This window comes from Salvia splendens, chromosome 3, assembly GCF_004379255.2.
Source record: "Salvia splendens isolate huo1 chromosome 3, SspV2, whole genome shotgun sequence".
NCBI classification, from domain to species: Eukaryota; Viridiplantae; Streptophyta; class Magnoliopsida; order Lamiales; family Lamiaceae; genus Salvia; species Salvia splendens.
This window is the reverse complement of record NC_056034.1, coordinates 6,094,748-6,231,854: the sequence shown is the minus strand read 5'-3', so window position 1 is coordinate 6,231,854 and position 137,107 is coordinate 6,094,748. Positions and strand designations below refer to the sequence as shown.

Sequence of the window (137,107 nt, the reverse complement as noted above, 5' to 3'; positions counted from 1 at the left end):
ATACCCCTTTCGTCGCGATATATTGTCTACATTTGATTTGACACGAGTTTTAAGAAATGTGGAAAAAAAAGTGAGTGGAAAAAGTTAGTAGAATGTAGGTTTAAATGTAATGAGTTAGTGAAAAGTGGGTTCCATTTACCAAAAATGGTTAAAAAAAGCAAAGTGAACAACATTTTGCAGACAAATCGAAATGGCGAAAGGGGACAATATTTCACGGACTGAAGGAGTACTATTTTACAATAAAAATTAACAATACCTTCATGAAAATAGATTACTAATAATTGTTGTCTTAAAGCCGTTTATGTAAATCACTATTGGAATACATAATTCGAACAAAGTTCTGTTGGTTTCAGTAATAAATACTTTCTCTATATTCTAAATTTATAATCATTTTTAATTAGTTGAATCCTGAAACCTCATTTTGAACCACGTTTTGGGTCACGTTTATTTTTACTGAAATGAGAATTTTGGTGAAAATAACTGCCAAAAACTTCATTTTAATAGTTTTAGTTATGCATTAAAAAGTTAGATCATGTTATTTGAATACAATTATATATAGATTCTGTGATTCTGATGCTTTACTGTTTATTTACTGATTTGGATGCTTTTCGCAATTGAACGTTCATTTGAAGCTGAGATCGGAGAGATCTAGTGGATTTGTTGGTTGTTGGCTTGATTCGGAGTTAAATCGGGAGTTGGAGGTTATGGATCTGGTTTGTTGGAGTTGAATCTGTTAGATCTAGAGTAGATTTCATTTTTAATGTTTGAGTACGTACTTTTGGTTCTGCATGAAATTTTCTGTTATTGTTGATTTGTTTGACCTGGTATATTAGATCTGGTGATATTTAGTTTAATCGTCTTGTTTAACGTTCGATTTGAAGTATGCTATGTTCTACGCTCTGTTTTGTTCTAGTTCATGTTTGTTTGATGAAGAAGATGAAGGTAATCAACAATTAGAATCAGATCCGCTTTAGTTTGTTAGTTGCAGCTTTCTTGTCAGTAGCTATTTAGGGAAATCTGTTCTGTTATTTTTCTTATGCTCTGTTGTCTAGCTGTTTTAGGAAACTTATTTTGCTTGACCTAGGAAATTTGGCGAATGATCTAAAGTTAATTTTCAATTTCAAATCATGATTGCAATTACATCTGAAGTACTTTCAGTTCTCTGGATCCAGTAGATAGAATAGACTAGTTTTAATGTCCCAGGTCTAGTAGTTAAAATTCAACCCTCTCGTTGCGTAGCAGCAGCCGAACCCTCCAAAGCTCTCTTAATGCATTCCAAACTCTTCCGTCCTCGTGGATTCGATCCCGACTTCCATATACTAGCCAATAGTATAGAGGGTTGAGGTTTTGAAGCGGAATTGTTGTGACAATGACTGAATTCTGAGAGTTCATGATCTCCTAGACCTTGTGCTCTAGTGAATCATCTGGACCTGAGAATTTACTTTTACATAGCAACAACGATCCACCGATCTCTCTTCATACTCCAACGTCCTTACTTTTTATAGTTTAATTATGATATAAATGGAGTATATAGTTGCGTGAGTTACTGGGACTTGGAAAAAGTATTGTTATTATTATAGCATAGGACAAGTAACAATAATTACTTAAAATTAACTAAAATATCAATCAATCATTTTCTGTTTATTCTCATAAGTTGAGTTGTGAGTATATTACATGGTGACATTAATTTTTAGTTTAATAGTTGATGTAGTCTGATAAGGCCTATTTCATGCATCGGTTTAGGGGTAAAAAGTACGCTACTTGATCGGTTTATCTCGCAAAAGCAAGTGTTAATTGTGCAGGAATGCCGCTTGACCACGGCAACAAGGCCAAACTTATCAAGCAAGTACAACAGGCGAAAAAGGCCAAAAATCGGGGAGTTGATAAAGGGGAGTAATCAAGCAGTTAAGGAGGGGACCACTGGCTTCCAGAAGAAGGACATGTGAGGCTAATGAGCTGGATGGTGCGCATCATTCAGTTAGCAAGGACGACGTTTTAGAAGAGGACACGTGTTGATACATGAGACGCAAGGACGAAGCTGAGTCATGAATCTGTTATTGAAAAGCGACGTCATTCTAGAAGGAAGGCACGTAGCAATCGATGAGTCGCTCGCTCACAGCGTGAGCGAATATCCTCTGTCAAGATCGTTATCCAGCTGGAGATTGTGCGAAGTGCCTATAAATAGAGGATGTGCCACCATAATAAAAAAATCTCCTTTTACGTTTTAGTTTACGTTTTAGTTTAGTTTACGTTTTAGTTTAGTTTCCCAGTTCTAAAGATAGTTAGAGAAATAGTCAGCTAGAGAGAGGGAGCGTGACAGAGTACTCGATATCTGTTCGGCGTTGTCTCGAATTTCTATCCGAGAGAGTTCCTCGGCTTTACTTGCTTTCTTATTTCCCGAAGTTGTTAGCTTAGTTTGATTTCGAGTTGTTCTGTAGTTAAAGAATCAATCTTTCTGTATTCTGTGTGCTTGCAAACTGTTCTGAGTTTTGGGTATAAAATTAGAGTTGTTTAGTTTTCGCTTTCGTATTCACTGTTCTAATTTAATTTCGCTTTAGATTTTGATCCAGTGTTTAATCATGTCGAATAGCAAAGTGTTTGTGTTTTCGCCGCATGCCTAGGTAGTTAGTTTTATTCCAGCATGTCACTTACTTGATCCCGTAGTTAGCAGTACCTTGATCCAGTAGTAGTTTACTTTCTGCCTAAGGTAAAATCAGTAGTTAAAAACTCCCAAAATTAAAGCGTGGCTGCACCCGACCTCTTGTTCACTACTCACACACTTGATACACTGGTTTCTCTATGGGATCGACCCCGAACTTGCCGCTTTACTGTTAAAGTAGTGCAAAATTGGGAGTTATAAATTACATTGGTGACTATCGAGATCGTGAACGTCTTGATCAAGTGGCAACGACATTTGCTAACTGATCCATCCGGTTCAGTTATCTTCCATATAACTTGATCCATTCGAACGCGAGAACACCCCCAGTCCCACCATAGTCCTATATTAATGGGTTTTGCAATTCAACCAAAAACCAACAATTACTTAAAAAATCGGACGATCAATCATTTTTTATTTATTCTCAATATTATCATAGTTGATTGCATTACATTAGTTTTTAGTTTAACTAGTCCCAAATTAGCAGGCTTGCTTTCCGTTTTTCTTTATTCGTTGGCAATATAAGTTAATTATATAGTCCTAATCTCTATTATATATTGAAATACAATTAGTTTTAAACGCAAAGTGTACTTTTCTTAATCTTAACACCTCGTACTTGATTTATTTTCACATATATATATAATTGCCAATTGACTTGATTTTTTTTTAGGTTTAAGGATTATTGGATTTGCTATTTAAGATTTATTTATAAAAAATAATTTACTACGGAAAATCAAGGAAGAATAATTGGTGTTAATTTGGTTGTGAACCCATCCCCTCCATTATTTGCATTAAATAATACTAATACATAAATCAGTGCATTTAAATTTTGTTTAATGAATTAATGGCGGTGACCAGGTGATGATGGCGACAATTAATTTCAATCATTTTCTTGTTTTACCTGCACTATGAAAGAAACACGAGGTTGAAAGTTGAAACATAAACCTAATAATTGTCATAATTTATTCCACATAACTGGAATTTATACTAGTCAAGTATTCATTATACACTACTCTATTCCCACATTACGACTTGCTGCTTTAACAAAATAATAAAAATACGATTTGTTGTTAATCGTAACAATATTACTACTATATAATACCACTATTCATAACAGTAAACAATAGTAACAATAATATTATTGTATATATAGGAGTACTGGAGTAGTGTATATTTTATTTTGTACTAGCATTCAGCTTCTTTTCTATGCGTGGAGTATCGATACTGATTAAAACTTCTATTTTTTGCTTGGTGTCTCAATTGTTATTGCTCTTGGTAAACTAAATTAATAGTGAAAGATACTGCGTTGGCGCAATGTTAATTTTTCAACGTGTTCGATGAAAGATTTATGCCTCGAAATTATATTGTTAAATATAAATTCAGTCTATGCGAAGAAATTCACATTCGAATCCAAATCACATATGATATGACTCAAATTACACTTGTAATGTGACATACATGTGACAATATCAAATATATAAAAACCGCACTTTCCTGTACACTTTTATGATATGCATGTTATTTTTATGTTCATGAAGAAACCATATATCTCAATTTTAGGAATCAGATGCCGATATAATTTGTTAATATTGACTAAAATATAGAGTCATAATAATTAGATTTCACATATAATAACTCTTTCTCACTTCTATCTCATATAAGGATAGATATTAATGCAAATTAGTGTTTAATCACTAAAATGAATAATTACTATTGAAAGTGTTCATTTGATCCCATATATAAGATTTAATCAGTTTTTTTTTGTTATTATTATTTGACATCAAATGAATGATACTAATCATGTTAATTAACTATAAACAAATTAATTTGTAATATTGATTGTTGCATATAAATTCTTTTGGTATTTATTATCATTATTCATATAAAGAGGACAGTATCCATATATTTTTTGTTATACTCCGTATAAGACATGGTGAGGGAGCATGTTTCGAGGAGCTCCATTTAATTTGGTTTGACCAATAATTTCATATGCCCTTGTAGTCATAAACTAGATAAATAATACGAAGATAAAGAGAATCAAATTTAGAACATCTACAAATCTCTTCAATTTACCAAATAAATTAATCATTATTATTGATTTTGCAGACACGGATTGGCCACGGAATAGAACTCGTGGTATTTTGACATTTTGCATTTTTTTTTATTTCATTCGTTTATAGTATTTTGTTAACAAAAACTTCGAAGCACGCCCTACCAACGAGGAAAGGACAAATTTGTACTCTTTCTATCCATTTATAAGTAAGACGTTTTTTAAACACGATATTTAAAAAAAAGTTGTTTAAAGTGTTTTTTATTAAAAGAGTAAAGTGTGAAAGAGAATTAAATAGATAAGTGAAGAGATAATACATTAATCGAGAGAATAAAGTAAGAAGATAAATATATTATTATTTGCTAAAAATAAAATGGCCCATTTTAGATGCGACGTCAGAAAAGTGATTGGATTTTGTTGGGATGGAAAAGATAATAAAGTAAGGAAAAAAATTTAGTATTAGTACTAATTATACTCATAGTGAATGTCATTTATTGCTCAAATGTTTGTAAACCCTTAATTGCATAAAAAGATCAAATATATTTTTAAAAATATGTTTGCTTCTAAGAAAAATATTCTATCTTGAGATGATGTGGCATATTGAAAATCCCATGATTTGAAAATATTATATACGCTCGATAATACAAATAAAATGTTAGTATGAAAATGCGCAAATTGAGAGTACAAAGATTGGAGCATCTACACTACTCCCTCCGTCTCAATTAAGCTGACACACTTTCCTTTTCAGTTTATCTCAATTAAAATGATACATTTCTATTTTTGATAAGAGCAAATTGTCTATAAAGTCATGAACTTTCATAATAGTTTGGTTTTTCCTATGAACTTTAAATGTTTCACGAAAAGTCATGAACTTTATCGGACTATGTAAATTTCTCATCCGACCCGACCTGATAGATTCCGATACAAACTTATCCTACGTGGCGCGCCGGAGGTGTGACTTGGCAAATGACAAATTTAGGGTTCAATTCAAATTGTGGAATTAATACTACTTTTAGCTAAATTCGATTTGTAGAATTCGATTTGTATGTTTTCATTGTGCTACTTGTATGTTTGTGATAAGTTCAGGGTCAGAGATTGCGAAGATAGAAGAGAATAATAAGAATTAGTGGAGTTTTGCCAAGTTACGCCTCCGGTGCGCCATGTAGGATAAGTAATTGCGTCAGAAATCTATCTGGTCAGGTCGGATGAGAAATTTACACACTCCGATAAAGTTCATGACTTTTCATGCAATATTTAAAATTTACGGGAAAAATAAACTATTTTGAAAGTTCATGACTTTACATGCAATTTGCCCTTTTGATAACTTCATCTCTCCATTAAATGTATTCAGTTATCTTTTTTCTCTAATTAACCACATTAGCCAGCAACTCCTAAAATCATGTGTCGACTAAGAAATGTGTTATCTTAACAGGGACGGTGACAGTATTATACTATATACATAAGAAATGCCATGTGTAAATTTTGGTATGACACATCATCATTTAGTGTCGGAAGCTATTTGTTGTGACACAAACATGAATATTTGAAAATTACGTTGAGAGAGATATATATTATCAGAGTGAAAAATAATTAATAAATGATATTTACTCTTATATTTTACTGTAAGACTATAACATTCTCATTAACCTAAGGTAGCAAAGATTGGGTTGAGTCGGCGTCTATCGAACTACTTTAAAAATTGGTTGGGTGACAATGAATTTCAGTTAGATGCGGAGCACATTTTGTAGCGGTGGGGATCACCTCAGACATTGTATACTACATTTACTAATACACTATTAAGGAATTGACAAGAGGATTTCAATTTATGGTAATAAAAGTTAGTTCCAATATAACCTATTTCTTGCACTTTCTTTATACGCTATATTTAATTGAAAAAAATATGTTAACATTTGTTAACAAAAATATAATACGTCATATTATACATACTGTTTCACGATGGATGGTGCTCTAAAAAATGTTTCATTTTATTTTTTACTAAGAATTAGCTAGAATTCTAGAAAGGTCTCTAGAGCAAAATAAATATAAACACTACTCCATGTATTTTCAAAAGTGGATCCACCTTCAAATTCATAATCCATCGGTAGCATATCTCAAGAATTCATCTAAATAATCACCTTTCTAGCTAATTCTTCATAAAAAATAAAATGAAACATTTTTTAGAGCACTATACATCGTGAAAAATAAAACGAAACATTTTTTTAGAGCACGACATCACACATAAACAACAACAATAACATATAATAACTCGAACTTATGACCTATGACCTACCCTCATTCTGTAATCTTGATTTTATGATGTACATTTGCTAGAAAAACAAAAAGAAACTAGTATGAAATGATCATTTTGTCTAATTGTCTCCAAATTCAAGCTGCATGAGTCTACGCTCAATACAGCTCCACGTGGCTCCGTTTAATTTTGCGTCCCTTATTTGCGGAAAAACCCTGCCCAGATCCGTAATTCTCGGAGGGCCCTCACTTCCCCCAAATCTCATCCATTGGAATTGACCACAAATATATTTATACTCCATATTTATATTTATATTTATATTTATATAGTACTAACAATTACAAATTCATAAGATGGATACTTATAATAAGATATATAAGCCAAATGAAACACATTAATTCTTTGATATTTCATGTATTTCAACTTGCATATTTCGGTTACCAAAACAAAATAATTATGTCTATTTTCCTAGCTTGTTAATGAAAATTTGTCGCATATACTATATAATAGTATCAGTTTCTTATAATCACATTTACACGAAAATCTGAATTACAAACATACTATCAAAGTAGTTGTAATTAAGTTATTTATTTTTAACAATAAACTTTATTCTTTTTTTCATTTCTTAATTAAGGAGAAATTAAAATCGTTGAGTAGTTGGTTTCCCCTAAAAAAAAGTGGTTGGCGTAAAAAAGGAGAATGTGAATTAATCATAAAGTGGAGTTATATATTTATATATTGATTTTATTTTAAAAAAATAATCACAAATAAAAAAGAATGAATGGTTTACAATATTAAAAGCAGGTGATACATTGTTAGAAAAATTAAAAAATCAACGCAAATAGTATATATATTGTATTTATATATTTCAATTGAGACACTATTCAAGATTAATATAAATAGATTAAATATCAAATGCATGATATGACACAAATAAAATTTATTCGGGAGCTAATTATGAAGTGATCAATTCACATTTAATCACAATATACTTGTTTTATCCTACAATGAAATAACTGTACAGACTACAGATGAATCACGAGACAGCGGTCTACCTTTAAAATAATGAACATGATTAGCTATGTCAGACATTGTTGATTAGGAAAGTATGTAGATCGATTAGGGAAATCAAATAGAGCAAATAATTGATTCAAGAAAACTGGAGCGAAATATTCAAATGTGCAGGGCCCAAAATATGACCGACCCGGTCGTTTCCAAGGGAGTAAGATGTATGCAATGAATAGTTATAATATTATATAAATGGGGTCTTGTTTTTTTTAATACAATATGTAGTAGTACAGTTATAATGTTATATAAATGGGGTCTTGTTTTTTTTAATACAATATGTAGGAGTACTGTACAATGTGGGTGCTGCTTAGGCCATCCGCAACGCTGTCACTTATCCATTCCTTAAATTACTATTTATAGACTCCACTATACTTTTTTACTCCATCTCTTAATTAAGGGACTGAACCTACAACCCTCCGTCCTTTAACCGTTCCTTAAATTACTATTCATTCAATTTCATTTTTTATTTTTATTTCCAATCAAATTCAATTAAAAAAAACACACTTCATTAAAAATAAAATAAAATTACAACATAAAATAAAAATACAACTTAAAATTCAAAAAAATAAAAAAACACATAATTAAAATCCTAAAAAAATAAAAATGACATAATTTAAAATATAATTTTATAGAAAATAAAAAAAACTACTCTGCCGGCGAATCATCCCCCGAAGGCGGTGGAGGTGCACTGAAGCCGTGAGGAGGTGGAATGCCAGGTTGTGCTGCCATAAATGCAATTCCGTTAAGATAGGCTTGGTATTGGGGAGGCGTCATGCGAGAAGTGTCCGCCATTGTGGCGGCCATGTACATGGACATAGGGGAGTTCGAGGGTCCCCCCGAGCCCGAGCCCGCCTGGCTTGATTCGGCTCGGCCCCTCCTCCCTCTAGCCGCCTTCGCCTCATTTCTCCCTTGCGGCCGACGGCGCCCACGGGAGGACCCCCCAGAACGTCTGTCGTGCCCTCAACCTCCTGTGAGGCAAACTCGCCTGCGGCGCTACCCGAACCGCCCTCACTAGACGAGTATTGGCCACCCGCCGTGTGCACCTTTCCTCGTCTTCGAGGTCGAGCCCGAGCTGGACCTCACACCGCCGGCCCACCTTTTCTCGTCCTTGACGACCTCCCAAACATCGACATATTTGAATTGTTTGCCGATGTCGTCGAAGTAGACTCGCAAAGCCAACCTCAGAATGTCGGCTCCCGTGGCTCCGCTTTGGTAATGAGCCGCTTCATTCTTGTAGATGGCGCAAAAGTTTTTGACCTCTCTATCGACTCGGTCAAAGTGAGCGCGGAGCATCTTATATGTGCGGCGGCGGGAGCCCTTCGGCTTAATCTCGTGGTAGGCCTCGGTGACCTTTTCCCAGAAGCACTTCCGGGGTTGTTGATTCCCTACGATGGGATGGTACGAGACGCTGATCCAGGCGTTTACACCGCCGGCGTTTCTTTGGGGCCGTACGGATGCCGGCCTAGATCCTCCTCATCCTCCTCCTCCTCCGCGTTCGCCTCCGCCTCCGCCCTGGAGCTTCCCCTGTCTCAGCCTCCTCCCCCGCCTCGGCTTTCTTCCGGAGTGGGTTCAACGGAATAATCCTCCCGAATTTGGGATAATTCCTGCGAATACCTCGGGGCGGAGGGTTCGATGAACCCTGGGTGCCCGGCGTCGACAAACCGAAACCACCACCGAGGACATTGTACATGCCCCCCAGTCGCCGAACGCGTTGATGTCGACCCGCCGGAGCCGCCACCGCTAGAGTTCCCGTCGGCGGACATTTTGTAATGAGAGGTTAGATGAAAATTGGAGAGGAAATGGAGATGATTTGGGAATAATATATGTGTAGTTGTGTGTGAAATGATGATGAATTATGAGTATTTATAGAGTAAAAAAATAAAAAATAAAAATAAAAAAAGGAAATAACGGTAATATTACCATTTTTTATTTTTAATTTTTTTTATTTAATTTGAATTTTTTTTAAAAAAAATGATTTATTGCGTCAGCATGACGATGCCCACTCGCGGGCCAGCGAGTGGGCGTCACGCATGGCGCCAGAGCGCGCCACGTCGCCTCGGCGCGTGGCGAGACGTCTCGCCATTCGTCACGGTGGGACGGAACGTGGAATGGGCTGGGGACGAGACGGGGCGCTGCAACGCGTCACGCCGCCGTCCCGTCCCTTAGTGACGGAATACGGGCCACCCGCATGACGCGTTGCGGGTGCCTTATACAATTTCCTTGTTTGTGTGGTTTATCTATAGGGGTGCATTATAATGATAACCCCAATTTCCGTAATAACCCTATAACTAAATCTGGACCACACATTTTTAAAATCACGTGGTCTAGATTCAAACTTAGCTTTCCTTCATAAAAAAGGCACAGAGGGTAAATATGTCATTTTGCTTATTTAATTTCTGAATTTCGCTCATGATAAAATTTACGTATCCAAATTTCGCTCATTTAAATACGTAAAATCTTATTTCCCATGATATACAGATGTATGGGGTTCAGTTACACGTATGTATGAGGTTCAGTTATACGAAAAATCTTATTTCCCATGATATACAAATTTCGCTCATTTAAATACGTAAAATCTTATTTAAGTATCATTTTATCAGTTTATCAGTCAAAAGTATCATTTTATCAACTCAGAGTACCATTCAATCCGGAAAAACTATCATTCTATGCAATAAACCTAACATATATCATTTTATCAGTTAGTCAAAAGTATCATTTTATCAACTCAGAGTATCATTTTATCCGGAAAAACTATCATTATATGCAATAAACCTAACATATATCATTTTATCATTTTATCAGTCAGTCAAAAGTATCATTTTATCAACTCAGAGTATCATTATATCCGGCAAAACTATCATTCTATGCAATAAACCTAACATATATCATTTTATCAGTCAGTCAAAAGTATCATTTTATCAACTCAGAGTATCATTCTATCCGGCAAAACTATCATTCTATGCAATAAACCTAACATATATCATTTTATCATTTTATCAGTCAGTCAAAAGTATCATTTTATCAACTCAGAGTATCATTCTATCCGGCAAAACTATCATTCGCAATAAACCTAACATATATCATTTTATCAGTCAGTCAAAAGTATCATTTTATCAACTCAGAGTATCATTCTATCCGACAAAACTATCATTCTATGCAATAAACCTAACATATATCATTTTATCTGTCAGTCAAAAAGTATCATTTTATCAACTAAGAGTATCATTCTATCCGGCAAAACTATCATTTTATGCAATAAACCTAACATATATCATTTTATCATTTTACGTGATATTTGGCGAAATTCGGAAATTAAATGAGGGAAATGACATATTATCATTTTATCAACTCAGAGTATCATTCTATCCGGCAAAACTATCATTCTATGCAATAAACCTAACATATATCATTTTATCATTTTACGTGATATTTGGCGACATTCAGAAATTAAATGAGGGAAATGACATATTTACCCCGCGCTTTTTTTTATGAAGTAAATCTAAGTTTGAATCTCAACCACAAGATTAGAAAATATGTGTGGTTCAGATTTGGTTATAGGGTTATTACGTGATTTAGGGATTATCATATGATTACAACTATATATATATATATATATATATATATATATATAAGGTGAGTTTTGGCCTTAATTTGATATTTATGAATTCTAAATATAAATATGAATATTTATAAATTTTGAGCTTTGCAATAAATCTGAATATTTGGTTACCAAATTTGTAACTGTCGGCCATAAAATTTTAAAATAAATTCAGCCTTTGTAGTTATACTAATTCAAAACGTTGTAACTGTAAAATTTTATAAATAATAATTATGTTAATTGTCACTTATGATTGAAACATTAGATTTGTAATCCTTGCCATCATTTTGTTTTTTGTAACTTCCGCTTATTAAATGTCACTTATATTTGAGGCATTAGATTTGTATAGCAATATATTTAACTACATAATTGCGGTGGAATCTTAAATTTTATAACTTGAAAAGTTGAATATTAATGTATTCAACTGAAACCGTTTAATTCATCACATAAATGCTAATGGAAATTAATGCATTCAATTTAAATCGAAGGCCAAATCAAAATTAATGTCAACTTTTACGCTATTAAAAAGAATTTTTTAGCATTAAATTTATAGTGGAGCAAATGAAAGGTATAAGAAAAATATCCTCATTCTTTTTCTTGGACTATAAATATATGATACTCCATGGTAGGTATAAATCTACTAACTCATCCTATTTTCGATTTCCATTGCATTTGTCACTTAATTATCGATAAACGATATTAATTGGTTTCTTCTTATGATGAAACTTTATTCTGCGGTCTTATTAGGCATGTTTTTTTATAGATTTGATTAACTCTTGTTGCTTATGTAATTGCAGGAATTATATACACTACGTGAATTGTGGTGGTGGAGGCAATTGTGTACGCATAAAATAATTAAAAGCTATTTCACGTAAGTATGAGATTTGTAGTTAATTTCGATAATTGATATTGAGTTGTCAATATTTTCTTCATTTCATTTATAGATCTAAAAAATAACGTAATATGCCTTATGAAATAATGAAATTTGATGTCATCAATTGATCGAGAATTAAGGAGGAAATAAAGTTGTGCGGTAAGTTGCAGTGGAAGTAGATTGCAGAAGAATTGAATGTGTAAAGAAGTTGTAAATCATGTAACGTTGTATTTATGTTTTTTAAGGTTTTCTTTTATTTAAATCATTTCATTTGTAACTATTATTAGGATTGAGTTTAGAGTTTTAAGTTTTGCACTTGGTCTTGAAATAATTTTTATGTACAATTATTCCTCAAAATCATCCAAATTTATGCAATTCATACATTTTATGTTTCCACCTTTCTCATGTGTCAACAACTTAATTTTTGGGGAGAAGGGGGTTGGTTGCTGAGAACTATTTGTCCATCATTTATCTGTAACACATCTGTAACACAGTTGCTTAGTTTATTATTAGTACATCTATCACAAAAAGTTCACTATTTCCTTATAAAATGTTATCCCAAACTCTTTTTTTATTTTAATGACTTTAGTATTAATGTTATTGTATTTTTTTGATGTGAATAATATCGAAGTGTTTATGTTGATATGAATGGTATAATATGAAATTATGATTGTTGTTTTGTGGTAGAAATAAGAAAGTGGTTATCAGAAGCTTTGAATAATTTCTAGATAATGCAAGTTTCATACATTTATGATTATCTTAAATGTGTGATTTTTAGATAATATAATTATATGATTTTTAAATAATTCATTCAAAATATGAATTTATTGTGATACAATTACATCGATCCGTGCATCGCACGGGTGTGAGACTAGTATAGATAATACTCAAATTGATTAATGGATAGTAATAAATGTATATAAATAGTCTATATAAAATAATATTTTTTTGAAATTTTACATTGAAAATTATTTTTTTTAATTTAATTAATTTTTAAAAAAATTACATACTAATTATTCTATAACAATTTTAGAAAATATTAAAATTTCAAATTAAATATTAACATACAAAAGAAAATATTTTTTATTGTATAATTATTTCGAATTAAGCTCGAAATAATGCGAAAATTTGTCACAAATTTATTACTTCATTTCCTCTTTACTGCTATAGAATAACATAATTAATAACAAAGTTAATTTAGAATTTAATTCAATAAATTTTAAAATTTAAAGATATTATGTACAGAGTCTCATTATATACAAATCCACTCCTTATTGCAGAACTGCATAATTAGACTAAGTTAGGATTTTTAGATCTAGTTTTTATGGATAAGATGCGCAAATGAATAAATTATTTCCGTCTTCATCACGAGCCTATTTTACTTCAGCCCAGGATAAATAATTCATAACACATTACTTCATTCCAATAGGTTTTTACTTCATTTCAATAGGATTATTACTTCGTTTCAATACGTACATGCGATTTCGTCGTCGCGTACCGTTTTTTCTCTTTGCAATGTCTATCATCGCTGCCACGGCGCTGACAATAAAATGGAATGATAGTCTAATTGAATGGTGTAATAAGCACATGAAATGATGCAATAAACTATTTGAATGAAGTATGTGTAGAAACATTTGAAGTCCTATTGGAATGATAAAAATCTTGTCAAATGAAGTAATAACGTTTTTGAATGAAGTAATAAACCTACTGGAATAAATTGTAGTATTTTTAAAAGTGAATAAAGTAAAAACCCAGTTCAATGAATTCGAAAGAAGCATGTGTTGAATCATTTTAAAACCTACTAGAAGTAAGTAATAACATAATGTGGTTTCAAGGTATTGCGTACCAGAATGAACTAATAAACCTACTACAATGAAGTACAATGGGCTTGTAATGAAGACCGATATAATTTACACATCGGTGCATCTCATAAAAAAAATTAGATCTAATTGCCCTAATTTGGTCTCTAATTCGATTTTTAAAATTAGTTCGACATTGATCACAACTCACACAGTTCATGTACACAGTTCATGTACAATTATCTTTTTTCTTGATAAAGACCGCTCTTACTTTTTCATATCATTCATAATTGTACAAAGAGTTAATTGACTTCTTCATCATTTGGAATTATGTGAAGTTTTGCCTTATAGATATGTATACGAACTTGAATAGAATTGAATTTTTTCATGAGAAATGGGTACAGTAAATAAACATGTAAAATCAAGGATAAACACATCAAATATGAATGAGAGATGAACATTGAAAACAAAGCTTCCACTTATAATGAGATTCAATCCCATGGTATGCATTCATACAATAAGACGATATATCAATCGTAATTTTTTATTGTTAGGATGAAAAATGTTTCTCATTTCTCTCTTACATTTGTCTTTATCTCCTATCATTTGACTATATTATGTGTGTGAATTCATAAAAATGATAACTTATTTTTTTTATAAGATAGTATAATAGAAATTAATTAGTCAAATTACCTATATCTAAAATGAGAACTTATTTTTTTTATAAGATAGTATAATAGAAATTAATTAGTCAAATTACCTATATCTAGAAGTAGTAACAAAAGAGTATTTGGAAGTTGGAACAGTGGCATTATGAATTTATGACACAAATTGATGCGAGTGGCAGAGAACCATTCATGCAAAATTTGTCACATCCAATGAATGGCTCCTTTGTCAATATATTACTCCATATATTTTAATGATAGTAAATTACATAATTTTATAGAAATATGTAGTACTGTTTGTATGCCTTAATAAAAGTGGGTTTTGAATGACAAAACGAACCGTTGGGTTGAAAAGATTAGAAAATTTGTGATAGCGACTTATGTTGTTCCCCACATGCACAACTGCAATATTTACTAAATCCAAAAGCATATAATATTATCTCCGGTAACGCTCCGCCAAATTCGTCGCTATATAGGTTAACAGCCGCTGCGACATCCTGAATCTCCGGCGGAATATCTCGGGTGGATAACGGGGGTTATCCATTAAACGTTGGTGATCACCGACGTGGTCTCGTGGGATTGTCCGCCGATGAGTAATGGTGCGAGGGATCGGATCCTCCGCATCTTCCGCCTCCTCCGCCAAACGGGCCGCTACCTCCTGGGCGGCCAGGTGTTGCACCTGTTAAATCAGAGCATTCCAGTTGTCTCTCCACAAATTGTTCATTTCCGACCCCAAATTGTAGTGATAGAAATTTGTATAGATGTTGTGTTTGAATGGTGTGAAAATAATGAATGGAGTGGGTGTATTTATAGGTGAATTGAAGTGTAAAAAAAAAATAAAAAATCGCATGTCCATAGCCGCGGCTAATGTCCGCCGCTATAGGCGCGGCTATAGCCCCCCGCCGCGTCCTCGCCCTCGCCCGGCGATTCCTCGTCCGCCGCCCCTCCCCCCACCCGCCGCGTCCACCCCCGCGGCGGACACCCTTTCCATTATAAGGCGCCCCGCTTCCGCCCCGCATCCGCCCCAAACGCGGCTATAGCCGCGTCCTCATTATAGTGGACGATCTTAATTGATTTTTTTAGTTGGTTTGGCCGGCGCCTTCATGTTGCGGATTCGAAAAAATATTCTCAAATTTATATTCATTTTCAGAATCAAATAATGTACTCAATTAGGATATTGGCGACAATTATGTCATAGTAATATTTTTTGGGTACTGCCCACGTCTGATTAGTTATTTACAGTAGTTCGTAAATATATCACCGAAATTTTAAAACGAATCATTATTATTCCGCGATATTCTGTTTATAATTATAACCCATATATTCTGGCGGGTATCACAACAGAGCACTTATTTATAAGAAATGGTGCACTTGATCGAATTAATTAATTTGCACGGTTTATTATTGCTCCGTTAGGCATTTAGCCACCAAGGAAGTGCCGTCGTTTATGATAGGATAGATTAAAAAAAATTAAATTAATTATTTTAAATGCGTATAAAATAAATAAAAAATATTTAAATAATCCGTACGTCTTGTAATAGAACATATTGATAAGAAAAATAGTTCAAACTAATTCATTGTTTAGTTGGATCGACTTGAATTATCTTTTTCAAATCCATTTTTTCACTCAAATAACTCTTGTAATAGATTGATAAAATCAGTTCCAGCTAATTCATTGTTTTCTTTGACGAGTTCATTGATTTTGAGATTACTGACCATCTTATCCTTAAATCATATATAGCTTATTGTTGGCAATTGAAACATAAAAATGAATATAATAATATCCCAAATCGGTGTACACAAAGAGCTTAATCCACTATATAAGTCTCATGAGCCTCTCCTCTTATCACCAATTGGTTTTAAGATGGAACCCATGGATTCCTATCATGGTATCAGAGCGGGTCGCTGACTTTGGGTTATATTTAACTGACCCAACAGTATATCTGGGCTGAAACCGAAAAAAATGACTGACCCAACAGTATAACTGGGCTGAAAATTTTGGCCAGTGGTCCAACCGATCGAAAAAAAAATTGGGCCGATTGTCCAATCGATCATAAAAAAGTCCAACCCTTCCAAGATTCACCTTGAAGAGATTCACCTTGAAGGATTTGAGGGAGGGTGTTGGCAATTGAAACATAAAAATAAATATAATAATATCTCACATTGGTGTACACAAAGAGCTTAATCCACTATATAAATCTCATGAGCCTCTCCTCTTATCACTAATTGATTTTAAGATGGAACCCATGGATTTTTATCACATATCAATCTATTATATCACTCAAAGAAAACGACGGCCTTGAGTATTCATGATTCCTAAGCATTACAAAGAAATCAACATATGTAACATATTATATGCTTCTACAAATCGACATTACACCAACTATATGCATCATTAATGCTTCTAGAAAAAAGCGTTATATGTACATGTATATATATAATGATAAGTTGATAACAACTACTTATGTCTCATATTATACGTGACAGTTTCACATATCTGTTACGAGTATATTTGAGTGTTTGAAATTGAAGCAACGTAAAGATGCATTTGGTGCAAATAAAGAAGCAAACTATGAAAAAGAAACCGACTTTGAAGCAATGTATAACTAAAATTTTTTAGGTGTAAATGTGACAAACTAGTTATAATATATTATCCATTCACGAATGGGTTATAGTATGTATTTTGGTAGCGAAAATAAGTAAATAAAACAAATGTTACTTTAAGTTGTAATTATATCATTACAAATAATTCTAGTTCTTTCATAGGGTCAAAGCCTCAAGAGTAAAGACATAAATGAATATCAAACCACGCATTCGCATTATCACATTCATTACGAAGACCAACTATATAATCATCCACTGTCAAAATTATTGATAATTACGACAAAAATGGATAAATTCCAAAAAGCGTTATTAACTTTTACTACTAGTATAAGTTTATACCAATGCATTCGCAACATTGAATCATAACTATATATACTTTTAATGTGAATTTAGAGAATATAGATGATGGTTGAGCGAATTTTTGATGGTGATGAATGCAGGAAAATGCAGATCACGACACAGAGATTTACGTGGTTCGATTTACTGAGGTAAATCTACGTCCACGGGAAGAAAAGAGGGCAGAGTTGTATTGCTTGATCTGTTTTCTACAGCTTACAATACAGACTTGCTATTTGACATTTGATCTCTAGAGAACTTAAAAACTTGTCTATCAGATCTAAGTTCTATTTATATATTGAACTAAGATCGTGGCTTGCATCACCACCCTAAGTCGTGGATGTCGTGTAGGTCATGGCCTAAGATCGTGGATGTAGCGTAGGTCATGGCCTACGATCGTGGCCTGAGTTGACACCACGTGGTAGTGGGTGTGTTGGAAGTTGTGGAAATCCTGTATGGGTCCACTAACTCCTTGTTCGGTCGAATACTGAGACCGAACTGCTTTGGTTGCCGATCTGAGAGTAGAGCTTGATTGGTTGGCTTTTACCGAGCTGTAGGCTGAGGCCGAACTCTTTGGTAATGCCGAACTCATACTCTTCCTTGGGCTTTGGGCTGATGGGCCGTCATTGCTGTTGGGCTTGTTTAGTACGCACGACCGAACTGCTTTGGTTGCCGATCTGAGAGTAGAGCTTGATTGGTTGGCTTTTACCGAGCTGTAGGCTGAGGCCGAACTCTTTGGTAATGCCGAACTCATACTCTTCCTTGGGCTTTGGGCTGATGGGCCGTCATTGCTGTTGGGCTTGTTTAGTACGCACCCCATCACTACCCCCCCCGAAGGGCGAAGTGAATCACTTCGGCGAAGTGAGTCACTTCGGCATTCTGGATAAAGGCAAGGGGGAGGCTGATGTCAGGGGACGTGCCTTGCACGTGACTGCATTAAATGCGACAGTAAAATCCGGCCGTTGAATCCTGAAAAGGTGGGATTCGAAACGGTGCGACGATTTTGAAATCTTCGCCGAACCTGATAAATACACCCTTTCTTCATCCTTTGAATACTTTTTGCTGTTGCTTCTTCTGCACTCTGCCCTCTTTTGCGTAAAAAATTTCCTTCCGCTTTCAAGAATTTCTTCAGAATTTCTTCAGATTTTGCAAAGAGTAAGAACCATGTCTTCTTCTTCTTCTTCTGAGTTAGGTAGCGGTAGGAAAGGGGGCAAGGGGTCTTCTAGCCGGAAAGAGTCCGGGGAGAAGACTGTAGAATACTTTCACAGCGTCTTGAGTAAGGACACCGTGATATCTCTACACGAAAAATATCTTCTTCCCGGGGGGAAGGCGGTGGTTCCCGACGATGATCATAGGGCTAACGACCCGCCGGAGGGTTATGCCACCGTTTACGAAGCCTGCTTAGAATGCGGGCTTCGTTTCCCTCTTCCCCCACCTTTTGTAGAGCTTCTTGATTTTTTTCAACTCCCTTTAGGTCAGGTGACTCCGAATTCGTGGAGGCACTTGTCGGCTTTTGCTGCCGAACTCCGTAGGCTAGATAAGGATCTGTCTCTGCGGGCAATCCTTAATTTTTTCCAGTTTAAAAGGAAGGGATCTTGGTTTTACTTGATCCCCTTACAGCCTTTTAGGGCCTTCTGCAAAACCAAGTGGCCGAAATGGCAAAACCGTTTCTTTTTTTATAATAGGACTTCGGCTCCGAGCTTTCCTTGGAGAGGGCCGAAGTCCGTGATTCCTCATCCTCGGTTAGAACCGTTGGCCGAGCTCGAGGGCGAGCTCAATAAGATTCCTATGATTAGGAAACAGTACTCGGAAACTGAGCTCGTCAAGGGCGACCTCGTGTTCAATATCTCGTCTTCGGACGAAGAAACTGAGGGTGAGGATTTCTTTTTTATGCTTTACTGCTTTAGCGGCGAAAACTAACCTTGCTTTCTTGCTTTTTGGCAGTGTACATGCTGAATAAGATGAGCCGCAAATCTTCGGAGTCCAAGGAGCCGGAGAGGCCGAAAATCACCAGCTCGGCGTCTGATGCCGAGAGGACTCCGAAGAGGCAAAAAACCTCTTCGGATCCGAAGAAGCCGGAGTCGACTTCGGCAAAGGGGAAGGGGAAGGCCCAGAAGCCCCCGAGAGCGCCAGAGAAAGACGTGGTCTTGGCGCCTCCTTCGGAACATATCTGTGAGCCGTTTTTATGGCCCACGGACTTCGCCGAGGTGAATTCTCTTCTTGATTTTCTGGCCTTGCTTTTTTCCTGTATTTTTTGTGGCCCCTTTGTTGACTTTTTTCTTTATCCATTTTCAGAGGAACGATATGCTCTCCAAGCTCGTCGCCGTCGAACTTTCCAAAGCGTCCAATGACTATGCTGAGATGCAGAGGAAGTTGGCGGCTGCTTGTCATCGGGCCGAACAGGCTGAGGCTAACTTTGAGAAGGCCAGAGCTGCTAGGATTTCGGCCCAGGATGAAGCTCAGTTTGCCAAAAACCAGCTCGTCATCCAGCGAGAGCAGACGAAACGGAGGGATGCTGCTGCCGTGGTTGCCCAAGGGGAGGTTCTCCGTGCTTTCGCGGAGAAACTCTTTCTGAGCAACCAATTTTCAGCCTTTGTCGGTGATCTGCTGAAACTGATGACCGATAAAGCCGAGCAGGGTCCCGAAGTCATCCTGCCGCTGTACGGCCGAGAGATAGCAGCTCGGCTTCAGAGTCTGCCGGTGCTTGAGGAGCTTGCTTCGTCCTCGGTCCTGCTTTCTGCAGACCAAGTTCGTAGTTGCCGAGCTGACCGCGATGAGAACATGGAGGCTATCTTTGCCTCCATAGGGTCAGTTTCACCCGCTCCAATTTTCCATGGAGAGGGTGAGACCGAGCAGCATGAGCGGCAGACCGGCGATGAGCAGGCCGAGCAGGAGGCGCAGCAGATCGGCTACGGTGGCGCCGAGCAGGCTGGGGAGAGCAGGGAGGCCGAGGCTGAAGCTGAAGCAGACGAGGAGAAGGAAGCTGAACCTCACCGAGAAGGCGGAGACGAAGCTAGCGGAGTATGATTTCGTCTTCCTTCTCTTAGTTTAGTTTCTTCCTTCTTGTAAAACGGCCTTGAAGCCCTTGTGTAGAAAAAAAATTTTCTTATGAATGAAAAAATTCTTCTTTCTGCTCTTGTGTCTTCGTATAGCCTTTCGTACTCTCTTACTCCTGTTGTGGTTTACTACCTGCTCGGTAAGCTGAAATGCCGAACTGACGTAGCTGCTTTGTATTCTTAACTCTCAAGGAGCTGGAGGTACTTCACTGGAAGCGGCTGTACTCTTCGGCTTTAGACGAAGCTGAGAAAAGAGCTATAGCTGACCAGATGAAGAATGACGAACTCTTGGCTCGTTCAATGAAGCTGGAGGCCGATAATAAGGACTTAGAGTCCGAAAAGAAGGATCTGGAGGCCGAGCTGAACACTGCCGTCGCTGAGAGGACTGCGTATGAGGATTTCATCTGCAGGCGTGGGGGAATGACCATCTCTGAAGTTGAAGAACGAGTTGACGAACTGTGGGAGGAATATCATGTACTCCGGAGGAACAATGCGCTGGAGAGCTCGGCTTGCCAACAAGTCGTGAAATCATTGCGGCGCTGGGCTTCTCGGTACGACATAGTTCTTTCCCGGCGTCCCTCAATTGAGAGATTCCTCAGGCATTTCCCGCCAACAGATGCTAGTACTCCAGCTCAAACCTCTGATTCACTTGCTCAAAACTGTACTCCAAGTCAGCAACGAACTCAGGGACAACCAGAGACGTCAAGTCGAGGACGGACTGAAGTTCGCAGAGGAGCTGTGGTTATGAGTGAGCAAGATCGGCAAATGCTTCGTGAAGAGACTCTTCGCCGCCGAGGTGCTAGGGCTTCTCGGGCTCAGGGAAGAGGCGGTAGGTCGATTAGAGCATCTCGTCGACCTGCTTATTCTTCAGCTGCCGAGAACGCCCGAACTCGGCTTCACGAGGATTTTGTGAATAGATGGCTCAACTTTAGCAACCCTGGACAGTAGGATAGTCCTTTGTAATAGCGTAACGCCATCTCGTAGGGTAGCGGAGTTGTGTGCCGAACAAGATTTGAAAAATGAAATTTTGTTTTCGCTTCTAACACTGTGTATTTACAGCTTAGCGAAAAAATTTCATCGTACTTGTCCTCGGTCTTATGAAGTAAACTTCTTTGACCGGACTCGTCTTTGGTCTGATGAAATAAACATCTTTGACCGGACTCGTCTTTGGTCTGATGAAATAAACATCTTTGACCGGACTCGTCTTTGGTCTGATGAAATAAACATCTTTGACCGGACTCGTCTTTGGTCTGATGAAATAAACATCTTTGACCGGACTCGTCTTTGGTCTGATGAAATAAACATCTTTGACCGGACTCGTCTTTGGTCTGATGAAATAAACATCTTTGACCGGACTCGTCTTTGGTCTGATGAAATAAACATCTTTGACCGGACTCGTCTTTGGTCTGATGAAATAAACATCTTTGACCGGACTCGTCTTTGGTCTGATGAAATAAACATCTTTGACCGGACTCGTCTTTGGTCTGATGAAATAAACATCTTTGACCGGACTAAGCTTGTGTCCTAATTTGGCGAGTTTTATCGCTCGGATCGGACTTTCCGTTGTCCTAATTTGGGGATCGGACTTTCCCTTGTCCTAATTCGGTGAGTTTTATCGCGTGGATCGGACTTTCCCTTGTCCTAATTCAGGCAAGTTTTATCGCGTGAATCGGACTTTTGTTGCAGTTCGTTTCAGACGAAGTGCTTGATTCTTAAGCTGAATTGTGGTCTTGTATCCTCTTTAGAAGCTTGGACTTCACAATCGTTGGCTTATTGCAGTTCGTTTCAGACGAACTGCTTGTTTAAGCTGAATTGTGGTCTTGTATCCTCTTTAGAAGCTTTGACTCACAATCGTTGGCTTGTATATGTTCTAAGAAGGGGATCAGCCTTCGAAGAACAAGATACCTCAGTAACATTTGTAAGAGACGACACGCACAGAGACAGACAAAACACACAGACAAAACGCACAGAGACAAACAAAGACCAAGCAAACCAAAGAAAGCACATTGACCGAACAGGACTCAAGACTGACTGGACTGTCTCTTACAAATGGAACTTTTTGAGGTTGGAAACGTACCATGTTCGGGGTACTTGTGCTCCTGACACGTGAGTCAATTTGTAAGACCCTTTGCCGAGGGCTTCTGACACCCGATATGGACCTTCCCATGTGGGTTCGAGTTCGTCCAGCTTTTCTGCTCGGCTTACTTCGTTGTTTCTCAAGACGAGATCTCCCACTTGAAATTGCAGCTTTTTCACCCTTTGGTTATAATACCGGGCTACTTGCTCCTTGTACTTGGCTGCTTTTATGCAGGCCAATTCTCTTCTTTCTTCGGCAAGATCTAGTTCGGCTCTCAGTCCGTCACCATTCATTTCTGAGGAGAAATTGAGTTCGGGGACTGGGTATGCCGATCTCAACCGGAATCACTGCTTCAGTGCCGTACACCATCGAGTTCGGCTCTGGTGTGACTTCGGTCATTTCGCCTGCCTCTGACTCCGGCTGCTGTGATTGCTATGCTTGATGGTGCCGAACTGATTGCTCGGCACTTTTAAGCGCAATCTGCGAACACACTTGCTCTTTTTCGATCACCTCGGATGACCGCTATCCCTCCTTTGGTGGGGAAGGTGTTCGGCGAGGAAGCCTCTGATCGCTATGATCGGGCTTCTTTTTGTCTTCTCTAGATGAGCTGTCTAAAGACCGTTTTCGACGGTCTGCCTCATCGGCACGAGAAAACTTGTCCGCAATGTCCCACATCTCTTGAGCTGTTTGCGGACTGCATTCCACGAGCTTTCTGTAGAGAGCTCCGGGCAGGATTCCATTTTGGAATGCCGAAATGACAAGTAGATCGTTGAGATCATCTACTTGTAGGCATTCCTTGTGGAATCTCGTCATGAAGTCGTTGATCTTTTCGTCGCGACCTTGACGTATAGAAAGCAGCTGAGCCGAAGTGATCCGGGCTTCCGCTTTCTGAAAGAACCTCCTGTGGAAAGCCTCCATTAGATCTCGGTAAGATCTAATGCTGCCTTGGGGGAGGCTATCGAACCACCTTCTTGCGTTCCCGATAAGCAGCTCGGGGAACAGCTTGCACATATGGACCTCATTGAGACCTTGGTTCGCCATATTATACTGATAGCGTCCCAGGAAGTCATGAGGATCCACCAACCCGTCATAAGTCATCGACGGAGTTCGGTAGTTCTGTGGAAGGGGAGTTCGGGTGATATCGTCCGAGAACGGAGTCTTCAATGCTCCGTACATGGCGAACCCGACATCTCTTCGGTATGGAGGAGATGGAGATCTCCTGTGATTCCGGTACCGAGGAGGAACAGGAACATGTCGGGGTTGAGGATTCTTCTTCCTGGAAGACACGGCACTACTGCGGTAGTGACTTTCATGTCTGGATGAGGAAGGAGAACTCACCGTTTTCGTCTTCGGCTGTTGGCTCTTTTGCAGGAAGGCTAAGAACTCATCCTGCTTCTCAGCCAAGAACAGCTTGACAGCCTCATTCAAATCAGGCTGCTGGGAAGACTCGGTGTGTGGACCTTTTGAGCGGCTTGTTCCTTCATCGTGAAAACTGGAAGTAGATGTCTCCCGAGGCTGTTTTCCGGACCTGCGGGCTGGACTAGCTTCCTCATGGTTTTCACGAACGGTATTACGGGTAGTGTGTGATCTGGTATGCATTTTTTTTGGGGTGGAAAAAGGGTCAAAAATTCGCTTTATCACAAATTTGGTTCTCTGTTTCCCACAGACGGCGCCAGTGATGGTTGAGCGAATTTTTGATGGTGATGAATGCAGGAAAATGCAGATCACGACACAGAGATTTACGTGGTTCGATTTACTGAGGTAAATCTACGTCCACGGGAAGAAAAGAGGGCAGAGTTGTATTGCTTGATCTGTTTTCTACAGCTTACAATACAGACTTGCTATTTGACATTTGATCTCTAGAGAACTTAAAAACTTGTCTATCAGATCTAAGTTCTATTTATATATTGAACTAAGATCGTGGCTTGCATCACCACCCTAAGTCGTGGATGTCGTGTAGGTCATGGCCTAAGATCGTGGATGTAGCGTAGGTCATGGCCTACGATCGTGGCCTGAGTTGACACCACGTGGTAGTGGGTGTGTTGGAAGTTGTGGAAATCCTGTATGGGTCCACTAACTCCTTGTTCGGTCGAATACTGAGACCGAACTGCTTTGGTTGCCGATCTGAGAGTAGAGCTTGATTGGTTGGCTTTTACCGAGCTGTAGGCTGAGGCCGAACTCTTTGGTAATGCTGAACTCATACTCTTCCTTGGGCTTTGGGCTGATGGGCCGTCATTGCTGTTGGGCTTGTTTAGTACGCACGACCGAACTGCTTTGGTTGCCGATCTGAGAGTAGAGCTTGATTGGTTGGCTTTTACCGAGCTGTAGGCTGAGGCCGAACTCTTTGGTAATGCCGAACTCATACTCTTCCTTGGGCTTTGGGCTGATGGGCCGTCATTGCTGTTGGGCTTGTTTAGTACGCACCCCATCAATAGATAAAGAGAGATACCAAATCACATTGCAAGAATGTCCATTGTCCATGCATTTTACCGATAAATTATGGGGTAGATAATTACTTCATGTTAAGATGTTAGGTACAATGTTTTAGACTTTTAGTATTTGAAATGATAAATTAGTATTAAAATTGAGGATGAAATGTCGAAACATGGCAAGAGAGTTATGGCTGGGGTGGCGGCTTTAACCAATTTATACCAGAGGGGGGACCTAAGCTTCACCCACAGCCACTCAATTCCTCATTTGATGCATGTGACAAAAGTTGGTTAGTTGCATGCACCTTCTTTCCATGATTGTCCATTTTAAATCTCTATTCTTTTAAATTCCCCTTCCTTACTATTCGAAGATCCTTTTTTTTTTGAAAAAAGTTTGGAATATATTGATAGCTAATAGAATTTGCTAGAAAATTTTTCACTTTTATATGGGTAAACATATTATCAGTCAGATCAATTTGCTTTCTCTAAAAAAGTACTACTAAATTTTATCACATTTGATAAGCCATAAATGAATATTCTATTAATACTATATTACAGACAATAAAAACAAGCAGCTGGCTTGCCCGAGAGGTTAAGGGGGAAGACTTAAGATCTTCTGCACATAAGTGCGCATGGGTTCGAACCCCATAGCCAGCAATTTATTTATTTTTGTTTCACAGTTACTATCTCCTTACCTTTACTTATTATTTATAATCATATATTTTTAATTTACTAGTATGATCTTTTTAAGGAAATACTAAGTACCAGTAGTATTTTTTTCAAATTTTTTATTTTATTTTATCTCCTCGCCTATAGTTCCCCCACTCATGACTCACCTATGCTTATTTTATGTTCTTTACAAACCCATACTTTAAGTATTTATGTTCTTAATTTGTTAACTATCTTTACAACATAAGAAAGAAAAATGCCCCCAATACTTTATTTGTATATGTTTATTATTTATTAAACCATAACATTTAACCTCCTTGTCCTCTATCTTTTAAACATAATAAGAAAATAAAGAAGTACTTCAATTCGGTAGATACCAAAAATGATCCTCAACTTTTAAAAATTGTTTTCCCCTTTCAACCAAACTTATAATTTAATTATGTTCTTCTGAAGTTATAAAGTTGAACTTGAACCTCTATGTTTACAATCATTTCAACAAAAAGAAGAGAGAAAAATCAAAGGCACAAAATATGATCGGACAAGTAAACTTTTATCAAAAGGATTTCGACAGTTAACCTTCCAAAAAAGGTTGACGTATAGTTTGGCTTCAATATTCCAACGGAATTTATTTATTATTTACTTCTTTAAAACAAAAAAAGATAGATGAACGAGACAGAAAAAGTTGAGGGGAGAGGAAATGGTCACATGACTCACATCTATATACAGTACTTACTAAATTTACTATCGTACACCTTTAGAAATATTACTCCCTCCGTCCGCCATTAGGAATCTCATTTAAGTTCGGCATGAGTTTTAAGAAATATAAAGAAAAGTGAGTGAGAAAGGATAGTGGAATGTGAGACATATTTTTATATATTAGTTTTATAATAGAATGTGAGTGGAATGAGTTGGTGGAAGGTGGGGTGTACTACCATTTATAGTAAAAGTTAATCGGGACTCCTAATGACGAACAGACTAAAATGGTAAACCGCGACTCCTAATGGCGGACGGAGGGAGTAATAATACATTTTCATCTATACCCAAACTTCCAATTTTTGGTCTAGGTTGATAAATAATGAAAACACCATTAACACCTCGCCTAAGTTGGAATGGCAAATCCAGCTTAAAAATTCTATGCCTAATGGGCCTTACAAATTTGATCCACGTCCCAAATTTTGTGCTCTTCATCTTCATCACTATTATTACTTGGAAAATCCTTTTCATACTCTTTAATGTTCTTTTAGATCTCATGTCTAATTTATCTGTATATATTACTCTTAGAGTTATGCCCTAATATCTAAATTACAGATAATTGTAACAAATTGAATAAAGTGTTCAACATATATACTCCAAATCCATACTTTAAGAGCCAGGTGTCTTTTATAAACAAAACATTACATTTATTTGTTTACCAAAATCATTTGCACTTTTTTATTATTTCCTTTTCCTAGTTTAGCTAGGAATGTGGTGGTCCTTTCGTTTTGAAAGATTATATCTCATGATTGAATATGTATTATTGGTTCAAAGGATTGAATCTATCTACTTAATCCTAGATGGATAATATGATAATGAGTTATAGTCACATTCTCGAACGAAAATAATCTCACAACTTAATATTAGATGGAGGATAATCATATGATATAAGTCATAATAATCTAACCAGTGGCGGACCTAATAGCATCCACAGCGGAGAGCAAACCGCTGTCCGTCCGTGCCAGCGGCACGGCACCGCTGTCCGCCGCTGCGCTCTTGCCGCTGGCACGACGCTGTTCTTAGCTAAGAGCACGTCCGTGCCAGCGAGCAGGGCGACATGACGCGTTTCTATTGGCCGTTGACATTTTTTTCTTTTTTTAAAAATCGAAAATAATATCAAAAATTAAAAAATATATATTTTTGGATTCCCAAAAAAATAGATTTTATTACCATTTTTTAAATTTTTTTTTGAATTTTGTTTAAAAAATTTAATCCCAAAAGAATCTATAAATACACACATTCATCATCCATTTGGGCGAAATTTGGCCACGAGTAGTGGATTTTTTTAATTTGATGAATTTAATTATGTAATTTTTAATTTTTAGGATTTTAATTATGTAATTTTCAATTTTTTTTGTAATTTATAATATTATTCCGGTTATTTTTAATGCTTTTTAATATTGTGGAAATGTTTTTATTTAAATTGAGTAATAGAATGGTGGGACCCTTGAGCATGTCCTTGCGAAAGAGCACGGATGTGGGTGTTGTGCTCTTGCCTAAGAGCAGGGAGTAAAAGTGGGTCCGGGCCCACATCCATGCTCGTTGGCAAGAGCACGGATGTGGATTATCTAAGTGGAGGCATGAGGTCCTTGGGGCCCCAGCCATTTGGGTTATTACTATATTACATATATGCTTAAAACACATAGAATTGATTCTCTAGCTTAGTTGGTTGGTCACATGGCCTAGGTAGTAGAAAATACAGGGATCGATTCTGCCTTGCGGCTTTCTTTTGCTGGATACTCCCTTGTCCGTGAATAGGAGTCCCGGTTCACTTTTACCATAAATGGTGATAGGGTTACATCTTCCACTAACTCATTTCTCTTACATTTTATTTAAAACTAATATATACAAGTAGGATCCATATTTCACTAACTTTTTTCCACCCAACCATCTTCTTAACATTTTCTAAAACTCGTGCCGCCCACAAATGAGACTTTTAATGGCGGACGGAGGGAGTATTTGTTTTCTTTTTGAATTTTTCTCATACTAATTCATCTGTCTATAAATTTCTCTAATTCATCAGCTAGTACGTAATTAATTTAATTATATATTTTTCCCTCATACTAATAATTTTATGCACTTTTTATTTATGAGAAAATAAAAAGTGATTAATTAATTAAGAGTGATTTTTCATTTTAGTATGAGAATAATTTTGGAGAAACAGAAATGGAAAGATAAAACATTTTTATGTAGACGACAAATATAGTAATTTGGGCCCCCAGTAAAAAAAATCATGCGTCCGCAGCTGAATCTAACAATACTTGTGTATTATGAGTAGTATAGTTTAAGTATCAGCATGCTTCTTTGTCACCGTTATATAAAAGCAACATTATTAGCAGATTTTCGTAAAAAATGATACTTATTACAAACTAAAATTCAGCCAAAATTTTAGGCAGTTAATGGAGCATTTGCATAATTGCATCTCTAAATTTCGGAAAAATAGGAAACAAATGATCGTACGCATTATTTACCGAATGATGACATCGGCCCAATAAAATAGAAATGAAGCCCATAAAGAGATTGTTGATAAAGGATTTATGTAGCACAACTCATTCCTTATTGCATTTGTAGTAGGCCCAAGAGCAAACACAGCAAAAACTCTTTCACAAAAGCGACCAAAACATAAAAATTGATGACCTTATTTAAATCGATTTTTGTTGACATTCAGATAATGTTGGCTTCCGAAGTTCACCTCTGCATAAAAAATGTGTATTCAACGTTGGACTCGACTTGAGCTTTAACCTTCATTTTGTTTTTGGATCACGTTGAGCTTGACTTGAGCTTTGGAACTTATAACAATGATGTGCATGCCTTAATTCGTGTTGTTTTTGAATTGAACGTTGAGCTTTAAGACGCTTATTTTGGGATCAAATTTTGAGTTTTAATTTTCAAGATACTTCCTGCTAATTCCATACAAAAACACTCTGGATCTCGCATCGACAAACTGGATATTGTAGATAAGTTTCGGTTGAATACTTGAATCGTTGAGCTCCTGCTCTTCAACAATATTTTGAATATTTAGGGTTGATATAGTCTACAGACATCTTTATTTAGAGATGTGGAAAGAGTTAAACTTTTACCAAAGTTTACGTACGTGATCTTCATTTTTGTTTAAGAAACTTTTTCACTGGAGTACTATATTTTTCAATTTCTTTCACTTTACTTAATTCTTTTTTCATACAGTACTTTATTAACTGAATAACATTAAAATTCGCGCAATTCTTTGATCATTAACATTCGATTGTTTGATTTGGAATTGAGTATCGAGAGTTGCTGTATTTTGAAATTGAGAATTTCCGTGTTTAATTTGGAGCAGTAATTGGGTTTCGCCATCAAAATGAGGGAGTATAAGGGCATCCACAATGGGGCGCCCTATGGCGAGTCACGTCTGCAGTTTTATCCTCTTACCCCCACCTGTAGTGGTGCGCCCTAAGGCGCGCCCTATTCATTTTATTTTATTTGAATATTTAAATAATAAAAAATTGGGAAAAAACTTCATTTCATATATAAAAATTAATACATTACAATACGAATTAAAAAAAAATACGCAAACTCAACGACGGCGGTTACGGGCCCACACTTCTTCAATCATGTCGTTCATGAGTTGCGCATGGTCTTGTTGGTTGCGCATTGAGGCATGTCTAGCTAGAACCTCGTCGAAGCCCGATGACAATCCTCTAGTGTGGGGGCTCGGTCGCCGTGCTGGACGAGCTAGATGCACCGTCATCATCGTTCCACTCGGTGATGCTCCCACCTTCATGCTCGACTATCATGTTGTGCATGATAATGCACGCATACATGACGTCGACGATGATTTCCTTGAACCAAAGACGAGCCGACCCTCTCACAACGGCCCATCGTGATCGGAGCACACCAAATGCCCGCTCGACATCCTTCCGCACCGACTCTTGCTTTTGCACAAATAAAACCCTCTTCTCACCCATTGGGCAGCTGATCGTCTTCAGAAAAACAGGCCACCGTGGGTATATGTCATCGGCCAAGTAGTACGCCATGTGGTATCGGCGCCTGTTGGCAGTGAACTCGACGACCGGGCCGTTGCCGTTGCATTGCTCGGCGAAGAGGGTGGAGGAGTTGAGGACGTTGATGTCGTTGTTCGACTCGGCTACGCCGAAGTACGCATGCCAGATCCAGAGCCAATGGTCAGCGACGACTTCGAGGATCAAAGTCGGGGTGGCTGCCCTTGTATCCACTAGTGAATTGACCTCTCCACGCCGTCGGACAATTCTTCCACTCCCAGTGCATACAGTCGATGCTCCCTAGCATCTTAGGAAAGCAGTGCGCCGGCTCGTGCATCTTCATCAGGCCTAGACAATCAGCGGCAGTCGGCTTGCGCAAATATGTGTCGCCGTAGGCCTCCACAACTCCCCTACAAAATCTCTTCAAGCACTCCCGGCCTGTTGTCTCCCCGACGTGAGGTACTCGTCGAAAATGTCCGCCGTGGTTTTGTATGCCAACTGACGGAGTGCAACCGTGCACTTTTGCAACGGTGTAAGGCCGGGTCTGCCGATGTCGTCTTCCCGATACGTGAAGTATTCATCACGTGACGACAACGTCCGGACAATGCTGAGAAATAGGTAACTCGGCATTCTAAACCGGCGGCGGAAAACAGTCGGTCCCCACCGTGGTTGATCGGAAAAATGTCTTCAACCAGACGTTGGTGAGCTGCCGCGTGGTCGCGTCGGACAGACGTCCGACGTCGAATAGGCCTGCGGATCTGCTCCGCCGCCGCCTCCTCCTCGCGATGTAGTTCGAGTAAGCATTCCGCCATGGCCTCTTCAACGGCTGCATCTAAGGCTGCCGAGGTCTCCGAGTGCGAACTACCCGACTTCGAGGAGCTAGAACTAGTGGTGTCATCATCATGGTTCATTTTGGTATGTGAGATAGGTAGAAATGTGAGAGAGGAGCAAAACGAGAGAGGCAAGATGTTCGTATGAACAAGTGAATGACAAACGATGTTTAAATAGAAAAAAAAAATAAAAAACGCCCGGCATCGTCCGCGACCATCGTCCGCCGATCCCGCAATGGGGCGCCCGATGGCCTATCGTCCGCGCCCATCGTCTGCCGAGCCCACAATGGGGCAGACGATGGCACCCGCGGACGATGACACGCATCGGGCGTCCCATTGTGGATGCCCTAACTGGCTTTAGGAAATCTAGGAATAGTTGAGTTAATAGAGCAAATCAGTAAATACGCTATGTATGCTTATTCAGTTTACCACTGACTCTCCTCTCCCCCTTGGTGCAAATAGACCGGCAATGACCCAGGTATCGCGACGAAACACTCGACCCAAAACAACCTCCCATGGCCAATCGCCAAACTACGACAACACCAACCCCAGGAACCGATACCCCATCACCCGACCCCGTCGCGCTTTCACCCCGCTCGTTTTTTCCACCTTCACCATTTTGATTCTTCTCATCTTCATCGGATTTTATATCACCAATTCTTCCATCAACCCTGCAAATGAGACTGTTAAACCCAGTGTTGTCACGCCATTACCCTCTCCAAAGCTCATGGATCTTCCTATGGTGAATTTCAATATTCAATTCTTCTTCTTCTCATAATGTGATACTTTTAGTTGCAAATCAGAGTTTTTTTTTCATATAAATGGTTGAATTTTCCCTGCAGTTTCAAGGGGAGCACAAGGAGTCTTTGTATTGGGGAACATATAGGCCTCATGTTTATTTTGGAATCCGTGCGCGGTAAGTTCTATTAGAGTGAGTTAGTTAGCTGCATTTATATTTTTTGAAGAAGAAATGCCATATGTATATATTGTGCTTATGGATGCATAAGGACTGACTAAAGATCTTTATTTAGAGCCGCTCTTTTTACATAAGTTTGGCTGCTGTATATTAACGTATTAAGGCACTAGCATTTTGGTATTGCTGTGCTCTTTTATTCTGTCTGCATAATTTTGTATCTATATTCTATGCTAATAATGCATATGCGGTAGAGTGGTTACTTGAGAAATTTTATTTGTCAGGACTCCTCAGTCTCTGTTGGCGGGTCTGATGTGGCTTGGCGTGAAGGATGGAAGATATGCCATGCGGCATGTGTGCCAGGACTCAGACGAGCTAAAGACATATGGTTGGACACATCATAATGGTCGGGATTATGGTCGTCAGGTATTGGTGGACCAAAAGCTGTTTTTGACAACTAGTTTCCTCAAATCAAAGGAGGAAGAGAGTGGTTACGGAGGGGACTGGGCAGTTCGAATTGAAGCACAAAGTGAAGTATAAATGCCTAATCTTTTTATGGTGTTTCATTTTGATGACTTCAATGTTTTATCATGGAATGAAAAGATTTTTGCTAGGATTTTCAGAATACTTCATCATGATAATCATGTGTAACGTTGAATTATGTGAAGCACTGTATGTGTTGATGTGTTGAGATTGAGAGCAGTGAGAAGCATGAGAGTCACATCACATTTTGAAGTCGAAGTAGAATAAATTAAAATCTACTATGTTTTGTAATATAGAAGAATGGTTTGAAAGCTTGCTGCCTGACCAATTCATGAATAGATTAATAAACTGAGAAATAAGTAATATTGCTAAACCTAGAATCTTATAAGGATGTGCAGGGTTGGCAATATGTTGCAACACTGAGGCGGATCATTTTAGTCTTGTGTTTATGAAGGAGTTTAGTATATTTTCCTCTATACAGTTTAGATGCTACCTATTTCTTTTGGGGAAGCAGGACAATATTTTTTACCTTTGAGTGATATCATTGCTCCAAATTTGGTCAGTACCTTGAACACACTCCTTACCCCATAAAGCATTTGGCTATATCTGTGTCACTGTTGTCATGAAGTTTTGATTCTTATGACTGTCGTAGACTTAATGAGGAAAAGGAAGAAATTGTGCACCTTTTCTTTTATGTGGCTGATGAAGGTGGAACTGCTCTAGGTCTGGGTAAGGGTACCTCAGACAATCCTGATGACTTCCTTCTGGCTTTTGGTTCAAGGAGTGATGTTGGTAATTGGCAACTTCATCTGGAATCAAAGGTAGCATAACATTCAAACTGCTATATTGCTTCTTTTTTCTTTATCTTTCTGATAATGTTCATTAAATAGAGACTGTCAGGCTCAGAAATGTAAGGATTATTCAGTACGAATTTCTGATATCATCATCCCAGTAACTAATACTACTAGCTTACTGAATTCCTGAAGGAGAACTTTGAGTTCCATTATGCTGGTTTCAAGACACATCACATTCACAATTTATCCGAACTTGTACAAACCAATCTTGCAACTCAGGTATATACAATTTAGTTGTGTTAGTACTATCAAACTAGTAGTACTGTTTTATTGTATTCAAATTTTAGGTTTTGGTATGGGTCCTGGTTTACGACAGTATCTTCGTAATACCTTAACACTGTTTATGCTCTTCTTAATTTAGGCTAGAACAACTGGCCAGCTTCAACTCTCAGATACATCTGATCATGCTTCAAATATTCTTGTTTTCCAGGTTTGTCAATCAACAAATTTTTTTTGTGTGTACTTTTTACTATTTCAGCACACTAAATTTAACTTAGATATTTTTAAAATTCTTGTCCATGCTGCTCATCATTTTCTATTTGTGGTTCAGGTTTCTGCAATGGTTCCTTTCAAAGCGGATATTGCTTTTGTAACTAAATTGAGTGGTTCTATTTCAAAATTGAAAGAACGTATCAGAATCCTTACAGGTACTGTCTATCTGTTTTACACATTTATCTTATCATCCAAGATTAGTAATTTTATCAGGCAATTTCATGTGAAATTATAGCAGAAAAGAAATCATTATATGTAGGCTTTAGTGACAAGTTCTCCAACACAATCCGCTGAACTTGATTTTTTAAATATTACTATAACAGACCAAATAAAATGTGTCCCTTAAAATGCTGCTTTAAACTCCCCGTTTCAAGATTGCGTGTTTGGTAATTTGGAAATTAGTTATTCCATATTGCACACTTTTCAAGCATGTGCTTTGATATCTACTCAAAAAATTTGTCTCCAACTTCCCTGATTCCAGGTGACTCTTTATCCAGTCATCTTGAGCAGAAACAGGAGCAATTTGATGACAAATTCCAGAGATGTTTTGACATGCCGGATGAGGTATCAATCATGAATGTTCCTTTGCTTTCTTATCCATAACCACTTAATTGCGTCTTTCGATGGTGAATGTTAGACTAAGAGGTTTTTCCTTTACATGCTTTCTGCTCTAAGCCCTGAGGTATCAAATAAAGGACCAAACCATGAATATTGATCCATAGTGATGTGCAAATAGTTTCTTTAAGTTCTACCAAATCTTCTGTCATGACAAACAATTATTGTTTAGCTTGGCTTCACATAAAACTCCGCTGGTTTCTGAGTGAATAACATATTATACATAGTGGTTGATGACTAAATGCTAGGTAGCCTTTTTGATAGTGTCAGTGCTATTCGTTGCGACTCAAAAAATTAGACCATAATCTTGACCTTATAATCCCTAAACTTCCAAGTTCCCCTGTAAGTAGATGAATGGAACATTTGAAGATGATACGTGCAGAAAAACAAGTGGAAATAGTTGACATAGAGGATAAAAAATTACTATATGCTTATAAATCAGTGAATTTTATGTAAAAAAAATTACAGAAGGATACGTTATGGGGCATAAATAACATATATGCTTCTACCTAATTTGTTTATAGCAGGCTCAGTGACAACTAACAAGATGTCATGACTTTGTCATATGATTATCACATTTTGATTAAATTTATGTCTGAATTATTTGCATAATTTTTAATCAGATGTGCTGGCTTACTACCATTTTCTGTATCATATCAATTCCACCATATTTAAGAGTATTAGTATGTATACTTTGCCACAATGTTCTTGAATGTTTCATATGTTCAATGTGATGTAATGTTTGTTTCAGATCAACCCTGAAGCCATGACAGTGGCCAAAGCAGCACTCGGAAATTTGCTGGGTGGGATTGGCTACTTTTATGGCCAATCAAAAATATCACTTCCATCTTCTTCTGATGTAAGGTGGTTTCTGAGTAGTTTATATGCTAATTTTCAGGCCATAGTGAAAATATAAAGGATTATTTATAATAAATAGCCTGCACTTTACCTTTTTTCAGTTTCTAGCCTCTACTTCGACTTATTTTTTGTATTTCCTGAACTTTAAGAAATTGTTTAATTCTGTAATGTCTAAAATTTTCTGCTCCCGGAAGTGTGACTAGTTATAAGTAAAATGTCGTGGATATTCAGTTTTCCACTTGAACTGTAAAACTTTTTCTTTCCCACATTGTTAAATGAAGGGCTAATAATCGGTGCTCAAGAGGAATTCAGCGTGTTTCATTTTGTAGCCTCAACCTTCGACTTATTAGATATCCCCCTCCCAGGGCAGATACTGTGACTACACTACATTTGCTAAAAATCGGTGCTCAAGAGGAATTCAAGTAATCTAGAGTACCAAAGTTGTTTCTTTGATTTTTGAAACTTCTTTCAAAACATAAAACACTGAGAACTGGTTGTAGTTCCTTATGCCAGTACATGTTGCTATTCATAATATTTGAATAGTTCTTTTTAATGTTGGTGTAACGCATGCTTGCAGAGCCTTCTGATTGTTCTGTACAAAGGTTTTTCCTTAACTCAACAACATGGTGTCTGTATTTGCTTCAAGGATTATGCCATTTGGGTAATTAATAAATTCACACAGTACTTATCATCTCATGCAGCTTGTACATGGTGACAATTATATTTCCTATTGGCCAGCTGAGCTATACACAGCAGTTCCAAGTCGTCCCTTCTTCCCCAGGGGGTTTCTGTGGGACGAAGGTTTTCACCAGCTACTAATACGGTGGGTTATCTAGACACGGAGAATCTTTAGTTTTGCTATCTTATGGAGAATGTTTCTAATGGTACTAGTAGCTGCTAATGATGTCTTCCTTAGGGACTGATAAATGTTTTTGTTTGTTTATTTACTTGGAAAGGCGATGGGATGCTAATATTTCGCTGGATATTATCGGGCATTGGTTAGATCTGATGAATGCTGATGGATGGATTCCACGTGAGCAAATTTTAGGTGCTGAAGCTTCAAGGTACTCTGCTACTAGTATAAAATAATTCTGAAAAGTATTTGATTGCTGATGTTAAGCTATTGGCAGTAAGGTACCATCCGAGTTCGTGCTTCAGCATCCGACAAATGGAAACCCACCGACATTATTCTTGGTTCTACGAGGTTGAGTTATCATTGCAGTGCCTGGCCTCACATCAAATAACATGTTTAATCAGATGATTAGTGGCTATCATACAGTTGCAATAATATTCTTATTTTTGGATTTTCTCAGCCTATGTAGCCTACAGTAAAGTGTCCCTTGCCATATTATTTTCTTAGAAGCTGAGGTGTTGAATAGTCCAAGACTCTGCCTAAAATGACATTATATTATTAGAATCTCTGTCACACCAATACTAGGAGTATCTAGACATATTTCTACCTTACAGAGTCTTTTAACTGGAAGCTTTGTTTGCTTTGCTAGCTTCTGAAGCACTATATTTCTAATAAGAATTTTTGTCCATTTCATTGTCTCTGCTTTCCTTTCATAGGAAACATTATAGAATTGATCCCTTAAAACAAGGTAAATTGATTTTCTTAATAGGACCCTTCGGAAATTTTTGTATTCGTTTGTTGAATGGGGAAAATGTGATGTTGCTCTAGTTATAGTTACAGTGTTGTTTCTGCAGAGTTTGTTTGCGGCATTAAGAAAGACAAGTTTAGTGCCTCACAAGTTAATGATATCTCCACCTTCTTGCGTCGAGCATTTGTGCGTCTCGATGTTTGGTATAAGTGGTTTAACACTACTCAATCAGGTGAGCATAATATGCGTTCTGTATCCTACATAGTACCTGCATGCTGCTTACTTCTCCTTATTTCATATACTCCATGTATGACCATGTTAACCTCATTGTTCAATAAACAATCAGATATACTTGCATCCTAGGAACTAGGAAGCCAATTATTCGAGCATAGCAAGTACAACTATTCTAATTGGAATTTTGGTATTATATTCACAGGAAAAGATGTTGGCACCTACTTTTGGCATGGGAGAGACAATGTGACCCAACGTGAACTGAATCCAAAGGTAATATCTATATATATTCCTGTTGTCTGTTTCTATGTTATACTATCTCTTTATGAGGTTACTCCAGTTAAAACTTAAACATGTCCATAATTCAGTTTCTGGGGCTGCTTCTCTTATGTGTATGTTATGATTGATAAGTTTGATAGTTTCAGGGACTAGTGTGTTCGGATGGGAATTTCAAGTTACAATTTCAACTTCCAATTCTAGTTATCGATTGTTTGAGAATAAATGAGTCTCCCAAAATGAAATCCATTTTCAGGAGAGATACTACATCCAAAGTACAAATTGCCTCCCACATTCAAATAAAAAGGCTAAGAGGTTAATTATCTAAGCTTATTTTGGACATCTTATGAGCTCTAAACACTTATGTCTATATACTGTATCAAGAACTTCTAAGTTGTCAAAGTGTTCGGATATATGAGCCTAAGTTTGAGAGAGAATTATGAGTTTCTTGACATTGGCTAATTGTGGGTGTCTACTTAATTCAGAATAAATCTCGCTCTCTTGACTGAATATAGACCTTGTAACCATGGATGAAAGTCCAGTCAGGTGCTTGACTTATTTAGCTGAAGACAACTTAATAGTTTGATTTCTCAACCCAAACATACAGCTAAGTAGCTTGACAAGTGTGAATATGTATGATCCTATATCATAGTTGAAGCGATGCTACACATCCAGGAGGCATATAACATCCTTAACTTTAACAATTCGGATTATTAATAATATGAGTAATATTTTGCCTGGCCAGTCACTGTCTTCTGGATTGGATGATTATCCTCGTGCATCACACCCCAGTGAAGATGAACGCCATGTTGACCTTAGATGTTGGATGCATCTTGCTGCTGATTGCATGAGTTCCATTTCAGAGTTTCTCGATGATAGTCACATTGGAAAGGTGCGACCAAAAACCTAAAAATTTACCAAAACCTACAAAGTCTTTGTTCAAACAAGTACTGTATTGAACTTTATACAAAATACTGCAGGAGTATAGCTTGACGGCGAAGTTGCTCTCAGATTTTGACCTTTTAAATCAGGTAGTTTCTGTTGTTACCAGTCTCATAATTTCCATTACCTTTTCCCATTTATCATCCTACTTATATATTGTGTGTCTTGAATCATGATTGCATCAATAGAACTGTGGAATTGGGAATCATATGTTTTTTCCATTTTCAGATACATCTTGATAATACAAGTGGAGCTTATTCTGATTATGGAAATCATACAGAGAAGGTAAATTTTTAGATTTTCTGTTGCTGCTGTATCATTTCCCAGTATCATGTACTACACTCTTGATCTTGATTACATACAGCTTTCAGTCACCTGTCTCTTGCATTCATTTGTTTTTAAAGCATTAAAATATTCACAAGTGTTATTATGTGCATTTATTGGGATCATGTGCAACCAATCTGAGAAAGCTCATTCCACTTTTTTTCTCATTCATGAAAAATAAAGGATATAGGAAGTGTTGTGCTAATTGAAGTAGACTAGTTTGTTGCACTGACATTATGCATCTATTTAGGTTCGTCTAAGTTGGAAGATGGTGGAATCAGCTGGTGGTTATCCTTCACGTGAACTTTTACGAGAAGTGCTGGAGAAACCTGTGCTGAGACTGGTCCCTCATATTGGCTATGTCAGCCTTTTCCCCTTTATGGGTAGGCTTATACCAGCTGTGAGTTAATCTATGTATTAATTTCATTCATTTGGTTCCGCATCAATTCATTCATATTTTGGTGGTTGTTTTATGTTCTTTCTGTGCATTCTACATGATTCAGGATTCATGGATATTAGAGAAACAGCTTGATCTAATCTCAGACACAAGTACTCTGTGGACTAAGTTTGGACTCAGATCCCTTGCCAAAACAAGGTAAGAAAGATTAGGTTTATAATGCACCCTTGTGAGGAATAAATTTCTACATTTTAACTAATATTGCAGACGTTTTTGACACTTGTAAAGCTTCACACTAAATTTGCTATACTTGCGGCAGCTCAATATACATGAAACGGAATACTGAGCATGACGCACCATATTGGAGAGGGCCAATTTGGATGAATATGAATTATATGATTCTTTCAGCACTAAACTATTATTCTGAAGGTACATGGTGCTGAAGAATTCATTTCCTTTTCAGATTAGACTTTGTTTGACATTTGGTAACAATATCATTGATGGTTGTAGTTGATGGACCATATCGAGATCGATCAAAGACCATGTACACCGAATTGAGGAACAACTTGATTCAGTATGTTGCTGCCTAAATACTCTCTTTCAAAAGATATACTCCAACTCTTATTAGGTTGGTGGGTTGTAAACTATTAACTATTTCTATTGCAGAAATGTGGTGAAGAATTATAAGCAGACCGGCTTTTTGTGGGAACAGTACGATCAAAAGAAGGGGAAGGGAAAAGGCGCACGACTGTTCACGGGCTGGACATCGCTTACAGTATTGATCATGGCTGAATCCTATAGCGAGTGTTAGGATGCTAACTGAAGTCTTACACAAGATGCAATACTTCTTTTTTTGGACTGGTTGCCAACTGACTGCACATATTTAGATGGTGCTGATGACTAATCGGTAACTCAACTAGCTAAGTTTTGCAATCTTATATAGTTACTGCTGTTTTGTGGCAGATGTACGATAAATGGACTTGTATGAAGCAATTCAATACTTACTGATTTATCTCTTTTGTTATTGCTGATGTTTTTCACGGATGAAATAACTTGTGGAGTAAAATCAAATCTTTATGGAGCAATTCAATAATTACTGATGTACAGTATATCTTTTGTAATCTCTATAGGATCACTTTTCAAGAATAGTTTAGTACACAGAACTTGCGTATGCAAGAATTTCATAACCACCTTAAAATTATTGGTATGACTTACCACTGTCTTTACCCATTTGATATATATAATCAACAATCACCATGTACACATCCAACAAATGTAGTTATATGTCTAAAATAGTAGCATGAATTAAGTTTGAGCATTGTTACATTATAGGAGTAAAATGAGGGGAATTCACTTTGACTAGCCAAACAAATTGTTACACAATTGAAGGAAAGCGAGTGCTACAGAATTCACTTTGAGATTAGTTTTGTTGGATCATTTCTGTATCTGTATCTTCAGCCATTATGATTTCCATATCTCTCACATCCCGCTTCAGCACATTGCCTAGTCTCGCAATAGCCTCAGTTTGCCGTTGCAACACCTGTTTTTATAGCAATGTTAACGCATTCAATAATACAGTAACACTAGCTTTTTGTTATTTACGGTAAATACTCAAATGTACAAGGAGGAAAGTGTCAGGTGATATGATAAGCATTTTACTGAATTAGCCTTCACTTTTACCTCCTGCATATCAGATAGACTTTGTTCATGAATTTTGGTTGATCCTGGCAGATACATTGAGCTACCAATTAGGCTGTCTGCTTGAAGGCGAGATACCATGAGTAGATTTTGAACCCGTCTAGAAAGTTCTGCTCCAGATCCTTTTAACTGCAACTTTACATACTTATTTGTGTCCACTTTTAACATTTCAATTGACACAAAATAGGTGAAGGAGTAACCTGTCTCGTTGTTGCAGCCAACTTCTCTGCTAATTCTACTTCTCCTTTCATCAGAGGTACTCGACAACCTTTACCCTCCAGTGCCTCTATTATTCTCATTGCCTAATTAACACAAGACATACAATAATGAAAAACAGGACGATGCCATGAGATACTAGTAACAACTATAATGGCAAATGCAGGCCTATTGCAAGAGACCAAGCAACCAGTAGTCTGCATATGACATCCCCAACCTACGTCACACAAGCCTGGTTATTTGAATATCCATAATTAAGTTTCAGAAAAACAAAAGTTCATTAGATACCCATCCAAGTTCAAATGAATTGTTTCCAAATCAAATTTGAAAAGCTTGAATTTGTTGATGCCAAAAACAACCAGACTACCATGGTAAATAGCCAAAACATTCTTCAACAAAATCTAACTACAGCTGTATTTTGAGAGCTAACAAAATCTGACCCTCAAAAGACGCCTTTGAAGGACTTGCTCTTTCTGTTGCATTCTTTGGATCCAGGGAAGAGTGTCAGCTTGAAAATGCCTTTGGAGCTGCATCACGGAAAAATGGAACAAAAGAGGTTTTAGAGAGACAACAGATGAACCATATGCATGTGAATATACACCTTAAGGTTTTAAGTTTTTTTGTGCCACATGCCCCTCTATATATATGTATGCGAGAGAGAGAGAGAGAGAGAGAGAGAGAGAGAGAGAGAGAGAGAGATCACCATCTTCACATTGCTTTGGGTCAACTTCAGTCTCTCGGAATCTGACAGTATGACTTCATCTTGAAGCTAAAGAAACTCATTTGCAGACCATCATTATAAACTTATTCACAAAGTACAAGCAGGTCGTGATTATTCAAAATAAAGAAAAATAGTGTTTTACAGAACAGATTCAATAAAACAGAATGGGCATTATGTATGAGAACCCTGAAAGTCAGAATAATAGCAATAATCATATAATAATTTTCGTGTAAACACAAGATTGTTGAAGGAACTAGACAATTAAATCAAGCTACCAAAATTTTATTATAAATCTTAAAAGCCATCCGACAACAGCAAGACTTTAATTTTTTTATAAAGTAGGCTCCGCTTGAAGCATCACTGCATACGAAAAAAGAGTTCAAACTTCAAACAGAATCCTTTTCTCATAAAATTATCGAAGTCCCTGTGAACTGAGAGCAGACCAACTAAGCTACCATAGCTATGATCATATCCCATTCCTCTAGGATTATTCATATTCCTAGAAAACTCTCTTGTTTCTAACTATCCAAATGGACCAAGGAAGTGCCAGAACAATTACACCACATGACACTTTATAAATATTCAAGCAACAAAGCAGAAATTTGCCTTTTTCAATGATTGTTTCCTTGTCATGCTCCTTTAGACATTCACTATGCTTCTGAAAAAACAAAAGCTCCTACAAACTTTGCAAATAGAAGCTTGACTAAGTTGGAATTATTGCGCACAATGCTTTTAGCCTGGCTTTCTGATACCAAAAACAAAGCAGATCTTTTATGTTTTGAATTTATAGCCTTAGTCGTGTACATATGTTCATATATATGTATCTTCCTAACGATATCATAAGATTCGCAACTAATCTCCTTTTGTCACCTTCATGCGTCCAATATTTTGATCAAATGATAAGGAGCCTTAAAGATACACAATCATATTATTGAAATGGCAATTTGACATGATGTCAAAGAAGATGACTACAAGTGCAGTGAGAGTATATACTCAGAATAGAATGCCTAATGTGATAGGAAAATTAGCAGTTCATGGTGGCTATCATTAGAGCAAAACAGAGATACTGCACAAGGTTTAGTGAAATACTACAAACTTTTTCTGACTGCAGTTTAAAATAAAATAAATAAATAAACTTATTCAAATAGTAAGAATGGCAGTGGAGATCCTCTGAAATCACCGAGAGAATAGTCTAATCAAGAACTTTGCGTACCTTAAGGCGCTGGGAAAGATCTTTGAAACCTTGCACAAGTTGAGGCCACAATCGTTCTCTTTTGGAACTTTCCATGCCTTCTAGTTTTGCTATTGATTCTGCCCACATGATCTGGCAGTTCAAACTATTTTACCGGACTTACAAAATAGCCTCCAAAATTACATTTACAACTAATAATAATGTGATGCAAATTTAAACTAAACTCACATCTGATACACCAGCAGGCTTTGACCTGTACTGAGGTTCAGTCACACTAAACAACAGATGCTGCAAAATCAACAAAGATCTTGATAAGTATCCAAATCAGAAAGAGCTCAATTTCAGAGTTAGCTTCTTGAATTGGTAGATACAAATTGCTAAGATCATTTTTCTAGTCTTAAGATTCGAATCGTCGAGCTAAAAATGATGCTCTTACGCCTAAAGAGTCCAATACATCCCTTGGCAACTATTTGCTCATCTGTTACAATTCCACACAACAGAATTCAAAGCAGATTTACAGGCATATTCTCGATTTCAGCACAACGCTGATTAACAAGAAATTCATTATGCTCTAGGTAAACCTTGAAAACCGCTTGACAATCTGTTCAGACAGCAATGTAAAGAATGACAATTCATTAACGTCTCACCACCCCTAGCATTTAAAAACTATACCACATTCGCAGGACAGGTATTGTATTGGCATTTGTAACAGAAGATATGTTCATAGTTAAGTAAGACAATGCTGAGAAGTTCCAAAAGAAGAAATTAATCACACATTTGTTCAAAAATCCAATTCAAATGGTTTCAGTAATTAGAAAAGAGCAGCGTTGGAAAGAACTACAAACTGGACCTTAAATTCATACTTAAGGTTCCCAGGCTCTTCTTTGTATGCATCCACAATCGCCTGTAGATACAACATGGAGCGATCAACCTTAACATATGTTCGAATGCAATCAATTTGGATTACATATTAAAATGTTTATTACTTGAATATCGCGATCGGCTAGAGAAAACGGAAGAGGAGCAACTGGGGCCATCTGAGTAGTCAATTGCTGATTCATGAAATTGGTTGAAGGAGCATTATTGAAAAGAGTTGGCTGTTGCTGTTGTTGCTGTTGCTGTGCAGAATTAAACGGCGTGGTGAAGCCGAAGGGGCTCTGCTGTTGTTGCGGCTGAGGCGTCTGAAACAGCGACGGAGTTTGCTGCTGAGGCGTCTGAAACAGCGATTGAGTTTGCTGCTGCTGCTGAGGCGTCTGAAACAGCGACGGAGTTTGCTGCTGCTGAGGTTGGGATTGTTGCGAAAATGGTGTGGAGAAGAGCGATGAACCGAACGCCGGAGTTGAAGGCGTGCCGAATGCGGGAGTAGATGAAGGGGTGGCGAAGGCCGAGGAGGAAGACTGAGCTCCAAACATTATTGGGGGATGGTGGCGGAACCCTAGATTCAGATATAGGGAATTTGTGAAAGCGGCGGTTGCCGCCGATTTCTATGTGACGCCGGCTTGGAGGGTTTTGAAGTTCGTTTACAAATCAGGATTACAGATTAATACTCCCTCCATTAGGCCACCCGCAACGCGTTACGTGGGTGGCTCGAAGCCCGTTCCTCCGTGACGAGACGCGCGCGGTATGCGTTGCAGCGTTCCTCCGTGACGAGACGTCTCGCCACGCGCGCGCGACGTGGCCCGCTCCGGCGCCATGCGTGACGCCCACTCGGCGCCCCGCGAGTGGGTTTCGTCACGCTGATGCAATAAATCATTTTTTAAAAAAATTCAAATTTAATAAAAAAATTAAAATTCGAAAAACGGTAATATTACCGTTTTTCGACCGTTTTCCTATTTTTTTTATTTTTTTACTTTATAAATACTCATATTTCATCATCATTTCACACACAAACACACGTCTATTCTTCTCAAATCATCTTTCTTTCAACTCCAATTTCATCTCAAATCAACTCTTTTATTCTTCCTCAAAAGTTAATCGATCTAATGGATCCATATGAGCAAATGCGTCGAATAATGGAAGAATCACTTGAAGAAGATCGACACCGGGAGGCGGAGGAAGCCACACCGCCCCAAAGACGCTCCCGGACTTACATCCATCGTAACCGGGAGGAAGCCGCCGCAAGGTTAGTCCGCGACTACTTCTGCGATAACCCGGTTTGGGGAGATACCTACTTCCGTCGACGTTTCCGCATGCGGAAACCGCTATTTCTCCACATCGCAAATACATTGGCAGCCCGGGAAGAGTTCTTCTAAGAAAGGTTCGACGCCGTCGGCCGTCCCAGCCACACGACGCTGCAGAAATGTACTGCAGCAATCCGTCAATTTGCGACTGGACAAACGGCGGATGTGTTCGACGAATACCTCCACATTGGAGAAAGCACTGGGAGAATGTGCTTGATCCATTTCTGCAAAGGCGTCCGGACAATCTTCACCGACGAATTTCTCCGGAGGCCAAGCATGACAGATTGTCAGTTTCTGCTCCACCTTCACGAAGAAGTGCACGGATTCCCCCGGATGCTTGGCAGCGTCGATTGCATGCACTGGCAATGGAAGAATTGCCCTATGGCGTGGAGGGGGTCGTACACTAGCGGCCACAAAGGCACCCACCCCACTGTTATACTCGAGGCCGTTGCCGACTACCGGCTATGGATCTGGCATGCGTACTTTGGGGTCCCCGGATCGAACAACGACATAAACGTGCTCCACCAATCCGACCTCTTCGCTGAAGTTTTGGATGGTAAAGCGCCGGCCATCAACTTCATCGCTAACAACCGGTGGTATAAAATGGGGTACTATCTTGCCGACGACATCTACCCGAAGTGGCCAACCTTCGTGAAGACGTGCAACAGGCCTGTGAACGCAAAGCATGCTCTTTTTGCGCAGAAGCAGGAGGCTGCTCGCAAGGATGTGGAGAGGGCATTCGGGGTTCTCCAAGCGCGCTTCAACATAATCAAAGCTCCGGCTCGTACGTGGTTCATGGAGAGTATGGTCGACATCATGTATACGTGCATAATCTTGCACAACATGATTGTCCAAGACGAAGGACCAGAGGCGGGAAATTGGTTCGACCTTGAAGCCCCCGGAAGCTCTACCGCAAGTAGTCTGCCTCGTAGTGGAGTGCATCCGTCTATACAAGAACGATTGTCTATTCGGGCAATGACACGTGACTCTACCGCCCACGCCCAACTCCAAGATGATCTATTGGAGCACATTTGAGCAAAATTTGGCGGAAGAAATTATTAAATTATGTATTTTTAATTTTTTTAGGATTTTACGAATTTTATGTTGTAATTTTATTTTATTTAATGAAGTGTGTTTTTATTAATTGAATTTGTTGGAAATAAAAATAAAAAATGAAATTGAATGAATAGTAATTTAAGAGACGGTTAAGGGACGAATAAAAGATGGAGGGTTGCAGGTTCCGTCCCTTAGTTAAGAGATGGAGTGAAAAAGTACAGTGGGGCCCAAGAATAGTAATTTAAGAGACGGTTAAGGGACGGATAAGAGACAGCGTTGCAGATAGCCTTAGGAGTCTCATTTCTTAGTGGTCCGAGTTTTAAGAAATGTTAAGAAAAGTTGGTGGGAAAAAGTTAGGAGAATAGTGGTCCACTTGTATATATTAGTTTTAAATAAAATGTGAGTGAAACGAGTTAGTGGAAGGTGATACCCTATTACCATTTATGGTAAAAGTGAACCAGAACTCCTATTCGCGAATAGACTAAAATGGAAAAACGGGACTCCTATTCGCGGATAGATGGAGTAATTGCTAGTTGTACTACTAGCATAAACTTTTTCATTCGATTTACTCTTGCAATTTATGTTTTCAAAAATTATGATAAAATTATTATTATTATTCATATAATTCTATTTTCTACAACTTCATTAAACTAAAAAAACCTATAAAAATCATCAAAAAATATATATGTACAAAAAGAAATACTTATACTCCTACTACTCCCTCTGTTCCGTCATAGTGAGACGTATACCTTTCTAGTACTTCATTCATCAGCAAATAGGAGTCTCATTTCTTTTTGGCACACGTTTTAAGAAAAGTTTTTGGAAAAAGTTTGTGTCTTAGTGGTATATGAGTCTCGCTTGTATATATTACTCCATCTTTCTATCATTTAAAAGAATCATTTTGACTCGACACGAGTTTTAAGAAATTATTTGACTTTGTGAAGAAAAGTAAAGGGAGAAAGTGAGTGGAATGTGAGACCTATTTATAGATTTTATAATTGATTATGAGTGTAAAAAGTTAGTAGAATGTGAGATTCACATGCTAAAAGTTGTATAAAGTATATGGATCTATAAATCGTGGACAACCCAAAATGACAAAATAGCTCTTTAAATGGTGGGCGGAGGGAGTACCTTTAAAATGAAATGTGGGGGGAATGAATTAGTAGAATATGAAGCCTATTACCATTTATAGTCAAAATGAACTTTGACTCCTATTCGCGGAATGATTGAAATAGAAAAACATGACTCCTATTCGTGCACGAAGGGAGTACATCCCAACATAAGTTAGACGTTTACTTTTCTGACAATAATTAACTTACTTTACTCTCATACTTTATCTCCTTGTCTTTCTCTCTTTACTCTCACTATTATTTTATTCTCCTTTTCTCTTTCTTATTTTACTATTAATAATTTAATTAACTAAACATTACTATCTAAATTCATTTTACCAAAATAAAAACGTCTCACTTATGCCAAGATTGAGGAATTATTATTTATTGTGTTATTGTGCTTTACAATTGTCCTATTACCTCTTTTTGAGACTATCTACGTTTATATATCCTCTTGTTTATAAGTAGGTATCACTTATTTTTTAGTTATGTCTTTTTTATTAGTATTACTTATATGTCCTATAAAGTTGAATATTTGTTTAAAATTCGTGACGAGTTAAAATGAGATTATAAATGACTGGACAAATGGAATATACTTTTCGAATACTCCCTCCGTCCATAGATAAAGGCTTAGTTTATTTTATCGTTTATGAGTCCCACCATCCCCTACATTATTTTAACTATTTTTTCTCTTTCCTTCTTATTTTATTAATTACACGTTAAAATCTATTCCATCATCTTCTACCTCTCCTCCCTCACCTACGACGACAAGCGCAGGCAGATAGTAGGTGTGTACTCCCTCCACAACGAGTCCCACCCTTACTGCCGCTGGAAGAGCGACTCTCCTGACAAGCTCAACACCGTTATCGTCTTGAAAAGGTCAGACGGCGACAGGTGGCTCAGGGTACGTATAATGGAGTAATATTAATGGTTGATCAAATTTCATTTTGTGGTGTTGACGGATTGTTTGTGTTGGCAGTCGCCGAGAAGGGACTGCTGCAGGGTTTTGCCGTCGAGAAGGGTTTCGGTTATGTATTTATGGGTGGGGAATTGTAGTATTTCAACTTTTAATGGCTACAGAAGCAATCAACTGCATTCATGTAGTAGTAAAGTTTTCTAATTTTATGTCTGTAAAATCTAAAATGTAAACCTATGCTAGATTGCAAAAGTACTTATACGATTTAATTATAGCAGAAACATCTGTGAATCCAATTTATGAGATATTCTCTCATACTTTGTTTATTTTCAGTTCATAAAATAAGAGGTAAAATTATTTATCTATACTACACTACTAAGAAACATTTTAGCTTGCGGATCAATTCACAAATAACAAGCTCCGTAGTTATGAATTGTAAGCAATATATATGGTCAATTCATTACTCCTTCCGTCCCAAATAATTTGACTCAGTTTTCCATTTTGGTCCGTCCCACATAATTTGACCCATTTCAAAGTTTCCGTAAATGGCAAAAAAATTAACACTCCTCACACCCACCCAACCACCCACAATTAATCGGTCTCTCCGATTTCTGTCTCTCATCTCCACATTCACTCCCACCCACCCATCCACATTCACTCCCACCCCTCCACATTCACTCCCACCCACCGACTCCACCACTTCACCCCCACCCCCAATTTCGCCGAAAACCCTAGATCTCGAGAGCTCCATTTGCAATGGCTTACTCGGCCGACTCCTCTCCTTGTTCTTTATTGGTAGATCTGGAAGATCTCGTCGTCCCAGATACGCCGGAACATATGTGGTCATCTGACTCCGCCATCGGAGAATTTGTCGTCGGCGGGACCCTAACCGACACCGTTGTTCCCGAAACCCAATTTGATTCATCCATTCCCGAGTATGTTGACTGTGGTTGTGGTTACCCCTACTACGGTCCACCACCACGAGCCACCCCCTCCGACTTTCCACCAGCCTCCCCCATCGATCCAGCTCAAGCCACCCCCAACCGTGTGTATTCTGACGTTGAGAGACAGATGTTTGCTATTCTTCTGCCCAAGTTTTTAGATCTTATCTAAGTATGTTGTCTCTCAATTTTGGTGTTTTCCGATTGGGTTTGACGGTATGCTTGTTTGTTGGGTGTGGAGGCTGCGGTTGTTTCATGGGTTGGAGGCTGTGGTTATTTGCTTGGGTTGGAGGCTGTGGTTGTAGGTTGAGTTTGAATGCAGTGATTGTTGGTTGGGTGAGAGGCTGTGGTTGTTGGTGTGGATGATTGTTGGGTTGGAGGCTTTGTGCATTTGCCCCTGTGACTGCTGTTGCAATTGTGGTGCTAGTTGAGATGATGCTATTTGTGTTGTTGCTATTGATTTGTGCTTCTGATATTGAGATGATGCTAATTCAGAAATGCTATTGATCTGTTCCATGTGATGCTTTGTTATGTGTTACTAAGCTACCCCTCTTGTTAGGTTAGGAGGCTTATGTGTGAATTGATCTGCTCCCTATGATGAGTTGCTAGTACTGATCTGTGTTGCTTTGCTATGTGTTACTAGGCCACCCCTCTTGTTAGGTTTGGAGGCTCATGTGTGAATTGATCTGCTCCCTATGATGTTTGGCTAGTAAGACAACCTTGAAGAGTTAGGAAAACATTATTGAGTGTTTGTGCACTAAGTTCATCAGAGGAGCTTTGCACATTCCTCAACAAATCATCCACTCCATTAGCCACTTTGTCATCTTGTATAGACTGGATGGCACGGAAAAAACCTAAATCCAACACATTACAATCAGGGGAATTAGGTGGTTGGCAAATGATATGGAATTTGAAACCCTCTGTGTTTGCTACAGCATGAAATTCTGCATCATTGTGGTTTATGTGTGGCCTTGCATTGTCTTGTTGAATGAATATCTCCTTGCTTATATTCTCTGGCCATTTAGCCTTGATGGTTGGTAGGATATGCACATATATGTGATGTGTTTTAGTGGGATGGAAAAAAATGGAAACAAAAACAGTGTACCTTTTGAATGAGGCATTCCCTCATGACTTCCTTGTTCACTGATTGAATGGGCTTGGTCTCTAAGGTGCCTCTTGGTTTGTTCTTGGAACCTCTCTTTGCTGGCTCTTTAGTAGTGAATGGAAAATGTCTATTTTTCCATCAAATATGACTTCTCCATTTTCTGCAATGTATGGTCTACACACAGCACACATAAACATGACCTTTGTGATGAACCGCTTTGACTTAATAGCTCTATATGGCTCTTCCTCATCTGGCAGCAGGTAGTACCTATCCGTAGCCTTAGTCATGAAAAACCACTTCTCATCAATGTGCACTACATTGTGCATTGTGTGATATTTGAGCATACCATTGAACACCACTGGTTGAACATGAATGAGACCCATTTCATTCTTGCTAATTTGTTTGCAGCTGTAAGTAGTGGCTTAACTGCATTTGTGTGTGGCCTGAGCCTACCATCTTTCACCATTCTGCCTACGGTAGTCTTGCTTAACTCAAGCTTCACAACCATCTTACGGATAGTACATCTTTCAAGGATTGAAAGAGATCTTACCTTGCTAGTATCAAGCTGAATTTGATCTTTGCGCTTGAAGCCTTTAACACGGTTTGCTATGTTGACAGGTACTCCACTGTGGATCTGTTTTTTGGCCTCTGACCAGATCTTATAGACTGTCTTCCGGCTCACTCCAAACTCCTTTACTGCCTTCTGAAAAGCTCCATATGGCACATTACCTAAATGGCTCGATTGTAGCAGACTTTGAGCTATCAAATTTTTGGTGGTCACTGGTATGACGTGTGACTCTCTGTTTCTGTCTCTGTTTCCGGCAATATCTTCGGCGATGTCTCCGGCAGCAGGCTCCATAGCCCAGTGATGAAAATTTTCTGAGGGCAAATGATCAAAAACTCTCCTTTAGTTGTATAGGTAGCCCTTTTATAGATGGTGGTAGTTGGAGTTTCCCTCCTAATTTGTTGTGCTCCCTCCTAAAATTTGGTGGTCACTGGTATGACGTGTGACTCTCTGTTACAGATGTTGTACTCCCTTCTAAAATTTGTTGAAATTTAATGGGATTTGGGATTTCCCTCCAAAAAACTGCAATTTGTAATGTGATGGAAGTTTTATGAAAATATGCAGCAGCCTATTTATTCAAATTTGATGTTTTATGAAAATATGCAGCAGCATTTCGGCAGAATATGTGGTGGTAGGGACGATTAAAACATTAACTTCAATAAAAAATGGAAGAAATTTTTTTAATTATACTCCAACAGCCACAAAATCAATATTTCAATAAAAAAGGATACAAAAATTAAAATGGGACCCTTTTCTACTACATATCTTCATTTAAATCAAAGTCAAACAACATTTCTTAAAACCCGTGCCAAGTCAAACTGTCCCAAATTATGTGGGACGGAGGGAGTACTAAAGAATTTTCTGGTTGTACTGCTAATAATGATAGTGGAGTAAAATTTTAAGATTGATTAGTTTTTATTATTATTAGTAGCAATTGATATTTTATCTTTACCATATCAAAATAATACACCCTCTAATCTATCCAATATTTGTATATATACTCTCTCCGTTCCCAAAAAAGTAGTCTTACTTGTGGACCACACAAATTTTAATGAGAAATCGGTAAAGTAAGAGAGATGAGATAAAAAAATAGATAAAGAAAGAGAATAAGTAAGAGAGGGAGGAGAAAAAGTAAGAGAGAATGAGAAAAAATGGATAAAATACGAGAGAAAGTTCAATTTTTGAAATGAGATTATTTTCTGTGAACATCCCAAAATGACAAAATAAAGCTATTTTTCGTGGACGGAGGAGTAACACGTTTGATCAGCATATATATTTTATAAAAATAGTTGAGAATCTCTTTGATACACGGAACTGGAATTAGAATTCTACGGAAATGAATTTGAAGGAACGTAAATTATGATTCAATTTCAAATCTTTTGTTCGATTAAAATGATATACTATTTGTAAGAATTTTAATACTAGATCAAATTGTGCGTGTAGTGTGTGTTGTGTGCGAAAGCGTCCGATTTTATAATTATTTGGAATTTCAATTATCTACTTTTGATATGAAATTAAATTATAGAACTAAGAGGAATTGGAAATATAATTCAATTCCAAATCTAAATATTTTGCGATACCACGTATTGGATTTGGAATTGAATGCTCCAATTCAAATTACGCAGCCTCAATTCTGAATGGAGCCTGATAGATGTTTTGATGTAATTTTAGTGAATGGCGTGTAATACTAAGGATCCACTATTATAAAATAAGTGTACTTTTTTGGAAACAAGACATGTTTTTAAAAATTAAAATATATAATGAAGTGTGAGATCGTATTCTAATTTTTTTTCTCTCTTCGAAGTACTCCACTTTAATCTTGAGGAGGATACTGAATGGAGGATTGGAGATGATCAGGGTGAGTTTTCTTACTGAAAAATACCCCAAATTAAATGATTTAAGAAAATACATTCATCACTCATGAATCAATTTATCATCATAAAACATGTTAAATTCCGTCATGGAATTCGAATTCAGTTTTATTACAAATTTGGTGAAAATATGCATCATAAATTTATATACCCTCCGTCTAATAAAAATTATTGGGCTACACATATTTTTGTGGCATGTTTAGAATTTTAATTACTACTAGTCTTTTATATAAAACGTCGATTTTTATACATAAGTAATTCGTGTTTTTTCTGGAAAATTTTTATTAACATAATTTTTTTTGTCTGTATAAGCTGAAATCAGAATTTAGTTTTTTTTATTAATACTATGCTAATCTAATTTATTTTTGTTAGTATGAAATTTGTCATTTTTAGCATAAGTCTAAGTTGTATAACGTGCAATATAAAGGTTGTACTTTCAAATGAAATTATAGTTTATCTCTAACAAATATAATAATTTAACCAATTAGAATTATCTACAAACAACTGCACTTGAGATGAAGCTGCCGCAGGCTGGCAAGCCACAAGTGGCTGTGAAATTCAAATCTTGAATCATGATTGCAGGTATCTAATTATATTTCATTCATTATTTTGTCTTTGTCAAATAATTTGTGATATATATACATTTATTAAAATTATTATTTGATGCCAACTTTAATTTTGAGCAGTTCAAACCGCGTATTAGCTTGATGAGCTTATAATAATTCATCCAAGTATCAATAAAAAATGTTAATTACAGTTTATAATCAGAACTGCCAGCACTTCTATCGTCGTTTTTAAAGATTATAATTCTGATTTAGTTTCTGCTATAGGCTGGACTTTCACAAAAGTTTAATTATAGCCCCAATTTTATGCCGTCAACGACAACACTGTCAAATTTGAGCCTAATTTTCAATATTTGATAACAAGATCCATTTCCTTAACTCGAGGAAGAAGAAAATTTTGCTATTGTACTCTATTACTACTAATTAAGAAAATCGTATTAATTTATTTTTTTAGTGCAATTAAGTAGGGGTGAACGGTGAAAAAAAATGTTAGTGGCTATATTTTTTTATAATTCATTCAAAAATTTAATTTAAATTATTAGTAGAAGCTTTGCATAACAAGTAGGAGTAACATAAAAATGTTGTAATTCGCCGCCCCATTTGTTTATGGCTATGTGTGCAACTTACATAGTTACATGTGTATACAAATCCTAATAGTAATAGACATGCAACTTACTTACATGTGTGTATTTGTTTATGGCAACAGCAACTAATTAATTATTAACAAAGACATTAGTTACTGACCTTTATTTGACTTTTCCACGGATCTCTGACTATCACCTAATCATTAAATGTTGGTTTTAAGTGTATCGTAACTGTGCCCATTAATTTCATATACATTCATAAATCGAGTTACAATATTTACTGTCTTCAATTGATTTCCCAAAGGTGTCCCTCTACCAGAAGAAGAAAAACACAAACCCAAAAACAAATTAAAACCATAACATTAACATCACTTCTTACAAAACTAAATTAGCTCCATATAATCCTGTTATGATCTCAAAAAACTAATGAATTCTACCTAAGAAAAAAACTCATATTACAAAAGAGCGAAGATGGGAATTGGGAGGAACGTAATGTATAGACTTGTAAACTTTTTGGTATCAAAGAAAAAATGGAATATATATACACATATTTTCACTCTTTAAACATTTTTCATTGTTTTTTCTATGTCAAGGGTAAAAAAAATTATTTCAGTACAAGGAGTAAATTTGTTATTTTCCTCTTTTTCACTCTAATTCGTGATAATACTATCACGGTATATTAGTGTGATAGCAATATTTTTTTTCTCATTTGTCCATATTTTGCATCCTAAAAGATCATGGGATAAAGAAGGACGCCATTAAATTATGATTTTTTTTGTAGCTTCTCTCTCATTTTTTACCTAATACTATGTCATTTCTCGTAACCAATGGAGACGTGCATTTTTTCTTTTTAGATCACTTAATTATGAAGAATATTGTAGCACCATAGTCACAACCCTCAATCATAGATGCATGCACTCACTCACCAATAGGGCTGACAATTTTCAACACGACACGATAATCTGACACGAATCCGCACGAAATTATTGGGTTGGGGTCAAGTCTTATTGGATCCGTGTACTTATCGGGTTGACCCATTAAGAACCCGATAATTTTGGGTTGGGTTCGGGTCGGATGCGGGTCGGATACGGGTAACCCATTAAGAAATAATAATATTATTTTTATTATTATTTAAAAATATATATTACTTTAATTTTTTAATTTCTTATAAATTAGGTTTAAATAGTATAAAACGAATATTAATTGTGTAAATTATGTTAAAAATTAAGGTTTAATCATGTAATATTAGGTTTTAATCGTGTAATATCAGGTTCAGGTTGTTATCGTGTCGTGTCAACCCATATTATATCGTGTCGATAACGGGTTCGTGCCGGGTGCGGATCGTGTTCGGATTTGAAGGTAGCAGGTCGGGTTCGTGTTCGGATTTACAGTTTCCTTAACAGGTCGGGTTCAGGTTAAGCCTTATTGGGTTGGGTCATTATTAGGTTGACCCGATAACGACACAATCCGCACGATTTGCCAGCCCTACTCACCAATATTCAATTAGCATTAATTATACGCCCTCCGTCCAATAATAGGAGTCACATTTGATGTGGACACAGGTTTTAAAAAATGTAAAGAATAGTGGGTTGGAAAAGTTAGTGGTCTATGAAGTTCATTTTTTTATATTGATTTTATAATAAAATGTGAGTGAAGTGAGTTAGTAGAATAAGAGACATACTTACCATTTATGATAAAAATGAAATGTGGCTCTTATTATGGGACGGACTGAAATGGAAAAATGTGTCTCTTATTATAGGACAAAGGGAGTATCTTCTACGAAACTTCGACTTAGTTAGTTACTTTTCCTATACAACATCCTAGCTACTTAAGTATTGGACATCAAAGCATCTTTGCCAACTCCTTCCCACCCCCACCAGTTAGTGGTAGCCACTGAAATTAGATTAAATTAATTTAATTAATTTCTTATACAGAAGGAAGCGCATTTAATCTTTGCTACCTTAAGGTGGTGTTCGATTCCCACGATAAAATAATACCAAGATACAATCTAGGATTGAGTTGTGGGATTATTTTAGTCATGAGGCTTAACTATGACTAATTATCTCATGATTATCCACCTAGGATTGAATTGTGAGGTTGAATCTCATGAACCAAACACACTACAAATTTAATCTCCGATACAATCTTGCAAATCGAGCACTCCTTAAAAAAATTAAAAGTTAGTGTAAGCAAGTTGTTGAATGTGGTTAGGTGACCAAACAGAGTTTTCATGTATTACTAAATTGAGACACAACTTGCGATCCGTGTAGGAACCCTTGCCCCACAAACTTAAGCATTCGAATACCATCGCATTTGATTATATACTATTGTTTTTATTTTCCCATTGGTTATTTCTTACACTAAAGTTAACGATGATCATTTCGATTTTTGAATGATACGATGATCCCTTTTTTTTTTTACTTTTCATGCCCAGTTTTTTTAAAATGCTCATCTACTTTTTGTATTCCATATGTTTATTTTAATTAAAACGTGTGTGTTTTAATAAGGATAACTATCTTTATTAAGTTTTAATTAGAATTAATTAAGTCCTAATTCATTAATTGATAAATAAGTAATAAATGTACGAAATTAAATAAGATTATGGGTGGTCTCACTGTGCAGGGAGAGACCGACAGACCAACTCTTTAATTTTTGACATATGAAGATATTTTTTTTTATAATAATTGTAGTTGTAATAGTATTCATTCTGCTAAAAAAAGTATGTTTATAGTATTTTTTTCTTGATATGATTATACTAATTTGTGATCTTATAATACTATATACTTAAAAAAAGTTTAGAACAATTTTAATTATTTTTTCGATAACGCAGTCTGCAGTAAACAAAGCAAAATGCTCGAATCATTAGCAAGAGGCAAACACTTTTAATTTAACCAAGCTATATAATTATTGTACATACTTTCTTTATATCTAATTTTTATGTAATTAATTTTGTTCAATAATTGCTATTACGCACGAATCTAGTACCTCCTTCGTCCGTACTTTTGGTTGGACACGAATTTTAATACATAATTGGTAAATTAAGAAAGAAGTAAGAAAGAAAAATTAATTACAATATTGCTAGTAGATAATGAGTAGAGAAAATAATTTCTAAATTTAGAAAGTACATATTCTTGTAGAACGGAATAAAAAAGAAAGAATGTATATTCTTGTGGGACGGTAGCCGCCGGAGTATTGGTAATTAGTTAAACAAGTCAATATATACAAAAAAAGAAATTTATATTTTATCAACAAGTTAGGTAGAAATCTAGTATCAGAATTGTTAAATCAAAGTCACCAAATCCTATCCTTGTTACTGAGGCATGGCCTCTTCAGTTGGTTAATTAACAAAACACACTAAGGAGCACTTTACTAAATAATTATAATAACAAGTGTTATGGTGGTGATACAGAAAAAGAGGTTCACCAAACCAACCTACAGTAACCCACCTCCACTATCATGCAAACAATTAAATATGAACCAACTAAAATTTTGGGGGGTTTTAAGAATTCTATAAATTATCTTAAGCTGAAGCTATTGGAGATCCATAAAGATTAATCTCAACCTCTTCTATTAGTCTCTCTCAAGAATAGCATTTTTCTTCCAAGATGAAAGAGAAATTCTCGTGCACCATTCTCCAAAGCGAGGCTCTCACTAAGGTTTATTTCTTTTACCTTCTTAATTATAATTAATCCATGAAAATAACGATATAAAGTTTCTTACTAATTCTCTTGCAGACTATGTTATCTCCCTATAATTTCTGTATTTTCGGCATAAACAACCATGAAAAAGGACTGCCTCTATAGCAATTTATCTTCCATGAAAACATACAAATAAGTTGTTGCAGAATTGAAGTTGATCAAACTATGCATAAGTAAAAATTCTTTTGGGGAAACGTTAGTTCAAGTCGCAAGTTAATTTGAAATCGGTGTGTTCATCCACATTCTGAAAAAAAATATATATGAAGTAGTGGAATCTTGACATGGTTATTAATGTTTTTTTTTATTAAATGTATTGATACTTTTCCTTTATGTACTTTTAAAAAAATTTACCGTTAAATAACTTAAATTCCTATCGCCTTAATAAACCTTTTACCTACTTTTGCCTGAGAAATTTATAGTAATTTATTCATTACGATTAACTTGTCTAATTAAATTTGACGGTCTAGGCTTTTCCATATTCGGTTATAGCAAACAAATTTAGACATATTTATTTGGATATGTTGATTTGTTATAAGAGAAAGAGAGTGGAGCATGATGACTTGATTTAGTACATATTTGCAGTACCTTCTGGAAACAAGTGCCTATCCAAGAGAGCACCAACAACTCAAGGAACTTCGGCATGCGACCGTTGACAGATACAGTCACTTGTATGTAGAGATATGATTAACCCTAAATCTATATATCTTTGTATAATTAAAATCAGTGCGAAATTTATTTTCAGGAGTGTGATGAATGTGCCAGCCGATGAAGGGCAGCTTCTGTCAATGATGTTGAAATTGATGAATGCAAAGAAAACAATAGAAGTTGGAGTTTTCACTGGCTATTCCCTTTTGGCTACTGCTCTTGCCCTCCCTGATAAAGCCAAAGTAAGCAACTAGGAAAAAGAATGATAATACTATCATTGTATGAAGATTTACAAAAAATTGAAATTGAATTGTATTTTGTTTAGGTGATAGCGATCGATCCCGATAGAGAGGCATACGAGGTCGGTTTGCCGTTTATTGAGAAGGCAGGCGTGGCTCACAAGATCCAATTCGTTAATTCCGACGCAGTCACTGCTATTAACCAATTACTCCAAAATGTAATTCTCTCAATCTTCAACCAGATCTATCCTAGTTTGAGTTTGATGATCTGATTATGATGAGTTTGCAGGGAGAAGAAGGGACATTTGATTTCGCATTTGTGGACGCGGACAAGGAGAACTACATCAATTATCACGAGCTGCTGCTGAAACTGGTGAGGGTGGGAGGAATGATCGCCTACGACAACACCCTGTGGTCCGGCACCGTCGCATTGGCCGACGACGATCTCAGCCAGGAATGGAAGGATCAGATCGGCGAGAATCGGATCTTTTTGAGGAATTTGAACACGTTTTTGGCGAATGATAGTCGCATCGACCTGGCTCATCTTTCAATTGGAGATGGCCTCTCTCTTTGCAGGCGCCTTCACTGAATCTCTTTTTAATTTCCCTAAATAAATCAATCTATGAGAAGATGGATTAATGTTATCGAGTACTACTCCCTCCGTATCTGCGGTAGTTGATTTATTTATATTTCTGCAATCATTTTGAAAAAATAATAATAACTAGTTAAAATGTAAAGAAACATCCGTATCAGTGGTAGTTGAGTTATTTCTATTTCTACCATCATTTAAAAAAAATGATAATAATTAGTTAAAATGTAAAGAAAGTAAAGTAAGTTACAAAATATGATAAATAAGAGTCCTGATGTAATAAAGTAAGTTACAAAATATGATAAATAAGAGTCCTATCTACATCATTCTCTCTCTTACTTTAATCTTTTCTAGTGCAGAAAATGAAATGACTCAACTACCGTGGGACGGAGGGAGTACTTATTTATTTCATATTGGGGATTTAAAGATTTTTAATTAAGATATTTTGATATAAAAAAATGATAATAACTAGTTAAAATGTAAAGAAAGTAAAGTAAGTTACAAAATATGATAAATAAGAGTCATATCTACATCATTCTCTCTCTTACTTTAATCTTTTCTAGTGCAGAAAATGAAAGGACTCAACTACCGTGAGACGGGGGAGTACTTATTTATTTCATATTGGGGATTTAAAGATTTTTAATTAAGATATTTTGATATTTTCCATTAAGGTTTCCGAATTTCAAAATATATAAATTGGAGAATACTTCCGTATGCACAATGTTTAATTCCACGTGGCCATAAGATGCGGCTACCCTAATTGACCGTAATCAAGGTTTAGTTAGAATTTAATTAAATTCTAAATTTTAGATTTGAACAATAAGGATGATTTGTAATAATGACTCGCTAAATTGAAGTTTAACTATAAATTACAAATAAAACTTTTAAATAATTCACGGAATCAACTTTTGAGGAACATGCTATATATGAACCACAGCTCCAATGGTAAAATACTAAAATGTTTGTTTTAGTCGTAAATAAAAGGAACATGCTCTTAATTAATTAGCTGGATTTTGATATATGTCCAATATCAAAATTCAAAATTGTTCAATGATTTTTAAAGCTCGTGTCCTCTTTGTCCTTTTAAATTGTCAATTTTATAGTCTGTTATATAAGAGCATTAGCAGTGGTGCGGATGTCCCTGCGGACATCCCCGCGGACATCTCAAAAACACCTCCTATCACGTCATACAGACATCCCACTGCGGATGCCACGTCATACGGACATCCCACTGCACAGTGGCGAACATCCCCAAGGACATCCCGACGGACTTCCCACAATAAAAATTCACAAATTAAATAATTTTCGGAATTAAAATTTCAACACAAATACGGGGAAAATGAAACCATTTTATTTTAAAAAAATACTTAATTAAAAAAATACATAATTATTAAAAAAATTACATTGTTAAAAAAACCGCCTTCTCACTCCTTGGATTCCCCGCGTCAGTCCCCTCGTCGTCCCCGCCGCCGCCACCCCCCTCGTCGTCACTCTCCGACTTGTCTCCGAACCCCAAATCACGCCGCATACTGTTGATGATATCCTTACGCGACCGCTTGTAATGGCGGACGGTCGATTGATGCAATTCAACCGTTGCTGGCGAATGAAGGGTTCTCGGGATCGTTTTGGGTGGGTGCTGCCGATTGGGTCTCGCCGGATCCGCTGGCGCTTCCCCTCGCCATCTGCGCCGCGGACTTTTGCCCAACCGGGCGACGGCGGCGGCCCGACGATGGGGAGTTCGTGGGAACCAGCACTGCTACTGTACTCCCCGGAAGCGCTGATCTTCGTCCGCTTCGGCCAGCCAGATTCAACACTCGCAGTGAACTTGGCCGAAGTCTGCACCACAATATAGACCTCCCAATATTTGAATTTCCTGAACCCCTGTGCAGTGTCGATGAACTGATGGTGAGACAGGAGCTTCACATCCTCGGCAGACATGCCGCTGGTTGTTCGTGTAAATGCCGTCAAATCGGTTGAGCTGCCTCGTCAGCCGCTTCCACTGTTTCCGGCATTGCTCTCCGTTGTGAGGCTTCCCCCCTGGCGGTTTGAACTTGAGGTAGCTTTGGCTAATGCGCCACCACATCCTGTCGATGTGCTGGTTAGCCCCGACGTACGGATCCTCCACCACACTGATCCACGCCTTAGGTAGCGCGATGCACTCCTCCATGCTCCAGACGGTCCTCTTCTTCCCGCTGGACCCCTCCCCCACCTCAGTGGCCCCCGCCTCACCACCGTACATCGGGACAGGCGAGGTAATGCCCCGTCCCCTGCCCCTCCCTCTCTCTGGCCTCCTCCCCCTCATCCCTGTCGCCGTTGGTGCGTCGGTGGGAGAATCCCGGATCGGAGATAGCCCCAACTCCTCAAGCGAGAACGTCTCCATGCTAGTGAACTGAGTCTCGAGAGGAGTACTCGGCGGGTTGTCTGGCGCCAGTAAATCCATATAGGGCCGATAGACGTTGTCCACCGGTGATTGGGGGACCCCCTGCCTACCCCCCCGCAGCGCCATGCGATCCCTGCATCATCCCCGACATCATCATCCCGGGCATCTGGAGCATCATTCCCGGCATTTGGGGCATCATCCCGGGTATTATCCCGGGCATCATCTCAGGCATCTGGGGCATCATTCCCGGCATTTGGGGCATTCCGGGACTCGCCCCAGGCATCTGGGACATTTGAGGCATCATCCCATACCACTGCGGGTACATGTTGTAGTACCCGGGCATCATCCCCACCGCCGTTTGAGATTGGGGCATCATCCCCTGCATTTGGGGCATCGCGGCAAACATCGGCGTACTACCGCCAACGGTAAAATAAGCCGCCCGTGACTCGCTCGTGGCGGGGGAATCGCTATCGTGGTGCTCCATTGTTCTTCGAAATAAAAGTATTTTAGAGAAAGAGGTACTCGTTAATACAAGTGGTGTGAATGAAATGAAGTTCAACGATACGTATTTATAGAATTATTAAAAAAGAAATTAATGCAATAATCGGGATATCCGCGGAATGCCGCAGAACTCCGGTGTCCGTAACGGACGTCTGTATCCGTCGCGACCTTGCACAATGGCGGACGTCCCGCGCGGATGTCCGGCACGCCGGTCGGACGTCCGCCGGGACAGGGAGAGCGGTGAGGTTTCGGGTGGGCGGTGCCGCAGATTATTTTTTTAATTTTTTTAAAATTAGCGGAATTTATTTCTATAAATACACCTATTTCTCTAATTTTTTACTTCACACATCCACATCTGTATTTTCATCTCTCTAGATTTTTATTGTCTCAATATGCAAGGTGGAGATAGTGATTCCCCAAGCAATGGAGAATCGGGATACCTGGGCAGTGGGTACTACAGTGGCGGTTCTGGTGCAGCGAGTACCGGCACTAGCACCCCTGCAGTCGACGGTGGCTATGGCAACTATTATTATCCGCCTTCATCCCAACCGTGGAGATCCAGTCCCCCTCGCCCTCCATCCTACGGGTGGTGGCCCTGCCCACGCATCCCAGCCTTGGGCTCCGACATCCCCGCCGTGGCAACATACACCCCAGTTTCCGGGCCAGTCCTCCTATTAGAGGACTGTGGGTCGGCCTCAATCGTCGTATGGGGATTACCGACCCAACATGGACGCGGTCAACTATCCGCATCTGGATACCCCTACTCCCAACGTCCAACCCACCCCATCTCTGGCTGATTTTAATAGTTTCACATTGGAGCAGATGGGTTTGAGTCCGGGCCGATTGGAGTCCCCGTCATCGGCGCCTGTACAGGGACGCGTTGAGATGCCGGTTTCCCAGAGAGGCGCAGGCCTTGGCCGCGGCGTCCGTGGTAGTGGAAGAGGTGGCTGCGAGGGCGGCGGCGATAGGTCGTCGGTGTACTACTCGACAGAGGAGTCCGTTGCTGTGATAAAGGCATGGGAAGCCATCACGTCGGATGCCTCAATTGGCACAGATCAGACAGAAGCAGGCTTCTGGGCCCGCGTCCTGGTGGCCTACAACAGCTTCAAGCTGGAAGACGCCCCTCCGCGGAAACCAGACCAGATACACAAAAAGTGGGGGAGGATTTCTAGCACCGTTAAGAGGTTCTCAGGCATATATGAGAACAACCTCCGCACAGCTGAGAGCGGCCACAGCGAAGCTGACGTAAAGTCGTTGTCGCTAGAGATGTATTGAGTCAGTGGGCACCTTTCCCTAGGTTCACCTACTGGGATGAATATGTCATTCTCTAGGGCTGTCCGAAATTCAAGGCCATCTGCGAGGAAGAGGGTGGGTCTGGGCCGAAACAGACGAGACTCGGCCTAGCTGGGAACTACAGCAGCAACAGCGGTTCACGTTCCATCGACCTCAACGAAGAGGTCGAGGATGAGCCCCCCTTCACAATCTCCCGCCGCCCACTTCCCCAAGGCCAACAATCCACTATCCGAGACGCTAGAGCTTCACGCGTTGGTGCCGTCGCATCTGCCTCGGTCTCGGTGTTGAACAGGAACTGGACCTCCAGATGATGAAGCAACTGGCCGAGAACGCTAGAGCCTACGAGAGCGCGACCGAACCGATCACCAAGGGGGTGTACTTTGACCTCATGTAGAGGCTGAGGGATCAGCTGGGGATGACGGGGGTGACTAGCGGCGGCGATGGGGATGGATATGGAGATCAAGCGCCGGATTCCGATGATGCCACCGAGTGAGCGGCGACGGTGTTTTTAGTTAATTTTCATTGTATAATTTTCCCCTATTTATAATACAATGTGGATTTGTTTTTTTTCTAATTAAATGATTTTTTCTAATTATTTTCGTCTGATAATTTTTACTATAATCTATATAAAATATACCAACAATCTATAAAATAATGTGATTTGTGGTTGTAGCGTGGCTGTTCATTGGGCTGGACAAGTTTTTTTGGCTGTAGAAGAGTTTTTATGATTGTGTCTTGGCGGAATCGTGGTTTGTTTCACTCTATTGTGGACACTCTAATTCACCATGATAGTGGCATACCTTAAAGATGATATTTTCAAAAAATAAAATCACCAAATTGTTTGGCTGGATAATCATCAAATTTTTTCCGTTTTCTCTAAGTACTTTGAAAAGTTTATCAACTAACCCAATTTAAATCTACATTTTTGTGTCAAACTTGCATTATTCATTGCACTCTCTTTTGAGTACTTGTGCGAGGGAAAAGTAATTCTAGTTATATTTGAGCAACTACAAAATAACGCACATTCATATTTTCTTATATTAAAAATAGGTCACACATCCCTTTAAAAGGGTGGACGTGGGTTATCCAATTTATATAGATGAGACATGATTAATTATATGGATCAAGATTTAAGAGATTTTTAACACGACTTCGTACGTGTAGGCTGGAATGAACATCAAACTTCCATACAATGTCCGTTATGTATATCTAGAAATAAATAATTATCTAAATATCGTATTTGATTTAACCAACATAACAATATGTATATCGTTGTGATTTAGTTCAATGGTATACCACACCTTGTGTCATTAATCATCCAAAATAAGATATGATTTTGAAATTGACATTGCAGTCATGATCCATACATATTTTATAGTACTATGTTTTTAAGAGCTAAACTTGACTTGATTAATTTTATTAAATATTGCATGATTAAACTTTTATTTGACATTTTAAACTAGTTATAGTTGCATTGAAATTTATTTTTTTTAAATAATACTCGTATTATCACCACCACTCCTACACGGTATTTGATTTCTATGGGCTCTCATATTTAGTTTATTGATTCTTAATGCCCTTTACCAATCTCCTAATCATGAGTTGTCATTTTTATGCGGAGTGACTTTTACCAAACTTCTAATTTCTGTCCTATTTTAATTGCACTCACCAAACTCCTGATTTTCTTAATGAGTAATGACCTATCACTAATTGCATAAGCATTTTTAAATTAGAAAATTCTTATCCAAGTCATTCACCTTTAATTTTAAATAAAGAAGAGCACTAGCAGTATTAAACTATATATAAGACTTATTTTACAGTCATTTTTGTTTAGAAAAACATGTATTTTTCGTTTGTACATACTATTAATTTTAAAATAGTGAAATGAAGAAGTTAGTGTTAATCGGATATATAGTACTCTCTTCGTCACATTAAAAATAAAATGTTTTCCTTTTTGGATTGTCCCATTAAAAATGAAACATTTTCTAAAATGAAAACAATATTATCTCTACTTTTTTTTATCTCTTTTCCTTTATTATTTTATTCTCTTCTCATTAACTCACAAAACAACACTAAATAAAATCTCATGCCAAAATACAAATGTTTCGTTTCTAATGGGACGGGGGAGTATATATGCTCATATAATATTTGTTACTATGGGAATGAGACCATCTCAAATATCTCCGGCGACAAGAAAAAGGTTATATGGATATTTCTAATTTTAATGTGAATTATTTTAATAATTCAGTGTCTAATGAATAATACCCACATCAAAATTCCAATAATTAAAGAAAGAATCCCAGTTGAATTTAGCATAGTTATGCTGCAGATTGAAAATGGATTTGTGCTTGTAATAATGAGTAGGTCTCATGTACACTCACAACCAACTAGCGCCATAGGCAATACATACATATGCAAGTACTTGTATTCAACATCTAATTAAGTAATATCTAATCAAACATTTAATTATCTTAATTAACATCCTAACAGTTTTCGTGTTAGATCATAACGATATAGTATTATTCAATGCCAAGTACTTGTATTAAAATATTACTACTATTGAAAACTTTTGTTCCTATTGATTGGTAGGAAACATGCCTCCTCAGATTCTTATCAATGGTGAAATGGCACTACAGTCTACAACTGCCTTAGGAGAAAAACCTCGTAATTGGCAAATTAATGAACTTGCACTAAAATTGAGTTGACCTTTTACTACACCTAACTAGTTCTGTAATCAATAAATGCACCTACTCTCAAAAACTAAATGAATATATATATATATATAGAGGGGAGCGTTATTCTCATTTTCACATCTTAGATCATTTTTCCTTCTTAATATTACGCGTTAGATCTAAGGCATCAACGGATCAGATTGATTCTATAAAACTGGTTCTATGTTGCATTATAGAAGGTGGTTGTATGCATTATAGGGTTATTATTGACATTTGACGGAAAAGTAACTGCCACATTTTGGTATCTGCGAATAATGCACCACATGGTCACGAGTAATGCATATAATTGACTATATAATGCACAATATGTGAACTGCAGTGCATACGAATAAGATGTACCATGTTATGATGTTTGGACACACGTTTCTTGTTTCCCCTAAGGGTTTAATAAGCTTAGGGGCTAGGGTATAGTACGTAGACACGTATGTAATCTTCACATGGTAACGCGTAATGGATATAATTGATTATATAATGCACAATTTGTGAACTGGAATGCATACGAACAAGATGTGATGTGTTATGATGTTTGACACACGTTTCTTGTTTCTCCTAAGGGTTTAATAAGCTTAGGGGCTAGGGTATAGTACGTACGCATTAATAACAAATTATAAAACGATACGAATAATTCACCAAATTGTCACGAGTAATGGATGTTATTAACTATATAATGCACAATATGTGAACTGCAATGCATACGAATAAGATGTACCATGTTATGATGTTTGACACACGTTTCTTGTTTCCCCTAAGGGTTTAATAAGCTTAGGGGCTAGGGTATAGTACGTAGACATTACTAACAAATTGTTGTTATTGGAATATACGTATGTGCATTATTTGGTTTAGGTAGTGCATTATGTAGCTGTTAATTGTCATTATCTCAGTATATTATGCATTATTAGAGGTATTGTGTATATGGGTTAATCAACGGATTGAAGATTACATACGTGCATTTAGTAATGTCTACGTACTATACCCTAGCCCCTAAGCTTATTAAACCCTTAGGGGAAACAAGAAACGTGTGTCAAACATCATAACATGGTACATCTTATTCGTATGCATTGCAGTTCACATATTGTGCATTATATAGTTAATAACATCCATTACTCGTGACAATTTGGTGAATTATTCGTATCGTTTTATAATTTGTTATTAATGCGTACGTACTATACCCTAGCCCCTAAGCTTATTAAACCCTTAGGGGAAACAAGAAACGTGTGTCAAACATCATAACACAGCACATCTTGTTCGTATGCATTGCAGTTCACAAATTGTGCATTATATAGTCAATTATATCCATTACTCGTTACCATGTGAAGATTACATACGTGTCTACGTACTATACCCTAGCCCCTAAGCTTATTAAACCCTTAGGGAAACAAGAAACGTGTGTCAAACATCATAACACATCACATCTTGTTCGTATGCATTGCAGTTCACATATTGTGCATTATATAGACAATTATATGCATTACTCGTGACCATGTGGTGCATTATTCGTAGCGGTTTCCCGCCATTATTAGATTACTATTGTACCCTCATAATGCACAAAATAGGACAAATAATGCAACACAGGATTAATTACCCAATGTTGATCTTGACCGTCCATTTCTCTAATCTAATGACTGATATTAAGAAGGAAAAAGGAGGAAATATATGAAAAGGAAATGAATACATCCCTATATATATATATATATATATATATATATATAAGATTGTGATCAATACTGAACCACTCTTAAACCTTAAATGCCGAACAACATCATTACATGATAACATGGAGTTCATTATAATGAACTAATAACAAACATATAATGAACTTCAGATTTCTAAATTATGCATGATGATGTCATTGTTTTTAAATCTCAGAATCCCTATAATGAACTACAAATAAAGTTGTAATGAACTCCGCATTATTATATAATGATGTGTTTGGCATTTAGTGTTTAAAACTAGTTTGGCATATAATACAACCCTATATATATATATATATATATATATATATATATATATATATATATATATATATATATATATATAATCAAAGTATAACTAATATTAAGTACTCCCTCCGTCCCGGACTACTCGCACATTTACTTTTCGGCACGGAGATTAAGGAATGAGTGTATAGCAAAGTCAACAATTGCGGCTGTAGGTGATAATTTTTACTAAAAATGGAAAGAGTGCAAATAACTTGAGACGCCCAGAAAGGAAATAAGTGCAAGTAGTCCGAGACGGAGGGAGTATATAACTAGAGAACAAATCTCAGCCACACATTTTGTTACTCCAATTTAATCTTATAGGTTATACAAATTTTCAAATTTTTATTAAAAATAATAGCCCAAGGCCATTTTTGGAATTGAGGGGTATGTTGAAGAACATCCTCCCAGAAAACGAGCTCAGCTTCATTCTCTCTCTTGTCCTCTATTTTGACGAAACCAGCCAACGCCATCTTCGTGTTGGTCTCCACCATTCGAGTGCCGAAATCAGTGCACACGATCTCCAAATCAGTGTAGCACCAGCGCAGCCTGCCAGCGAGCAAGGGGTAGTCCTGCAGGACTCTTCCGAAAGACTCTTTAATCTGCCCAGCAACCAGCCATCCGGAGTCCTCGGAGGAGCCCTTGTTGTAGCAGAGGAGCAGGTGGAAGCGCCGCTGCAGCACCGCCGCCGATCCCGCATTCTGGAAACCGTGATTCTGCGCGATTGCCGTGGATCTGTTGGCTTTGTTGGAACCGCTGTTTGAATTGCTTCCACACGCACTGATTATCTTCGGACGTATTATCCTGACCACCTAAAAGTAGGTCTCAGTCGATGTTTCGTTCGGCTGAAATGTAAAAATAGTTAGTTTGCAGTTAAAAATATGTATCTGGTCCCTCCTACCTGCTTGTGGAACACTCAAATGTTGCAATCCCTCACAGAAAGATTCTACTTTCTCCTTCTTATACAAATTTTCTCCTCTTTCTTTCTCAAAAATTTTCTCATCTTCCTTTCTCCAACTTTCTCATAAAAATTTTCAAATAAAAATATATTACCTCTTTCTTGGTTGAGCGTGGCGAAGCGGGATGTTGAGCATTCCAAATTTAACCTTATTTTAGTCTAGCGAATCGAATCTAGACTAGGACTGAAAAAGACTCTCGGGTCCAGAGCGGAAAGAAAAATCGCTCTGATACCACTTTGTCACGCCTGCAATTTCTAAGGATAGAAAACGTGGCTGATCGCGACTAGGGGAGGGTTAAAGAAGCGGGGAAGAAAGGGGGAAACAACACAGCTCGACCGTAGCTCGAAACAAATGGGAATAGTTAGAATAAAAATCAGAGTATCATCTCAACAATTGACAACTCAAAGGGATTATATCCCAACAATACATAAACTCAAAAGAAACAACATTCAGCGGAAGCATTCGAGAGAAGAATAATATTATGTATGAAGACACAATATATTCAGAAAATTTTATTTAACTATCTTCTTCACTTTCATGCTCAACACCCACGCGCTCGTCACCGCTCAAGCTGCACATTTTAAAAAAGAAATGCAGGGCTGAGTACTTGATGCACTCAGTGGACTCATGTTGAAAACATTTTCAATAAAAATATTTATCATGCCATTAACGAGTGACCTCGGGGTTTTAACTTTGAAAGGGCCCGAGTCACTAAAACATCTCACCAACATCATCATCGTCAACCTCAACATCATCAACATCATCATACCATATCTGAACATACATGACAAGGAATGTGGCCACATTCCAAGCCACTAGACCGGCCAACTCAAAGAGATATCGCACGATCTACGGGGTGTACACTAGCCTGAGTAGGGACTCACTCCCTAGTCAGACCCGAATTCGATTAACCATACATGGCAAAAGCCACTTCAGATAGGTCCCATAGCAACACAAAAATATGGCATGACAAACATATTCCGCAAAAATAAATACTTAGGACATAGTCCTTATTTAAAAAGAAAGTCCACCTCAAAAGCTTAACTCCTCAACTTGTCAATCTGTTCCGTTCTCAAATAGCATGCAAAAATCTCTTTTTAAAAGAACATAATATGCAAACATTAGACTTTAAGAAAATAATTTAATTCAGAGGAACACATGTATCATACAAGATGTTCACATTACCATCTTCGGGATATTCTGAAATTCGCATACTGTAACTCCGCTAAGCAGCCACTTCTTTCGTAACAATTTAATTCCTAAACCCAATCCTTGAAGCTCTTAAACACTTGCCCAAGTTTAACACACTCATCTCCTTTATTTTCTTGGCCCAACTTCTAATTTTTAAAAAAAAAAGTTGGCCCAACTTCTAACATTTAAAAAGTTGGCCCAAACCACACCTAAAAAAGGACTCTCTTCCACCATTCTAATCGATCTCTCTCCCTCTCTCTTCTTCCCAGAAATTGAAAATCCCCAAAATCATCTCCTCTTTTCTCTCACGCGATTTGCATCGCTGCAACTCTTTATCTCCATCTAATTATCTCTCAATTTCGACAGCAAACTCTCCCTCTCTTCCAAGTTCACGTTCACGGCCACCAATGTCGCGACGCAGCAGGAGCTGCTGCAGTCACGGTGCAGTTGAAGCCTCCGGCCTCCTCTGTCCCCCCTTCTCTTTTCTCGGCAACACAGAGCTGCCACCAAATTCGCGACGACTAGTGCACAGTAGCCGCTGCGGTTTGCTGCTGCAGCTCGCCCTCCAAGTCCGACGCCGCCGTCGCTGAACCGCTGCACGGCGGCTGTCCTTGGCCCCTGTTCCCAATCTCTCTCTCTCTGCTCGCCAGTATCTCTCTCCTCTCCAGACTCCAGAATCGCGACGCCATCGCTGGGGTCGCCAGCCACCGCCGCTACTTTTCGTTGCTGCTCTCTCTCAAATTCGTTGACATCTCTGACCCAAATTTTGAAAAATAACTCACTTCTCTCCTTAATCTCTCCATCGATCTCGCTGCTGCCCGAGTCGCACCCCGTCATCATCGTCGCGAACTCTGGCGCCGCCCTCGCCTTTTTCCTCCACCGCTCACTGGCGTGCGAGACGCTGCCGCCCTCGCAGACTGCGGCCGTCGCTGCATCTCCAAGAATCGCTTCGTCAGACTGCCCTTGACCTGCCCCGCTGTCATTTCGAGGCCGTTTTCATCTCTGTGGTCGCCTCCGCGCTGCTTTCGCCTTCCGTCTCTCCATTCTCCGTCGCCCAATGATATCCGATTTGGGGAGATTGAGTTTCACCATTGGAGTTCATGAATTGGTGTGAAGGTTACCATCGCTCTCTATCTCTCGGTTTCTTATTGGATTTGGAGTTGAATGAAAGTGGTAACTTGCAGTTATGAAAAGACTTGTAGTGATAGTATATAAATGCAGGTCATGGCCAAACCAAAAATTTCTCAACTGAGAGAGTGGCTGATTTTGTGGAACTGAAATTGGGTGAGACTAATCTCACATTAAATTCTTGCATATTCAAAGTGGGATGAAAATTAATGAATTATTTGGGCTCATAATAATTGGATTTCAAATTGGATTAAAAGGAATAATTGCTCTAGGCCCAAAAGGATGTTGAAAAGAACTTCCAAAAGTTGGTGACGAAGAATTGGGCTTCATACAAATAAAGAAAAAGATCATAGCTCAAATTCAATAATAAAAACACTAGCTATTCCATCAACATCTAAAATAATTGAAGGAAATTTTTCGGCTACACAAACGACGTCCCTTTAAGAACAACTAAAAAGATAGAAAAAGTTGGGGTATTACGATCCTGACCGCTGATGAGCTATTCAATGAATTAGGGTCGGCTAGATTCTTCTCCAAGCTTGACCTGCGTTCCGGTTATCACCAGATCAGGATGTGCGACGAGGACATATATAAGACAACCTTTCGTACACACGATGGCCATTTTGAGTTCTTGGTCATGCCGTTCGGTCTGACGAACGCACCATCCACCTTCCAGGCGGCTATGAATAAGTTGTTTTGTCCGTTCCTGCGCCAATTTGTGATCGTTTTCTTCGACGACATCCTCATCTACAGTCCAACTCTGTCGTCGCATGTTCGCCACTAGAATGAGGTCCTAGCGATTCTGACGCGAAACAACTTCTTTGTCAAGTTATCTAAGCCATCTGATTACCTAGGCCATCTGATTACGACGGTCGAGTACTTAGGCCATCTGATTACAGACGACCGCCTCAAAGTAGATCTCTCTACGATCGAGGCAATGTCAGTGTGTCCTGTGCCAGGCTCGACACGACAGCTTCGTGGATTTCTGGGCCTCATAGGTTACTACAGACGCTTCGACAAACACTATGCGTCGATTGCGGGTCCCCTCACGGACCTGTTAAAGAAGGACTCGTTTCGTTGGTCAGCGGAGGCGGAGTCTAGTTTCTTGGCCTTGAAGGAAGCAATGTCCACTGCCCCGGTTCTTCGGTTGCCCGATTTCATGCGGACTTTTTACTTGGAGACGGACGCGTCGGATTTTGGAATCGGTGCGGTGTTGCTGCAAGATGGCCATCCCTTGGCATTTTTCAGTAAGAAGTTAGGCCCGAGATGGCGAATAGCTTCTACTTATCCCAAAGAACTTTACGCCATCCTCGAGGCAGTACAGAAATGGCGCCAATATTTGCTTGGTCGAGAATTTGTGATTCGGAGCGATCAAAAGAGCTTGAAGGACCTTCTGCAGCAAGTGATCCAGACCCCAGATCAACAATTCTACGCAAGGAAATTGATGGGCTATAAGTTCATAATAAAGTACACGACGGGAGCATCGAACAAAGTGGCGGATGCTCTGTCTAGGAGAGACGGGGATGTGGATCCGGTAGGGCGGATTCAAGCAAAGCAAGTGATGGAAGTGACCCGGCCGAGGAGGCACGATTGCTTATTGTGGTGGCCCGGCCATTCCCGAGGTCTTGGAGGTTTTGCGGAAAGAGGCCGAGAGCAAGGCGGATTTGATCGAGCTTCGATCAGCGTTGGATGGCCTGTTTTATTACAGACGACAGCTGTATGTTAGTAAGGATTCGGCGGTGAAGGAGGTTTTGCTCCGCGAGTTTCACGTTGCCCCATCGGCCGGCCATCCCGGTATCGACCGTACTTTTAAGCGTCTGGCGGTAGTATTCTTTTGGAAAGGGATGCGTAAGGAGGTCAAGAAGTTTGTGGAGTCCTCCTATGATTGCCAGAAGACAAAATATTCAACACAGAAACCGGCGGGGTTGCTGCAACCATTACCGATCCCTTCACAGGTTTGGGATGATGTTTCGATGGATTTTATCACGAGCCTTCCACAGTCAAAAGGGTTTACTACGATCTTGGTGGCAGTAGATTGTTTGACAAAGTATGCTCACTTCGCGCCCTTGCCAAGTAATTACAATGCTTTGAAGGCGGCCTCGGTGTTCATCGATACATTGGTTAAACATCACGGCTTTCCAAAGACCTTGGTGTCAGATAGAGACCCAGTTTTCTTGAATGCGGTGTGGGAGGATATGCTGCGCCTTAGTGGTACAAAACTCCATTTTTCAACCGCCTATCACCCGCAGTCGGATGGGCAAACGGAGGTGCGGAACTGTGGCTTGGAGCAGTATCTGCGGGCTTTCGTGGCGGATAGACCGTCGAAATGGGTGAACTTTCTGCCTTAGGTGGAACTGGCGCTGAATTGCTTTCATCACGAAGGCTTAGGGACATCGCCGTTTATGGCATTGTACGGTCGCGATCATCTTTCACTGATCGCAGCGCAGCCGTCGACGATGACACCTCCAAACGTGGCGATGATGATAAGGCATCGAGGAGAATTGATTGTTATGCTTAGGAGGAACTTGGAGCGTGCACAGCAGCGGATGCGGGATGCCGCTAATAAACATCGTCGTGAGGTGGAATTTGAAGTCGAGAAGATGGTGTTGTTAAAGCTGCAGTTGTACAAGCAACACTCCGTTGCGAGACCGTTGTCGACGAAGCTGGCGAGACGATTTTATGGCCCATTCGAGGTGTTGGAGCGCATTGGCCAGGTTGTGTATCGGCTTAAGCTGCCCGAAGGAAGTAGAGTGCACGACGTGTTTCATATAAGCTTGCTTAAACCGTTTATTGTTAGGGTTTTATAAACTAGAAATCACCTTTCGAGTGATTGAATACTGTAAAACTCTGTATATTCTTTTCCAATGAATGCAACAGATTATTTTTGTCATAATGTTGTTATGTTTTACATTTAATGGATGTTTATTGCATATTTAAATGTATAAGCGAACGTAACAAAGTCTAAGTCTTTGTTTTAGTAGACCGGTTGTGGGCGTCGTCCACTTTAAGGTAACACGGTCAGTTCTGAACAAAGAAAAATAAGAATTTCACAACCTAGATAGGCCTAGACTACCTATCGTGAAAGGTTGCAATGTCAGTCCGCATATTTCTAAGCCTTATTGAAATAAGATGACGTTGGTGTGGTATAACACTGAATTGGATCTAAACGGCAAGACGAGTCTTTATGCTATCTACTGAAAGACGAGGTCTTGATAATTAATTTCTTAATCAATGTACGTTAGCATTGAGCATACGATATTGATTATCTACTACTTTGACTTACCAATAGGTGCGAGTTTTTCGTAACCCAATGATCCTGGTATCTTGGGTAGTGGCGATTAATATCTAGTGGTGCTAGGATTTATATTATATTGAATCGTGCGCGAGGTGAGTCTCGTTTGATAACATCCACAAGAGGAGCTCGAAACAAGGTTTTATTATTCGGAACCTAGCTAGTTGGAGTTTAATTACTCTACGAATAATAAATAAGCGTTTCTTGCTAAGTCCACTCTTGGAGTATATAATATGTTAATTAATTAAGTCCATAGCAGACATTGATTAATTGATGGATGTTTCTATCTTAAGCGCGGGAAATAAATTGCACACAAATGGAAACCCGGAATACTTGTAATTTCGGATTTGGATGGGCAGTGCAATATTACTTCTTTAGTGGCTGACTGTAATATTCCAATATATGCTTGTATTAAATTGTGGGTTCAATTTAATTAGTAAAAATCTAATTGGGGAAGGCCATATCCAAATTCTTCCTTAGATCCCTAACTGGACCCAATATGTGACTTAATATAAATAGGAGAATAAAGGAGACAGAAAATACACTTGTTTTTCTTTAAAAATTTTCGTCCCCCCTTATTCCAAGGAGATGAACGATTTTTGTTCTCCCTCCGTGAGCAGGATTTTATCTTCTTTATTTAAATCCTAGTATTCTGGTGAGATTTGCTCACACAAATATCAGTTTACAGTCCGAGATACTAGTCAGAAGATCCGAGGTCGAGTACTCAAGATCTTCACGTGGAGAAGACGCAAGCCATCTCCGATTCTTAAGTGAATCAGCAAGGTAAGTTGGCTTACTTCGTAGCAAGCATGTTTTAAGTATTATTTATGCTGAAGCATGTTTTAAGTATTATTTATGCTGAAGCATGTTTAAATTCTAGTTATAAGCATGATACATGTGATAATTACGCGAATAGAGTTTATCTAAATAATCTGATAAATAGATCAGTTTTTATGTGATCCGTTTGAACGCACGCTTCCGCTGCCAACCCCTTCATTTATAGCCAGTGAGAACAACAAGGCAGCGAGCCTACCGTCTTCATTCGCGCATGGCAGGCAGTGGTTCGCCCTTCTCGGGTTCTGGAGCACCGAACGGTGTGGCGCGATGGCGCTGCGGTGGAAGAGCTGTTGCTGGAGTGGGGTGATGACAGCGACCAACCGACGTGGGAGCCACAGGATGTTGTACGGAGGCGTTTTCCGGACTTGCTCCTTGAGGACAAGTTCGCTCCTAAGGAGGGGGAGTTGTTACGGAACATGTTTATGCTCGGAGTAGGGAGAGCATTGCCGAAGGGCTAGGGGACGAGGTGAACGTTGACACGAGGGAGACAAGCCACAAAGAACCAGAGCGGAGCATCGCGAAGGATCGCTCGCGAAACAGAGATGTCAACCGAACCGGCTGGCCGACTACGCCAAGCCTTGACGGAGAGTTATTGATTATTGATTATTTTAGTTATTTCCTTTTATTTTATTATTTTTATGGTTTAGGGATTTATTTTGTTATTTTAATTATTTTTGCGTCGAGCGGATTATAAGCTCCTTTCCGGGTTTTCTTCGCTGATTCTTTCCCGGATCATAGGTCGAATCAACCCTAGGGTCCTAGTTTAAAAAGGCGTGTATTTTATTTCACTCTTTACGAAATAAGATATTTTTACGCTATTTACTTTCTTCTTCACAAAGAAACCCTAATTCTTATCGTGTGCGATCGACGGGCAATCGTTCCCGCGACCTCACGGAGGAATCAATCAGCCGTTAGGGAGATTATCCTGAACACATTAAATAAAATAAATAATGTTAATGTGAACACAATACTCACATAAGACATATAGTACTATTTAACATAATAGTGCTATTTTTTTTAAAAAAAACGGTGACTGATGAAGAGACAATAGTGCATATAATCAAAATAAAAACTGCGGATTTCGAAACACATTTTAGTTATTATAGGAGTAGTATGTATTGATTCTTATTTCACTTTCAATATAATTTATATGGAAACTGCCACGAAATCAAATATATATAAAGATAAATGTATATAAATTATATATGTACATAATATTCTTAAATTTTTAAATTTAAGTGAATTTAATTAAAAATTAGTTTTGTTATTTATTATATTATATGTACCAATAAGAAAGAAGTGATATACAAATTTTATGTCGAATTGTAATATGATTTAGAGTTTGATTTGAATAAATTATACAATATTTACTAAGAAAATATTTTTTTGCTTAAATATATAAATATGTAAGTAAAAATTTAAATTTTTTTTTCGAAGGGTTGCAAAACGATTAGTATGAAATTTATTTTAAATCAATTAATGTTTATAAAACGATTTTCAATGTAAAATGTTTAAAAAGTTCGATTATGTATGTACAGTTATGTACGTTTATCACTAGGGCATATTTGAGTTGATATCAATGTACACTGGATGTCCGTTACTGTATAACGAGATTGAAATTGATGATTTAATTGTCAACCTTTGTAGATATAGCCCAAAATTATCTCAACTCAAGACTATTGAGATTTGAGACCAAGGTTTGAATGTCTTTCCTTCTGGGCCAATCTATATTTTAAATTTTAAACGTTATCTGAATTTATAGACCAAACAGTCATAAAGGCCTAGAAACAATAATGCAAGTATTTTGGAATTTTGGCCTTTAATGATGTCGGATTAAAAGTTAAAATTTGAGGATTTTGTAGAATGGGATTTCAGTTGTGCTGATCAATTCCAACAATCGACTATGGATCAGTCATAATTGGTTGTATATGAAATAAAGTTGACATTTTTAACAAGATATGCTAGTTAAAATAATTACGGATATTGGTCCTTAAAATTTTGGCCGAATTTTGGCCAAATTTCGGTATTTCCACAAACTTTAAATTTGATCTAAAATATCACAAATTTTACTTTTTGTTTGTTATTTTCCCAACCCAACCCAAATAAAATGTCATCGGCGAAAACTTATTCTAGATAGGCAATCATGAAATGTTTATGATATTTTAAACCAATTTTTAAGTTCGTGGCAAATAGAATAAAAGCCACGTAGAAAACCACGTTGATTTAGTAGTGCCAAGTAGGATAAAAAATGCACGTAAGTTAGTCGGTTATGGTGATTGACCTGCAGTGAGAGATAACAAACAAAATGTAAAGTTTTAAATTTTTAAGACCAATTTTAAAGTTCACGAGAAATACCAAAATTTGACCAGAGTTTATGATTTTAAGGACTAATATCCCAAATAATTATACTAAAGTATAAATTAAAGTACTATATATTATAGATTTGCGTGCAAAAATATCTTTTCTTGGAGAGATTATAGTATCAAGGGCGGAGCAGAAAATATGCTATCTTTAATCTTTTACAGTTAAAATTTGATGGTAATGGGAATACGTATTTTTATACTGGTATTAATATAAAAATAGGGTTTATTAATTAAAATTCAAAGCTAATTAATTTTAAAATTAAAAAAATAAATTTATATTCCCTTACTAAATTGCATAAAATAAGTGTGGACATGTGAGTGCCTATGTTACAAAAACATGTTCGGTTTGAAAATAAACACGATTTAGCATCGTTCTCGCTTACCTGTGCCACCTAACAAGAGCGTAGTGATAAGGAAATGCTACCGAGCTTTCTAGAAATAAATCTATATTAAACATTCTATATTAACATTACCAATGTGCTGATTTAAAAATAAAAATAAAAATAAAAATAAAAATTGGTCAAGGTAATATGTCCTTTTTTGGACAAGGCATCACTAATCTTATTGTCATCATTATGTCCAGAGAATAGTAGTATATCATCAACCCCAAATATTCTTTCTTTTTTTCTTTAGTCATACAAAATGCAGATGTTTCGTAAACGTAAATTAGTAGTAGTAGTATTAGTAATAAAAGAATTACAGAGACAGATCCTAGTGGCTCTTTTATTCATAGGTTTGAGTATTATTGGTGAGGAATCACAGTGCATTAGTGCTAGCAAATAGTAGGATTTTACTAATTAGCTGACTTAAGATGGGAAAGTTTCCAAGAAAAGTGAATTAATTGCAATAATTAAACATGATTATCGAATACAGGTTTAGACCAGGAGACCATGATCTAGTAGTCCCATGTGATAATCATAATCTTATATAACAAGATTCTCACTCATAGCACAAATCTATGGTGCATTACCATTTCTTTTGGCCTTTAATTTTTTCTTGAGAATCAAGACCTGCTTGAAGCAAATAAAGTGGTGAAATCTCACATCATTAGAAGCTGAACTGTAATGAGAGAACAAAGCATTATCTCAGCTGTTGACACAAAACAGAGTAGAGTTAACCTGGAAAGTAAAAAGTAGGTTGAAGATCAAAAGCAACAAAGAATCCTTGAACCTAAAGTTTCACTGTCATCCCACCAGTGAAACCTTATCTTTTAAGCAAATATTCACTCCCAAAACCAAAGTCCCACCTCACTAGTTTTTAAAACTGCTCTTGCAGTGCAAGACAATACTAGTCGTCTCTAAGAAACGACTGCTAACTCACTAATCGGGGCTTGAGCTTTTCTCCTTCCGTCTTCCTTCTCATCACTAAGGATTCTCCTGATGGGATCCTTACAGAAATCAAATGGTGGGATGGGAAGTTTAGCATTGTTAGAGACATCGTGTGGCTACTTACTACAAGAATTACAGGCATGTCTTCACAAATTTTTAACTTATAACAATGTGACGAATCAGATTGCTTACGAGATTGGTGTAATATGACTTGCAGATTATATGGGATGAAGTCGGAGAAGACAAATTTGAGCGGGAAAAGGTTCTGCTTGAACTTGAACAGGAGTGTGTCGAGATTTATAGAAGAAAAGTTGACACAGCTAACATTTCACGAGCTCGACTACATCAGCAGCTTGCAGAGTCCGAGGCTGAGTTTACTCATCTCCTCCTCTCACTTGGAGAAAGATCACTGCCAGGAAGGGTAAGATATGTACTACAAATTAGTTAAACCAAAACCTTTGTATAATCATCTTATTAAGTAATATGCCTGGGAGAGCCAACATTGTTGTATACCAATATTGAACAACTGTTAACAAAATGTTATAGCTCGCTCTTGGAAATATTCACAGGCTTAAAGAGAAATCAAATTTGAAGCATGAAAAATACTCTCAATGCTTTCTACATGATGGTCAGAGGTAGAAGCACAATGTAAAAACAAAATTGATAATGTTCTATCCAATTATGTAAACTGATTTAAAACATCTATTCATGTTGAATTACTGGGGAAGGAAGCTTGACATTCTAATATATTTACTTTACAGCAAACAATTATTATGGATCTTAGCAGGTGAAAAGCTTTTAAATATGCAGTGTTCTGTTTTTATTCAAGTACCTTGTTCATCCTTGACAGCCAGAGAAAATGGCAGGAACGCTAAAAGAGCAGCTAAATTCTATAACACCAGCACTAAGAGAGATGCAGTTAAGGAAAGAAGTACGAGTGAAGCAATTTCGAGTAGTACAAGGGCAGATTCATAAAATTTCTGCAGAAATTGCAGGTCAGACAGAGTATAATGATTCAACATCACCGGTTTGTGTCAATGAAAATGATCTTTCACTTAAGAAACTCGAGGAGTTCCAAAATGAGCTTCAGAGACTTCACAGTGAAAAGGTACTGCATGTGGCTAGAGTATGTTATTAGGGGCTAAATAGATTAAGAAACCAATCACTTTAATTGTTCTCTTGCATGTTCATATCCATATCAAAGAGTGACAGACTTCAGAGGATGGAAAACTACATAAGCATGATAAAAAATTTGTCAGCCACTTTAGGAATGGATTCTTCATTGATCATAACAAAGGTGCACCCAAGCTTGAATGAATTATCAGGATTGTCAAAGAACATCAGTGACGGTATCCTGGAAAAGCTTGATCGCACAGTGAAATCCCTTCAATCAGAAAAACAAACACGATTTAACAAGGTAATTAATTTTTTATATCTTTTACAATTTCATCAAGCAAGATCTGATCCATTTCACAATAAATATCATATATGGAATGTACAGAAAATAGTAAGACTACTACAGACATGGTCACTGCAAACACCTAGCATAATAACTCTGTTTTGTTGAATTATTAATGCAGCTGCAAAAACTTGGTAAAGCATTGTCTGATTTGTGGAATCTCATGGATACACCCAATAAAGACCGTCAAGAATATCTACAAGTTGCCAATCTATCATCTATGCCATCAATAGCGATATCCACTCCTGGAAGCCTTACTCTGGACATGGTGCAGCAGGTATGCCCTCTGATGCTCTATAGAATTTTATGCCAGAATGATTTAAATTGATTAGTAATCTGTTCAAGGCTGAGACTGAAGTGAAGAGACTGGATCAGTTGAAAGCAAGCAAGATGAAAGAGTTTTTCTTCAAGAAACAAATAGAGCTTGAGGATATATGCAGAAGAACACACATGGAAATACCATCACGATCAGAGATGGAAAAAATAATCAACCAAATAGACTCTGGTTAGACTAAATCTTTTGAACGGAGAAATTCTAGTCATTGCACATATATCATTATTTGACCCGTGGAAATTTGTAAAAAAAGGGGAGATTGATCATGCTGATCTCCTCACAAGCATGGATGAACAGATATCAAGAGCTAAAGAAGAAGCTGCTAGCAGGAAGGTGATCATGGAGAAGGTTGAAAAGTGGGTATTGGCACGTGACGAGGAGCTATGGTTAGAAGAGTACAGCACGGTTAGATTCTTCTCTTCCACATTCAAAGAATAAACATTAAATACATTAAGAACCGTAAGCAAGAAAATCTTAGCCATTAATTTCCCAATTCAGGATGAAAATCGTTATTCTGTTCGCAGAGGTGCTCATAAGAACCTTAAAAGGGCTGAGCGAGCCAGAGTGATGGTCAACAAGATACCAGGTCAAGAGTTATCTTAATGTATATGTAACTTAGCATTTTGTGCTAGAATGAAGGACTAAAAATGAGTCTAAAGAGATCTATAACAATGTGCACTTTGTCTGCTTCATCCTCCTGGCAGCTTTGGTGGACTTGCTGATATCAAAGACTAAGGACTGGGAAGATGAAAGAAAGAAAGTCTTCTTGTATGATGAGGTATACTGTTCTAAATAGCTACTTCAGTGGTCATTCTATTTCTTGAGCATTATGAAAATGCCTCTTCTGCGCATGTGATAAGGAAATATAACAAGTAAAAGTTTCCTATATGAAAAGTTGTGGATGGTGATGATTATTTATTGGATATCTATGTAGAAATAGTTTTGCACAGAAACTGATGAATTCTAGTGTCAAATTAGTTAGGTGGAGTACTTTTAAGCAGACAAAACACTCTCGAGATAACTTATACTCACTGGACTTTTTTTTCTCAAAACTGCACATTTAATCAGTTCTGTAGGAACTAAACCTTGATTTCATTCATTGAATCCAAAGCTTTTTATAATGTTTCTGAATAAACCATTGTACTAGAAATATGCTGGGCTTCATCCTCACAACTAAAATTTGGACTCCAGGTTCCTCTATTGGCAATGCTTGAAGAGTACCATACGTTGAGGAAGGAAAAGGAAGACGAGAAACAAAGACAATGGGTAATATCATCAGAACCTTTTCCATTCACTAGTAACAAATCTACTCCAAAAATTTCTTCAGATTCCATTATATAACCTATGCAGATGGCATTTTTAGAGTATTTTTTTAATATACAAGGGTGATCTTTTATGCAGGAACAGAAGAAGGTACAGATTAAAGTAGTAGCCGAGCCTGACAGCCCATTTGGAATAAGGCCAGGCACCAGCAGTCGGCGTCTTTCTGATAAAAGCATAAACGGAGGCTTTGGAAGTGCAAGCCTTCTAAACAGAAAATCTTCCCCCGGCTTACAGCCCATGGGACCAAACAGCATCAACTCACCAAGTCAAGGCATATCTTCCATAAACGTAGGAAAGAAAACAAACAGGCAAAGGGCATACAGTCAGAAAAGATTTTCTTACCATCTCAGAGAAGATACAGTTTCAGTTGTCTCATCATTTTCTGGCCCCTTCTCACCCTAGGATATTGGGATCCCATCAAGAACTAATTCAATCGTATAATCGGTTTCCATTGTCTTATAGTAGTAAGAAAAAGAGTCATGTCCGGAAATAAATTAACAGATCATTTCCCAAGATCTAGACCCTATATGTGCACATTTTCTGCAGCATTTTACAAACAAAACAAGTACATACAATCTTCTTCATGTGCAAAATTATTTCGCAGATCAAATCACATGCCACAAATACTTCATAAAGTATTAACTGAAACACATTGAACTGATTCATCACAGATACACCACCACTTCACAACATTCTCACACTATCATATCCGCATAATATAAAGAGAGTTGTGTCAACAGTCGTGTGCACAAATAGAAGAAGGGCAATTAGATATGAGAAATTCAAAATTCTAATATAATCACGATTGCGCAGGATTTGTTAATTAAAGTAAGCACCGCAATATTGAACAAACTACTCCCCACGATTTTATCTCCACATAATTGAAACAGCGCGAACTGAGCATCACAACAGCAAAACATCCTCTAGCACGAAGATGAAGTAAAAAAAATCAACTATTTTACAGTCTCGACGATCAACGGAAATTTCAAGTGGTCTTTTGAAAGAAAGCATCAATTGAACGAGTAGCAAAAGGAACGGGCTTCTTATCTGGCCGCGATTTAGCACGATCTCCCGGATGATTCTGCTCAGCTGGCAGGGGGAGAGAATCGAGCAGAAAATCGGCAGTGGGACGGTGTCGCTTGGTGGCAATCCGAATGAGTTCGAGTGTTATAGTTTTTCTCTTCTTCTCGACGGCGGCGTGGGCGGATTTCTCGGCGAGGAACTGGAGGAAGAGCTGGGTGGATGAGGCGACGAGGAAGAGCGCTTCGGCGTTGACCTTGCTGATATCTTTGTCGAGTTTCATGATGTTCTTGACTCGGCGGGTCGGGATCTCCAGCTTGGGCGGGGGCGGCTCGTCGATGCCGGCGGCGTTTTCTCCTTCTTCTTGCTCTGCCATTGCCCCTTCTGTGACGATGAAGAGGGGTTTCGTGTTTTTTACTAGTATTTTATTTTATTTATTTGTTTATTTGTATGTTTTAATTTATTTTGGCGGCAGTATTTGGCGGGAAATAATTTAGTATTTGGCGGGAAATAATTTAGTGGTATTCTCAAATTAGCGTCAGCTTATTAATAAACCCATTTCACATTCAAATTTAATTTCATCATTTTTATTCTTCATCATTGACGCCGTCACACCAGCATAATCTAAAATATTTTCTGATTGATATATATTTTATTTTTACTCCTGCTATTTGAAATAAGTTTTGAATTTAAAATGTCTAAGAACAAAAATGTGTAGGAGTATATTTTAAATTCACATATTTAGCATGTTACAAAACCCACATCACACTGATTTCCTAATTCCATTATTCATTTATTTGTGTAGGGTCGGTGAACATAAAATTGTTATATGGCGTATATTTTTTTAAAGTAATGATTTAAATATTATTTTTGTTATTAATTATTCACCCTATTTCAATTCACGAGTTCAATTCGTCGAATCCGTTCTATAAATCCATTTATTTATATTTGGCGCGACGTCTGATTTCTGATGCTGGGAAGAAGGAACGCGTCAATTCAACCCCACCCGACTCCGGATGCTGAAATGGAGCGGGCAATCCACCCGAGTCTTCAACAAATAGTCGATTTGAAGGTTTGTGAATTTGAATAGTCGATTAACCAGTGAACTGTGGAGACATGATTTAGGGTTTTTGGAGATTTAGGTATTCATTTTGCTGATCAATTCATGGCTTCTTATCGGAGAAAAAGAGCGATTGAAGGAATTATTAGTGGAGAGGCTTGTGGAATGTGGCTGGAAAGATGAGATGAAAGCCCTCTGCAGGTTCTGCTTAGACCTTCTTTTGATTTAATAAATATATTCAAAGACACGTTAGGTCTAGTTATCAACTAGTACTATTTTTTTTGCTTGCTTGAGGCACACTGGAGCAGTATAGAAGATTAGGGACTTGGGAGGTGCTTTTTCCCAATTTAAATTCCAACATATTTTACATTCCAAATGCTGAATTAAGTTAACATATGGATTGTTTGAAATAACTCCAGATTCTCCTCGTACTAGGGGGGATTAAGTCTCTCCAAATCCTTGTTCAAAGGGTTTCACAATTCACATCACCCCTGATGTGCATATTATAATTTAATTGAATTTAAAGGTATAAAACCAAAACGTTGCTCGGATCTTTAAATGTATAGTATTAAACTCGTGTCCACATATTTTTCAATTTTTTATACTGTCATTAATAATCAATATAGGGAAACATTTTATTATTGCACGTTAATATATTCTAAAGTGTTAGTAAATGTTGTTCATGTGATCAGTATTAATATCTTATTATTGAAATAAATTTTAGTGTAATATTGGAACTCTATGCAACGTAAATCATTAAAAAGATGATTTGAGTGTTAGGTTCAATCCCACGAAATACTTTAGAGTACTACAGGTACCTTATCCTATTTGTACTAAACAATTTTATCATTCTTATTGGTTGCACAACAGTTCTTCAAGACTCATGGGAGATTAAGTTTTTGAGTCTGACAATAATTGAAATATGGACTTACGTTTGGTTGTTTTATGGTGGTGATTGACAGAATTCTGGATTGTCGAATTCTCAAATACTACATTTTCCATTACTCGACCACCATGTCTTTCATTTATCCTTCATCTTTTTTTATTCCCCACTCTAATTTAATCATGGATTCTAGATTCTTTTGTGGGCTTACAGCATTAACTATGCTTGAACTTTTTTCTGACAGGGAGTTTGCAAGGAAGAAGGGAAGGGATACTATAACTGTTCATGAACTTGTCAAAGTCATAACTCCGAAAGGAAGAGGTGGGTTTCTCCCCATTCATTTGTTTTAATATGTACTAATGATTTACTACTTAAGTTTTTATTTTATAATTATACTTGGCTTTTTTATTCCTTCTTTTTACTAAATATTCATTCTTTCTTTTATTTTCAGTAGTGCATATGTTCTAATTTGTTAGTAGAGGGTATGTATCTATAAGATTGAATGATTGAATTAGTATTGTTAATCTTTTGAACTTCAAGGGCGTTTGGAGTACCAATGCCCTTATTGTATTGCATTTATCTTGTTACGAATATAATACACGCATAGCTTCTAGATTCTGATTATCCACCCGTGATTGAAAGCTGGAGGCAACTAAATGTAATCGACCTATTAACATACTATAATCAGAAAAATAAACAGGAGAGAATTTATAGTTGTTAGCTTGATATTAAACTTATTATGCTGTCTTTTCTATAAATTCAAGTATCAACAACCTTGCGGAGAACCAAATTTATTTTCTAGTAGGCACTATTCATTATTTTTTAGTTACGTTTATAATGATGTTTGTGATAAACTTTATGCAGTGTTTCAGCATGTGATGTACTCCCTCCGTCCCGTCTAAGATGACACATTTCTTAGCCGGCATGGGATTTTAGGAGTTATTGATTAAAGTGTTTAATTGGAGAGAGAAAAGGTGGGTGTAATTATTAAAGTAGAGAGATAAAGAAAGATGAATATTTTAATAGGAGTGAGAAAAAGTGGTTGAATGTATTATTTGGAGAGAGAAAGTTTCCAAAAAAAATGTGTCATCTTAGTTTGGACAAACTAAAAAGGAAAACGTGTCATCTTAAGCTGGAAGGAGGGAGCCAGCTTACTTTATCAATTCAGTAGAATTGCATAAGAATAAAAATTAAATGCAACTGCTTTGACTTAACCCTGATGTTGGTTGTGAGCAAAAAGAAATGCCGGGAAACCTCAGGGTTTGCAATACATACGTAGCAGGCATGTGGACAGTGTGAGCATGACCAGAAGCATTAAAAAAATGCATGACTTGTTTTAGGACATGTCAGGGGTAGATTTGCAGTGGCTTTGCAGTTAAGATTCTAAGCATTGAGTGTATCATCGTTGAATTGGATAGTTATAGGGTGACTTTAGTCTAAATTGTAGAACTTGTCTTATTCTTGCATACCCCTTCATGAGGGGTAAGATGTCTCATATATTAAAAGATCAGACACAATGTTTTCCCAAATCTTCTTGGTTTTTTTATCTTCTGCTTTATTTTGTTCACTTTTCTTGACATTTATTCCATGTGAAACTTCGCAAAAACAAAGAAGTTAGACCTAGAACAAACGTTTATGGCTAAATTTGTTAATACCATTTGTTGCGGGTGAATTTTCATTTTCTGCTTCAAGAATATTGTTGAATAAAAATTTGATGATGAATATTGGAGGATCATCTTTTTATCTCAGTCTTACCCTTTTTTCCCCGGAAAAGTTATTAATGCCTCATGCCACGTGTATCTATCATTATGACTACTCTCTTGATAGTCTTGAGCATGTAAACAAACTACAGGGATCAGTTATTTTGGAAGATATTGCATGTGCTTTGTGGTATATCATTCATCTCAAAATTCCTTTTATGAGAACCTACCCTTCCTTCTCTCATTTATCTATGGAATCCCAATTAACTTGAAAAGTTTAGGTTCAAACTCTTACATTCTTCTCTGTGTTTGAGTTACTAGTATATCTCTGCAAGTTCAAGCTTCAAAATCACCTACCATGAGGTTGAAGTATTTGCTATAATCCACTTATATTTAGCTCCAGTTATGCTAACAGCCTGTTAGCAGTATTTCCTGCCTTTTTCTCTTATCTATTCAGTGCTACATTCCATTTTCCTCCAATGTTGCTCCAAGAAAAAACTGGTAAATGATACAATGTTGATCTAGAGAAAAATGTTACATTCAGCACATAAATACCTTGCAGTTATAGGATTTGTGATTTTTATTAGTCTGTATTAATTTATCTAGAAAGAGGTGGCTCTAGACATCATATATCAATGGCTACTGGACAGGTTTTGTATACAGGCGTTGATGCCTGATTAAACAAGTTGCTAGTCAGATAGGTTGGCTCTTGGTTCGACGGATCCTGTGTATGAAACTTTGAAGTCACTTTAAAAGATAATATGCAATATTAACTTGAAACTAAAGTATATTTACTTGGGACTGTTTTAGTTTTCAGTTTTGATAGCCCTATATCTTTTCTTTCTGGATCAGTATGCTTTCCAAGTGCGAACATCTTATTTCATATCATTAGAAATTTGTATAAACATCTGTAAAAATAAGTTTGCTGGTTGGACCTTACTCTCAGAATATTTAGGTATAGGATCAAGTTCCAAGTTTTGCTTAGGGGGGTAAGCATTGGTTTTGGCTAGACTTACTTTGTTGCTATTCATAACTTTAGACATTTAATTGGAATGGCACTGAGCACTTGGGTGTGCCAATCTTACCTTGTTTGACATCCCTATCGTCACTACAAATTAGTTGAGACCTTCAATTAGAACCATATTAGCATGGTAAATATATACAAACCCTAGTTGTGTTTAAGATGAACCTTTTCATAAATGATGCTTGTATCACTTTGTTGCAGTATATTAAGAAGTAGAAGAATATATTTAAGAAGTAGAAGAATCTTTATTCATTCCAGTAAATAGGTTTCTGGATCAATAAACCTTGCTTTGATAAGTCATTAGACTGCGCTCATCATATTAATTATTAAAACTATGATGTGCAGATACTTAGGCCTTATTTACTTTGTTGGATATGGATGCGTGTTACAAATTCCCTCACTGTACTTAATGTAACTTTCATGGCTAACCCCATGGCATTATTTTGAACTAAAGTGACTAGTTGAGTGATACGTAGTTATGTATCAATTACAAACCTACAAAGCGGGAACATGGTATATCGTTATCTTCTTTGTACTAGCATACAAATATAGATGGAATCAATTATAAATTTTATCATTTATAATGCAAGACAGAGTCAGCCACCAAATGACACTTTCTTGAAGTAAGCAAGCTCCATGGATTTAATATTTAGATGCATCAAAGCTCATCTAATATGATTCAAGTGTCTGGTGATAGTATTTTATATCATTTTGATCAATAAGTTTATATTTGTCTTGCTTTCATCTTAGAGTAAAGGCTAAAATTGGTCCTGAGTAAATGCTAATTTTACGGATTTTGTCCTAAATTTTATCTTTTGAATTTTTGCATCTTGAACATTTCAAATCGGATCACAATTGGTCATGGACTAACTGTTCCATTAGTTTTTAACGGTCAACGGGTTTAATCCCGATTTTAAACAAATTAGACTGTTAATCATAATTTTTACTCCCTAATTGTTTCCTTAATTATTTTAATAAATACTCATTTAAAATATGAAATAAATATTCCCTCTGTTTTTAAAAATAGTAACTATTTTCATTGTAGGTCATTCCTTAAAAATAGAAACTTTAGAATATTTCTATAGGACATGGACTCCACAATCCACTAACTCTATTTTCACTACTTTTTCTCTACATCTCTCTTACTTTATTCATTTTTTTTTTCTTCTCTCTTACTTTATCTATTTTTCTCACTCACTTTACCGATTGTGTATTAAAACTAGTGTCATGTGTCATTTCAAATGTTTCTATTTTTTTAATATGGAGGGAGTAATAGATTAGGGTTACCCACTTATTTTTCTGCATGTTAGCAACCGGAACTGCTGCCTCCACTCCTATAATCAACAAAAATTATACTTACAATCCCTAAATGCTTGAAACCACGTTTTCAATAGCGATTCAAGATCATCTTGAAACCCAATTATTGATTTAGCAATAAACACGATCGAAGAATCTGTGCACTTCCTCTGTTCTGCTGTTGAAGCACCTGTCTTGACGCCATTCTTGAAAAATTGAAAACCCCCTTGGAGAAATCTGAAACCCTCTTCTTCCTCTTCCTCTTCCTCTTCCTCCTATACTCTCACTGTAGGGGCACCGCCAAGCGAAGTAGCAAACAGGGATTTCAGAAAGTGGGCGACGTTGACCGCCGCCACTCCCGTCGGACCCTTTGCTGAAAGCCGAACGCTCCATAACTAGGGTTCTTCATTTTACCCACTGAAAGATGAGAGGAAGGAAGAAGATGAAAGAAAAGTGGGAAACACGATGGAAGGAAGGAAGATGAAATAAGTGGGGAACCTGATTATTTATTTCATGTTTTAAATGAATATTTTTTAAAATAATTAAGGAAATAATTAGGGAGTAAAAAATCATAATTAACAGTCTAATTTGGTCAAAATTGAGATTAAACCTGTTGACCGTTAAAAACTAACGGAACAGTTAGTCCAGGACCAATTGTGATCCGATTTGAAATGTTCAGGATGCAAAAATTCAAAAGATAAAGTTTATGAAATGAGCATATGTTCAGGATCAATGTTGACCTTTTACTCTTCATCTTATAAACTTTTGCCTTTTTGCATCCAGCTTTTGTACCTGATTCAGTGAAAGCAGAAATGCTACAGCGAATTCGCTCATTTCTGACATCAACAACTACTTGATGTGGAAGAAACTTGTACAAGCAAGAGTTGTGCACTCGTAGGGGAAACACACATTATGTCCTCTGGAGTTGGAGGAACACGTTGGGATGAGCAGCCAATAGAAATACCATGGAGGATAAATGGCTCTTATTGATCGCTGGATAGAAGTTGACATTCTCCAATATAATGTCGTGATCACCAACGGTACATCTAAATTGTTATTGGCTTGTTGATGATCGATAAAGCTTATATTGTTAATTATTGAGAGTAAAGCTGTGATTAGTAGATAAACAGTTTTTAATTGTTATTAGCTGTAGCTTTGTCTGCGTGTAATTGGATGTTGCTGATTTGTGGTTGAGGGTGCTGATGTTGTGAAACAACAATTAATGAGGAGATTACAATTGGTTGATATAGGCCACATAAGTATGATGCCATTGGTTAATTTGTGCTGAAAATCATGGCAGAAAATAGAATGTTGATGAAGGAAATCATTGTTTCTTGTGACCATTTATTTATTTATTTTGATAAAGATAGATACGAGCATATCTAATTCTGGAAAGTTTTATTAAAAGGAAGTGGGGGGTTACTTTTCCTCTTGGCTTTCACTTTTGGTCCTCGTGGCTGTCCTATTAATTCCACCCACTCTTATATTCTCATATATTCAATCATATTTCTCGAGCTTTTACTTCGGACACGTGTCACATTTTGTTTTGCTAGTGCATAAATGTGTGAGAGAGAGATAAAAATATGTTATTTGAGTTGCTTGAATTTAGTTAAATTTAGGGTGTTTTGGTAGTATGGAAATAAATGTGATTCCTATTTTCATTCTTACTTATTTGCTTGGAATGATGGAATAAAAGATAAAATGCAAAAAAATTGTCATTTCACTGCTATCTTTATTGAATTATACATTCATTACATTCTAGCCTCGTATTATTCTAACATCCTAAGAAAGGTCTTAGAGTGTATTGCAATCAATAGTTGATTTTCTTTTTATTGAGTATGTTGTGGTATTGAGGTTTAGCTGGAATAAAGTAGCTTAAATTAATGAGCTTATTACTAACTTAAAGTGAATAATTTAGAGTGTTTTGTTGAAGTTTATTTCAATCGTCTTATATGATGAATGAATAATTTAGAGTGTTTTGTTGAAGTTTATTCCAGTCGTCTTATAAGATGTTTTGAAAACTCATTGATGCAAACCACAGTACGCATCATGTCGTGCATGATCTACATCGACCCATGACAAGAGCAATGTCCCGAAGACAACACGAGGCGATCTTAGCGCTCCTAGAGAAGTTGTTCTTGGAGGAGGAAACGCGGGGTCCGGGTGAAAAGAAGCTGAAGAACATGATCGGGATTAAAAAGGATTCGGGGAAGGGCGGTGAAGGAAGGGCCGAACATAGTTGGTGAACCGCTGGCTTCATTCCCTGACGAACCTAGCGACTCGCCAGGCATGCCAAGAAACTTGACAGATCGCGCGAGTCGCCAGCTTCGTGCCTTAACGAAGACGGAAATTTTGGCAACCATCTCAGTGACTCGCCAGGTTCGGTACTTCGAGCCTTACCGAACCTGGCGACTCGCCAGACCCCCCACGGCAAATCAGATTAGTAAGCTAGCGAGCCGCTAGCTTCGCGCACATACGAACCCGACGACTCGCTAGCCGTGTTGGGCATTTTGGAAGAACTTGTATTTTTCTTTTTCTTTTTTGAATTATCTTTTCCTCCCTAGTATACATACCCAACTAGGGTTCTTCATTTGGCAACTTTGAACATTTTAAAATAACAAAGACTCAAATTTTCACATTTGAAGATTTATCCAAAGTCCCTTATGGTTGCACTTAATCTATTGTCGGGCTTATATTATTTGTTAAGGTATACTTGCTGGTTCTTGTGTTGCTAGTTGGTGGAGCCATTAAGTTATTGTTTGTGAAAGTAGCCATTGGATTTTCTTTCTTGAGCTTTAACCTAATTCTTAGCACTCATCGTCTTCTTTATCTTTTCTCATCTTTTTGTTGTCTCATTTCTTGTTTGGGTTGTTGGGTAGTTTTGCAAGAATAAATTCATGCCACATATGTTTCTTGAATCCACAAGATTCATACCCCCTCTGTCCGCGAATAGGAGTCCTGTTTTTTCATTTTGGTCCGTCTGTGAATATGAGTCTCGATTCATAATTACTATATATGGTAAAGAGGCCCCACATTCCACTAACTCACTCCACTCACATATCATTTAAAATAGTATATACAAGTGAAATCCATATTCCACTAACTTTCTTCCACCCAATTTTCTTAACTTTTCTTAAAACTCAAGCCGGATAGGAATGAGACTCTTATTCGCGGACGAAGAGAGTATTGCTTATGGTAGCATGTATCCTCTCCGTTTGCCGATATGGAATTCACTTTGATTTGGCTTAAGTTTTAAAAAATGTAATGGAAAGTGGATGGACAAAGTTAGTGGAGGTAGGTCATACTCCCCCAGTCCCAAAAGAATATGTACTTTGAGATCGGTAAGAGTTTTGATGTAAAATTGGTAAAACAAAAGAGAGATAGAGAAAAAAGTAATTAAAGTATTGTTAGTGGGGAATGAGTCTTACCTCATTAGAGATAAATGAGTTTCCAAAATTAGAAAATGCATATTCTTGTGGGACGGACTAAAATGGAAAAAAAATTAATATTCTTGTGGGACGGACTAAAATGAAAAAAATGCATATTCTTATGGGGCGGGGGAAGTAATAAAATATGAGTGAGATACAAGTAATGGAATGTGGAGTTCATTGTTTTGGACCTTATTTTTATAACTTACAAACTATTTAAAAATTTTACTTTGTCAAACAAACATCTTTGAAGAGTTTATAAGTTTTTTTATGAACTCGTAGTACCCTTATAAGTTATTTTAAGAAACTTATTTATTCAGACAAACACTCTCAATAGAATGTATATTTTGATTGAGGAGAAGACTTAAAGCAAAAGGAACAATTGCACCTTAGTAATCTAACTTTAACTATATTATTGATTTTTTTTAACTAGATATGATTTTGAGATTGAAACTGATTCTAGCTTAAATTAATGTCGGAATGATCTCCTCAACTCAAAAGTGGCATATCGAGCTTCCACTAAACCTCTTACATGTTCATTTAGTGATAGATTCTTTAGAATATGCAAAATGGAAATTTAGTCAAGTAAAAAAGTCTAATTAGAGGGTAAGAGGGACATTGTCGCGCACTGAGATGCTTAATAATGCATTTATCCTAATCAAATCGATAAATTTTATTTAGATTATAAGGATTTGATTAAAAGTTTAAATAAATATAAATAATTAATTAATTAATTAATTAATAGTTAAAATTGCGGCTGGCGGCCCCGCCAAAGTTTGTGTGTATTAGGATAGGATGAGTCATCTAATTCTTGGGCATAATTAATTTATTGATGAAACATTAGATGTATTTGTGGAGAAGTAGTCCCACAGATACAGTCCGATTTATATTAATGCGTATCAGGCTGGCAGATTAACTTTTACATTAGTGGAAACAAATTTAGTCTAATTAATTACAATTTACAATATCTCATTGGCACAATCATGCACCCACACTGCATCTTAATTTCTTATTATTTTCGTTATTACTTAAGTAGGGAGTAGACTCAGTAGTAGTAGTATATTCTAACTTGATATATTGTTTTTAGCCGTATCAAGATATGAAATGTAATATTATTTTCAACAGTGAATCAAATTTTAGTATCTTACATGTGCGATTAAAGTCTTGGAAGATTAGTGCAGGTTGTTACACTAATGAGATGCCTTTTTTGTCGTTTTCCCCAGTGATATTCCAGAAGAATTAATCAAATTAAAATAATATGGTGGTGTTCGGTTTCCAAGATAAAATAATACCAATAAATTTAATTCCGGATACAATCTTGCAAACCGAACACTCTTATATGTATCCATCCAAAAAGAGTGATTACACACACAAGACAAAAAAGTTACTCAGATGGGAGATGGCCCACATCACACACTTTCCAAATAGATTGTGAAGACACGTACCAACCGATCCACAATAAATGTCTACTCAACTCCTTCTCTCACTCATTCAACTCAATCGATCATTTTTATTTGTCAAGTGTTTAATCATTTCTTTTGGTGAAAAAAGGAAAGTTTGTGTATCAACTACAGACGTAGAGAATATGAGGTCCATTTTTACATATCAAACTTTGTTTAAGGATCTCCAAGCCAAGCCTCTGGTGCGTTTGACAAACATATAAATGAATATATATTGGTCAAAACAATAGAGAGTATCACAATCTTAACCAGATCCTGTAGCTGAAGAAGAGGTGTTCGATCCTTTCTGATTCCTCATGTCTTCAAATGCCACCAACGCCTAATCTGGAAAGCATTTCTATGCTATTGAGTTGCCCATGAAGAATAAACCACACATGCAGTGAAAATACATGATGCTATGAATCAGTGAAAAGTTTGAATTTCGTTGCGATAGTTACCAACTTGATCACCTAAATAGTCGTAAAATCGAGAATTTGATAACATAATAGGGCAATCTATACAATGAACTTTAAAGTCTTTTGAAATATTACATGAATGGATGTCTAAGCGTCAGCTTGAGGTCTTCAAACTCATTAATAAGCTAAATTTACAATAAATCAAAAGATTCTGACCCTATTTAGGCACTTCAAAGATTGAGTGTAATTTTTAATAAGATTTTAAGATTGAGATTAAAATTATAATTAACTAATTATCTATTTTCTTAAAAGAACATCTCGAATTTAGAACAAATTTCAATTTTGGCCCGTAACCTAGAATTCAACGTCGGAAAGTTCAATCAACATATCGGATCCGAGCTTCATTAAACTCTCATATACTTTAATTCATGATTTGTTAGAAAACCACTAAATTTGGTCAAAGGTCAAGTTTGCAACTTTTAAATATAGTTTATAAGTATAACATAATTTTGACATTTTTTCAATTGTTTCATTTTAAAAATTTCTAGTGTTTTAATCTATAAAATTAAAGATGCGGCTTGAAAATTTCTAGGGTTTTATTTTAATTTATAAAATTAAAGATTGAGGGAAGATTTCGCGAGACTCTACTTGGCAAACGGGTCGATTATTCAGGGCGTTCCGTCATTGTCGTAGGCCCTTCACTTTCATTACACCGGTGTGGATTGCCGCGCGAAATAGCAATAGAGCTTTTCCAGACATTTGTAATTCGTGGTCTAATTAGACACCATCTTGCTTCGAACATAGGAGTTGCTAAGAGTAAAATTCGTGGAAAAGAACGGATTGTATAGAAAGTACTGCATGAAGTTATGCAGGGGCATCCTGTATTGCTGAATAGAGACAGTGGCTTAGATTAGGTGTATTTTCTGTGCGGCAAGACTTAATTTTTTCCAAATATGAGATGATGGGATGATTAAAAAAATGTTAAAATTATTGATCGTAAAATTGATAGTTTTAAAAAATTATGTATTTGATTAAATTAATTAAATTTGATGGTTATTCTGGCATTTTGGAATGTTTCGTACTAATATATGATGAAACATAAAATGTAGTAATACTGTAAAAAAAAATGTGCTGTGTTGTGATGGCATGATGCACATTGCACAATAATGATATGCAACATCAATCCGACAAAGATTTGGTGGGCTAGTGTTAACTCTTAGATTTGTGAGTTATGCTTTATATATTTATATGATTCGGTCTTTTATTTATGCATGGTCATTAGGCTACTCTCCAATTAAATTGTAGTTAGTGGAAGGCTTTTAATAGTCTAAATTGTAGCCATCCCTTTGAGTAAAGTATGTTTAATTTCATTAATGATGAAATTAAGGAAAGAAGTGCGGGGGAATTCGCGGACCGAAGCTGTGCACATACATTGCTTTGTTTTAATTTGAGCTTTAAGTTTAATTAAGATGTATCTCACATCAAATATGGATACATATTGTTTGTTTTGGGTAGTGATAAAATGTAAACTCTATATATTGTACAAACTCCAAATTTTGATCTGGACTGTTAAAAAATGTTAACAGATGACAAAATAATAGCAACTTAAAATGTCAACACTTGTTAACACAATGTCAACACAATATCAATCATTGACATTGTGTTGACATTTTTTGTTACTATTATTTTGTCATCTTTTGACATTTTTTAACGGTCCATATCTTAGTTTGGAGTTTGAACAATATTTAGAGTTTGCATTTGATTACATCCCTAATGTTTTATCTACATAAATATAATGATTCCATATTCGATAAATATAGATTTACAAAAATTAGTTAGAGACTATTTTCAGATTCAATTGAATCCAACTACTAGTTTACAATGTGTGGGACAATCTAATGATCTTCTACAACTTTTTAATTCACAAAAATGGATCTCCTGGTCATTGCCAACTTTGTTTCTTAGCGTCGAGATAATTGTAAACATTTTGTATTTATTTGGCGTTACAACAATAAATTATTATTATTATTATCATTATTATTATTATTATCATCATCGTCGTCGTTATAAAGCAATATACTAGTACTATTATTTTACATGATAGTAAATTTCACTGAAAATAGATATTGGGTGGATACTGCAATTTCGGATATTGGAAAAAAGAGGATATAGAATCAGTACGGCAGTTAGGCTAGTAGACTAGCGGATAATATTATAAATGTCCCACTCCACTTAATTAATATAGTAGGAGTAGTATAATTTATGGAATAATTTTATTTATTTGACTAAGTTTATTTGTCTATGGTGTTTGATACTTAAACATTTCAACTATAAAGGGTTGAATCGGGACTGGTTTTGCACTTGCAGGACATAAGAGAAAAAAGTGGCAATGGTGTACGAATATTGCACTGTTTTCTTTAATAATTTTTGTCTGCTTGTTGAACACTCCATTTATTAATTAGTTTACTCATTTTGTCACTTGAATCCTCTTGTCTATTATTCATTTAAACCGCATCCCAGTTTTACTTAATGTGCTCAAAAATATTGATAAGATGTTACATATCATTTTATATATATATGGACTAATTAATATAAAATAATTATATACAATCAATCATATTTGATTCTAAATTATTACACTTATTTAGTCATAAATTATAATCGGAGACAAGTATATTTTATTCTAAATTATTACACTTATTTCGTCATAAATTAATAGTCGGACACACATATATTTTCGTCAGAGGCTCGCTTTCACGTTCATATTTATTTATTAAAAATAAAACTCATCATTTCGTTATCAAAGAACTAATTTGGGTTTATATGAAGTTGACCTAGTGATGGATATAGTAGTATTCTTGAGACTAGAGATAAGTTAAATCTATCGCATATAGATATAGTAGTTTTTTAATTGTGGTTTACTTTTCTTGTGTGATTTGCTATTTTAAGAGATGCATCGCAATAGCAGGCGTAGATTTAATTCACTGGTCATAGAAACAAATAATAAAATTACTATTTTCGTATATAAAGTAGAATAATGAATCCTCTGGCCGCCGGCCGGCCGGCCCTACCTAAAACATAATTGCTATACTCTGATAATATTATTATGTGACTACTGAAATTGATAATGGTAACATCTTAATTAATAAGTTAATGTACAGATGTCTACCTCTTATTCATTTTTGCATAATCTTTGTATATATTATTAAACTTATATTTATATAGGAGGCGCTGTCCCTCCATGTAGCTAATTATGCTTTACTGGATTTGGAAATATTCTTCATTCATAAAGGAATCTAAAAAGTGCAATCATGAAATATTCTTTCATTATTTTTATTTAAGTTTAATTTGTAGTAGTATGTTTTAGCACAATTTTTACTGATTATTACGAGTTTATTTGCCTCAATTAGAGTATTATATATTTCCAGAGTTTTAAGTAATTAAAGTTGATAAATTGAATAGTAGGGTACATTATATTCTTTTAAAATAAATGTATACTCCATTAACTTTAATGTATATTATATTATACTTTTATAATAAATAAATTATTGAATAATATCACTAAAAGACGTGTTATGGTGATACAAAATTAAATATTCTGTTTGTTTTGAGCGTGGTTGATATCAAACTAAATTAAAAATGCTATTGAAATAATTCGGTTTAAAATGGCTTTTAAAATTGGAAAATCTTGAACGACCGAACAAGGCTTGTAGTACAAATTAGCATCGATCGGTACCAACACATATGTACTTCCTTTTGTTTCTTAACCTTGTAGGCAATCAATATAATTAATCATATTTAAGTATCGAGATTATAAGAAACTATACTAGTATCACTAAGAAACTTTAATCGATTTAAAATGCATACTTAATTAATAGTCATCACTTTCCATTTCCTTTATAAAGACCTAGCATCCCCATACATTTACACTGCGTTCACATTTGGATCAAATAAAAAAATCATGGAGCCATTCTTGTATGCTTTCTTGATCTCATGTTTCCCAACCTTCAACCAAGCTGCTGCATTCTCCCTCTCTCTCCTCCTTCTCTCCTTCTTCATCTTAATCTCATTCCCCTCAAACCTAATTTCCTCACCATGCGGTTTTGCATGGAGAAACCACCACCAAAACCCTAAAAACCAACTCAAAAGCCCCAAACTCTCCTGGCCGTTTCTTGGGTTTCTACCCCAAATGGGCCCCCTGGCCCACCGCAGGCTCGCGGCCGCAGCCTGTGCGCTGAAAGCCACGCGCCTCATGGCCATAAGCCTCGGCATTGAGCACGTGGTAATCAGCAGCGACCCTGAGACCGCGAGGGAGATCCTATGCGGCAGCGCGTTCTCGGACCGCCCCATAAGGGACTCCACGCGCCTGCTCATGTTCGACCGCGCCATCGGCTTCTCTCCCTCGGGGAGCTACTGGCGCCACCTCCGCAGAATAGCCTCCACCCACATGTTCTCCCCGAGGCGAGTGGCCTCCCTCGAGGGCCTCAGGCAGGCCGTCGCAGATGGCTTGATCGAACGGGTGGAATCAGTGATGGCAGCGACGGGGTTCGTGGAGCTGAGAGGGATTCTACAGAGGGCATCTTTGGACAATGTGTTGGAGAGTGTGTTTGGGATTGGGGGATTAGGGTTTGGGAGTGAAATTGGGGATGAGTTGGGGGTGATGGTTAGAGAGGGGTATGAGCTGATGGGAGAGTTCAATTGGGCTGATTATTTTCCATCAGGGTTTTTGGATTTTTTTGGGGTGAGGAGAAGATGCCATAGGTTGGCTGGTAGGGTTAGTGAAGTTGTGACTCGAATTATAAAAGAGAGAAGAAAAGAGGGGAATTTTAAAGTGAGGGATGATTTTCTTAGTGTTTTGCTTTCTCTGCCTCAAGAGGATTTACTTACTCATGCAGATATGGTGGCTGTGCTCTGGGTATGTATATACTAATTTCTTTCTTTTTTTTTTACTATTACACTTATCTTTCACAAGCATTTGAATTTGGGTGGAATAATCGAATTCAAAATGAAGTTGCACAAAGCTGAAAGTTACTGAGATCATAATTGATTCTCCCGTATTTTGGGACTAGGAAACTTTCTCCTTTTGCATTAAAAAACTAAACCGAGCATTAATCTATATTAATTAGTTGAAAACCGAGATCTAAGTTTGGAATTTAAATAAATATATTAACTGAAAAGGGGATAAGAGAAAATGTTTCTAATCATTGATTCATAACTCTTTCTTTTTACCTAACTAGTAGTAGTAGTATATTTTAATGCTGTGTAGGAAGGGGTAAAATGATTAAGAATGTAAAATTGACCATAAGGGTCAAAAGGTATAAAGTCCTTAGATAAAATCATAAAAGTCTTTTGGCTATATAGACAAGCACAATCATCATTGATCTTTGTGTATATTTACTTTTTTTAATAGAATCCGAGGAAACATGCATAAACTATTGCTTTCCTCTTGCAAATGCTTAAATAATTATTTCATTTCATGTAACAGTATTTACGCAATAACTATCCATCACTTACTTTTTTTTATAAACTTGAAACGTGCTTTAAGTCATGACTCGATACAAGCTAAAAGTCCAACAACCCAAACGAATCAGAGTCACCACAACAGAAGAAAAATTACCACTTACTTTTATGATTATCGTCCTAATTATGTTATTATATGTGCATCCAGGAGATGGTATTTAGAGGAGTAGATAATATTTATATTCTCCTGGAATGGATTATGGCAAGAATGGTTCTACACCAAGATATTCAAGCAAAGGTGCGACATGAAATCCTAGTCAATGTTGGTCGCAACAAACGCATCACTGAATCCCACATTCCGAATCTTCCGTTTCTTCAAGCCGTTGTAAAGGAGGTGCTGAGGCTCCACCCGCCCGGCCCGTTACTCTCGTGGGCCCGTCTTGCTGTCCACGACGTTCACGTGGACAAATGTTTCATCCCGAGTGGCACCACTGCTATGGTCAATATGTGGGCCATATCGCATGACCCGGCAATATGGCCCGACCCGTTGGCTTTCAAGCCCGAGAGATTTATGGAAGGAGATTTCTCCATTATGGGATCGGATTTTAGGCTCGCGCCCTTTGGGTCGGGCCGACGGGCCTGCCCAGGGAAGGCCCTCGGGCTAGCCACGGTTCACCTGTGGTTAGCGAGAATGCTGCAAAACTTGGAATGGCTTCCTCTCCAACCGGTGGATATTGGAGAATGTCTAAAGCTTTCTCTTGAAATGAAGAATCCATTAGTATGTCGTGCAGTTTCAATAAGTTGAATTTCTCAACATATTATACTCAAATGCTTTTAATTTGCATGTTGTGTACAAGCTTTAAAGTGTACAATATTATCAAGCTTTATAATTTGTACTATACTTTTGTTTTAAGTTTGAAGATCGAGAAGAGTATAAATTCGATAGTTTGGTTGTGGCGGACAACACCGAAATATGATACAGTAAATAAATACTCACTCCGTCCCTTAAAATTTGACACCATTTGACCCGACACGGGTTTTAAGAAATGTAATAGAAAGTGGGTTGAAAAAGTTAGTGGTATGTGAGTCCCTTTTATATATTAGTTTTAAAATAAAATGAGAATGAGTTAGTGGAATGTATGGTCCACTGCCAAAAAAGGTGAAAGTAAAAAGTGACAAATTTTTAGGGACGTACGAAAAATGAAATAAGTGACAAATTTTTAGGGACAGAGAGAGTACTAAATGGACTAGGCTGACGAGTAATTATAATTAAGAAATTACCCTGGATTGCCTACAACAGGTAGGCTTTGAAGTACACTTATGTTGCAAAGCTTACACTCGCCGCATAAAAGACTCGTTAAATTTATTTAAAGCCGGTTGTAAGGTACGGTATGGTTCCTCAACTAGTATTCCACCAATATTTATTTCACTATTTTTAAATTATTTTTTAAAAGGAGGAGTATACTTTAATTGGAATTAGTTTAAGTAGATTGATTTTTTTTTAAATAAATTGAGAATTAAAACAAGAAAGTTAAACCAAGTGGAATTATTACTTCGATTTTGCTTCATAGACTATCGATGTTTGGACTTAAATAACTGAATAACGTATATTTTACTCGCATTTTCAGTTCCCATCAAAATATTAAAATAATACTACTACTAATGAAAAATGAGTGAACAATTTCTGGATGTACAAACATTACAAAGTGGCTTTTAGAATTAATTCTGATTCGCCTTGTACCAAAGTACTAACAATAAATAAATGAAAATGAAGTGATTTTTTAGAAAATAAGCCGCGAAACGATTTGGGCCGACTGGGCTAGAGTTAAGCTCACAAACTCACGGGCTTTTATCAGTTAGCAGCCACCACGGAAGATCGGCCCACTAAAACTACTATATGATTTATATAGTACTACTCCCTTCGTCCCGGTTAAGATGACACATTTCTTGGCCGACACGAGATTTTAAAAGCTATTGGTTAACGTGTTTAATTGGAGAGAGAAAATGTGGGTAAGTATTAAAATAGAGAGAGAAAGAAAGATGGATATTTTAGTATGAGTGATATTAAGTGGTTGAGTGTATTAATTAGAGAGAGAAAGTTTTTAAAAAAAGAAAATGTGCCATCTTATTTTAACAAGCTAAAAAGGAAAATGTGTCATCTTAAGTGAGATAGAGGGAGTGGTGTTTTTTTAAATTTATGACCTGCAGTTTTATCTATTTACTACAGTATTTGTTAAATGTTTTAAAATTGCCATTACGATTTTTTTTAATATATTAGGAGTATATCCCTTTATTAAATGCCATTATTTATGTAAATGAATGATATTACATCCCACATGGAAATGAAAATCCGGAAATTTGTGTTAATTGTATGATGGATCGTGCAATTAATGATAATATGTGTTATTTTTTGTTAACAAATCAATAAAATGCGGTTGAATGAATATTTTCACAAAACTTTACTAAAATTACGAAAAGCCCCCCATTGGAGGTTAAGTGACGTGTACGATATCCTGCAAATCTAAGGGTATCCACTGTACGGCGGACGTCCCTAATAGCCCCGTCCCTTTTTTGTCCACAGCCCCAGTTTTTTTATCCGCACCAAAAAAAAGTTTCCGCCACTATAGGCGGACACTTCCAATAGTCCCGAAATTTAATAACTAATTATAAGCAATTATAAAAAAAAACATGTATTAAAAAAATTACTTCTTCCTTCTTCCTTCTCTCATCCTCTCTAAAAAAATGTCAAAAATTATAAAAAAAAAATTCAAGGGGGCGGCCGGCGCGTCGACCGCCGCTCCACTATGGTCTATGGATAGCCCCACCTAATCGCCGCGTCCGCCCCGGACCGGCGCGTCCTCGCCCCGAAGACGCCGCATGACCGTCCGCCCCAAATTTTTCGTCCGCCTCAGGGCGGAAGTCGCCCCACTATAATAGCCCCGAGACCGCCCCGAGATCGCCCCGGCGGGAGCTATAGCTGCGGCTATCCCATAGTGGATACTCTAAGAGTGTCCACGCCGCGGCTCCCTATTGCGGTGGACGGATGGGGTGGGGGGGAGGGGTGGAAAGGCCACAACCGACTACTCGGAGTGGACGGGCGGGGGTAGGAGCCGCGGCGGCTTATTGCACGGCCCGGTGAGCCTGCCGGAAGTTTTTTTTTTGATATTTTTTTTTTGCATTTTCGGATTTGAAATACTTAATTTTTGTGGTGTTTTGAGAAGAGAGAAGAAGAATGATTAAAATTGCATTGGCAAATAAGCAAGAAGAAGAAAAAATGCAGATCAGATCGAAAGCTGGTTACGCGAGGAAGAAGATGACTCCAATTAAAATGATTAATTTGATGAATTGCATTGGGCTTATATGAATTGCATTGGGCTTTTTTAAATGGGTTTTGATTAATTTGGTCAAATGACTCCAATTAAAATGATTTGGTTTAACCCATTTAGTACTATTTAAAAAGCTAATAAACAAGTTTGGTCATTGGTTTAAATTTTTTAAATTAAATTATGTGTATTTTAATTATTATAGTCCAATAATTGATAAAATTAGGCGTGTCCACTATTGTTGTGGACAAATTTTTATGGTTGTGGAAAAAAAAATTGGCTTGTCCACTAGAGTGTCCACCTTAGAGTATCCACAATAGGGAGGTCACTTCCCTGGACAAGCCATTTTTTTTGTCCTCAGCCCGATTAGTCTACAGCCACAAAAAAAGTTTCCACAGCAATAGTTGACACTTTTTTTTGCCACATTTCACTCTATTTTATTTTTTGTATATTTTAATTCAATTATAATTAAAATTATAGGACTGTAAATAATTAGAAAACGAGATAATAATAAAATTTAAAAAAAAATACTGGGACCAAATATTCGTTGTATTATGGATACGGGAAAATTATACAACGAATAATTAAAAAAAACAAATAAAAACACCGCCACTGTCTACTCGATGGCGGAGTCGGAATCCGCAGTCTCTTCTCCACCGCTTCTGCTGATCGACCCAAATTCCTCTGAAAAGAAGACTGACCCCGATATTGGGTCTGTTGCCACGACAGGGATGTCGGCGACCACGACTGGAATGGATGGGGAGTGAGACTCAATCTCCACGACTGAGATGGAGGGGGAGTTGGACTCGATCTCTACGGCTGGGAAGGAGGATAGTTGCCATATCCCGATTTTTCGGTGCCGGGTGAATCTTCGTCTCCACCGTGCATTTTTAGAGATAGAAAAATTAGAGAGTGAAAAGTGGATAGAGAGTGAAATTGGGTGTGAAGATGTGTGTGGAGTGAAAATGAAGATGTGAGGGGTATTTATAATAAAAATTATTAAAATTTTGAAATTAATAATAAAAAAAGGAAATCGGCTAAACCGCGCACTGGAATGGCCGTGCAATAATCAGCCGCGGGCACTGCCGCGGCTACGCCACCACAGCCGCGTCCTCGCCGAGTAGTCGGCGAAGGCCCTTCCGCCCCCTCCCATCTGTCCACGCCGCGCTGCCCGTGTCCTCTACTATGGATCGCCGCAACTTAGGCGACTCCGAGGCGGCCGGCGCGCCGCCCCTATTGTTGATACCCCTCATTGTGGACACTCTAATTACATTAATCTTAATCTGAAATTACGAAACGAGAATTGTATTATGTGGAAAACAACAATAATTTGAACATTTTATTCAAACGTTTTAATAAAAGAAAAAAGAAAAGCCTAGATTGGATTTCTTTTTCATTTCCCTCTAATTTTTCCATTCTCTAATGTTTGGAGGGAAAGGCAAAGTTTTAATTTCCTACGAATTTTTTTTCAAATTTGACCTGAGCTTACAAAAGAGAATTCGACACTCTCTTCTGCAGCTCACATTCTTGATCTTGCAGATTTTTGAATTCCAGGTACGAATCATTTGCTACATTTCTGGGGTTTCTGAATATGTTCGCCCTTTTTTTGTGATTGGGTTTGTATACTCATACTCTAATTCTACAGCCTTCCTTTTGTGGTTAATTTTTTTGGGTCTTTAGGGTTATTTTGATTGGAGGCAAGCTGCACTTGGATTTGCTAAGTGGTTGAGTTAATTTTGTCACGAGAAAAACTTTTTTAAAAAGTTTTGGGATTGGCTAAAACCAAATCAGTGGCTAGATATCTGCTGAGCTGCGTTTTGGGATTTGTATGTTTTCCGGCATTTTAGCTCAATGAGAGTAGAAGCTCTTTGGATTGTGTATGATGATCATTAAGCTTGTAGGATTTAATCTTCGATAAGACTTTCTTATGAGCAATTTAGTGAAGTTCTTTGTGCTGTGGTCGAGGTCTATTGAATTATTTAGTTGTAATTTTAAACAAAAATGAATTTGTTAGGTTGTTTTTATTCTCAATTTCAGTATTGTTTAGTTGATCTTAATAACAAACAAAATGTCTGGAGCTGGTTTTGACCAGTGTTGTCAAAATGTCGTTCGGGTCGCTCGGGTCGCCCGGGTCGCCTGGGTCGAGACCATCACCGCCCCAACATGGGTGGGTCGATCGAGATACAGGGTCGCCGCTGGGTCGAGTGGGTCGCCTGGGTCGCCCTAAACACATGCTATCCCTGATTTTCTCAAATCTCTCACATGTTTTCTGACTCTCTCAATCACAATTCTCTATATATATGCATGCACCACATCAAACTTTTCAAACCTACTTTCTACACTTTAGAATTCGGCCTCTTCACTCCTATACAAATAAACAATTCAAAGATCTGTTGCTGTCACCCTTCATATATTCCTTTGTTTTGATATTTTCAGTCAATGGTTTCAATTATTTATTGTGTTATGACTTATGAATTGTTTTGATATTTTGATCATTTCTATTTTCCATTTTATCTCTATTCACATGAATTGCGTCTAAATTTATATTATTTGATATATTATAAACATTAGAGCAATATATTTATTTTATTTAATATTAAAAGGCAAAAAAATAAACCTAGCTTTGTGGGTCTCTCGACCCCGTCGACTTGTCGACCCGCGACCCGAATTTTCACCCCATCGACCCGGTGCGCCCCGCGACCCTACCAACACTGGTTTTGACTGTACCCGCTGACTGCTCATCGGCAATTACTTCGTCAAAATGTAGATTTTGTAATGTTATTTCTTGTAATATTGAGTTATGAAGGTTGTGTGTGTGTAAGTGTGTGTGTTTGTAACTTGTACACAAGTTAATTCTTTGAACCTAATGGAACCAAGTCTAACAAAAATGTTTTACAGGTGAGAAAATCTTCCTTAAACGTGCAATGCAGACAAGGAAAAGAACAACTGGTAGAAATTCTCGTGAGGTTGTCAGCGCTAGGGTTCCAAGACTGCCGAAAAAATTGGTTGAGAATGTGCATGTACAGGGAAAGAAAGTTGCTGAGCTAATTACATCATCTGCGAGAAAGAAAAAAGTTGGTTAGTATTCTCTTCAACCTGTTATCTCAAGCTCCTTTTGCCTTAAGTTTGTCTTTATTGGTAGAGTGAAATGGTGAATGCAATGCTAAATCAGGAGACGTAGTTCCTTAACCATAAACTTACCGTGATAATATCGTTTCCTTCGCTGATAAAGGATACTGAGAAGAGCCCGTTCCCATTCAGGCAGCTGATTTTGCTACTAACTTTAGCATGCTTACATCTTAAACCTAATGTATTGGTATTTCTAAATTGATTTTTTGGGCACATGTTTGTAAGATAAGCTCCCAAGTCCTAGTTTCTCTAATCCTATTTATAGCCGTTCCCTCTTTAGTTTTTCTTAATGCCTCAGGCATTATTTTGAGTAAAATTCTGTTTGGAATTTCAAATGAATTAACGCGTTTTGGAGGTTTCTTGTGGAATTTCAGTTGGCACAAAATTAAAGGTAGTTGAGGAATCTGTTGGTGGAACAAATTTGGATTCCAAATTCAGATTGTTAGATGCAGAGGACTCCAACATATGTTTGGGTCATCAAGCTGAGCATGAGTCTCATAATTCTTTTATAAATAAGGTAATCAAGTGCTTTGCATATGCATATTTTCTTTTGAATTATGCTTTACATTCTTGCTTCTGTCCGTGAAAAAATTCACGGGACAACTAATTTTTATGTTCTGGAAATAAGAATGCCGGAAACAAGTTTTTATAACTTGCCAGATTTTGTTTATTTTATTTGTCATATTATAGATTCATGAGAATGGAGCTGCTAATTACAGTGCGGGCACCATATTCTCTCCTCCCTTTCACCTTGCTAGAAGCGATGTCGATGATATTTCAAGTGAAGGTACCATAGTATATGAACAGTGATCATGTCCTTTTTATTTGCATTTTTGTTTTCCAAGTGAATGGAGTATAATATATATTCAACTACCTTTACTTATCTCTGATTGAATCATTCCTGCAGACTTTTATAATTACTTCCAGAATGGGAACCAGCAATTTCAGGACTGTGCAACGGAGAACGTCCAGATTGATTGCCCAGGTATATTTGCAAAGCAAATAGAAATGTATTTTTCTCCACAAATTCCACAATTTCTTCCTCTGTTAATTCACTAGATTATTCTCTGTGAAATTTAGGTGGTGTCACTCTTTCACCTGAAGTTTCAGCTATATATCTTTCCATGAAAAATTCAAACAAGGAATTTATCGATGAGGACAATCAGGACAACATGGCAGCTGATGTACGTCGGGAGGATGAAGCTGCTGAAGAATATGATGACTTTGACCCATACTTTTTCATAAAGAATTTACCAGACCTCTCTTCGGTGGTTCCAACGTTTCGGCCTCTGCTATTGCCTAAACAAACAAGAAGCTGCCCTTTGACATCTCTTGTTCTGGACTTGGATGGTAAGCATGCTGCATAGTTTGTCATTTAGCAGTTCTTTTCTGGTACTATTGTTATTGAGATCCTTTACCAGTGTCTGATTGCCTAGTATCCCGATTAAAGTTGATTGAACAGTTTAATTAATATTTGAAACGAAGACACCTCATTTGGAATTGTAGCTGATTCATCTCTTGTTGATTTCTCTGTTTAAGCAAGCTCATAGTCTCATACTATCATTTGGAATTGGAGCTGAGTTGATTTCTCTCTATAATACTACCAAGTACTTTACTAAATTTGGAATGCTTGATAGTCATCAGATAGGGCTAATAAAAATGACCTGAATGAAAAAGTTCCAGTTGCCTGTTTACATTCTGATTTATAACTGAAGATGTTGAGTTGCTGGACCAACTTGTTTGAGTATATTGTTGTTTATGTATTAACACCTTTGCCGATCTCTTGGTGTGAAATATTCTTCTGTCTTCTCTTATCGTGCCATATTATTTGTTGTTTATACCTAATGGCGCACTGTTATATGGTAATGAAATTACACTCACATTGAATTGTTATGTTTGACAGAGACCTTGGTGCACTCTACACTCGAACCATGTAATGATGCAGATTTTACATTCTCTGTTAATTTTAACATGAAAGAGCACACAGTATATGTGCGATGCCGTCCTCATCTTAGAGAATTCCTGGAGAGAGTATCTGGAATTTTTGAGGTAATTATATTTACAGCAAGTCAAAGCATCTATGCAGAGCAGCTTCTAAATGTCTTGGACCCCAAGAGGAAAATCTTTCGCCATCGCATTTTTCGCGATTCCTGTGTCTTTGTTGACGGAAATTATCTAAAAGACCTATCAGTTCTTGGCCGTGACTTGTCGTGTGTCATTATAATTGACAATTCGCCTCAGGTAAAAGTCTGAAAATCACACCTTCACAATTTCCTGGCTGCTTTCATTAGTTATGTACAAACAGGCGGTTATTATCAGAATTCCTGCCTCACTGTATAAAGACTATCAAGTTATATGGTCATGTTTTTGCAGGCTTTTGGTTTCCAAGTTGACAATGGAATACCGATTGAAAGCTGGTTTGATGATCGTACCGATTCAGAATTGTTATTGCTGCTCCCCTTCTTGGAAAGCTTAGTTGGAGCTCAAGACGTACGGCCCCTAATCGCCCAGAAATACAATCTCCGAGAGAAAATAGCCACAGCAGTCCCCCCTTTAGAGTACAATGAGAGAGACCCGTTGCAGAGATGAGGATTGATGTTTATTCATAGTTGCTTCTCCGTTTTCTTGTCCCAAGCAGTATAAGTGATAAAAGAACCTCACACAGGTAAAAGCAGTGTGATCTCAATCTCAAGGTGTTTGAGGACTGCAGACGTTGACCGGAAATGGAAATGGAAATGGAAATGGAAATGGAAATGAATAATTAAGTTTATACAAGTCACTTTTCAAACAAATGATTTATTTGCTTCACTGGCCTTTTTTTTTATCTCTTGATTTGATTTCTTTTATGTTTGTGTGTAACGGCTGCTAATCAAATTTGGTTAATGTAGAATATAGAGTAATGTAGCTGCGTGCTTTTTGTATTTGCTTTCACAGGAAATAAACACTCCACTATAATTTCATATTTTGCACTATTCTTTCTAAAAGAATTCAAGAAACGCAACTACCAAATTGCATTATTACTTCCGGATAAAAGCATTTTACCTTGAATTTCCAATTGTTTAGAGGCGAACAAAACTAACCAACCTACACAAATCAATGTTGTTAGAGGAACAAATATCTGTAAAGTAGAAACTTATGGAAATGATTTCAGTTTTGAAGAAAGGATGGGATGAATTATATTCGGGAAAGTGGAAAATTGAGTTAAAGACATTAAAAAACAGTATTCATTGTGTGAGCAATGCGTTGTACTTGTATTGAGAAATATTGTCATTGTCACGCTATCAGAACTCAGAAGCCTATGCATTCAAATCTCCATTAGACTAGGACACGTGGCGCACATAATTAAGCCGTTTAAAGTTTTCCTATCCAACTATCGAATAAAATTGAGTGTATCAAAGAGAGAATTTGTCTGGGTGGTAGTTTATTAGTCACAAAAGTGTTGAACAAGTAAATAATCTTGTTTATTAGTCACAAAATTAGTGAGTGCGAAGTGGGACTATAAATAAAATCCATTTTCTAGCTTCAACTTACATAAATGTGTATTGTTTTGTAAATAATTGTACACCTAAAACTTCTCGGAAACATAATCAAGCAAATGCTTCTATTATCAGCCCTTGATAATGCTGCAGTGACACTAGATTTGGTCCAAATTTCATAAAATATTTGTAGTTCACCTTCGAAAATTCGCCCATTTTCATTCAGTGCAGAAATATGCTTGCCTATTTCAGGTGCAGAAATATACCCATCCTTCATACCGAAATTCCCCATCTTCACGTTTCCCATGCAGTCAAACTGACTAAGCCGTTTGAACTACGGTTATTATGAACCTTATCATGGTTAACACGCCCAAAGATTACTATAAAACCCCCTTCGAATTCTACCAGCTCCCCTCCCGCCAGTGTATTGTTCATTTCAGCTTGAGAAAACACAAAATCCTTTACAAACTTTCGCAGCTCATATTCGAAACTCTTGCTTCTTTCTGATTTCCGAAGCAATGGTGAGCTGAGAGATCTATCACAGAAACAGCTCTGTTTTTCTACTTCTCTTAGTTTAGTTGGTCAGATTCCAATAGTAGCTAATATGTCTACTGTTTTACCAATTTCAGGTGGTTGCTCAGAAAGTGAAGGAATCTGAGATCACGGAGCAGGACTCATTTCTTCTCGTAAATCTCTCGCTCATGCTTGATCTAGTATTTTCTGTACGAGTTAGTATTTGTTTTCGGCATGAACAAACGGCTATTAACTTGTGATCTGCGACCGATTTGATACTGGATTTTTAATTGCGCTTTGATACTCTGGTATATTGTGATGAATATGATTGCGCTACATTAGAAATCTCAATTTCCGTTTATATTGTATTTTTTATTTTGGTTTGGTTTCGTGAAAGCGCCTCCTGTTCCTGCTACACTTGTGGTTGATACAGATCAAATGACTGGAGATAGTTGCATATTTATCTTGTTTTTGCTTTTTAAATAGTCATAAATCATTCTCGTTAGATCGGTGACTTTAGCACGATCTCTATTAGCTAGGTCTGAGAACTGGATTATCAATATTTGGAAGAATATATTAAGTTTGTGTGGTATCTGATCTGAATGATTAAGTGTTCAGTTGTCTTCACGTTAAAAGATAAAGTTGGTATGCGCCTGAATGACAGTTTGAAATAACATGATAGTCATTTGACTCAAGATGATTGGAATTTGTAAATCATTACTCATATATGATGTGTATTGCTTGACTTGTATTGCAGATATGATGTCATTTTAGCCTACAGATCTTATTCCTGATCCGATCAGTTGCCGTATTAGTCGTTTTCTTGCATATTAATATTCCTTTTTATAGTATTTTCTGTGTTTTGGTTATATTATGTGTAACAAGCATCCTGAAAATCGCTTCTGGGTTTGATCAGACGAGGAATCTGTTGCGAATTGCCATATTCAATATCAGTTACATCAGATGCCTTTTCCCTGAGAAAGATTTCAATGACAAGTCTGTTCCAGCTTTGGGTAGGCTGCTAAGTGCTGACCATAATATTTTCTCTCTCCTTAAGCAAAAACTATAAAATTATATAGGTCATGTTCACATTGTAACAGACATGAAAATTAAAAAGCTTATGCCTATGGATGCGGAATCACGTAGACTCATTGATTGGATGGAGAAAGGTATATCTGAAACCTATCTTCACTATCTCCGATTTCTCTTGGTCAGGAGCTCATTCATACTGGTATTACCCTGTTTGTATAGGTGTTTATGATGCTTTACTGAAAAAATATCTTAAAACATTGCTATTCTGTGTCTGTGAGGCGGTAGATGGTCCAATGATTGAGGAGTACTCATGTAAGTCTTCGAGAAGCTTTCCAGAGAAATAGCTGTACATATACAGAAGTTCAAATTATGTTGATGATGAAAAGTCATCATTTATTATTCCTAATGTTTTGTTTACATATTCAACATTGTATAAAATATTACTCTATGGTTTAATGTTTTGACTGCGATGTTTCCAGTTCTAGATTTGGCATGCCATTTAGTTTCCTTTTGATTGTAGCACACACTAATGAAGAACCTTTCTTGCAGTCTCATTTAGTTACTCTAGTTCTGACAGTCAAGAGGTTTCAATGAACATCAGTCGTAGTGGGACAAAGAAGGGAGGGACTTTCAAACATGATTCAACAACAGAAATAACTCCAAGTCAGATGAGGTAACTGAAGTGTGCAACATTTCTACAACCAAACATTTTCTTGCTGTTTCTGCACAAACTATATGAACATCTTATTTAACAGGAGTTCAGGTTGCAAGATGGTCTGTACACTAATGCAACTGATGAGAACTCTTGATAAGATGCCAGAAGAGGTGCGGTTTCTGTTGACCGGAGTTATGACTGTCTCTTGCTTTTACCTGATCCACTTGTATACCTTATTGATTGTGTCCCAAACTTTCAGCGCACTGTTCTGATGAAGCTTCTGTACTATGATGATGTCACGGTAGGGTTTTAAATGAGTGGTTTTATTTTTATAAACATCTATAATCTTCATTTGCTCATAACTGATTTTCTGATTAGATTATGGGAAAACTTATAAACTGAAGTGTTGCTTGTTACTGTCAACAGTAGTGGTTTTCATGGATGCAGGGAGTTTCAGATTGTTCTGCTAGCTTAGTCATTTGCCTTGTTTGATTTCTTACATTCTAACTTTAATTTTGCAGCCAACCCCCATTTTTCAGAGGCTGCACAGATGAGGAACTGTGCAATCCATGGATGAAAGATCCATTGAAGATGGAAGTTGGAAAAGTCAATAGAAAGCAATTGGTACTAACTCTGAAGGTATGGGATATCAACATAATTGAAACTTTTACTGTATCAAGCAGGCGTTCTTAATCTCTTCTCCCACTACATACTTAACAGGTTAAGAGTGTGCTTGATCCTTGTGAAGATGAAAATATTGATAATCAAGATGAAGTAATAAGCTTTGGAGCTGATTCACTCCAAAAAGATGAAGATAGTGAATCAGACAGTGAGGTATTATTAGGTTGATAGCATTTTGGTTCTCTTGTTTCGGTGATTTGTGGTTCTTGTAAACTGAAGTACAATCATCTTGTTTGGACAAATAAGAACTTGATTTTTTCCCCCTAATTCAGACGAGTAATTCAGATGATGATCAGTACATTGTAGCACCCGTATGTAAAATCTTTCAAACTTTTCAGCTTTAGATAACATTGTTTTGTATATTTTAAAGCTTAACTCACACTACTTTTCTTTATAATCAATATTTTGGCATTTTGTGGGACAGAAAGAAAGCAATTTCATGAGGATAATGGAGCAGCTGATGAAGGTTCCATTTAATCACCTGAATACATTAAGATGGATTTCTATGTTCATGTAGTTTAGACGATGTTTTAATATTTTCTCACTGTTAATGCAGAAAATACCCAGGATCCAGCAGAAGATGAACAGCAGTTGGGGCGGGTGAAGGAATGGATTGGTTCTTATCACCTTGAAACAGTGGACCTCACTGATGTCCTCTCAAATTTCCCCGACATTTCAGTGGTAAGAACACTTTATATGATCCGATAGTGGAAAAAGATACATTTTCTGGGATTAAGTTACCTGGTATAAAGCATTCAAGTTATTCTGGTCAATGTCTCTGACCTATAATTATCCTATTTGTGCAGGTCTTGATTGAAGGTACATATAAAAGATCCTAATGTCTCAAGCTAAAGAAACGAAGTCGTTGTTATTTACCTACTAGCCATCATCTGATGCTAAATTGGCTATTTTCCAGATATTATGGACAAGCTCGTGAAGGAAACTTTTGTAACTAAAGCTGCAGGAGATAGTTATGTCATTAACTCGAAAAAGGTTCTTTTTATTTTGTCGTTGGAACCTTTTCCCCTTTGGTTTCATTTATAACATGTATATGAGTTGTGTATTCTCCTTGTGGACTGCAACTGAACTGCAGAATTAAGACTACGAGTTTGATGCTGTAAAAGAAGAAGTTGATGTGCAAGTGGGAGGATATAATGGAAAAGCTGGAAGCGTTGATCACATATACATGAAGGTGAATTTCATTAATTCATATATGATTATACCACATAACTCAATTTTACTTCAAATTATTGAGTTATTACAGGCTGCATCATTCTGCACAGCACTTCACATCTTCAAACTTGTTGAAGATGCGCTTGAGAAATGTTGATAGATACTAACAACTATTACTGCTGGAACTTACACAAAAAGTTGGGCTGAGACGCTTCATTCATCAATCTTCTGTTTCTTTCAAGACACAACTGACCTTGAATATGATATATTATGCTCCAGGCTTTGTACCATACTCTTCCAATGAGGTATATAACAATAGCAAAACTTCAAAACAAACTCGAAGGTGAAGCCAGCCAGGGTATGGTTCGGAAGCTTCTAGACAGAATGGCCAATGATGGCTATGTTGAGGCCACTAGCAACCGGAGACTTGGTGGTTAGTAAACGTAACAAGGTAGGCAGTTTTTCCAATGAAATCAAAGGTGCTGTAATTTACAGACATGATTTTTATTCTCCCAGGAAAGAGGGTGATCCAATCTGACCTCACTAAGAAAAAAATAATTGAAGTGAAAAAGATCTTAAGCTTTGATGCAATGGTACAATTAGTACCGCATTTCTTGCATGACAGAATAACCATAAGATTATTGGTTTTAGATGCTTAGCAATATGTTCTTCTTAACAGGAAGGGGACAATAAGAAATCAGGCAAGGCCAACAATCTAGAAACTGAGACTGCTGGTGCCTAACATTACCATACTTCCTAAATAATAAATTAAGTTAGCACCATGATTTACACTCTATTATGGTTTGAAATCAGGTAGCAAGTACAAGGACTTATCCACATGCGGTGGTCTCCACTCCATCGGGTCGGATATCACCAGGACAAGAGGCAGATCAGATGCAAACATGAATGACTCAACTAGAACTGAGAATGGTCTTGGCAGGAAATTGGGTCGTTCCGGGAATACCCCAACTAGCAGGGCTGAGGTAAGATTCAGTCAGATGCTCTCTTTCACTCACTTTATTTTATAACAGTACAATAGTAACCTGGTCTATTTGAAAATTCATAGCCAGCAGCATCTAAAGAAAGTTTTGTGGCTGGGGCTGATGACGACATGGACTTGGTTATGGAGAGCAGGTGCACTCAGGAAAAACGTTTCAGAAAAACAAGCACGGTAAGCTTCTTTTACATGTGTTTCTAAGCTTTCAACACCTTAACGAATCTGATTGTCTGCATTATATAAACATTTTTTATTTGGAAATTTATTACAGGTCAAAGAGCCGATCCAGCAATACGCAAAGCGCCAGAAATCTGTGGCTATCTGAGTATTCATGCTCTGTTTTCTAGTGGATGGTCGTTTTCTCTCTTTCGTGGTTCATGTTTAACGAGTACTTATAATGTAGTTTGCTCTGTTATTTTGTTTATCAGCTAATGGTACTGCAGAATGATTTTAAGTGCTTAATATATATTGACTGATACGTGGAATGTCGCAATTCGGAGTGAATTTTGAAATAATCTGTTTGGTGGATCTCAAGTTCTACAATACAATAAATCGGTATTGTTTAAATTTTAAAACATATCTAATCAATAGTTAGTCTTTGTATGTATAGCATTGTTTATCTAAATTCCATTTACGAAGGAGGAAATTACTTACAAAGTTACAATTGAGATATGATCTGCCCTACGTTGATTATGAAAGTGTAAGTTTTTTGGGAAATATAATTTTATTTTAAAGAGGATCAATAGTATTTTTTTCATCTATTTTTGACCTATTCATTGAAGAGAAAACGTCTTACCAAATGAGTTGACACTTCATCGTCACAATATCGTAATAATTCAGAGTGCCAAACACTGTATGTAGTACTAATACATAAGTATATACTTCATATGGTAAAGGAATGATATGCTATATACCTTACGTGAGCTCCTTATGTGAGCACCACCCTCGTTTGACGCACATTTAGCGTTGTTCGTTTCGATTCATATATTTACTTTGATTCCAATACATTAAAAAATGTTATTGAAATTTTTAATTTCACGAAATTCATAAAAATCAAAGTTTGATTTGTTATTTATTCATTAATTTATTTCGAAATTATAGAGAAAACGAGCAAATCAAGCTTTGATTTTTGTAAATTTTGTGAAATTAAAAATTTCAATAACATTTTTAATGTATTAGAATCAAACTAGATATTTAAATCAAAATAAAAAACGTGCAAATGAGGGTGATGCTTATTTCTTTCCTACCTCACTTGAGAAATGTAACTTATCATTTCTTTCCTACCTGTTGTATTTTGTACACCAATCTACCTAGTACCTGTTTGGTTCTTAAGACTAATTAGTATTAAAATACGGTAGAGGATGGCCTTGTCGAGGATCGAATTAATATTGAATTAGATCTATCTTTGCTTTACAAGATTATATCTTGGATAATTTTGTATGATGTTTGGTAATAAAGATTAACTACATTTATCTATTCTTCAAAAAATATTCAAAATAATTAAAATGCATAATTAATTAAAATAAAATTAAAACTAATTAATTTTAAATTATTTTTATTTCATATATTCGGAATTAGTAATTAAAACAAATTACTCCAAATTAAAAAAACTAACTTCTACACCCCAAATCAACATGAATTCTACTAATCCATGGATTCTGCTTGTAAATAAACAAATCAACATCATTCTATTAAAAATCAGAAATGATTAAAAAGACCTGTAAATCAAATTTTAACAAAATAAATTGCCTCAAATTGTCCAATATATATAAAATACCACAAACACAATTAAAAAACTTTCGAAAATTGCATAGTGACTCAACAAAACAATGGTCCCAAATTGTTCACTGCCGAATGCAGCAAAAAAAGGCAAAAATCGCCCAATGTTTGCAAAAAAATCGGTCAAAAAACCAATAAAATCTGTAAAAAAAAGATGATAGAAATAAGCTGCTGGAAGATCAGAAGTTATGAGGCTTGGCGGCGGCGCAGATGAAGAGATTGGCAATGGCAATGGCAAGGGAGAGTTTTTTTGACGGCGGCGTGGACGGATTTGCAGAAGAATGACAATGGCAAGGGTAAAGAGAGAGGAGAGTGTGGGGCGGCATGAGATTAAAATAGTCGTAGTGTATGCGGGGAGATGAATAGTCTGGGGCAAAATGGTATTAAGAGGCGGGCTTCTGTTGCGGGCCTCATGGGCCGCGATTTTAGGTTGTGTTGCCAACCGAACACAAAATTAACAATATGTTGAGACTTAGTCAGCTAAACCGAACGGGCGGGCACCTATTGTATTTTGTACACCAATCATTAAAGTCCAATTCCATTGTTTTGCGGCAACACTAATCTATCGGGTTGATTATTTCCAGACCCCTCCAGAATCTGAAGGTATGTTGAACGACACGTGGCCATAAATCCACCCTCACCCTTCAAATTCCTCAACTTTTGTTTCTCGCGACTCTAATTAGTGCAAGATCCGAAAACTAATTAACTGCAGCAAAACTCAGCTCACGCTAACAACATTCAAATATGGCTTCATCTCAGGTTGCTCCTTTCAATTCCACTTCTACTCTCTTCCATTTCTACATTCTCTCATTAATCTGTATTTTGTGTTTGGTTATGGCCATTGTGTAATAGGTTGAGATGGAGGGAACTGCCGGGAATGGCATCCAATTGAAGCGCCTAGGTTTTGTGAGGACTCTCACTATAAACGTCGTCGGTCTGGTCTCTAACATCTACGACCACGCTAAGCAGAATTCTGGTTCGCTCAAACCCACGGTTGACAGGGCGGAGAGCGCCGTTGCTGCGGTTGTCACCCCCATTTACCACAGATTCATACACGTCCCTGCTAATCTCCTCGTTTTCCTTGACAATAAGGTTAGATTTTCCGGATTATCATATATGAAAAAGGTTAGATTTCGAGATCTATTGCTGTTGATCGATTATTACTTCTCGATTGATTGCATCAGTTATCGTGATTCTGGATTCTAATTCAGTTTTTTTTTGTGATCTTTTATCTGCTTGTTTGGTGATTGGGTGATCACAATCAATCACATGCTCTGCTAGTTTTGTGGATTTCTAGTTCGTGTTATTTCCTCATATTCATTTAGTGCTGAATAGCGAATCTGACCATCTCACTTGAAAATTATTTACATCTGGTCGCATGGATTTATGTTAGTTGGAAACAATTATTTTTTAACCAAATCCTTCCCAAATAATCTTTTGATTATGGCTGATTAAAAGAGCAATAAAAAAGACAGAATTGTTTGGTTGTTGTCTTAGGTGGATGAAGCGTCTCACGCGTTCGATGAGCGTGCTCCACCCGTGGCTAAGAATGTTGCCCTCAAGGTCCACTTAATAATGAAGAAGGCGTCCGCCACAGTTGAAGAGCTGGCTGAGGAAGCCAAGGTTGGTGGTCCGCTTGCTGCAGTGTCTCGTGCCTCTTTGATTTCCAAGACCTTTGCTGTGAACCAGCTAGCCGTGGTGTGGTACAAGATCAACCAGCACCCGACTCTGCACGGAGTGACTGAGGTCGCCACTCCAACAGCCACACATTATTCGGAGAAGTACAATAAGTTGGTCCAAGGCATGAGAGGCAAAGGCTATAGCTTGTTCTGCTATGCCCCGTTGATCCCGGTTGAGGAAATGGCCAAGGCTTATAAGCGAGTGGAGGCAGACGCGGCTAAGGAGGAGGAGGTTTCCAGCTCAAGTGGTAGTGAATCGGATAAGGAATAGGTCGGGGGTGTTCGTGTAATGTGGCATGCTTGCATTGTGATTGTCTCTCTCTTTTGAATTGTGTAAATGGCGGTGGTGTGGGAATTTCTGCGAGCGTATGATGTGCTTCTTGTGTACATTATGCGACTCTTGGCAGCATTTGGTGTTTTATGTACATTACACGAGATACCAGTATTGAAATGATAAAGTTTGATCATCATGCAATATTATGTGGATTTTTGTGCCAACCTGTTAATGTGGGTTTCAATATATTAACCTTTTAATTTTTATTTTACTTCGATTTCAATCTATATTGTGTTTTAGTTTTCTTTTTATAATAGTATTCAAATAATGAATTTAGTGGTGGGAACATGTTAAGAGCATCCGCAGCGGTGGCGGTTGGCGCCACCGCCGTCCGTGCCAGCGGCAAGGCGAAGGACCGCCACCGCTGCAACCGCGCCGCTGGCACGGCGCTGCTCGATGTATCGAGCACGTCCGTGCCAGCGGACGCACACGTGGCGGTCTCCCATTCGCCAACGGCATAGCCGTTGGTTTCAAACATTTTTTATTTTTTTTTTAAAAATCGGATTTTTATTAAAAAAATCGATAAAAAATAAAAAAAAAAAAATTCACTTCCCCAAAAAATTATATCCGTTTATAACCGTTTTTCCCCACTTTTTAATTTTTTTTATTTTTTTTACCCCAAAAATACACACTTTCATCTATAAATACCCCCAATTTCACTCCAAAAAATTCACACTTTCACTACACAATTCTCATCATCAAGAAGTGGCTAGCCAACTCGCCGAAGCTAACTTGGGTAGCCCCGATGCCCAACCAAGCGGTTCCCGACGCCGACCGCAAGGTAGGAAGAAGGCGGCGGCCGAACGACGTCGCGCCGCGACTCCATCTGCCCCTGCTCCCGAACCCGCACCCTATGTTCCACCTCCACCCCCGAACAACTCGTTGTGGGCCCTTTTGGCCCAACTCAATATGGCCGATAGGTCAACTATGACCCCCACGCAACTTCAAACGCACGAGTCCATGATATTGGGTCTCCAAAAACAATTGGGGTTGGTGCCGCCGGATGCATAGTCTTCCTCGGGTTATATTAGCCAATAATTATGTAATTTTTAATTTTTAGGAGTTTAATTATGTAATTTTTAATTTTTAGTATTTTAATTATGTAATTTTTAATTTTTAGGATTTTAATTATGTCTTTTTATTTTATTTGTAATTTGTTATTTTTATTGTGGTTTTTTTAATGAATTTTAGTATTATGAAAATGTTTTTGTGTAATTGAATTTTATATTAATTGTGCTCGTCCTTGCGGAAGAGCACAGTTGTGGGTGTTGTGCTCTTGCCAGAGAGCAGGCATGAATAGTACCGCCCGGGCCCACAACCGTGCCGCTGGCAAGAGCACGGTTGTGGATGCTCTAAATGAGGTATGGCATTTGGCAGATGCATGAATAATATCTACTGCTCTATTTGTTCTGTTCTCACTTCATGTATGACGAGTATTTTTTTAGCATATTCTTATTTTTTTTCTTTAATTTCAATTTTTTACTCCATTTAGTTGAATTTTGTGTTTATATATAAAGAAATAATTGATTAATATTTAGAGTTTGCATTTAATTAGATATGTGTATCACTATATACAACAAGCATGCACTAATCACTAGTACTGCAGTTGTATTTAACTAGTCGGAGTATATAAATATTTTACGGCTAAACTGAAACTAGTTTATCTATCATTTTCCTAAATATACTTGTACATGTGTGTGTATAAGTACATCATGACAATTCGACCAAACAACAACTAGTTTCCAACTTGCATACTCAACCAACATAGGAGTAACAATTAACAACACATGGGTTTGAAAGTTGAATGGGATTTTGTGGGTTTGTTAGTCTTTTGGAACACAAAACTATTCCTTTAGAGCATGCATCCCCCTCCATGCTCTTACATGCTCTTAGGCAAGAGCATGAAAGTGGGCCCAAACTCACTATTATTCATTTTTTACTATATGATCTTCCTCAAGAGCACAACACTCACATCCATGCTCTTCCGTAAGAATATGCTCAAGGATCCCACTATTCTATTGTTCAATTTAAATAAAAACATTTTTACAATATTAAAATGCATTAAAAATACCTGGAATACTATTACAAATTACAAAAAAAAAATTAAAAAGTACGTAATTAAAATCATAAAAATTAAAAATTACATAATTAAAGTCCTAAAAATTACATAATTAAAATCCTTAAAATTAAAAATTACATAATTAAAATCCTACAAATTAAAAATTACATAATTAAAAATACCCCGTGGAAGACTAGTCCTCTAGCCCTATCTCCAATGTTTTTCGGAGACCCCGTATCATTGCCAAATGTGAATCAAGTTGCTCGGGAATCATCCGAGACCTATCGGCCATATTGAGTTGAGCCAAAAGGGTCCACAACGAGTTGGTGGGGGGTTGAGGTGGCACAAAGGGAGCGGGAGCAGGGGCGATGGAGTCTCGGCCCGACGGCGGTTGGCCGTCGCCTTCTTCCTTCCTTGCGGCCGGCGTTGGGAACTGCTCGTGCCGACGTCGGGGCTACCCAAGTTAGCTCCGGTAAGCTGGCTAGCCACCTCATTAGAGCTGCCGTCGGATAGGGATAACGACCTCGACCGTTTGTTGGAGGAGCTGGAGGAGGATGATAAGCCTCCTCTATACTTCGGATTTCTACGCACCTGTTGCCAAGCGCCGAGGTGCTTGAATGGTTTGTAATTCATGGAAAGGTAGGTCGACATGGTGGCCGCGATGATGTCGGCCTCGCTCATGCCGTTCCCCGCCGGCCGCTGTTCCTGGAGGTAATACCCCTGAAACTTTTTGATTTCTTCGTTGGCTCTGAAGATGGCATTGCGCACCATACTCTCGTTGCGCTCGATGATTCCCTCCGGTCGGTTGGCATTGTACCGGCGAGAGACGCGCCACCGAAACCTCTCCCCGGTTTGGTTCGTGCCGGTTTCCGGATCTTCGGATATTTCAAAATAGGCTGTGAACATCTTCTCCATTTCCGGCGGAGTGTACGTGGTGCGGACGTGAACGTCACCGCCACGACTATGAGTAGGAACACTACGAGGACGAGGACAAGGAGTGCTGGGGTTGTCCTCCGGAGTTTGGGAGCCGCCGATCCCTCCCGATCCTTGTTCGGGTGTCCACCCGTATCGCCCATCGGTGACATCTTGCTTGTCCACCGGATAAGGCCGATAGCCACTCGGAATTTGAGAATCTTGGGTTTGAGGAGGGACCGAGAATTCTGTATCTGGATGAGGGAATGGTGTTGGGTTGAACCATTCGTGGTTCCATCCGCGGGAGTCGGAGAAGTGATCGCCGGAGCCGGACATTTTTTTTGCAAGAGTGAAAAGATTGATAATTGATAAGAGAATTTAGATGATAATTGTATAGTGTGGTGTGAAATTTTTTGTGTGGAAAAGGGGATATTTATAGATGAAAAATGTGAATTTTGGGGGGAAAAATGAAAATAAAGTAAAAGTGGGGAGAAAATGGATATAATTTGTTGGGAAGTGGGAAAATATTTTTTTTATTTAAAAATGATTTTTTAAATTAAAATTTTAAATAAAAAAATAGAAAAAGCCAACGGCATTGCCGTTGGCCAATAGGAGGCTGCCACGTCGACCTGCTCAGCGGCACGGACTCGCTCTTATTATCGAGCAGCGCAGTGCCGTCAGCGCGAGCACAGCGGCTGACACGAGTGTATCGCGCCGTCGGCACGGACGCCGTCCGCCCCATCGAGCAGCGATGGGGATGCTCTTAAAATGGATTATTTCATTTATTTGTATTTTGATTTTGAAAACTGTGAGTGCTAGCTACTGCTCTCTCCTGTTTTGGAGAAGAGAAGGAATAAATAAGCTCCTCCCTCAAGAGTCAAGACTGATACAATACAAACATATTCTTCAAGTGCACTTGAATAGTCTTCAACTTTATTTTTAGAGTGATGCTAAATGGCCATAATGTGGCCGGTCATAAATAGTTAATTTAGTCCATTTACATGTATAAAAATATTAGAATTATCGATATAAATTTATATGTGTGTGAATGGACTTGTGAGTTGATACTTATCTTTGAATTCCATTACGTAAAACACATTAATATCACGAATTAATGTATACGTTGAGCAACTATCAAGAAATGACAGTAGTAATAAGTTGAGCAAAAACTACGAAAGAGCAACACTAACATGTTGAGCAACATATAATGAAGATGATATAAAAGTAAATCAAGTAGTATTAAACCAAAAATTTGAAAAAAAAATCAATTTTTTTTGTTATTTAATTAATTTATGGCCGGCCATAATGTGGCCGCATAGCATTATTCTTATTTTTATCACTCTTAATTAAAACACCCCATTTTTTTAAGTGGTGGTTTGGCCAATCTGTTTCACTACCACACACATTTTGACGAAACATAAAAGTGGTACAGCTGAGGAAATGACCAGTAAATTGCCTTACTAGCTTTTCATTGTAATTTCTATAGGATCCCCACCATTTCCAAACACTACATTCTATTTTCGTCTTCTTCTTTTTATTGGTGGGGCCGCAATTATGTGTCATCTTTTAATACTTTCCACCAACTCTAATATTGAAATAACCAAATATTACATCTTTTAATACACTCATGTTTTAGTGTATTCCCCAAGGGTATAATCACATTGTATTCTTAGCTCGAAGATTCATAAATCTTGCATACTTTTAAATGCAAAATGGATTGCTCCTCAAGATGCCTCTCTTTTGCGCTATCTACCGTAAAGTTATTGACATCCATAACTTCATATATACAACCCACTACATAAAAAACTTTTATCTTTGGCATCAGGCCATCCACAATAGGCGCCCAGCGACCGCCCAGCCGAGCGCCGGCGCTGGGCGGTTCGCTGGGCGGTCTATTGCAGTCGCCCAGCGGACGATTGGAGAGAGAAACCGCGCAGCGCTGGGCGGTTTCGTGGCGCTGGGCGGTGCGCTGGGCGATCCGCTCGGCGCTATTGCAGCGCCCGGATCGCCCAGCGCGATTTTTTTTTTAAATTCGAATTTTTGAAATTCGAATTTTTTTAAAAAATCAAATATAAAAAAATATTATTTATTTATAAAAATTGTTTTCTATATATAAAAATCAATTTTTATAAATAAATTTATACTAGAAATTCGTAATAGCCCATATATATTTAATGGGCTTGCGAATTTATGAAACTCATTCTTGGTTGTCTCTCTTTTATAGAGACATCATTGAATGTTTTATGTTCCACTTTCGATGTGGGACAAACTCATTCTTGGTTGCCTCTATTTTATAGAGACATCCTTGAATATTTTATGTTCCACTTTCGATGTGGGACAAACTCATTCAAGGATGTTTCTCTTTTATAGAGAGATATCCATGAATGTTTTATGTTCCACTTTCGATGTAGGACAAACTCATTCAAGGATGTTTCTCTTTAATAGAGAGATATCCTTGAATGTTTTATGTTCCACTTTCGATGTGGGACAATCTCATTCAAGGATGTTTCTCTTTTATAGAGAGATATCCTTGAATGTTTTATGTTCCACTTTCGATGTGGGACAATCTCATTCAAGGATGTTTCTCTTTTATAGAGAGATATCCTTGAATGTTTTATGTTCCACTTTCGATGTGGGACAATCTTATTCAAGGATGTTTCTCTTTTATAGAGAGATATCCTTGAATGTTTTATGCTCCACTTTCGATGTGGGACAATCTCATTCAAGGATGTTTCTCTTTTATAAAGAGATATCCTTGAATGTTTTATGTTCCACTTTGGATGTGGGACAATCTCATTCAAGGATGTTTCTCTTTTATAGAGAGATATCCTTGAATGTTTTATGTTCCACTTTCGATGTGGGACAATCTCATTCAATGATTTTCTATAAAATTGTATTTGAAATTATGTTATTTTTATTTTTTTAAGATTTTAATTATGTCTTTTTTTATTTTTTAACTTTAAGTTGTAATGTTATTTTAAATTTTCATTTGTAAATTTAATTAATGTAATTTTTTTTAATTATGTACTTTTTAAATTTTATTAATATTAGTGAATTTTCCCGTATATGTCTCGTAAATTAAATTTCGTATATTGCGTTATTGTTAATTATTGCATTTTGTATATATTTGCTAATAGTGATGTGGATAGTATGTGGCTAGGCTATGGCTGGGCTATTGCTGGGCTATTTGCTTGTTTTGATGATGTGGCAGGAGGATTTTTAGTGCTGATGATATGGCAGTGGCTAGGCTATGGCTGGGCTATTGCTGGGCTATTTCTATTGTGGATGGCCTCAACATGAGTTGTTATTTCATATCTACTGTATCTTTGTCCTCCACCAAATTATGCATGCATTTGTACTATGATACTATCTCTCCTAACACTGTTTCACAAGCACTTCGCACATCGATAGAATCAATACCTTCACTTTCTTCGGTTCTTCCCAAGAAAATCACACCTCTCTAGTCTCTATTGCCCATCACATGTCCCACATTTCATGTGATATGCTCGTCCGATGTTTTAAGCATAACATCACTCATCACCCTCCCATGTCCCAACCGAAGATAATTCACTTTCCTTTTTAATATGTCTTAAACAAGATGACTCATTATTAAAAATAGAAACACTTTTATCTCTATTTTATTCTCTTTCTTTATTCTCTCCACTTACCACACAAAATAAAGTTACATAAACCGCACCGCTCAATTAGGAAAAGATCATCTTCCTTAGGACGGAGCGAGTACGACATAAATCAATAATTTACAACTAACCAAATGTGAATCGAATTAAATACTCCATCTGTCGTACTTTAAGTTACATAATTAAGAATATCATTATCTCTATTTTATTTTTTCTCATTCACTTTGTTGAATATTTGTGATGGAAATAATTTGGGCTGAGCCCAAATCTCTTCCCTCAATTACCAGATTGTGCCATGTGGACTCTCACCCGGATCTTGGCTTGGAGCCGTTGGATTGTGGCTTGTGTTTGTTATGTGAGAGGCGACCCTTTCACTTCTCATTCTATTCTGAATACTCTCTCCCTCTCTACTCATTTGATTCAGTGAATTCTCTTTTCTCTCTTTAGTCTCTCTTCTTTTCCGATGACTTCTCCAGCGGTTTTCCTTCGGTTATCACAATTTCTTTGAGTGATAGACCGATGGCTTTGCTGGTTTAAGCAACTACTTCGGTTGCTGGTGGTTATCACAGTTTCTTTGAGTGATAGACCGGTGGCTTTGCTGGTTTAAGCAACTACTTCGGTTGCTGGTGTGTGCGTGAGATCTAGGGTTTTGGTGTGTGAGAGAACTGGTGCGAGGCTGTGTTCTGAGGTTCTAGATCCGGTGTGAAGGAGTTGTGTGGTGTTGATATCTGCGGTGTGAGGTGAATCACTTGTGGATTCAACGTTGCTCCCTTGGGTTGGTTTTTGGAGAATAGATTTGTTCTATAGGCGGGTGGCTGAGCCATCGCCTTGATCTGCTTAGTGTTCTTCTTGATTTGTTCTCTACTTGTGTAATTGCTTTAGATCCGAGAGGATCTTATTTGTTATTACTGACTGGTTTGGTGAGTGTGCAGGTTTAAGAATTGTTAGTTGTAAATCAAGAAGTAAGCTAGGGTTATTAATTATTAGTTGTAATAGTTAATAGATTTTTCCTTGTAATCTTGATACTAATCAGCCGCTTGATTGAGAGTTTGATTGAGCTCTCTTATAAGAAGAACAAAGAAGTCTTTGTAAGTAGAGAACTCGAACTGGTCTGATCCCTATAGACTCAACACAAAATAAAATTAATATAAAATCTTGTGCAGCAGTGTACAATTAAATTAGCGTCAACACTTTTATATTAATTCAATTTTGGCCTCAACAAAAATTCAGTTCCTTCCAAAATTGTAAATTCCTCAGCGAAACTAAAAAAGAGCCCCGTTGTCGACGGCAGTGCACTCCACCTTATGGCGCAGTTTCCAATCCAGGGCCTGACAAGCCCGTGAGCAATAATTCACTGCTCCGCACACCGAGCACCGACGAAACTCGTGCCTACGTGTCTCCGGTTTGCCGCAAATCGACTGAGAGCAGAGCCGTAGACCCGGTCCGATAACATTTCCGGTTCGATCCGAGAACCACTCTGACAAAAACCGGTTCGCAGGGTGGGGCTCCGCCGACGGCACATTGCACCCGAAATCGCTAAGCAACCGGCAGCCGCCCTCTCCGGCCAGCCACGACGGCGGGCAAGTGACAAGGACGGAGGCGAGCTCACGCGCGTTAGCCTGAATTAAGAAGCGACGCCCCTCAGCGACGTTCTTCTTCACGCCGTAGCCGTCCTGAAGGCAGTGGCCGAGCTCGCGGAGGGCGTCGATGTGGCCCACGAAGGCGGCGCGTGCGCACAGCGCGACGCCGGCGCGGAGGTCCTTGTCGCTCTTGGTGCCGCCGCTGCCGTTAAACTGGACGACGGCGAGGGAGTAGAGAGCCGGCGCGTGGGAGGCGATCGCCGCCTTCGCCATCAGTGACGCGCCGCTACCTCGGTTTTGCAAACAATAGAATTGAATCTGCCGCCACCAATAGTAGTAGTAATTGGACGATTATTTAGTGCTCCCGACGGTTAGAAAAAGGAAATTAATTATACTACCCACCATGCCTAGGGTGTAGCAGGCTTCAGCGTTTCCGGTATCGGCGCAGAGTTTGAGAAACCGGTGACTCGATTCCGACCAGTTTTTCGCCTTCACTGCCAGCATTTCCCGGCATGCTTTCGAGAGTACGATTGAGCTCAGGCCTAATATGTTGAGTCTTTTGCATCTGTTGATTAACCACAAACAAACAATTTAGATTAGAATTTAACCCCAAAGTATTAATCTATAATGCGACGTGAGTAATAATTTTGAAGGAAAAAAGCATACGTAAAGAGAATATTGATGAAATCGGGTGGGCATCCAGCGGTAGAGCTGAGCTTGCAGAGAACACACAGCACAAGATCATCCGGGAGAGAATTAAAAAAATCACGCGAGAATTCAACTTGCACTTTTGGTCTCTTGAGAAATCTATATCTTTCATCGTCGATACACAAATCCGGCGGACCCCTTCTCGTTCTCATTCTGCAATCAAATTCTTCTTCGTTGCTGCCTTTGTAGTATATGGATATGGAATGGCCGAATGAGATATGAGCTGAGACCTGAGTATTCATCAACAGCTACGTCGACGTCAAAATAAGGAAAGTAAAATTTATTTCTCGTTTTAGAGAAGTAAATGACAGAATTGCCCCTATGTGTCATTTTATCAACCTACCTAAAAAAGCAGTCTATACCGTTTGACCATATCTTGGCATACGCCGTTCCATTGTACCGATGTTAAATATTACTGCCACAGTATTAATGGATAGGTCATTAGAGTGTCGCGGACGCCCCAATAGCCTCACCCCTTTTTATTCATAATCTCAGTTTTTTGTCCGCGCTCAAAAAAAGTTTTCGCCATTATAGGTGGACACTTCCAATAGCCCCAAAATTTTATAACCAATTATCATTTTAATTTTTTTCTTTAGTTTCAATCAATTATAGTTAAAATCATCGGAATTTAAATAATTAGAAAACGAGGTAATTGAGACCGAATATTCGTTGTATTGGAAACGGTAAAATTATACAACCAACATTTAAAATAAAATACAAATAAAAACGTCGCCACCGTCTAATCGGTGGCGGAGTCGGAATCCTCCTCTTCTTCTTCGTCTCCCTCGCTGCCATCGGCCGCCCTTGCCCCAGGAGCCTCATCAGCCAAGCCTAGACGGCGCTGGATCCGACTTATGAGTTTCAAGTATATATCCTTGATGAACAGGTCGGTTGCGGCCTCGTATTTGCTGCAGACATCCTGCAGTTGTTGCATCAACTGCACATCTAGGTTCTCCCTCAAGACCTCGCGGGAACCAGGGACCCTGTGAGGCGGTGCTGGGGCGGGGTGCGCGATCCAGACGCGACCGACGATTCGAGCCTCTCTAGCGCGTCGGATAAAGGCCTGTTGTCCCGGAGGGCGTGCGCACCTAGAGTGTGTAACGGCTATAGTCCCCGGCTTGTTCGTCGTTCAGGTCGAATGATTGCGAGCCGCTGCCGCTGCTATAATCCCCGGCTATGTTGTGTCTAGTACGCTTCGGTTTAGGAGCTCCAGCCTGCTCTTGTGCACAGATGACCTTGAATTTCGGACAGTGCTCGAGAACTTGATACTCCTCCCACATTGTGAACTTCGGCCAGCCCTCCGTGTTGTATTGGCCCATAGACAGTGCCTTCACGTCGGCTTCGCTCCGGCCACTCTCAGCATTGAGCAGGTTGTTCTGGTATATGCCCGCGAACTGCTTGGTGGCCGGCAGAATCTTAGACCACTTTTTGCTGAGCTGTTCTCCGTCACGCGGTCTGGCGTCTTGAGGTTTGAACTCGTTGTATGCCAACAGGACGCGCTTCCAAAAGCTCCCCTCGGTCTGATCGGTGCCCACTATGGGGCCTGATGTGATGGCATCCCACGCCCTTGCCACAGCAATGGACTGCGCTTTGGTGTAGTGCGTGCCCGGTTTGTGTCCGGCTTCCGACGCCGCTGCCCGAGCCGCCATTGCGGCCGCCGCGTCTTCCGCCGCCGCCACTGCTTCCACCCGCCCCTTCGGTCCAGCTGAGTCTCGTCGGAACGGATGTATCCGGTACGCCGGAACTGAGCAGACCCGTCATCGTATCCAGGGCGTCTTGATCTGCATCGGTGAAAGGAGATTGGTTGGATTGGAAATGGGTCTCCGGACGGGGATGGTTAAGCGCGTCGAGGTTGGGTCTGTAATCTCCAAACACTGAGCGACTCAGATTCCACTGAAAAGATTGGGGCGTGGGAGAAGACCTCCATGGCTGAGATGGAGGAGGAGTTGGACTCGATCCCCACGGAGTGGGAGATTGACTCCAACTCCACAGCGGGGACGGAGAGCCGCCATATCCCGACGGCTGAGAAGGATATCCGCCATATCCTGACGGCTGGGAAGGATTGCCGCCATATCCCGACGGCTGAGAAGGATAGCCGCCATATCCCGACGGCTGGGAAGGATTGCCGCCATATCTCGATTCGTCCAAGCTGGGTGAGTTGCCGTGTCCACCGTGCATTTTTAGATAGTGAAAGTGTAGATAGTGAATGAATGGAGAGAGTGTGAAAATGGTGTAAAATGGGGGGTTGAGGAGTGGTATTTATAGGTATAATTTTAAAAAAAAAATAAAATAAATAAATTTGGAAGGGGGCGGCCGGCCCGCCGATCGCTTGTGCACTATAGGCCCGCGCGCCTATAGGCACGGCGAAAGGGCACCGACGCGTCCTCGCACAAAAAATGCCGGAGGACCTTCCGCCCCGAAAATTTCGCCCGCCTCGGGGCGGACGTCCTCCACACTATGGATAAATCACACTGACAATGCAATCTCTTGAATCTTGATGTGAATACAAGAATATGGATTTACAACCCACAAGAAGAAATTATGCACATACATTTAAGATAGGTGACACATATTTTTGTATTAACAGTACTCGGCTACTGTTTTATACTCCCTCCATCTCATAAAAATATGTGCACTTTTCATTTTCGTACGTCCCATAAAAATATGGGCATTTCTTTTTATAGAAGCAGAAGAAGAATTGCATGGAAATGGAACTGCAAAAATGAAACGCATAAACAAAAAACTACAAAATCGTAATTAGCTGAGTCGAGTAAGATCTCTTTCCGCAAAATGAGATACACGTCAATACTACTCTTAGTTTGGTGCGTCGTCTCCAAAGATGAAACAACTTTGTCTCAAATTTAGCAGCACCACAGACAAACAAACTTTGGCAAACTGAATGAGATGATAGAACTTTGACAATAAACTTATGCAGAGCTTAGGTATGCTTTGTTATGCAGAGAATGATATGTAGAATGCATGGAATGACAACGCTATTGATGTGAACCTAGGCAACTCGCATTACACGTATTTGATGCACTATTTATTAGCACTAAAAATATCTGCAAGCATACATAGTAGATCTAGTATAGCTAAAGGTCAGTACCAGGATATCGAACACAGGGAATAAGATTGCAACTGACTACCATATACTAAGCATCACATACTATTTAGAGACACAGAGTTTTTGGTTTGATTTTATAAACTAGACATAAAATAAATAAACAAATAAAGAAAAAGCATAAAACAAATAATACAAAGCAAGCTTCGTAATGTAGAATTTTAGGATCCAAAAATACAATCACAAGCTATTATCCAATTGACTTCCTTGAATTACGGTCTCTAGAGTTATTAAGTTGGTCACTCTATTAGATTAAACCCCCTCCCGATGTGAGAAACCTGTAGATTAGATGTTGAAACCAAAGTCCCCTTTAAATCTCTAACATCTAACTCCCAAAAGATCGTTAAGACCAATGACCTCACGTGAAACCTCAACTACCCCGAGTTCTATTGAATGTGTGAATTATCCTTTTTCCAAGTCAATTATTTCTTCTCCCGAGTACTCTAATCAACTCTAGCATGTATTCACAAGGTAGCTAATCAATTGAATATAAAAGGCACAAGGATAAATCAAATAACTGCAGAGCTAACAAAGAAAATCAATTGAATATCTTCACCAAATAATTTCACAAATGATGTTCTACTCATAGACAAGTAAGAACTACAATTAAAGTACGAGACATGAAAGAAATTGATAAAACCCAAGGTTGAATCTTCAATCTTCAGTCTTCTCTTGCCTAGATGTGCAGAGCTCCGCTCCAATGAAAGATGGAGGAATATATGTGTGGAATATGGGATGGAAGAATGTGTAGAGAAGGAGAAGGATTGGATGACTCTGAGATGAAGAGTATAAATAGGTTAAGGGGTACTTATAGGGTGGAAAAAGGTTTAGCTTTGATAATTTTCGTGCCCTACAATAAATAAGAGAGATTTGGGCAACAATTTATTTTATTCCTTGAATTTCCGCCTAAATTTTCGTCAACTTTGACTGTACTGCGAAATGTTCGTAGAATGGTCATAACTTTCTCTACAGAACTCCGATTGAGACGTTCAAAGTATTCACGCGAAGCTATTTTGAAGACGAAGAAAATGGTATGAATTGATCACTAATTGGACCTCAACAGCGCTGGGAAAATTGGCTTGAACTGAGGCTGCTGCACCTTGGCCCTTCTGCACCTTTTTCTGTCTTTTTCTATCATTTATTAACAAACACGTCAAAAATATCAAATGTATAACATATGCAATTTAAGAACATAATTTGCATGATTGATATTTAAAATGAGTCAAATCTAGCCCTTAAAAACATGCAAAATCTGTGTTTGTCAGTATTCAAAATAACGTCAAAAGCCTCCTACATAACGTTCACAATGTTTCTTTTATATCTAGGGAAGGAAAAAAGATGAAAAGTGTAGAAGTAACGTCAAAAGTCTCCTACAATGTTCCACAAAATGTTGTGGTCTAAAACGATTAAGCTAGGCCCAAGTCAAGCCCCGACAACCTGACTCAAAGAACAACTCAAAAATCAATTACCAAGATCCAAATCCAAGACACCTGTCTCCGGCCCGTCACACGGTGCACATTGCAAAGTTCCACGCCGATCGTCACTCGACACGAGGCGAGGCAGGCGGTGGTAGCGGCTTGCGTGTGGGTTTCAAAACTCCTCACTTGTGCAAATAATTATTAAAGTCGTAGTTTATTAATGTCTTGTAGAAGCCTATTAAATTTACTTGATTAATGATGATTCAAGTGAACAAACTTTATTGAGTTATTTCTCACTAGTTGAGAATCGGTTTAGAAAAAATGAATATACCACGATCATATACTCAAAACATATATCGATTAAGTACCATTTAATTTTACAAAATTACTAATACTCTGTTACTTGTATGACCTGGACACCCTATCTAATAGGGTTGACCTAACACGATTCCAATATTATATTTAAAATTATAATAAAATAAAACGGTTAAGTTTAATTTCCCGAAATATGGTTAGAGTTAGGTCCGATATATTTGGATCTGACAATTCTACAATGGAAATAGATCCCCTCCTCTGCACAACACCTGTTGTGCTATTTCCTACCCATACAATTAAATAAAAGAAAAGGAAAAGGAAAAAGAAAAAGGATAAAATCAAGTGTACTTGCGTTTTATTTACAAGATGCTTTGTTTTAAGCATAGCCCCCTGCTGTGCATAGCAGGGGATCCTTCCCCTTCTACAATATCGTTTAAACCTGTAGAGCTACAATCACCACAGCAATCGAAATAGAACTCTTCGCCATAAGATGATCAGTGATGCACTTTTTATTAGCACTAAATAAACCTGCAAGTATACAGAGTATATATAGTATTGCTAAGGGTCAGTACCGGATATCGAACACAGGGAAAACAATCACAGATTGGCTACCTTCTACTAAGCTTCATTCACTATTTGGAAAACTGAAAGTTTTGGAGATTTTGAAAACTAAAAACAACTTGAAAGCAAATAAACAACTAAATGCAAATAATTAAATAGGTAAAATATGAGAGATAAGAGAATTTCAGGGATGCGCGTTCACAGTTATGGTTATACAAATTCCAACTACAATACCCTAGCACAATTTATACTTCGATAGAACAAGTCACATAAGTTTTGCCCATGCGGCACAAGCGTAGATTACTAATACTAGGGTTGTCAATCCTAGATTCGTAACTCCTAAAAGCTTCTAAGACCCTTGAAAAGTCCACACTCTCAATTAACAGTGTCGTTTTAAGGGAAGCTAATTGTAGTGTCTACTAAGTGGATCTAACTCGCCAACCTCCTCTCACGATTATGTAGCAAGTTATATTAAATCATCACTGAATGTGTCACTCAAACGTGAAGTATTATGGAACAACTTAGGGAAAAAACGAAGTAAAAATAAAACGGATATTAAATAGAAAATAGAATTGTATAACCAAAGTCGTTACTAACATATCCCTAAAATCCTATGAATTTAGTTACACATAATTGAATAATCTAAAAACATAGAATGAAGGGAAAACAAAGAGAACATAAGAACTAAAGCAATAAAACCCAAAGGTTGAATCCTTGTAGCCTTGATCTTCTCTTGATTCCTTCTTCAACCTCTTGCACAATGAAAAACTCTCAAATTTATGTTCTAGAATTATAAGGCAAAAAGAAGATCCTAATGAAGAGATTTGAGGGGATAATTATAGAGGAAAATTCGAGCTCCAGGAAATAAGGCAAAAAGTGGCTAAGTTTGGTAAATCTTGGAGAGAAAGTAGGTCAATTCTGTGGGTCGCGTTTTCCCAGCGGGCCGCTGCACCTTGGCCAGCGGTCGCTGCATGTTGATCTGTAGCCTCTGCCTCTCGAACAGCGGCCGCTACACTTCATCCCAGCGGTCGCTGGAAATTGTCCCGTAGCTTCTGGATTATTTGGAGCGGTCGATGGACGTGTTCTTCGTTTTAGCACAACTTTCTCCGGAGCAGACCGCTACTGGCTCAGCGGTCGTTGGGCCCCAGCGGTCACTGTATGAGTTGCAGCGGACCGCTGGGCGTCTCGGAAACTTCAGATTTCCAACTTCGACTTTTTGCTGTCTTTTTAGGCTAAAATATGCACATTTATCACAAAACTCGTCAAAATACCAAAATAGAGAAAATATGGATATGAATTGTGATTTTGACATTAAAACAGTGAAAAATCCGAGCGTATCAATTAGTACTCCCTTCGTCCACCATTAGAAGTCTCATTCCATGGCAGCACGAGTTTTAAGAAATGTTAAGAAAAGTAGGTGAAAAAAAGTTAGTGGAATATGAGTCTCACTTGTATATATTAGTTTTAAATGAAATGTGAGTGGAATGAGTTAGTGGAATGTGAGACCCTATTACTATTTATGGTAAAAGTGAACCGGGACTCCTATTCGCGGACGGACTAAAATGGAAAAACGAGACTCCTATTCGTGGACAGAGGGAGTATATCTTAATTAATTCAAAGTATCAACAATTTTAGACATTTAAAGAGGTTGCAATTTATATTTTTCAACTTTAATTCTCTTTTTACTTCAAAAGTAATTGTGTTCCTAATTTGATCTTATTTGCCCTAGAATGAAAGATTTGATCAGATATTCAGCACGATTAATGTGTGTGACCGGTAAAATTGGGATCCCTATTAATGTTAACAATTTGAAAAAATAGGGAGATATTCTATACAAGTCTGTTGAATTTATATTTTATGCAGGTCATATATTACTTACGTTATTTCCAACTAAGTATAATTTTAGAGTACAACAATTGTGTAATATCATGACAGGTTAATTAGTATATTATTAGTACATTGCATAATTCAAATACTCCTGGTGACAGATTAATCATGCTTGGACCATTCCTGATAATTTCTTATCGATATATTGCGCGATACTACATTGATCTAACTTTATAATATTGCTTCTTTTTTATGTGATTATACCATCTAACTTTATAGTAATATATACTCTCTCTGCCCCATTAAATATGAAACGTTTGCTTTTTCACACATGTTTTGGAAAAATAATACTAATAAATAGTTAAAGTGGAGAAAAAAAAGTAAAAAAAGAATGTAAAGGGGACTCTCATCTATATTATTCTCTTTTACTTTATTTTTTACCACTTTAGTTATTTATTATAATTTTTTCTATACAATTGCATAAAAGTAAACGTTACATATTTAATGGGACAGATGAGTAGTATATGGAATTAATCATACTTGGTCGGATTAGTAAAACTGAAAGTGCAATGATTTTGGTGGCGTGAGGCAAGTGATATATAAGTTGGATACAATTATATAATAAAAAATTAATAAAATGTGGGTCTCTAAAAAAATAAAATATCAATTTAATGGAAAATAGGGATAAGATTGAAGATGAGGAGTGGGTGGAATACATATCTCTTTAATCCTTACCAATTTTATGTTACACATTGTGGACCAATTGCACTAATTAATCAAGTGGATATGATATAGCTTCTGCCAAACCATTTTACTCCCAAAGAAAATCAAGCTTTTTGTTTGTGTGTGCTATTTACAAGTTGAATGAGGGCCACGAACAAATATCATTATAGGGTGTCCACAATAGGGGAGCCGCGGCCCGCGGCTCAGCACGCGGCCCCCCATTGCAAAGGCCGAGAGGCGCGGCCCAGAGGCGAGAGACGTGGCTCAGCCACGGCCGCGGCCTTCACGCGGCTGAGCCGTGTGAGCCGCGACCCTCCCATTGCAAAGGCCGCGAATCGCGGCTGGGCCGCGAAATTTTGATTTTTTTTTTAATTTCGAATTTTTTTTATAAATATACACTTCCATTTTCATTTTTTCACTTCTTTATACACTTCCAATCCTTTCATTTTACACTTCCAATCCATACAAAAAAAATGCAAGAAGGAGATGGCGTTTTTAAAATATTTTCGTTGTAGAATTTTCCCCTATTAATAGTACGACGAAAATTTGTCTCTACTTCTCTCTTTATTAAATTATTTTTATTATCCAAATTATTAATCTACTAAAATTTAATAACATTAAATTAAATTAAAAAATAACATTAAAAAAAAAGCAAAAAAAAATTAACATTTTAGAGGGCCACATTTGGTGGCCCTTTGAATTTGCATTGACTTTTTTACATTTGCCATTACAAAGGCCACATGAGAGCCACAATTGGTAGCCGGGCCACAAATGGTGGCCTTTGAAGGCCACCATTGTGGACACTCTAAAAGACCAACCATTAACAAGAACTACAAATATGTGAAGGTCAAATTGTAAGATTACGAATTGAAAAAAATACAAATTCTTTTACCTTGAATTTCTATCATTTGTAGTTGAATATTTTGTGAGAATTTTGCCTAGACTGGTAGTTGATGACATAGTATGAAGCGTCAACCTCATGCCGCCCCGGAAATTCATTTTTTTTATAAATAAAATTCAACGTTGAAAATCATGGCAGATTTCCCTTTTTCCCTTTATGCAAACTGTAAGAAAAGGCTATATTATATT

The 137,107-nt window shown here is 37.6% G+C and overlaps 11 protein-coding genes, 1 non-coding gene and 1 pseudogene across 19 annotated transcripts; 9 read left to right on the top strand and 4 right to left on the bottom strand.

Moving 5' to 3' along the window:
- Window positions 1-26,034: 26,034 nt before the first annotated feature.
- On the top strand, window positions 26,035-26,117 carry TRNAL-UAA. Its single transcript has one exon. It is a non-coding gene; the product is annotated as a tRNA-Leu (tRNA).
- A 5,985-nt stretch (window positions 26,118-32,102) lies between these two features.
- On the top strand, window positions 32,103-40,724 carry LOC121794579 (mannosyl-oligosaccharide glucosidase GCS1-like). 4 transcript variants are annotated; one of them, XM_042192805.1, is made up of 22 exons: window positions 32,103-32,431; window positions 32,532-32,605; window positions 32,887-33,131; window positions 33,809-33,906; window positions 34,072-34,158; window positions 34,301-34,369; window positions 34,490-34,586; window positions 34,913-34,995; window positions 35,798-35,905; window positions 36,606-36,727; window positions 36,861-36,968; window positions 37,035-37,108; window positions 37,612-37,737; window positions 37,942-38,009; window positions 38,758-38,904; window positions 38,993-39,043; window positions 39,183-39,239; window positions 39,529-39,678; window positions 39,782-39,873; window positions 39,995-40,104; window positions 40,186-40,249; window positions 40,342-40,724. In XM_042192805.1, the coding sequence occupies exons 1-22, from the start codon at window positions 32,159-32,161 to the stop codon at window positions 40,484-40,486; spliced, it is 2,448 nt and encodes an 815-aa protein (XP_042048739.1). In that variant the 5' UTR covers window positions 32,103-32,158; the 3' UTR covers window positions 40,487-40,724. The 4 variants fall into 4 exon arrangements, 3 of the variants coding, with proteins under 3 accessions (XP_042048739.1, XP_042048737.1, XP_042048740.1); XM_042192803.1 differs by having other exon boundaries at window positions 32,887-33,138; window positions 33,738-33,906; XM_042192806.1 differs by having other exon boundaries at window positions 32,365-32,431; window positions 32,897-33,138; window positions 33,738-33,906.
- A 235-nt stretch (window positions 40,725-40,959) lies between these two features.
- On the bottom strand, window positions 40,960-45,010 carry LOC121794580 (nuclear pore complex protein NUP54-like). Of its 2 annotated transcripts, none has more exons than XR_006049316.1 (9): window positions 44,489-45,010; window positions 44,353-44,406; window positions 43,731-43,790; window positions 43,524-43,634; window positions 42,293-42,358; window positions 42,030-42,116; window positions 41,574-41,675; window positions 41,356-41,495; window positions 40,960-41,215 (listed from the first exon to the last, which is right to left on the bottom strand). XR_006049316.1 is itself a non-coding variant. In XM_042192807.1 (9 exons), the coding sequence occupies exons 1-9, from the start codon at window positions 44,912-44,914 to the stop codon at window positions 41,096-41,098; spliced, it is 1,173 nt and encodes a 390-aa protein (XP_042048741.1). In that variant the 5' UTR covers window positions 44,915-45,010; the 3' UTR covers window positions 40,960-41,095. The 2 variants fall into 2 exon arrangements, 1 of the variants encoding a protein (XP_042048741.1); XM_042192807.1 differs by having other exon boundaries at window positions 41,356-41,502.
- Window positions 45,011-50,868: 5,858 nt separating this feature from the next.
- LOC121796477 lies at window positions 50,869-51,668 on the bottom strand. Its single transcript, XM_042195320.1, has 2 exons — window positions 51,263-51,668; window positions 50,869-51,167 (listed from the first exon to the last, which is right to left on the bottom strand). The coding sequence occupies exons 1-2, from the start codon at window positions 51,666-51,668 to the stop codon at window positions 50,869-50,871; spliced, it is 705 nt and encodes a 234-aa protein (XP_042051254.1).
- A 6,242-nt stretch (window positions 51,669-57,910) lies between these two features.
- On the top strand, window positions 57,911-59,741 carry LOC121793763 (flavonoid 3',5'-methyltransferase-like). The gene is made up of 5 exons (XM_042191797.1): window positions 57,911-58,048; window positions 58,673-58,758; window positions 58,833-58,977; window positions 59,061-59,192; window positions 59,264-59,741. Exons 1-5 carry the CDS (start codon window positions 57,998-58,000, stop codon window positions 59,561-59,563), a joined length of 714 nt encoding a protein of 237 aa, XP_042047731.1. The 5' UTR covers window positions 57,911-57,997; the 3' UTR covers window positions 59,564-59,741.
- Window positions 59,742-79,421: 19,680 nt separating this feature from the next.
- Window positions 79,422-83,172, top strand: LOC121794577 (65-kDa microtubule-associated protein 8-like). Of its 2 annotated transcripts, XM_042192800.1 has the most exons (11): window positions 79,422-79,681; window positions 79,761-79,964; window positions 80,394-80,651; window positions 80,748-80,960; window positions 81,124-81,279; window positions 81,348-81,507; window positions 81,590-81,741; window positions 81,835-81,922; window positions 82,041-82,114; window positions 82,528-82,602; window positions 82,738-83,172. In XM_042192800.1, the coding sequence occupies exons 1-11, from the start codon at window positions 79,595-79,597 to the stop codon at window positions 83,059-83,061; spliced, it is 1,791 nt and encodes a 596-aa protein (XP_042048734.1). In that variant the 5' UTR covers window positions 79,422-79,594; the 3' UTR covers window positions 83,062-83,172. The 2 variants fall into 2 exon arrangements, with proteins under 2 accessions (XP_042048734.1, XP_042048735.1); XM_042192801.1 differs by lacking the exon at window positions 79,422-79,681 and having other exon boundaries at window positions 79,827-79,964; window positions 80,410-80,651.
- Window positions 83,173-83,433: 261 nt separating this feature from the next.
- Window positions 83,434-84,089, bottom strand: LOC121794578 (chromatin accessibility complex protein 1-like). The gene has a single exon (XM_042192802.1). The coding sequence runs from the start codon at window positions 84,053-84,055 to the stop codon at window positions 83,645-83,647; it is 411 nt and encodes a 136-aa protein (XP_042048736.1). The 5' UTR covers window positions 84,056-84,089; the 3' UTR covers window positions 83,434-83,644.
- Window positions 84,090-84,393: 304 nt separating this feature from the next.
- On the top strand, window positions 84,394-91,997 carry LOC121795586 (transcription and mRNA export factor ENY2-like). Of its 2 annotated transcripts, XR_006049583.1 has the most exons (5): window positions 84,394-84,751; window positions 84,822-84,940; window positions 85,867-85,943; window positions 90,426-90,682; window positions 91,684-91,997. XR_006049583.1 is itself a non-coding variant. In XM_042194121.1 (4 exons), the coding sequence occupies exons 1-4, from the start codon at window positions 84,650-84,652 to the stop codon at window positions 90,497-90,499; spliced, it is 372 nt and encodes a 123-aa protein (XP_042050055.1). In that variant the 5' UTR covers window positions 84,394-84,649; the 3' UTR covers window positions 90,500-90,785. The 2 variants fall into 2 exon arrangements, 1 of the variants encoding a protein (XP_042050055.1); XM_042194121.1 differs by lacking the exon at window positions 91,684-91,997 and having other exon boundaries at window positions 90,426-90,785.
- A 6,874-nt stretch (window positions 91,998-98,871) lies between these two features.
- LOC121793981 (cytochrome P450 78A5-like) lies at window positions 98,872-101,336 on the top strand. Its single transcript, XM_042191996.1, has 2 exons — window positions 98,872-99,840; window positions 100,594-101,336. Exons 1-2 carry the CDS (start codon window positions 98,887-98,889, stop codon window positions 101,188-101,190), a joined length of 1,551 nt encoding a protein of 516 aa, XP_042047930.1. The 5' UTR covers window positions 98,872-98,886; the 3' UTR covers window positions 101,191-101,336.
- A 3,749-nt stretch (window positions 101,337-105,085) lies between these two features.
- Window positions 105,086-109,798, top strand: LOC121794575 (CTD small phosphatase-like protein 2). The gene is made up of 8 exons (XM_042192797.1): window positions 105,086-105,262; window positions 106,607-106,786; window positions 107,212-107,354; window positions 107,528-107,624; window positions 107,745-107,822; window positions 107,918-108,187; window positions 108,741-109,078; window positions 109,211-109,798. Exons 2-8 carry the CDS (start codon window positions 106,633-106,635, stop codon window positions 109,424-109,426), a joined length of 1,296 nt encoding a protein of 431 aa, XP_042048731.1. The 5' UTR covers window positions 105,086-105,262; window positions 106,607-106,632; the 3' UTR covers window positions 109,427-109,798.
- An 800-nt stretch (window positions 109,799-110,598) lies between these two features.
- LOC121796476 lies at window positions 110,599-115,849 on the top strand (annotated as a pseudogene).
- Window positions 115,850-117,725: 1,876 nt separating this feature from the next.
- On the top strand, window positions 117,726-119,297 carry LOC121794576 (REF/SRPP-like protein At1g67360). Of its 2 annotated transcripts, none has more exons than XM_042192798.1 (3): window positions 117,726-117,902; window positions 117,996-118,268; window positions 118,641-119,297. In XM_042192798.1, the coding sequence occupies exons 1-3, from the start codon at window positions 117,888-117,890 to the stop codon at window positions 119,091-119,093; spliced, it is 741 nt and encodes a 246-aa protein (XP_042048732.1). In that variant the 5' UTR covers window positions 117,726-117,887; the 3' UTR covers window positions 119,094-119,297. The 2 variants fall into 2 exon arrangements, with proteins under 2 accessions (XP_042048732.1, XP_042048733.1); XM_042192799.1 differs by having other exon boundaries at window positions 117,744-117,902; window positions 117,996-118,235.
- A 7,589-nt stretch (window positions 119,298-126,886) lies between these two features.
- Window positions 126,887-128,450, bottom strand: LOC121793559 (F-box protein At1g67340-like). The gene is made up of 3 exons (XM_042191588.1): window positions 128,012-128,450; window positions 127,748-127,910; window positions 126,887-127,663 (listed from the first exon to the last, which is right to left on the bottom strand). Exons 1-3 carry the CDS (start codon window positions 128,293-128,295, stop codon window positions 127,028-127,030), a joined length of 1,083 nt encoding a protein of 360 aa, XP_042047522.1. The 5' UTR covers window positions 128,296-128,450; the 3' UTR covers window positions 126,887-127,027.
- Between the last annotated feature and the right edge of the window lie 8,657 nt (window positions 128,451-137,107).

What these genes read in the sequence shown, in the direction of transcription:
- LOC121794579 (XM_042192803.1), top strand. Translation starts at nt 32,159, where the DNA reads ATGACCCAGGTATCGCGACGAAACACTCGACCCAAAACAACCTCCCAT. An exon ending in ATGATAGTCACATTGGAAAG is followed by an intron (nt 38,905 to 38,992) that starts GTGCGACCAAAA and finishes AAAATACTGCAG; the next exon opens with GAGTATAGCTTGACGGCGAA. An exon ending in ATGGAAATCATACAGAGAAG is followed by an intron (nt 39,240 to 39,528) that starts GTAAATTTTTAG and finishes GCATCTATTTAG; the next exon opens with GTTCGTCTAAGTTGGAAGAT.
- LOC121794580 (XM_042192807.1), bottom strand. Translation starts at nt 44,914, where the DNA reads ATGTTTGGAGCTCAGTCTTCCTCCTCGGCCTTCGCCACCCCTTCATCT. An exon ending in ATCTTTCCCAGCGCCTTAAG is followed by an intron (nt 42,359 to 43,523) that starts GTACGCAAAGTT and finishes GAGTTTCTTTAG; the next exon opens with CTTCAAGATGAAGTCATACT. An exon ending in TTCAAAGGCGTCTTTTGAGG is followed by an intron (nt 41,676 to 42,029) that starts GTCAGATTTTGT and finishes TGTGTTAATTAG; the next exon opens with GCAATGAGAATAATAGAGGC.
- LOC121796477 (XM_042195320.1), bottom strand. Translation starts at nt 51,668, where the DNA reads ATGGAGCCTGCTGCCGGAGACATCGCCGAAGATATTGCCGGAAACAGA. An exon ending in AGGCAGAATGGTGAAAGATG is followed by an intron (nt 51,168 to 51,262) that starts GTAGGCTCAGGC and finishes ATGTTCAACCAG; the next exon opens with TGGTGTTCAATGGTATGCTC.
- LOC121793763 (XM_042191797.1), top strand. Translation starts at nt 57,998, where the DNA reads ATGAAAGAGAAATTCTCGTGCACCATTCTCCAAAGCGAGGCTCTCACT. An exon ending in GTTGACAGATACAGTCACTT is followed by an intron (nt 58,759 to 58,832) that starts GTATGTAGAGAT and finishes ATTTATTTTCAG; the next exon opens with GAGTGTGATGAATGTGCCAG. An exon ending in CCCTCCCTGATAAAGCCAAA is followed by an intron (nt 58,978 to 59,060) that starts GTAAGCAACTAG and finishes TATTTTGTTTAG; the next exon opens with GTGATAGCGATCGATCCCGA.
- LOC121794577 (XM_042192800.1), top strand. Translation starts at nt 79,595, where the DNA reads ATGGGATCCTTACAGAAATCAAATGGTGGGATGGGAAGTTTAGCATTG. An exon ending in AACAAACACGATTTAACAAG is followed by an intron (nt 80,961 to 81,123) that starts GTAATTAATTTT and finishes TTATTAATGCAG; the next exon opens with CTGCAAAAACTTGGTAAAGC. An exon ending in AATCAACCAAATAGACTCTG is followed by an intron (nt 81,508 to 81,589) that starts GTTAGACTAAAT and finishes TTGTAAAAAAAG; the next exon opens with GGGAGATTGATCATGCTGAT.
- LOC121794578 (XM_042192802.1), bottom strand. Translation starts at nt 84,055, where the DNA reads ATGGCAGAGCAAGAAGAAGGAGAAAACGCCGCCGGCATCGACGAGCCG.
- LOC121795586 (XM_042194121.1), top strand. Translation starts at nt 84,650, where the DNA reads ATGCTGGGAAGAAGGAACGCGTCAATTCAACCCCACCCGACTCCGGAT. An exon ending in GAGATGAAAGCCCTCTGCAG is followed by an intron (nt 84,941 to 85,866) that starts GTTCTGCTTAGA and finishes TTTTTCTGACAG; the next exon opens with GGAGTTTGCAAGGAAGAAGG. An exon ending in CATAACTCCGAAAGGAAGAG is followed by an intron (nt 85,944 to 90,425) that starts GTGGGTTTCTCC and finishes TTTTGCATCCAG; the next exon opens with CTTTTGTACCTGATTCAGTG.
- LOC121793981 (XM_042191996.1), top strand. Translation starts at nt 98,887, where the DNA reads ATGGAGCCATTCTTGTATGCTTTCTTGATCTCATGTTTCCCAACCTTC. An exon ending in ATATGGTGGCTGTGCTCTGG is followed by an intron (nt 99,841 to 100,593) that starts GTATGTATATAC and finishes ATGTGCATCCAG; the next exon opens with GAGATGGTATTTAGAGGAGT.
- LOC121794575 (XM_042192797.1), top strand. Translation starts at nt 106,633, where the DNA reads ATGCAGACAAGGAAAAGAACAACTGGTAGAAATTCTCGTGAGGTTGTC. An exon ending in ATAATTCTTTTATAAATAAG is followed by an intron (nt 107,355 to 107,527) that starts GTAATCAAGTGC and finishes GTCATATTATAG; the next exon opens with ATTCATGAGAATGGAGCTGC. An exon ending in TCTTGTTCTGGACTTGGATG is followed by an intron (nt 108,188 to 108,740) that starts GTAAGCATGCTG and finishes TATGTTTGACAG; the next exon opens with AGACCTTGGTGCACTCTACA.
- LOC121794576 (XM_042192798.1), top strand. An exon ending in GATTATCATATATGAAAAAG is followed by an intron (nt 118,269 to 118,640) that starts GTTAGATTTCGA and finishes TTGTTGTCTTAG; the next exon opens with GTGGATGAAGCGTCTCACGC.
- LOC121793559 (XM_042191588.1), bottom strand. Translation starts at nt 128,295, where the DNA reads ATGAATACTCAGGTCTCAGCTCATATCTCATTCGGCCATTCCATATCC. An exon ending in TTCATCAATATTCTCTTTAC is followed by an intron (nt 127,911 to 128,011) that starts GTATGCTTTTTT and finishes GTTAATCAACAG; the next exon opens with ATGCAAAAGACTCAACATAT. An exon ending in CCTGCTACACCCTAGGCATG is followed by an intron (nt 127,664 to 127,747) that starts GTGGGTAGTATA and finishes TGGTGGCGGCAG; the next exon opens with ATTCAATTCTATTGTTTGCA.